Source organism: Aythya fuligula, chromosome 4, assembly GCF_009819795.1.
Source record: "Aythya fuligula isolate bAytFul2 chromosome 4, bAytFul2.pri, whole genome shotgun sequence".
Taxonomy (NCBI): domain Eukaryota; kingdom Metazoa; phylum Chordata; class Aves; order Anseriformes; family Anatidae; genus Aythya; species Aythya fuligula.
Window position 1 is genome coordinate 63,531,155 of NC_045562.1, and position 144,179 is coordinate 63,675,333.

The 144,179-nt window shown below is 38.5% G+C and overlaps 2 protein-coding genes across 2 annotated transcripts; one reads left to right on the forward strand and one right to left on the reverse strand.

Annotated features, from left to right (window-relative positions):
* The first annotated feature begins 13,046 nt into the window (after positions 1-13,046).
* On the forward strand, positions 13,047-34,727 carry NSG1 (neuronal vesicle trafficking associated 1). Its single transcript, XM_032187184.1, has 5 exons — positions 13,047-13,287; positions 13,719-13,869; positions 17,157-17,273; positions 27,924-28,034; positions 33,332-34,727. Exons 2-5 carry the CDS (start codon positions 13,741-13,743, stop codon positions 33,530-33,532), a joined length of 558 nt encoding a protein of 185 aa, XP_032043075.1. The 5' UTR covers positions 13,047-13,287; positions 13,719-13,740; the 3' UTR covers positions 33,533-34,727.
* A 455-nt stretch (positions 34,728-35,182) lies between these two features.
* Positions 35,183-101,605, reverse strand: STX18 (syntaxin 18). Its single transcript, XM_032187182.1, has 11 exons — positions 101,435-101,605; positions 68,403-68,470; positions 57,314-57,429; positions 55,842-55,919; positions 55,658-55,724; positions 51,904-52,019; positions 47,256-47,344; positions 39,161-39,219; positions 38,740-38,809; positions 38,083-38,163; positions 35,183-36,381 (listed from the first exon to the last, which is right to left on the reverse strand). Exons 1-11 carry the CDS (start codon positions 101,594-101,596, stop codon positions 36,286-36,288), a joined length of 1,002 nt encoding a protein of 333 aa, XP_032043073.1. The 5' UTR covers positions 101,597-101,605; the 3' UTR covers positions 35,183-36,285.
* Positions 101,606-144,179: the final 42,574 nt, after the last annotated feature.

Sequence of the window (144,179 nt, forward strand, 5' to 3'; positions counted from 1 at the left end):
AGGATGGGTCTTGTATGTGGACTGCAATATGGATTGAGTGACCTGATTATCCTGCATATATCACGTTGTCTGTGGTAGTAACCTGGTTGTAGTGGAATCATCAGGGAATTATCACTTCTGAAAGTTTTGTTTTAAACAAGCTTTGTCAACCAATATTAATATTGACCCCATTCAGCAGCTTAATTATCAGATTTGGACTGTTTGCTGTTCTCAAAAGTTCTGCCCTCTGATGAGGTGAATTAAAAAGGGGCTAGACTTTGGTATTGCAAGAAAAGACTGACATTTTAAATGCCTAGAAATCAGACGATCAAAAGCATTTCAAAGTATTTGTAGCCATTATTTGTAAGTCACATTTATGATGCTTTAGGATTTACTCACTTGATTTTTGAATGAGTGGTTAGTATCAAGTATTGGATTGCTTAGCCTAAGTTCATAGAGGAAGAAGGGAGAGAAAACAATTTATTTCCTCCTATAAATCCACTGGGCCATTCTCTCCAGCGGTGGTCCAATATGGATTAATTCAGAGGTGTAAATCGGTTTGTCCACGAGGTGGCAGTGAAAGCCTGAGTTAATAAAGGTGAATGATTCCTGTGCTCCACCTTCTCTAGTTTCTCGTGTAGTCAATTGTTCAGCTTAGTATTACCTTCTCGTTATGCATCGTAGGTAATCAGACTGTGGCTTTATTAATAGTGATAAAACTCATTTCTTTGTTAGGAAGCTATAATTTGGTTAACTGGTTTTCTATCTATATCTTTAACAAACTAAGGAAACAATTTCTTACTCAAGGCATTCCCTATGACCAAATCTTGAGATAGAAATTCTAACACAGTCAGAATATGGCTGTTCTTCACACTTCTTGCTATTGTGATATAAATAGAAATAGTTTTACAACTGGCCTTATCACCATATATTTTTGTGAGCACATGCTTCCGCCTCATCCCGTACTTTACAGCTGTTCCTCTTGCTGCAGATTGCTGCACAAAGGAATCCAGCTCCCTAGCACTTCTGCAGCAGCCCTTTGGGAAATGTTTTGGCTACCTGACAGAGCTCTGTAGGCTGTGACTTACACTGTTCCTGATATGATTCTTTAAAGAAACCCTGTACTACTTCTTCCACATAACCAAAAAGAATGCTTAGCACACCACGTAGTTTGAACACTATTCTATACTGAACTTATTGCTAATGGCCTGTTTCTTTCCATCCTTCCACTGGGTGATGCCAACCTGCTAACTTAAGAAGTCATTCCTCACTAATGTTCCCTACAAAACTACTGTCCTGGCTCTTACTTTTGGCAAGGTTATGAATGCATTGCCTGGCTGCATATATTCAGACTGAAACGGTGAGGATCAGAGGAACCAGTCAAAACATAATCTAAGTTGTCTGTGTTAAAAATGATTAAAGTGTTTGGAAGTTGCTTTGCTGCCATGTCCCCCAAATGGGAGGAAAATAGGTCAAAAGTTGAGAAAAAAGAATCTGAAAATGGTTCCTTTAAGAGTTAGCAAATATTCTCTTGGAAAAAAAAAAAAAAAAGTACGAAAAGTAGAATCTTATACTAAAGTGAAAAGTAAGGATTTGGTCCTTACATGCAATTTTCAAGGATGTTGTAATGTGGAATTGCAGTATTTGGCTTTGTGTTTTTGGCTTTGCAGGTTAGTAACAGGTGTAGATGAAACATTATGATTGGTTTTAATAGCTCTGGCAGCAATTAAGACATCTATAAAGTATTATGAGTCAAATAGTATGACTTTGTCAGTACAACCTGTTATTTTACCATTTGTGGTAAAGGCTGTTACCACTATAATTTGCATTACCTCTTTGTTAGTACCTGTGTCACTGCCAGAAAAGCAGCAGATTGCCCAAGCTGGAGCAAGACGTGCACTTCCCTCTTGCTTCAAACAGGATTTTACTACTATAGCATTTTCAACTCTGTTCAGTAATATTTTTTCCAGTGAGTCTTAAATAAATGTAAATGTATTTATTTAGTTGCTATTCTTTGAAAGCATATTGCTTTCTATATTTCCTGAGTGCACAGCAGCTGATAAGCACAAGTACTGTGCTTGTTTTTCACATGTATTTTAAGTACTCATCTCTACCAGAACTGTCAGTTGCTTTATTTATAAATGTTTTATAATGGAGATCTGTTAAAATACTGTTCCCTAAAAACATTCTAAAGCAACTTGCATCAATTATTTTGTAGAAAACATTTTTTTCATTTGTTTTTAATATAAGTTGGTAGTGTTTTTGGTCAGTTGGTTTTCTTTAGGTAATCTAAATGAGTTATGTACATTGTACAAGGATATTTAGGGTATTCAAGTCTTTTGTTAAATTTGTAAAGTTACCTAGCTGTCTCAAAAAGACACCTTCTTATAGGTAGGTGCCTATGTATAGGCACCTGTAAGCTTATGTGAAGTCTTTAAAAGTTGGCCTTCAGTTTTGAGCAAAGCTCGACTTTCAGCTCTTTGTGTATGCAATCTGTGTTGGGTTTGTTAGATCATTGTAGGTTCACATGAACCATGTTACTATCCATTTGTAGTTTATGTCATTATATGTGCTTGACATAACTGTAATTTTTCCTAAGAGGAAGAATAATCTTTATCAGTATGTCTTTTTAGACATAGAATTGTCATTACCCTGTGGTGTTCTGTGTGCATATTGATACTCATCTGAAAATAAATAAATGTCCCCAACTGACATTATTGTAGTTTGAACAAAAATCATGTTTCAAAAAGGGTCTAAACTTTCTCTGAAATCCCATGAATTAATATGCTGATTCTTTAGAAAAATGTCTCAAGTAAGAAATTAATTAAAAGCCTCTATATCTCAAGATAGTAACTTTTTCCCAAAAACAATGTTAGAGATTTAGATTTACTGAAGCTTATTATGATCTGATTTGATAAATATGTATATAAATATATATGTTATTTGATAAAAAACAAAATATATATATATAAATTAAAATTTATCCCTGTACAGTGAGAAGGGGGCAACCAGTCCCTGCTGCTGCTATTTCTAGAATGTTTTCATGATCTCCACAGCTGCATGGTACATTGGCACACTCAGCAGGTTAGCTCTTTCGTGTCTGATATCCCTCTTTACTAGAAGTGATAGCTACTTCCTTGCCTTTGTCAAATATGTCCTTATGCAGCTCTTGTTTTTGACTTTCTAGTGGTTGACATCTATGTGCAATGATTGGAGACAGAAGGAAACAAGAACAGACCACTGGGAAACTACAAAAAATGTCCATCTGCTTGTCTTTTTGTCCAGAGAGCTTTATGGTCTTATGACTATCCACAAATTTTTTTATTTTTTTATTTTATTTTTTTTCCTAGAGCCAGTTGGCTTGAGTTCAGCTGAGCAAAATACATTTAGGCAATTGGGAAGGCATTAAAGTTGCCCTTTTGACTTTTTTTTGTAGAGATTATGACCTGAAGATTGTCACTAAACTTCTACCATTGATTGGCTTGGCCATCCCAATGCTCCTCAAAATAATTGTCCTTTTCTGTCCCTCAAGCCTCAGGACTGATTTGCTTTTCTTTTGGAATGCAGCTTTATCTATAATGAGAAACGGAGCATGGAAATGTTAGTTCATCTCTGTCCAGTGCTTTGTAAATGTAAAGTATTTTTGGAAGCTGTGTGGTTCAATTGCTTATACTCTCCTCAGGCAAAGCAATCTAGCATTTGTTCTTCACAGCTTGCCCATAGCCTAGCATTCAAGGAAGTCTTGCTCCCCTTCTGTTCCCACAGAGCAACTGGATGCCTTTACTGCCAGTTCTGATCGAAGGTACTCATTCAAGAACCCATTTTATGGAGAGTCCTAAATGCGGTTAGTGGAGTTGCTGTACTTTAGTGCTCAGTGGGAACCCTGTCTTTTTGGAATTGCTCCTTCCTTGTCATTTTCTTCCCCTATTTTTCACTGTTTTCATTTTGACTTATTCTTTTTTGAATGTGCATCACTTCTAGAGATTTGATTGATTTTAAACACCTAAGATTAGTGTTTTAGCATCTAGGATGCTTAATGCCTTAAGATGCAGTCTTCTAAAGTTACATAAAATAACTTAAGTATAGTGGTAACATTGTGGCATATTGTACAGAATAGAAGTAGTTTTTGTTGTTTTTTTTTTTGTTGTTGTTGTTGTTTTGTTTTTTTTTAAGTTCTTAGATCTCTTGCTGTGCAGTATCAGTAATCCTGCATCCATGGTGGTATCAGTAATCAACATCTGTGCTGTCTGGGTGTAGCTAGTCTTGGTTTTCTTTTTTTTGGTCAGATAGTAGAGCAGAAACTCTTCCTGTGGCAACCAGATCCTCTGGGGTTAATACTATTTCTCGGATGTTTCTACAGATACTGCTTTCTGTTGTGGTTTTTCAAAGTATTTTCTCTGACATGGATTGTCAGTTTAAAAGAATGCAAAATGGGTTACCAGGATTGAAAATCTCGACTGTTTTAAACCAGTGATAAAACTCTAATCTTACAAATGAGTGTGATGTATAGCATACATAAGATCTCGATGAGGTTTTCCTTTTATAGTTCTTAACAGCAGGCAAGATTTACACATGTAAAACCCTTTCCACACAGAATATAAAATTGGATTATTATGTGTTAATAGAAGTACATTTTAAGTCAAGGATACCTTTCTGATATTAGTTAATTGGAAGAGTTACACAGTTTCACTTCATTCACAGAATTGCTCCATTTACTTCATTTCATTTGCTTCCCTCTGGAAAACATTACTAGTAAGCATAGTACCTTGCTGTTTAGTAACATCTCTGTTTGTAGTACTGTTTTTCAGTACTGTGTTTAAAGCTTTATCATAAAAAAAATAATTACTTGCAGTGGAGAGCTGCTGCAGCCTAGGCACCTAATTCTAATAATTCATTACTTTCAAAAAAGAGTAATTCATCCATTCAGTAAAGGTAGCTGGCTCATTCATTACTTGTTTTGCAGGCTCTGTCTTATATTTCTTCATAATTTCACTTGTTATTTAGTCATTTGAAGTGAGTAGATGTTTTGTATTTCTCTTTGTCTTCAGACATCTAAATATCTTTGTCCATATGAAACATTTAGGAGATACAAAACAATACGTGTGAAAACTGCCATAGGCAGCATTCAAAATTTAGGCTCATCTCTCATTTGGCTGTTTTTGAACACTTCGACCATTTTTCTTTCCATTCATTTTAGAATTTCTTCTCATCATATATTTAGATATTGAACAACTTTTTAAAAGTACTGACCTAAATCATCAAAAACGACCATTAATTTCCCTTGCCTCAGACTTTGAGTGCTCAGATTCAGAGCTAATCTTGAGTAGCTGGCTCCATTCCTCACACTTTCTTGAAGCCTTTCAGTTTCCCTTCTAAAGAGAGAAATACCCAAAAATCACTTGCTGCTTTTGGAAATTTCAGTCTGGAAATGAAATGAAAATGAAATCCTCTTAGAATGCTATCACAGCTACAAATTGAATGAAAGAGCATAGCCACAAAGATACAGACATTTGAATTTGCATGTACATTACAAAAAGTCTGATTGCTTTTTTTTTTCTTCTTTGTCCTGGACAAGTGTTTGCAGACTGAAATACAGCAAGATCAATGCAATATGTAAAAATTTAAATGGCAGCTTTTGAAAAATTGCCCCATTAACCTGATGAGTTTCTAATTACAGTAAGATGTAAAAGCTTTTTTTCCTGTGCTATGTAGGATTTTGTCCTAACAGATTTTTTTAAAGATACCCTGCTGTTAAAATAATTTAGCTGCAGTGTTTGAGTATAATTTGTCCTATATTTCTTTTGCTTTCTCTGAGGAGTTACATAACTTTTTCATTTCTAATGACTTTTCCTAAATATAAATTGTGATGTTATATTACGCACCTCCTTTGGCTCCAAACCAATTAATTTGAAGTGGTTCAAGGCCAAAGAGAAGTCTAGGATTGCATCCTAGCATTCCTGGTGAAAGTTTTATTTATGCAGCTTTTGTTTTAAATAAATGCTTCAATGGTTAAGTTGATCTTCTGTTGAAACTAATCTTATCTTTTAAGTTCATGTAATGCTCTAAATTAATAGAGGATCATTTGGGTATCTGTATGGCCTTGTGTAACTTAGATGCGTTTTAAAATCCATTTGTATAACAGCTAAAACATTATTTTGCTTTCCTAAATCAGATAACTTTAGCCATTTAAAGCATAAGCAGGATTAACCTGGGAAGAGAGATCAGTAAAAGATCAACCTCACTTTACCCCTAAAGCAGTGCTTCCTATAAGTGTTTCTCCCAAATTCCTCTGCCAGAGCTCTGCCTCCTCCTCATCGAACTGTCATCTTTCTGCCCAGCTTCTCAAGGTGGTGGGTCTGTTAGCTGCGAATAGCAAGGGGCCTGGAGAACAATTCATCTCACAGCACTCATCTCTCCTGCTGTATTTTGGCACCTTATCTTCGCTATGAGATGAATCTGCAGCTCTACAGGCAGGGTGAGGAGGTATGCTACACAACCTGCCTTACAGCACTATTTCTCCCTCCTGCTGCATTTGCAAGCTCAGAGCACTGACTCTCAGAGCAATGCTTGTGGCTTTTATTGCTTTGTACTTTATGGGGTATATCACTGATATTTGCTTCACCACGTGAGAAATGCTGCTCTTCAGCATCTGCGTGCTTAGACCTTCCTCTGTCTCAGTGTTATTACAATGTGTGGACTATTTTCCTTCTGAGAAATCTTATTTAGACATCTGCATATGAATTTAGGCTGATTAACATTAGGAAGACAGGCTTGAAGAATTGTTTGATGTTTTGAAATTTTCACAGCTTTCAAGTGACTGTTTCTCAATTTTTCCTGGTCAAAGAAGAATTCAGCCTCCTCCTTTTCAGTAGTTTTTGGAAATTTTAGATACACTTTCTTCAACACCATTATTTCCATTCAGCAATTCTGCATGTCTGACAGTAACCATCAGAAACGGCGTTGGGTTGAGTTTTTTTTTCTATTTGTGCTTTTTTTTTTTTATATTACTGTCTTCTATTATCAACAAAGTATCACTTTTGTTCATGCATAGAGGTAGGTTCACTATCACAGAATGGCTTGGGTTGTTCTCATATACATTTCAGCATGAATTTAGCAGTTCCAGAGTGGTTCATGCATAGGCCTGTCACGTAGAGAGATCAGAGAAAAAAATGCTAAGGAGAAAGGATGCATTTCATTGTGTAAAAAGGTAAGATTTGGCTTCATTGCTCACCAGGTGTGGATTTACTGAGCAGGAAGAGGAACTGAAGGGGCTACATAAACCTTAGCACAATCTGGTGAGGTCAACTCCTTGTTTGTATCATGCTAATAGCCCTGCGGCTGGATGTACCTGTTTGAATTTGCCATGCATTTCTTCAATCTTCTTTGTCACAGCACTTAATCTGTTTCACTATTGCTAGGAGTTTAATAAAATTTCTGAAGACAAATTGCTTTGTTAAAATGGACCTGTGGTTTGTGAGCGTGGATATGAATCTGTTATTCTCCTTTTGGTATTTGCAAGTAACCTCAGATACCGTAGGGATGGACCACTTGATGCTTTAGAGTAAGTAAGCTGCTGGGACACCTGACAAACAATAGGTAGCACTTCTTTACTTCAGCAGTTTGTCCCTTTTCATGAATGCTTATGTTGCACAAGCAATTGCTGCATTGCACTGCATCAGCACTGTTCCTAATCCTGATTTGGAAACATTAACTGATAACTTGACAAAGCGTGACACATGGTATGTTGAAGTGTTTTCAGCTGCACTAACACAATAAATTGTAATGGCTCCAAAAGAGCCATTTCAGTTGATTGTGTCAATAAACTACAGCCCACAAAGAAAAAGACATGTGGCCAACCTGAATAAAGTACTGTCAAATCACAAATAATAGGTTAATGGTCCTCTTTTTTTCCTCCTTTTTAGAAAAAAAATATTTTGCAGGGAAAAAAAAACAAAAACAACAAACACGCTAATTTCTTGAGCATTTGCCTCTGATGAATCAGAAGTCCAGCCCTATCATAGAATCTTAGAATGGTTTGGATTGGAAGGGATCTTAAAACCCCAGTTCCAACCCCATGGTTCCTGCCCATGGCAGGGACAGCTCCCACTAGATCAGGTTGCCCAGAGCCCCATCCAGCCTGGCCTTGAACACCTCCAGGGATGGGACATCCACAGTTTCTCTGGGCAACCTGTGCCACTGCTTCACCACCCTCTGAGTAAACAATTTCCTCCCAACCTCCAATCTAAATCTTCCCCATTTTTATTTTAAAACTTGGCATGTGATCTCAGTTTAGGTCAAAATGCAGGGTGTCCCATGCACTTGGTCTTTCTCCTGCTTTTGTGTGACATAGCCCTACTGTTTTTTAAGGAAGATTTCTCTATTTACTTCCTGGACCAAGTGCCAGCAGACACAAGCTTAGCATTACTTCCTATTTTTTCCCCATTAAGTAGATCATTAGGAAGAACTACATCTGCATGATGGTAGTACAAATTTTCTGCTTTCTTAGTAGGGCTGATGATACAGGCAGTGTATTCTTGCCTCAGTGAGACCATTAGAGTTTCGGAGTAAGTAAATCAGGGTACAATCTGACTTAATGAGACTAGCCACCAGGTCATCAATTCTGTGCATTGGCTGCTTTTTCCATTGCCTATATGCCAGTCAAAACCCATGAGGAGCAATCGTGTTTCCTCAGAGATCACTAACATTAGATAAAGATTGCAGTCTGTGACTCTTAAGTGCCTCAGCAAAGATGTGCGTTATTTGTTAAGCACCTGGAACTTGCTGCGTTACCCTTAGAAAACAGAGATAGGAGGACAGTCCTCTTCCAGAATTTACAACCCACTGAATAACTATAGCAAAATGACCTACAGCAGGAGCCCTGGCAGAAGGATGTGTGCTAATGTTGAAGATAATGTTACTTTCCAGATATTCTTTACATTAATACTTACTTTTCTGAGTCCTTAAGACAGCAATTTCTGCCTAGAAAGCATGGTAGTTTTCTTAGAAGAAAAAAAATGAGATAAATTACTAAAACCATTGGTAGCAAACTGTGGTTGGTTATTTAGGATTAGAAATGAAATCCTCTTAACTGCTTGTTCAGATACCTAGCAAGCGGAGACACTAACCACAGATATTAGTGTAATATACATACATCTTTTCTGTTTTATCATAGTATATAGAGTGAATTGCACCTAAAATGAAAGACAATAAGCTACTTGGAGTAGTATCAAGTAGCAACAGTGCAGTATCTAGATGCTTAACAAAAATACTGCGTGTGGATTTTTCTGTAAAACTGGAGAACTGGGTAAGACTGCCTAGTTAGGTCATAAAGGGCAGATTGCCATTAAAGAAAAGCATGGTGCCAAAGAGGAGAATAACTTGCACCGTGGATATGCTACCCAAAATTCATTTCTCTACAAGACACACAAAACCAAGTGCCTTGTGAGTATACTCAAATAACTTTAAAAAAAAAAAAAAAAAAAAAAAAAGCCTCACTAGTAAACTGGGGAATTCACCTCCATTCATCTTAATCTGATACTGATACTTTCTCAGGCATGCACTAAATACCCAGTGGCCCATTGCTTTTGACGATCTTCAACCAACAGGAGGGCTCAGCTATAAAATCACAGAAGCTGGAGATGAAAGGACCTAGGCAGTCAACTTGTTTAAACATTTGCCATGTTATTTTTGCTCCCTATAGCATACTGTCAAGTGTAGTTCTGATATTCACTTGGACTTTGATGCCATTTGGATTCTGAATGACTTTGGCTTCACACACAAATGAATGGATTACACTCATCCATCCGTGGGTTATTCATCTGTTCACTACAAGAATATTTATTTGTAATACAAGGGTATTGCCAAAATTAAATAAATAAAGTGCTTGCTTTTAGGAAACCCCTTCATTTCCTCTTGCAGGTGTAATTTTCTATATAAATCAGGTAACTTTTTTTTTTTTTCTATTTTCATAAATTGTACTTGGATATTTTATGTTTCTCAAGTAAGACAAGCTTATTTTACACTTTATTTACTTAGAACAGAACACTGATGGGAGAAATAAATGAGATAGACAAGAAGATCCATAGTCAGAGATGTGATTTGCTTTATTCCACAGCTAAGAACAGAATCTGTGCCCCTTGCATCACAGACCATTGACCAAAAAATAAATAAAAAAAAATCTGTAATGCATTTTGGATTGGATAACTGGAACAAACCACATAAGAAATCAGTAGGTATTAAGAGCTAATGACTGAATGCTGGCTATATCTGCCAGACACATGGGTCAAGATGCTCTGAACAATGCTACAAAAATAAGGCATCAAGATAAACGCTGCTATCCTTATCTTGCTCAGGGGTAAATTCACTATTTTAGAGTCCTCTTCTTATTTGGTACAATCATCATCAGCAACAACAACAAAATCAGAACTGCTTGCTCAGTAATTGAGAGGCAAAACAATCAATTTCTACCTTGAGAATGTTTTGTGTTGGTCTGGGAGTATTCTGTTCTATATTTGAAGTATGGTATTCCATTGAGAATGTTTTAAAAATAAGTAATAGCCTACGGTTCATTCTCATCTTCCAGTATGTTTGTTTCACTGCTGCAAAGGTAGTTAGCCAGCCAGCAGGTTAACTAATTAGACCGTACTTCCCAGAACTGCACTGACGACACTAGCATTATCAATGACGTTTATGACAAAAAACAAGTCCAATGAAGGAAAATCCATTTTCTGTGCCCTCTGAGAAAGAAAGGAAAAAAAATCTGTTTTTTTCTGTTTATGAAACAGAAAAAAAAAAGAAGAAATTATAGTAACCACAGCATCTTTAAGGGAGAGGAAAAAAAGCATTTTTTTTAACTGTGAGATTGAGATTCATTTTGATAGCAACAGGATGCTGAACAGTCTTGAATAAATTTCTTTCATTATCTCTACATCATATTCACTGAAATTCTCCTATCTGGAGTGAAATCATGACTATTGTAAAGTCAACAGACTTTCTCCAGTGACTGTAATTGAACTCAGATTTAATTTGTACTCTTAACACCCAATGAAGGGTTTGTAAGAGAGCTGAAAAAGGGTGTAGGTGCCTAATGTTATTTTCAGACAAATGGGTACACCATTCTTAGATTAAAAACAGTACTTATCATAAAACAATAAAATCTGTAAGTTGAGAAAAAAAAACAACAAACATCCAACATACCACAAGCACAGTTTTGCTATGCTCTGCATAGAAAAGCCTAAATTCCTATTAAAGACATGACATCCTGACTTTGAGGTAGAAGAGCTCACTCCTGAAATCTCTCTGACGTTTTCCATCTACTATCTCAGATCTCTGTGATAACTCCACATTAGGAAAAAATCCCACGGATAGGGAGCCTCAAGATCCCATGTTTCCACTGGGTGCACAGCTGCTGCTGCTGCTGCTAAACTGCGGGGAATGCCCCAGGCAGCAAGAGATGGCACACATCTTTGGAAACGTGCAAAATTAAAGGTATGTTTGAAACTCACATGGTGTATATTCACAAGATCCTACCAACTGACATATGACAACTTTTTTATGGGGGAGTTATGTTAAAGTGGACGGTGTAGAAAATGTATATAGACTCATTTGGAATTAGTGAGTCATGCAAGTTGCAGAATAGAGGAAATAAAGTTTTGAGGCAGCTCAGGCTTGTGTCTTTTATTGGTCTCAGCTCCGGACTGCTGACATTTGGTTCCGGCAGAAACTGTTGCTGAGGAATGGTAAATTTAAATAAGAGAGCCTGCACCCCAGAAAGCGGGCATGTATACAGTAGCCGCATTACAACCTTGCCCATTTTAGAATTAGATCCAATCCAGCCACTGATGGCCAGTGTCTGGTGCTGTTAAATGTGAAAAAGAAAAGCCGTGTCTGTAACATACCAGCTTGTAAGATAAGAAAAGCTGTAAGCAGCAGGGCTTGACTTCTATCTGCAGTTCATATATGCCTCTGAACTGTTAAATATTTCTGAGGACTGGCAGCTGAATCCCAAGCACAAACCTTTGGTCCCTGCCCCTTGTGGTACCAGGAAGAATCTTGTCCAAATGGTAGAATAAAACAACCCAGGGATGCAATAAAATTTGAAATAAGAGCTCTCCTAGCTCTCAGCTGCAGTCTTACTATTTCAGAACATTTTGCTTTGAATCTGTGCTCGCTGGGAGCACAGAAGGAAAAAGAGAGGTTGCCCAAGCCACCACCTGTGAGAAGAGGTTGGTTTGTTCTGCAGCATGGAGCCAGCTCTTGGCTGAGCCGTCTCTACCTCTCCTCCAGCAGGAGCTGCCCACCAGCCAAGCCACTTGTTGCGTCACCCACGGTGGCTTTCCCTCCGCACACTGAAGTAAGGCACCTGCAGGGCTGCAAAACGAGCACGCTGGCTGCCTGGGGGTTAGGGGAGGCAGGCAGGCAGCGCATGGGAATACGAATCACTGTATTTATTTATTTATTTTTAAACAGAAGAGATCATAAGATGTCCTCTTCGCTGGGGCTGAAAAGCTCTGCAATAGGCATTTACCTTGAAGTGACGCGAGCGTCCATTCCACTATCATTTATTTTTTTTCCCCTCCCTCTTTGCAGAGAGGAAAATCCGATTTTACCAACCCGAAAAGCACCTTTGTCCTTTCCCTGTGTGTACTAGGGGAGAAGAAAGCAAGGAAAAATAAAATAAATATTAAAAAAAAAAAAAAAAAGAAAAAGGGAAAGGAGAGGAAAAAAAGGAGACAGCTTAAGGACAAAGCCAACCGACCTGTGACAGAAAAAAAAAAAAAAAAAAAAAGCGCAGCCGGCGGAAAAGGGGCTGGGCAGCCCCCACCTCAGGGCCCGGAGCCGCTGTGAGGCGCAGGGCGGCGGCGCCCCTCGTCCCCTTCGTCCCTGTCTCCTCCCTCGTCCTCTTCATCCCCATCTCCCCCCTCATCCCCTTCGTCCCCGTCGCCCCCCTCGCCGCCCGCAGCCGCCGCCCCGCGCCGCGCGGCTCCGCCAGGGGAGGAGCGCGGAGGGCGGCGCGTTTCGCTCCCGTCCCGTCCCCCCGCCGCCTCCTTCTCCTCCTCCTCCTCCTCGTCCTCCACCTGCTGCCGCTGCGCCAGTAGCCGGCTGGGGGGAGCCGCCTCACACCCCGCGGGGCCCCTTTGTGCTGCTCCGGAGCTGCCCCGGCTGCGCCAGGGCCCCGCAGCCTCCCTCTCTCGCTCTCTGCCCGCCGAGGGAGAGCCGCCGCCGAGCCGCCCGCTCCGCCATTGCAGCGCGGGGCCGCGGCGGAACGACGCCTCGCCGCCCGCCGAGGAAGGGCCGGCAGCCGCGGCGGTGAGCGGGGCGGACAGCCCGCACGGCGGCTCTTGGGGGTCCCCCGGCCACGGCCCCGGCCCTGTCCGTCGTGAGGGGAGGCGGGAGGGCAGGGGCAGGGGCCGGGGCCAGCCCCGGAGCCCGCCCGAGCTGAGGGGCGATGCCGCACCGGGGCCGGGCGGGCAGCATCGCTGAGGGCAGGCTGACGTGTGGTGGCGTGTGGGTGCCTTTTTTATTAATGTTTCTTAACGTTGCTCGTCGTTTTTACTTCACAAAACGCCTGATTTGTTCAAGCCGCGGCTCAACCCGTAAATATATATAAATATTTCTTTTACATTTTACGTTTTTGGGTTCTCCGGGGGGCTGTGGAAGGGTCTGGTGCATCCCGACTTTGTGACAAATCGCTCTGGTTTGCGTTTCTGCGTGTTGTGTGTGTGCGTGTCTGCTTGCAGAAAATCCTGCTTCCCTGGAAGAATGGTGAAACTGGGGAATAATTTCAGCGAGAAGAGCACAAAGCAGCCCCTTCTGGAGGATGGATTTGACACCATCCCCCTGATCACACCCCTGGATGTCAATCAGCTCCAGTTCCCACCTCCTGACAAGGTACAGTAGGCTTTAGTTTCCACCCTGGAGAATCACACCCAAATCTCGGGCAAACAACAAAAGAATAGGTTACGTGTAGCGAGCGGCTTAGAAATGTCAAGAAATACGGGGTGTTTTAGGGAACGTTCCCTCTGGGGAAAAAAAAACTGACAGCGAAGCTAATGAAAATCTAGTAGTGGTGATTTGCATTTATAAAGTAGTGGGAAATGTGAGCAATGAGCGTATTTGGATTTCAGTGCTGCTGGATGAGATGTATAAATAGGAAAATGCAAGCTTCTCTCTGTTGTATTGCCATATCCCTCCTTACTCCATGTCTTTCTTTTTAATATTTGTGAGGTACTAAACATTCTCTGTGAATGAGGTGAATTTTCTTGTTTCAGAAAAAGCCCCCCTAATGGGGGCTAGAGCACTGCTTTGTCTCTCTGCAAGATGTACGTAGGCAGACCGGCCACAGAGAGAACTTCCATATTCCTTTTGTGCCTCAGCAGGAACTTCCTGCCTGCTAGCCGCAGACAACGTGAAGTAATGAAATGAGAACAGGCCACTGAGTTTTTCCTTAGCAACTGATTTGGCCCCGTACCTCAAAATAGAGGTGGTTTAGGTGCTCCATGGCTGCAAGAGGACAGTTTGAGGTGCAGCTCACAGGTTGGAAAGGAAGCATATATCCTGCATTCCTTATCACATGGTTTGAATACTAGGGATTTAATTTTAAGGATTTAGGATGATGATGTAGTAGCCCATAAATACATTTTAATAAATGTACTCAAAATAAATGTTTCAGTAAGGGTTACTGTGGGTGAGACATACAGATATTTTTTTCAGGTATTTCAGTATCTTGTTTTTCAGTATCATATTCAGTAGGATATTTAGGTATTTTTCCATGTATGTATCTGGTAAAGAAACTTTGTAGCTTCTGTGGCCTTTGAAAAATACAAAATTTAACTGGAAAATGGTAATATCTTCATGCAGATTTTTATTTTTGGCAATTCCATTTCTAGGTAAACCGGTAGGCATACGTTCCTTATAGCTCAAAAAAACCCCCACATAATCTTATATTGCGGTAAAGCACTTCAGTTTTTTTAATATGTCTTGGTAGAGTATTGCTTGTAGGCAATACAAACAAATTTGTGACCTCAATTTTAATTCCTATCAACATCATTGTGTTGTGTGTGGTGATGACCAGTTGGCAGGCATAAATACAATAAGCCATAACAGCTGTTACAGAGCCTTAGGGCCCATTTTCTGTCCTTGGTTACATGGGTGTAAATCTTGTAACTGAGGACAAAATTGCACCCTAAGGCTTTAAAACAAGTTAAGTCTTACTGTGTCTGATACGCCTGCCAACTGGTGACTGGATATAACCGATTACTGAGACCAACATCCAGAGGAATTTGTTACATTACTGCACTGTTAAGCAGAAGTCTGTGGTAATAGGTTTAACCTGAGCGGAGCCTCTGTGGCAAACCCAGGAGGTTCTGTGCCAGCCTGGTTGCACCTACTAGAACCGCACAGGACTCCTCTCGCCTTTACAAGGTTTGCCTTGAACAAAACCAAACATGCACCTGGGCTTGGAACTTACATAAAGGAATATTTGATTGACTCTTCTGCGCTTTCCACTGTCTATTTGTATGATAGCTTTCCTTTCCTTTGCAAACACTGAGGGGAAAAAAATAAAGACACGTTTATTCGTCCTACTGGCTTCCTTCTGTGGCTGTGGTTATTCATGTAGATGTCTTCACTGGTTGCTACAGACACAAAGGGAGTAGTAGAGCAACTCATGTGAAAAATGGCAGAAGTATTAAGTCAAGATTGACACATGGATCAAATTCTGAAGTATGAAGATGCTCATATATAATGAACAGGAGTGCATACTTCATGTATCTGTGCTTATTACTCGCGTACAAGACTCCAGCATGGCAGTGAAGCATAACTTCTTCAGCAATAGTGACTGTAGCGACGAGAATTTGATGGTTTTGACAGCTTCTAAATTAAATGGGTGAACTGATTTAAATTCATATTTAGGTATGTTAAACAAAAGAAGACATTATATAACCAAGCAGATAGAACTCTGTGTTCAGTGTCAGCTGAATGTGATTTGAATTGCCTGAGATTATGCAACATAAAGGGGGAAGAAAAGAAGTGTAATGTTAAAAGGACATTTCAAATGGTTTACTTCCATGATGTTGTTGGGCAATTGCAAAGTTACATAGTTACAATTACCTTATTATAGCTGAAAATAGTTTAAGCTATTTCCCTATGTCCCGCACATATCTGTGTACTGCTGTATAAGAATTTAGTAAGCTTTGTGGTACTGAGTCTAGCTACTGTTACTCATTCTAGATGCCATTTCAGGGAAATGAGGAGAGGAGAACCCAAAGCTTTAATTTCAGTACCTGGATACCTGTAAGCGTTACGATCTTAACAGCAGAACGTTGTAGTTGCCACTGATGCCATGGGCTGCTCTAAAGATAGCGTCTGATTCTAAAAATCTGAAAGAGTCTCGATATTTGTTCTTTGGAACAACAGAGATAATTGACCGGATCTTAATAGCACTGTCAGTGTGATAAACTGCACCCTATTTCATGTGTGGTACTTTGAAAAAAAGATCCTGAGAAATTGTAGAAGACAAAAATGAGGCAAATAGGTTAGGTTTGTGAAAATTCTGTACAATTAGAATGCCTAGGAGAGTACTAGAGACATGACTGACGTAATGAATATTTTAGGAATACAGGTAAGGTCCCTAAATTGTGTAGCTCAGGGCAATAGCTCATAGCAAGGAATAAACTGAAATTAGAGAGCCTTGGGTGTATCAAGAAATCTCATTATCACATAAGGGTTTGTGTGCATCTTGCTGCTAATAACTCAAAAGTTATCTGAGATGTTAAAAATCACAGTGTGAAGAGCTTTTGTCTGGCACATACTGAGTTGCAACTAGATGGGTCATCACCTTTAAACTGAAAATCCTGCCATCAGAGAACATGGCTAAAGAGCATGCCTCTCCTGAAGCAAATGGAGGTGGCTGTTTTCAGACAACACAAAGCGGGGAGTTTCACGATTTGGGTTTGAACTAAGTAGATGCTTAACAACTTAATCTTCCATAGAAGAATTACACAAAATGGGGTGAGAAGAACAACAACAAAAATATTGTGCTAGATGTGCTTGTAAGCATGTAAAAGAGGAGTATTGAGTCAATAAGGTTCCTGTGATGAGCCTTATTCTGGTGATGTGCTAGTAAGATACTGTCTACATGGCTTTTTGATTTTTGATTTTATTTTTTATTTTCAAAGGTTGTGGTCAAAACGAAAACAGAATATGAACCTGATCGCAAGAAGGGAAAATTCCGTACTCCTAAAATAGCTGAGTTCACAATCAGCATCACTGAAGGGGTTTCAGAAAGATTTAAGGTAAGCAGTGCAATCTGAAGATGGTGGTGACTCAGTTTTGCTCCGAGATATGCTTAAAATCAGTCGCTGATTGTAGCTGAGACTGGCTGGCTGTAACAGCGCGACCGTTAGGGGTAGAGCTGGAAATGAGAAAAGGAAATTCAGTGTTAAAATAGTTCAGTATTTAGTGATTAGAAGCAAAAGCAAACCCTGCAGCACTATTGGTCCTAATCCCTCACTAGCAGATGAATTCAGAAGGCAATTTTCTCAGAGGAAGCGTTTCAGAACTTGGCTGGCCAGGGTGTGTGTGGATGCATACAGGTACCTCTCATGGCATGGGCAGTCCCTGTTAGTGTTGAAGGGCAAGAACCAGAAGAGTATATGTTTTCTTTTCGGCTTATGATTTTTCTGTGTAGCCAAACCATTCTCTTAAAAGCACTGTCATAGTCCATTATGTATTTTTTTATAGTTAAATGCATGACTTGGCAGCTTAAGGATGTATACCAGAGCTCTTTGCTTGGTCCAATTGTATCGTACAGCCTGGTGACGACTTACTGGAGGATGGCAGATCAGCAGGAATCTGACTCACATTTACTCGTTAGTGTCCACACCCTTATTACTCCCCTGAGTACTCCCAGAGGAAAGCAGAGAGCTTAACTGATGCAAGGATTGAATTATCTACCCCCCTTCTCACTGGAGGGCAGGTTTTCTTGTGCTGTACAAGTAAAGCAAAGCAGGAAAGAGTGCTTCAGCTCTTGCTTTCCTATCAGTTCCCTTAAAGAAGAAGACTAGTTTTCTAGCCCTGTTAACCTAGCATCTTACCCAAGGATGCCAAGGCACTTTTAAACAGCAGGCATCCACACTGTTCGGTGCCCAGTTACAAATATGTTTGGAAAGTCTTAAGTTTAGTCTGAGGAACAAAGCAGGGTTTCAGTAAAGGTGTCTATTTCTCTTGCTATTGCATGTATGTGACATCCCTCTGTGTGATGGGAGTTTTAGGGCATACCCAAATATTCCAGTTCTGTAATTAGGAGCGTAAAGCACAGAATTTGAAGAATAAAACAACAGGAACTGTGCCTGACCTGTTGTTCTGAACCTGTCCAGGCCCACACCTTCCTTCAGAGGTATCTACAGCTCTCCCTGGAATCAGAGTGCACAAAACAAACAGGCAAAGTGAAGGTTCAAGGAGGCATTAGGAGCTTTAGGCTACATTTGCAATGGAATTTTGCAGTGTTGCTGGGACAAACCTTTAAGCTCAGGTCACCTGGTAGGGTCTTCAGCCATACAGAGAAGCTGGTAGGTTCCCAGTGAGCTGCGTGAGGGACTTACTGACGGGACAAGAAACCAGTTCTTCTGTTACCTGATTTGGAGCAAGGACATCCCATCCCTCAGGGAAAATGCTACCTTCTGACTGACGTTTCATCTTTCTCCTCCTGACACCATAGTGCTGCTCTTTGAGGGTAATCCCTGTCCTCTCAGGTGAGGGTAATGCATGCAGTGTTGTTGGCTAAAGTGCAGGTGGACAGCTCAGATCAATGACGACACATTTGGCTGTCTTGTGTGTGTCTTATTCGGACTGAAGTCATCTGAAAATGCCCACTACTTTGTAGGAGTAAAGAGGGAGAATTCGTTTAGCTTGAGCACCCTGCTAGGACCTTGGTTCTAAGCAACTGAGCAGAACCACTGCCTGGAGAATTGTGTGCTTAGCCACTAGCTGTAGGGTCTAAGGGATCTCATCTCTGAGCGTTAAATTGTAGATAAGGAAGGGTTTTGAATACCTTAGTTGCATCTAAATGTTTTACACGTCTCTCTGTAGATCTGGGTTCTTTCTGTCTTTTTTTGGGACCGTTGAACAAGAAAGACCTCAGTGAACATCAAATAAATAGCTTGTCATGCTGTTAGGTAGTCTTTTCTAATTTGTATAGCTGAACAGTCAGAAGCCTGAGCTTTTTTATGTTGCATTTTTATATACCTTTGGATGGCGTGCTTAAAGTAAAATGTCTTAGATATTACTTTATGATGATCACTCTGGGATTAATCTCATACTACAGGGTTGCTAGGTTTTGCTGCTAGGTAACTACTGCATCAGAGAGAGATTTCAGGAAGATTTGGTATCTCTTGGGAATTGCAGGATGATTCACACTGTGGCTGTAAGTCAGCTTTTAAAGGAGGGTGTGGGGGTTGATCAATTAGGAAAATTGTGGTTCAGGTAGTCAAAAACAAGAGTTTCATGCAGAACATTCAGAACCTAAAAATGTCCCTTTATCTCTACCTAAAAGTTGAAGAATTGAATTATGCTGCTTGCATCATTTTAAAGAGGACTGACTGGTTCTCCGGCAGGGCTGACTGTCATGTTCACCACTCCCAGTAGTAAATATTTCATGAATAATTGATGAAATTTCATAAATATGGAGATGAAAAGTACTGATTGTGTGAGGTTTTCTCCTGGGTCCTTATTAATTGTGAGCCATCATGTTAACTGCTGCTGTTGATTCTGAGAGAGCAAAAGGATATTTGTTTGAAAATTAAATATTTGCTATAATTATGAAATGCATTATTTAACTGGTGAGGCTCTGACTTTGGCTTCTGTTCATGAAAAGAGCTTCAGATGCTGTTTTAATGACTTTAATACTGTACATCACTGATGCATAAGTTTGCTACAAGACACAGCCCGAATCTTGTGCTAAAAATAAAAGCAGTCAGTCATATTTACTAATATTTCACATGTGTATTCCAAGATGTAGTCCTTAAGTAAGGACAAAGCAGATTGCATTTTTGGGATTCAGCAGTGCAGAACATCGAATGCTGTGCTTCTCGGGAAATTATATATTGTAACAAATGAAGCCACTCCAGCGTGTACATATGTCATGTAGATCATTTGGTGTTTTAGCAGCCGGGTGAATATGCAATTACAAAATGTATTTTCTGCATTCAATCCACATTACCGCAGTTATTACAACAGAGCTGAGAATGTTTACAAAGAAAACTGCAAGTATAATTTTCCTGCTTGAAGTCACGTTCTGAATTCAAATCAGGATCTGTCATGAGATTGTGAACCTCCTGATTCTGAGAATGCTGTTGCTGTAATTCAGCTTTATGGCAGTAACCACTCCAAGGAAGATGGGACTTTCACTGGGGAGTGTATTTTTCATTGAGAAATAAAAGTCTCTCTTTTGTTCTTTGAACAGCGTAGAATAATGTGGGGAGCTGGCCCTTCACATCTGGAAAGCCACTTTGAATGAGACAGATTTTTCTCTCCTCGAGATTGTCTGCTATACAGAACAGAACAACATGGCTGGAAATGTCATTTCAAAGGAGTCTTATGAATCAGCACGTAGGAGGAAGCAGGAGAAAATTGATGGTATCAGTTAGCCAAAGCCAAACCTTTGCCTCCAGTGATGGAGCCGTGTTTTTACAAACTCCACTTGTTGTCTTTTTTTTTTTTTTTAGTGAGATGTCTGTTCTGGCCCCCGTTGTTGAGAGTTGACAATTGACAGTTGTGCACAAGCACACCAATTTCAAAAATTGTCCAGTCTATCAAAGAATGAGATTTTTTTTCTTTTCTGTCTTTGGGGAAACCTCAGTAAATAACATTCAGAAGTATTTTGAAAGCAACCCTTTCTGTTTCCCAATAAATTTCAAGCCCTTAAATAAACCCAAGCTGTGGTTTGCCTTAAGCCATTTGGTTCTGTACAAAGGCAAATCAATTCTTCAGACTTTATCCTTGACATCTGTACATACATCTAACTGCAGAGCCGGAGCCTGGAGCTTTTTTCTGTGGTAAGACCATATGGTGCAAGCCACGTACTATCAAGTAGCAAGCACGAGGTTATGGAAGAGGAATCAAGACTTCTCACAGTTCCACCTGCTTATTTTAAGATAGAAAAAATGTATTAGAAAAAGTATTCCATGATTGATCTGTCTTGAAGGGACATCTTTTAAAACACATTTCTGCCTCAAGACTTTTTTACCTGTTGTTCTTTGTAATACAGATGATGATTCTTACTGAAAAACTGACTGGAGGCATGGAAAATACTTCTTGTTGGTTTCTGTGTCTCTGCTTCCACTTAAAACTCTGCTAAATGCCTGAGATGTCAGCCGATTCTTGTGCGGGATAGCACTTTCCCAAGTAATTCTTGGTCTCTCAGCTAGTGCTGGAAGGATGACAGGTGCTTGCTGCCGTGTGTAGTTCTCTTTTCTTCAGCAAAACTACTTACACGATTAGAGTTGCTCACTGATATAACAGTTTGGCAGGCTCTGAATTTTTCCTTTTATCGCTTTGAGCAAGACAAATAAAGGAGATTCTTCTTCCAGTGTAACTGCTGGTTTAAAACTATTGATGTAAATGCACTCTATAGCAAATGTCTTTATTCCCTTTTTCTTATTTCTGATAATTCCCTGATAGGACATTGACAATCCTTCTGCTAAATTTTGGCTAAAAGGAATTTTTTGTATGGTCAGAGCTGGCAGATCTGAGTAAAGTGGGTAATGCCTAGCAGCAACTCATATCTTGTTAGAAATCCTTTTCTTGGAGCAGAGCCTGGTGGCAGGGACACTGGTGGCAGAAGATGCTTTGGGTCTCCCTAGATGCAACACTTTGTACATCACAGAAAGGGTGTGTGATCTTTTCCAGCCTTTCTCTTGGCTTCACTAATCCCTTCCAGGTTTGTAAGGCAAGGTAACGAGATTCTCACGTCAGGGACACAGGATGTCTTGGACTGTTTCCTCAGCTCTGTCGGTAGCAAACAGATCCGTGGTGCCTGTGTGATGGAAGATGATGGGAACACTGCCATGAGCAGTTGTGTTCAGCCACAGTGCTGCTTAGGCTCAGGAGGCCACTGCCTTGTTAATCTGGTTTTGTCTAACAGTATCTCCCTCAGGTTTCATTAATCAACTCCCTTGCAGGCTTGCTCTGTTGTCTTGTGCTGTTGCTGCTAAGAAGCACTGGGTCTGTAGTTTCTTTGCAGTTTTCCCTTCATGAATCTGGCTGCCTTTCGTGCTGCTATTCCCAGTCATCTCCAGGTAAGCATCCAAGCCAGTTCTCTCTTCCTCTTTGCCCGTTAGAGAAGGAGTCTTTTGACTTCTTTTTTCTGTTCCAGTCTATCCCAAGGCTGTCATCCTCTTTGAGATAGATAGATCCCAGTCATACAGCTAACTGTGACAGGTTATATTAGAAACACCATTCTGCAGTGAGGCACCTGGCTGCCTTTTGTGTCACCAGTCATACTGCAGGTGGATGTATATCCCCATAACAAGTATGGGAAGCCATACCATTTTCTTCAAACGGAATATTCTTTATTCCTTACATACATTGCTTCAAACACATCTTTTCACATAAACTTCGAGGGACAGGCCCAGGTAACAGCAAAGAAAATCATTTTAGAAAACGCAAGAGTGTAAGGGGGAGCGGAGAGCTGGTGTTGGTGTTCTCTGACATGCTGGTAGAGGGCATCGTGTGGCAGGAGATGCAGGGTTTTAGTGGAGAGAGGTGAAATGGAGGTCACGGCCATTTGCAGGGAAGTCAATGTGATGTTTTACGAATTTTCGTCTGTGGTATGTAGCCAGACACAATCTATTGTAATTACAGTCTGCTTACCTAAAATTCTCCTGTAGTTTAAATTGGATAGCAATGATCTTAATTTCCTGTCCTAAATGGTTGTGCAGAGTTGCTGTATTTCATCTTAAGGGGCTCTGTGTTTCACTGGTGAGCAAAACATGAACTGTTTGTAACTCACTTGATATGAAGAGTGCTCTGTAAATGTATGTCTTTGCTCTTTTTGTTTGCTGCTAACACCAAGGATGTACCTAGCACTTTACAGACAAATCAGAAACGAAAGCTGCGTCCCCAAGGGGCTCCAAGTGAAATAGGTAAGGTGTAGATGTAGAATAGAGCTGAGATGTGACCAAGGGCTGGTGACAGAGCAGTGAAAGTCACTGCATGTGCTGTTAGTGCCACTTCCCATAATAACAGGAGTGCTCCTGGATGGGTTTGTGTGCTTTCTGACAGGTGTGTGGTGGAAGGAAAAGTGTGAAGGCAGGCAGTGCACACAAGTGCAGAAAGAGTGGATTCATGCAAGAATTTCTGCCAAGAAGGGGATGCATGAAGAGAAGTGTGATGGTTAGGGCATGGGATAAAAAGATGGCACTAAGGCTTTAGTGGGATACAGGCAGAGCAAAAGGAGATAGAGCTAAGAGGAGCAACACAGAACTGTACGTGCCTTGAAACGTAGCTTGTAATTTGTTCAGGGAGGATGGGAGCCAGGAAAGGGTCTGAGGCAAAGCAGGCACAATTGGTGCAATTGATGCATTTTGCTGTAACATTCTGGCTTGATTATAAAGGGAGCCCAACAAATGCTAGCAAAGGGAGGGAGGAGACTGCAGCAGCCAAGCATAGAAGAAAATACAGCTTGCAGCCTTACGCAGCTGCAGCAGAACAGGATGCACTGACTGGGAAGCTTTAGCAGATCTTGATGGTAGGGCCTTATCACAGGCTGTTTACGTGTTAGCGTAGTTGTCAGATCCTGTGAGTTTCATTTGTTCGGCTAAATGCTCATAGAGTCTGAAGGTAGCGTGTGGTTTTTTGTGGTTTTGTTTGTTTTTTGCTGTGGGTACACTTAGTTCATTCATTAGTCATCTCTCATTTCGATTACTGTAATGGCTTCTGGCTAGACATTGTCCTTCTTCTGCTCTTCACTTGCAATCTATTCAAAAAGCTGCCACATACATAATATCTTGTCAGCTTTTGTGTTCACTTAGTTCTGCTGCCAGTTCCCCTTAAAACTAACCTTAAAGGACACTCCTGGAATGAAAACAAACCCACACTTTGGGTTCCTAGTTCAAAGAAGTTTTTCGTGCTAGCTTCTAGTTATTTCTTAAAAAGTATTTTTAAAGCCTGTCACCTGTGTGGCGCAAGACACTGTGGTGTTCTGCTGGATCTACGTGGTAGTGAATGATTAGAGTAGTTAAAAGGCTTCTGTTGCCACTGTATGAAGCCCTGCACTCAGCCAGCTGGATGCCACAAGAAGAGATGCAAGGATTCCCTGTAGGAAAGAGAGTGGTGCCTGCACACGGATTGCATCCTCTCCTACCTCGACTGGAAGGTGAGGGCAAGTTTGCACATTTTTTGTGGAGGAAGGCAATGAGAAGTCAGCTTTGGCCGGCCTGTGGTCTGCAGAGCAGCTTGTTGTCCCCTCTCTTTGTGTGCCTAGGGTTTTGCAAGGCAGCTGGAAGGAGAGGGCTCAGAAGGAGAGGCAGGGAGGGAGTTACTGGCAGGACAAAGAGGCTGACTGGCTGAGGGACAGGAGTGAAGCTGGGCATCTAAGGACCATCAGTGGTGGGTTGTGAGAGGGAAGGAATATGGCTGTTAGGAGGAAAAGAAGGATTTTCAGCTTATAAGAAAGAAGCAAATTGGATAACCAGGTGATTGGGATCACCTTGGAATCCAGGGATGGATGTCTTTCCATCTGTCACTTGCATGTGCAGCTGTCTTTTACCTAAATACAAGTGACTTATATCCTGAAGGATGGTTGGAGAGGAGAGCTCCTCTTCTGCTAGGAAGGAGACAAGAGCTTACTTGATTAGGGATTTGCAAATGGAGTGTGATTGCAAATTATTGGAGATAATGAGAGTAAAAAATTTACATGCTAATACCAAAATTAATAACGTTAGGAAGTACAGTATGTGAACGGGAGAGGTTCTGGGAGAGTTATGAAGCAGGAGCCCTGAGAGCTCTTCCCAGGGGCTTGCTGTGTGGCCGTGGAAGAGCTGTGGTGGACGTGATGTGCAGGCAGTGAGCACCCAGCCCTGGGTAGGTCCCTGGAGCAGGCAAAGGCTTGAGCCAGCAGCTTTGGAACTGTCAGAATCCCCCAGCCTGCACAACACTGGGCTTTTGGCCTCCTTCAGAAAACTTACTGACCTTCCCAAACACCTCCAGAGCCTTGGAGATTGTGCGATGATTGTGGAATTATAAATATATTTAGATTGTCCAATATCTGATCTAAACTACAAAACAGCTTGTTAGCTTTGCTGTATGCTCCCGAGGCCTCATCTGTATGCCAGAATGGTTGCGACTGGGGAAAAATGTTAGGATTTTACTCTTCCCTGCTAGTAGGATGGGCAGAGAATGTGGCTAAACATGCTTTGAGATTTCAGAATGCTTTTCAAAGCATTTTGAACTGTTTACTCCTGTCTGAGGAGGAGTTGAGCTGAACCAACCCAGAGCACAGCAATTGTCCTGCTTGCTCTGTCCCATGTCCTAGACCTCTTCTCTTAGAGCAGATGTTCTTGAAGGCTGTGTAGAATATATCCTGAAGGGCACAGAAACCTCTGCAATAATCCCAACTGGATTTTGTTTACTTTCCACACTTTCTAGTATCTCTTTTCCCTCTCTATCTTATTTTCTAAGGGAAAGAGCAGTGACTATCAGAGCAAATTGGACAGAGTTAGAGCCAGTGGATTGTAGGGGTGGGAGGTGAGTGACCCCAAACCTGGGGACTGGGCCATGAGGGTGCTGTAGAGCTGTTTGTTTGCATAAAGATTGCTCCCTCCTTTGTGGTTCCTCATCTCCCCGTGCTGCCCAGCTGGGAAAAAGAAAGCCGTGGTCCCATGGCCCTTTTGTGGAAACTGCGAGCTAAGGGGAGGAAGGTCAGTTTTTCTAGAGCTTGGAGTGCAAGGAGGATTCTTGGGGGAGAACAGAGGATAAGGCTTATTACAGCTGTGGGGAGGGAAAGACTCTGGAAGATGGGATTCAAAGTTTGGGCCAGGCCAGAGGGTGAAGGACCGTGTACATGTTTGTGGGTGGGGTAGCTGGGGATACACAGGAAGGAGCTGCAAAAAAATGGAGAAAACAAAAGGAAAAAGGCCTTACCACACACGAGACAGGCCAAGGTAGGCCACGGCTTTGCTGGGCTGGGAGGTGTGAGGAGGAGAGGTTATGGTGGTGGTTACTGACCTGGGCCACAGAAGATAACCAGGAGGGAAGATGCCCTTTGGGATTCATCAGTGACATCCTGAGACATGGGACACTTGAGCTGAAAGTACGAGATTGGCAAGGCAGAGCTAACCTTTGTGTATGCAAACGAGCAATAAACCTGGGGAAGAGTAATTGGATTTGAAAATTGATGTCAACGTGAGGTTTTCTGAAGGTGATTAAGAATACAATTTTTTTATTTTTTTTTTCCAACCCAGTGACAGTTCTGGGAAGCTGAAGGTGTTACTCTGAACCAGAAAGGTCCTTTGCTCTGATTTACATTTCTTCTGCTAATTTACCTTTTGATCTGCAGTTCCCCCTGCCCTCTCCTCTGGTCATCTTTTTTTTTTTTATATTATTTTTTTTAATTTTCTCTCTATGAAGAATCTTTGGCTTGAGCAGCACACTGTACTCCCCAGCCTTGTTCCAGCCAGGAAATTTAGCACGCGCTGTTGTGTGTCCATCATGAAGTTGGCTTCCTAAGTCCCTAGAAGTTCATCTAAGTCCTTCAGCATCCCAGTCTTCTGCCACACACAGTTTGCAGTGTTGCAAATCCTGTTAGTTCTGGGCTTTATCATAACGGGAGCGTGTGGTTGGTTGGTTTATTTTTCTGAGAGGCAAAGCTACAATTTTTTTTGGTTGCTTTCTGAAGTACCAGATTATTTTTGTTTGTGTGATTGACCCAAATGTCCTTACGTCCTCTTTTTAGGAGGTGTATATAGCTGGTTTGCTTGTCTTTCCTTAACATTTAGATCATACTACATGCTATTTTAATCGATTAATCTTTAACTTTAAAAGTTTATTACTTTCTTAGGCTGCAGGACATGCTGGCTTTGCCCTAACTTTCAAAAAAAAAAAAAAAAAAAAAAAAAAAGCTCAACCACTTACTCTCCTCTTCCTGTAATCTCCAGGAGCTACTCATTTATGTGTCATTAGAAGGTTTAGAATAGTAAAAACCCCATGTCTGGGACATTCCCCCAGAGTTTAATCCTGGGAAAGATTAGCTTCATAGTGACACCAATTTCAGATTTAATTTAAGGCACCTCTTATTTTTGCTCCAACATAGATTTGAGACCAGGGAGGCACTTAGAGAGACAGTGAAAGTCAGTGCCATGCAATGCAGTCTGTGATGTGTAGATTCCTAGGCTCCTCTGTGAGTGCTGTAGAAGCAGAAACATCTACAGCAGGTACAACAAACTCTTCTCCTAACAAGAGGGGGCAGCCATTGCTTTCTCCTTGCCCTGCCAGAGTCACCTTTGTATCATTTGGATGACACCTGCGCTAACTTACTGTCATCTGACTCTATTCTTGGACAGGTACAGGGGAAACCAACATGCTCATCAGCTGACATAAACTAGATTTACACTTACATCATCCAAATCCTGAAAAAGCAGCAGACACGAGCCACCACCTCAATGTGTCCTTCTGGCCTCAAGTGTACGCTGAAGAGAAGCAACCCAAAAAGCCTTGCAGTATAGGCAATGGGGCACTGACCATACCATCGGCTTTTTTCAGGGAGAAGCAGGAGGTAGAAGCACATGTGTGTTATTTCCCAGATTTCCCTCAACAATTAAGTAGCTGTTTTTATTTTCTGATTTTACTGCAAAGTGCATTTGTAGCTAGCTTCTGCTGCCTGTGGTAACGAACAGCGATACAATGAGCAGTGCATTACTAACGTGAGCATGTTTTGGTTTTCTTTCCAGGTAACTGTGCTGGTCCTTTTCGCCCTTGCGTTCTTAACATGTGTTGTATTTCTGGTAGTCTACAAGGTTTACAAGTATGATCATACCTGTCCAGAAGGATTTGTTTTCAAGGTAAGTGCTGTAGACACTACGGAAAAGCGGGAGAGTGTGTGATGTTCCCTGTGCTGTTTTCTGCATAGCCTTGATTAAGTCATCCTGTGTTGTATAGAAACTTGTGGTTATTTTCAGAGGCTAGTGTGCCTTTAGCTATATTTCTTTCTGCTTAATTTGTAATAGAGATTGTGACTACCACACAACTTTCACGTTCTTGTTATTTTTGCTAATGCTCTAAACCTTGAAAATACATCAACAGTGCCAACACCAGTATCCTGCAGACCTCCTTCATCTGCAGCTCTTGGAGCAAAACACTCATTTATTGGGTCATACACCACTTATTGCTGTTGCATGTTCCTCCAAATTCATTTGTCATAAGAAAGAAGAGAATGATAAATCTAAAAACCTGGAGGAAAAAAAAATGGACACTGGAATATATGTCAAAGACAGGCTAAAGTGATGGTCTCATTAAGAGTAGCAGAGTTACCTTAGGGTTATTTTTATAGAAAGAACTTCTTGTTCTCGAACAGTGACCTCCCAGCCCTACTGCCACAGGCCAAAAGTGGTGCCAAAAAAGGAAAAACACATTTATTGGAAAAAATACTTGCGCTAACTGAAAGGGAGGCAGGGGCTCACTTAATTCTTACAAGATGGCAGTGCTGGCTCTTCAGCTCTGACCTGGGCTGGAAGTCAGAAAGGTAGTATTGATTTCTCTCAGATGTAAATTTAGCAGGGTTGAACGTGGCTGTAATTAGTTAAGAAAAGCAGCAGTGATGATGGCATTCTTCCCTCTAATTTTTTAAGACTATTTAGTCTCCTAATGAATAAAAAGGGTATCTGATGGGATTTTCAAAATGATGTAAGAAAGAATGACTGCCTCGGCGCTCTTGCCAGTCCTGTTCAGGACTTTTGATTCTGTCACTGTAGGCACATAAATATTTTACAAGAATCCAGTCCAAAGGTATAAGCAGTGGTGCTGTAGTAGGTTAACTTAACTCCAACCATTCATTTTTCCCTCGGTTCAAGGGCAAAAGAGGCCATGGTTAGAACAGCTGGCTGTAGCTCAGGAGATACAGCTCTTCCTTCTGCTTGTTTTCTTTTTTGTGTTGTCTCAGACAAGTTCTGAAACCTCTCTATGCCCATGTCTCGAGGGGTGCTAGCCTTTTTTTTCTAAGCTTACTCTTGGCTTTTAGCAATTTGGAACACAGACTGTGTGTTCTTACGGAGCCTACTCTGATGTGATCCTGACTCGATGGGAATGGCCAGTTGTGTGCTCCTGTCACAATTCTAGTAACAGCCTGCTTCTTCTGTGTCCTTTCATACCGTGCCATCCCTTCCTTCGAATTGCAGCATTCTGGCTTCTTACCTGTTCTTTCTAGTGTCAAAGACATGTAAGAGGAGAACAGTTTCTGAGCTTTATTTTGGCTGCACAGTGTGTGAAAAGAATCTGATCAGGTTTCTCTTCTTAGGACCCCGTGTTTGAAACACACGTTAGGCAGAGCATCCTGTGCCTGATGCTTTGCTTTTAGGGAGCAGCACATACACAGGGCTGCGTTGCTATTGCTCTTCCGGTGCTGGGTTTTGTAGAGGCTGTTTCCTAGGTGCTTGATGGCATAATGCCAGGAGGCACAGCATCTTTTATCATCTACTTCTTAAGTTTTCTGTACAGGATAACCGTGGAACCAAATGGCATGAGGCCTGGAACTAGCGATGCAGACAGAAATTTTTACTTGTTGCCTGTGCATCTTTTTGGGGAGAGTCTGTAACATATCATGGCGTAGCTTGGCACAGATGTCCTAAGAGAGATGAAGGAGAAGTCTGTGCCAGTTGTGTTCACCTTGTGACCAGTCTCTCTGTGGACGGGCTTTGTGCTTCAGGTGAACTCAGCAATATTCTCTGACCTGGATGTCACCAGGCTTTTGATGCTGATGTGATTTGCTTGTTAAGGGCAAATGTGTCCTGCCTCAGGAAGCCTGGTGTCATGGGAATCTCTGAGTAAAGCCTGAGCGACTGCAGCCCTGAGTCAAATTCACTTTGATGCTGTCATACACGGAGCAGTTCCAAAGGTTTCGGTGTTTTCAACCTTTTTGCTGTCCTACACATCCAGAGCTTGAAGGTGTAATTAAAAAGCTGCTCGTTTTCCTCTGCATAGCAGTCTTAAACAGCCTGAGCTGCAAATTTGTGCTTGCTGAAGCTGACGCAGGCACAGCCCTGTTGTGCAGATTGCTCCTCTGAAGCTCTCCTTGCTGGCTCATGGTGAGACTCACCACAGCTCGTATCCTGGAGGAATTTCTCCAGGGCTTCAGTGTGCTCCGTACTGCATCTGTTACTCTTCAGCTTCCATTGCCAAGGCACCTGTGTTCTGTCAGACTCATGGACAGTACGAGAAAGTAATTTCCGTGTATTAAAGATAACACCATCATCTATTAAGGCTGGAATTACTGACCCAGCAAAGTTAATAGGACAGAAGATACTATTTTGAAGTGAAGTGTTGGTACCACTGGAGTCCTTGTGTCAGGGGAACAGAAGGAGTCATCTTCATAGAGCCACACACAGGCTGGCAATCAGGATTTGCTCTGGTATCAAAGGCCTTAACCTGTAACTAACTTCTAAAATAAAAGGGATATGAAAGAAATGTGAGACTGACAAGTTATGCTGGAGCATCCTGGTTTCTCCTCGTGCCCTTTCTTACTAGTTCTCTCACTTGGAATCCAATGAAACAAAACAGGTAGAAATGTTCTGCGTAGGCTGAAGGTTACAGCAGGTGGCACAATGCGAACTGGCACCAGTTTCCACAGCTCAGGAGCTCTGGGTGCTGCCCTGCCTGCCTTGATGAGATGCTGAGCAGAGAGGTTATCCATGGGCAGTACACAAGGAACAGCAAGTAAAAAGGGAGTTTTTGCCCGTTTTTTCCAGAAGCCTGAAATCCTGAGCAAAAATTCAGTCAGGATGGAAACTCTGATGGGTATTTCTTTAGGCTCTTCTGTCAGCTGTTGGGCGTTTGTGACTACAAAAAATAACATTACTGAGTCATTTTGGCCTGTTAAAAAGCTAATTGCTCCTTTAAGCAGTAAAAGATTCTGTGGCATTATTTTAGACTGGCAGTAATCTTGGCTTGTCTTCAGCACTAATAATTATATTGCATTTGCTTGAATTTCCTTGGCAGATCTAATTAGATCAATGGATTGTGTTCCTTCCCCCATTTTAAATATTTAGAATTGTGACTACATCCAGTGACTGGGTGAAATAATCACTACAAAGAGGTCTGTGTCTGAGTGCTTCTTAGTCATTTTATCACATCAGAAGTCGTGTCAGTTATCCCAGATGAAGCTTGGATAATGCTTCCAGAAGATGGCACGGCTGATGCAGGTGAACACGCATACCAAGCAGCTCAGTTCCAGAGCTGTCCTCTGTGCTCTTCGAACTTAGGTCCCAGACTTGGAACTGACACTTGGATGAGGCTGGTGATTATGGCAGGGAAACCTCTGTGAGTTAAACAGTGCTGCCTGGCCACAAGTCTCTGTTTAGCTGGGGTTAAGCCCTGTCTGCTTTGTAGTGCTAGTTCCAATAAAGCTTTGGGGCAAGATTTGCCCTGGCTGCTCTGTGAAAAAGAAAACAAACCAAACCTGGCTGGATGTGGTAACTTTGGATGCTGTTGTATCTGGCATGCATCTAAGCTTCCAGCATGCAAACTGGGTAGAACTGATGAGCTGCTAATTCCCTGGGAGGGCTACTGATCTTGTGATAGCAAGTCTTCCTTCAGCAGTCAAATCTGCCCCAAGATCACATTCACTGGGGCCAAGTAGGTTTAAAGACTACCTGTAGCCTATTGTTTTAGCAGGTCTTGCTTTTTTCTTTCATACATTTTGATGCTTTATTCACCCCAACATTTTTAGGAGGCAGAATTTATTTTAAGCCAAGATGGCTGGATCTTTCCCCCAGCCATTTTGTGCTATATGGTTTAAAACATTTGAAACAGTTGCTAATGATTTACTTTTATGCTGCTTTTTTTTTTTTTTTTTTTTTTTTTTTCTGACTAGAAGAAAAAGAAGAGGGGTTGACAGGAGTTCAACCCCAAAGTAATTGTGTACATGTGAGATAGCATCTGGTTGTGACAATTTTTTTGTGCTCAGAAATTTCTACTATTAAGTTTTCCTTGCCAAGTTCTATGAGAACAGCAGCACTGGTAAAAATTGCTGTCCTGCAGTATTAGAAATTTTAATCTTCATTACTGGGAGAAGGAAGATCAAACAGCTTGTATCGTTTGAAAAGAGAGGACTTTTCCTTAAGCTGATATGAGTGCTGCAGGTACTCACAGATTTTAGAGGGTCAGCTCAGTTGCACAGATGACTGCCCAGGTCTCTGAGGTGTTGTTCAGACTGCTTGGACTGGCAGATGTGGCAAAGGACCTGTGGAGAGACCTGTGCCCTTCTGGAGCAAAACCCAGTGGTCAGCAGGATATGTCCCAGTCATTTTTTTTCCTTCAGTGCAACTTGCTGCTTCATAGGCTTTTACTGCATCATCACAGGAGGGTTGTGAGATGCACTGTACGGGCACATCCACTTGTTTTTTAAGATGACATCCGAGTTTGGATCCTACTTGGTATTTAACTAAGTCAGGTATTTCATTTTCAAAAGCTCTGAGCATCTTGCAGTTTCTGTGTAGTGCTCTTAAACTTTTGGGAAACTAAATAATGCAGTTCCACAGCTAAAGATAGACTTTAAAAGCTTGATGCTGACTGTATCTTTCTGAAAATGAAGAGTGAAGTATTAGAATCACAGAATCATGTGTATATATACATCTGCACATCAACAGGGCTGCCCACAATGTTTTCCCTCTGTGTATTACTAGGCTGTAAAACTGGTCATGCCTTGGCACCCCTATATTTATAGTAAGCTCTTCCCCACAGATTGAAAACAAATTCTATTAAGGTGCCTGAAACACTGCAATGTGAGAATGCAGGTATCTGTAATTGTAGATTGACCAGGTGGGACTAGGTAGAGAAGAAAAGAGCTGGAACAAGAGACTGAGTACTTTTAAAAATTAATTTGGGGCATGCATGTTTCTTAACTGTTAATTATTCTGGAAAACAGACACAGATTTGCCTGTCTGGCAAATGCAGGTGTAGGCTAAGGATTACAAGGAGGAACATTCTGACTGCAGTAGGATGACACTGTAGTAGTAATTGCTGTGTGTTGCACCTTGACTTGCCCAAAGTAAAAGCTTGCTTAGACTGGAGGGAAAAGAAAATACTTTGATATGTTCAGTGTGTATGAGGTTGTATCTGTAATCTAAGTGATGAATTTTCTTTTCAGAATAATCAATGCATTCCAGCTGGGTTGGAAAACTACTACTCTGAACAAGACTCCAGTGCTCGAGGGAAATTTTACACAGTCATAAACCACTACAATCTGGCCAAACAAACCATCACGCGCTCAGTGTCCCCATGGATGACAGTACTGTCAGAAGAGAAATTATCTGAACAGGAGACTGAAGCCGCTGAGAAATCAGCTTAGTATGATAAGCTAATTATTAACACTATGTCATTTGAAGGTAACTAAGGGACTTTAAGGAACTTTTCATTAAATATAATTATGGATAATTTAGAGGTTACTCATGTTTATGGTGCAATTGCTTCTGTTTGCTGATACTGCTTTGCAAAAACAAAACAAAACAAAAACTTGCTGCAGAACATTCATGGGCATAAAACAAGATGCATATCAGCATTGCTTTAGAGCTTTGACACCATTTTCAATGTTTAAAAAAAAAAACAACTGTTAGATATGTTCTTGCAGTTTATTGGATACTGACAGATTTCTTCACTGGATTTTCAGGGCTTGGACCTTAAATCATGTGTTCTGTTGTCTGAACTGATACTTTATTTATTAATTTTTTATTGTTAGTCATTTTGCAAACTGAAACACCACAGCCATAACTAGAGTGATCTCTTGTTTAGCTGAGAGCTATATTTAGTATTTAGTTTTGGCTCAAGCAAAAGTGATAATCAGCACTGATATCAAGGGCATAATGTAATGACTTGTATGGAGAAAAGAAAAAAAAACTGTCAGGTAGCATTTTTCTTACATTTTCTTTACTGTTATTTATTTGTAAGTGATAATGAAGTTCTCTGCAACAAGGCATGCTCAATGTTTTATTATTGCTGTCAACAGGATTTAACTGCATTTCCACTGTGGCTTTAGCATCTTGGTAAGGATATGCACTGAAACACAAACTAGATAGGCACTACGGAGAACCACAGACAATTCTAGTGATGGATGGTGAGGATAGTGTAAAAAAGTAAATATATGGTTAAGGATGTTCAAAAGAGAAATGCCATCTTTTGATCATACTTAAGCGGTAGAAAGCCTGTTCACAGTAGATGTAGTCCGCTATGTAATTTGTTGGATACAACAGGGGAGTAATATGTCTAAATTTTCTCTTTTATGACATTAACTTTTTCCCTTTTTATAAATTAGAGCTTTCAGTTTATGTATGGTTTGCAGTTCAATGCTTTTTAAAACAGAAAGCATCACAAGTGAAACAGTAGCATCTTAGATAACACAACTGGCTGTCTGAAAGCTACATGTGAAACTTGAGTGAAGAGTAGAACTGTTTATGTATGGCTTGGGATGGGAAAAGATGTAGAAGATCATAGTATTGTGGATGCACGTTAAAGTTCCATTGTAATTACAAACTTATCTATTCTTTGTGTGAAACCATGTTTTCATTTTTATTATAAATCTTAAGTATATTACAAAAGAAGACATAATTAATTTAACAGACAAGGGTGTGAAGCATCTGGGTAAGCAAGTAACCTTACTTAAATGCAACAACTTCTAGTGGACATGTCAAAAGTTTGTTTTCTGTAGAGATCATACAGAAACAAAGGGAAACCGTCAAGATCTATAGCAGAACAAACAGTCAGCTACACTTTTACTCTTCTCCAGTAGAATTTAATTATCAGTAACTTTTTTTTAACCAATACAGTAAAAATAACCATTATTACTTAATTCTATAGATTTGATGTGAAGTAAGCAAGTAATACCTGTAAAAGAATTTTTAAGTCCTGGTATGTGGAATGCATAAAAAGCAATAAGTTATGTGCCAAATTTTTCTTTGCATTTCAAAACCACAGGCCACATATTCAGATACTCAAAACTACCATGTTTTTATTTTCTAGTAGGCATCGGCTTTATTGGATGCAATCTGTAACTTTTGACATTTTCACTCTGTGCAGAGTAAAGAATGATACAGCTTGTTGCATATAATGTATAGGTACACACAAGTCAGAAGAGAGATAGCAAAACACATTTATCACAATATTTTTTACAGAGGCCATTCAGATTTTACAAGATAAAAAAGATCTCTTCCTCCCCTTAAATATAGCACAATAAACGGCTTCAATGCACAAGTAAATACTGATGAGAAAGAACTTACTGCTCTCATGACATTAAAAAATACCAAGCTGTAGGATGTAGAACGCTGATTGCTTTGCAATTAAGTCAAGAGCAGTTTTTCCATCTGACTTAACGAGAGGAAGTTTATTGATTCTTAGCCACAGTTGGTTTTGAGACCCCTTTTTTGGATACCAAATTGCTCCCACTTTTAGTACATCGAAGTTTGCCTTTAATATTGTCTGTCCTTTGGCTTTGTTCTGATGTCTCAGAACCTCCATTTCACTGCACAGTCGGCATTGTTATTATCTCTTTGCACCCTCAAGTAAAGCTCTTTAGCTTTTTTTTTTTTTTTCTTTTAATTATTATTAAATCATCTTGATCTCTAAAGTAGTTGTCAAGGATTAGAAGTAGAGGTCATACATCTGCAAAATGATCACTGTGTACTGAAGTGGTGTGATTAAATAAAAGCCTGAAACAGTGTAGATGCTTCTGCACAACAACAATTTTCTCTCAACCTGTTCTGCGCACTGAGAGCTGGACTTCAAGTACCATAGGCGTAGGTCACTGACAATAATCACTTTTTATTTACTTATCAATGTTTACCCCTTTAGCTCTGCTCCAGCTTGTAGCTTTCTTACCAGCTCTTTCAAAAGTTGAAGTGTGTAGGATTCAGTGTTCTTTCACATTTGATAAAATGAATGCTATTGTCTCCCTCTGCAGCAATGGACATATACATGTGCTTATTTGTTGGAAAATATTTCCATCACAGCAGCACAAAAAAAAATGCATAAAATATACAGGTATGTATATACCCCCATTCCATAGGAAAAAATGTCAAAAGTTTTACAAAGCATGTAGACAATTTCATTTTTTTAATTATCATACCAGTCCAGGAAAAGCAAGGAAAATGAACACATCACAAGGAAAAAGAGGATCCATACTCTAAATCCAGCATTGTTTTTGATGGCCTGTAAGGAAAAGATTATCTTGATTACTCTCACCAGTAAAAAGTACAGTACATATTTCCAAAAAAGACAACCCATGATGACTGTTAGTGGCTTCGGAACAAAAAACAAAGCTGCCATTACTTTCAGGTGAATAAAAGTCAGGCTGGTTGTACCACTTTAGATTTATCACACTATAGCTTCTCACAAAATGTTGAAGTTGGTGATTTAAGAAAATAAATCCAGATCCCAGGTAATAGAAAAACATCCAAAACGTGAAGAACTACGTCAAAATGCGTACATGCTTAAAGGTTAAGTTCCAAAAGTGAAGCTCTGTGATTAATCAGTCTAATATCACTCTAATAAATCTCTTGTGATTTAAAAAATAAATAAAAATCAACACAAAGAAACTGACAACAGCTATTTCTAGAGATTGCTTTAGGACTGTCAAGTATTTCACCCTCAAAGCAAGTAGAGCAAGGAACAACTACAGCAAAATGCAGCAAATATTTTTCTAGGATTCTCCTTCCCAAAATTCAGACTGACAGAAAGGAGGAAACCTGCTTTTCTCTCTCATTTTCCAGATTTTTACATGGAACTCTTCATGTGATATAAACATTAATGAGAGTTAATTTTTTAATGAACTTTTTCTACCGTTTCTCAGCATGGTTTGGGAAATTTATTTCCACCTACAAATATGAAAACAAAAGCAAAAATAATGTAAGTTCATGCCATCTCATGAATGCCAACTTTTTCTATGAACACTGGGACAATCTGTTGACCTGTCTCTACCCTTCCAGTGTCCTATTTAATGTCAAGTGCTTAAGAGTCACACATAGGCATGGTTAAGTGTATGCTAAGTATTACTAAATCTACTGATTTAAGTCCTTAAAAAACAACAACAAAAACAGCATCAGAACTGAAAACTCCCTCACATCTTCCCCATGATCTGCCATACCACCATATCTCTTGGACAGCTGCTGAAAATAATACTCTAAATCTTCCCTACTCTACTCCAAGAAATGTGGAAATAAGTTCCCAAATCAGAAATTTTAAGCACCTAAGTTATGCTTGCTAATGCATGTTTGAGGCACTTTTCAGACTAGCTGAGCAGTAGCTAAACTCAACCTTGAATTACATATTCAATGTGCTTTCAGGAGGAAAAAAAAAAAAAGAAAGAACTGAGCCAATTACTCCAGAGGCTAATTTGGGAACTCAGTTTTTACTGAAATCGCAGCTCCTGAAGGAAAGCATCATCTCATTCTAATTAGTAGGATAACGGGACAGATTTGTTTACTAGGTGCATGAGATGCCTTCCGCATGGTAAAGAGACTCTTCTGGTAATGCTTAGCGTTTAACTCCAGTTTCAGCAATTGCAGAATTGTCTTCTGATTATTTTTTTTTAATTAAAAACAAAACAAACAGAAAACCCCACAAAATTTCAGATGAGCTTAAATGCATACCGCACAACCTTCACGTTTAAAAATAGGTAGGGCCAAGCAGATTTCTGCAGACTCATTTAGTTTCAGATCATGGTTAGCAAGACAAGCAGAGTGAAATGTGTAAATTAGCTAAGTGCATTCACAATTTTTTTGAAATCATGTCCTGATTCCCCAATACACACAGTATCATGCATTAACTTTTACATGCTGTTTACAGTAACACTTGGGCAAAACTGAAATTCAGGAGAAAGAAATGAATTGAAAAACACAGCTTAGACATTACCTCTCTTATGTCTTCATTGCCTTCTTTGATATTCTCCGTTGCACCCACAACTAATTGATGGATATTGTCAATATCAGTTTCCTGTTTAAAAAAAAAAAAAAAAGAGAAACAGTGACAACGTTTAGAAAAAAACATCTGTAAGGATTTTGGGAACAAGCAGAACTCAAATATAAAATAAAATCTGGTATTATTAACATCTTAGCTTTATTTATACTTTCTTCAATGATGCAAAGACATAGAGGCAATTAAGTTGCAATTTTTTTAATGTGTTGTTATGAGCCTGAACCGAGGCCACTAAGATCAATAGGAAGTCTCCTGTTTACCCAGCATCAAATCTGGCCTTATTTTTGTTGGCTGTCCTGGAAGAGGTGCTACCATTTACAGAAAATAAGCTATTAAATAATACAGTTAGTAGAACACTAATTTTGAGACAGAGGGATCACTGTAACACACAGCACTTTCCATTCCCAGTATACACTGATACGTAATGGTAGTAATTACCATCTTGATTTTGCTTTTGGAAAAAAAAACAAACAAACCAAAACAAACTTTCCCTTCACATTTGTGCCAAAGTTCGTTACTCTCATGTTTACATCTTGCACAGAACCAAGACCAAAACACCCCCAGGAAAACCTTCAAGCATTAAATTACACTAACCTGTTGCAAGACTTTTTCAGTGAATATCTCTTGCAATCTGGAGATTTCTACCACTTTTCCTTCAATTTGTCTTGGCAAAGAACAGAAATACTCCATTAGAAACTTCTGCAAGCATTTCTCACTGCTACAGCTTTAGACCCTCCAACCTGTTCAACCCAGCAGGCTGTTCAGCAGGCATGGCTCTGTTAGCAGTCTTATGTGGCGGTAAGGTGGGATGTCTGCACTACGGGAACACAACTCCGTGTACACCCCTACAGTTAATTTCCAGGTTTTACATGGAATTGGGCATTCCTGTTTTGTCTCCCCCTCCACCACACCGTTACAATTCCTGCAGCAAGGTGCCCAGCAACAAATGCGTGGATGTTATCCTGATTACGGGACCAGCACATGCAGCAACCTGGCAATAAATGGAAAATGGTACCTGACTTCATCAAACAGATTGTTCATTTCTCCAACAAGCCTCTGGTTCTCCTGTTCAAACTGCAAGAGAGGGGAAAAAAAAAAGTCTTGTTAGAGTTCACAAGCTTGGACTTAGTGAACTTTCCTCAGCCCTCAGCCCCAGCAAAGCAACCTTCACCTTCCTTTACAAAGATCTCCAAGGATGACTACCATTAGCTTCAGTGAACAATATGAACCTGCACATTTATCATTCATCATATTTATCATTAACATCATAGTGTTATCATTCTAACACTTGTCAATTATCTTCCCATTATGAACCAAACCCCAAAATAATTTGCAGATTTTGCTCTAGTTCTCTGCACTAAGCAAAAATGTAGAGGATGAATTTTGTCCTTTCTTATCTTAAAAATTTGAGTGGGGAAAGCTCTCATAGCATGTGACACCTTTACACCATCATTCACTTTATTCATGTTCTACCCATGGCACAAAGTTAACAGCTTGCAGATTTTGCTGTAATATGAAATATTTTGATGTCTACTACTTCGTACTTTACCAATGCATTGGCTTGATTTATTCCAGCCAGCCTCTTTCATTTAGAACTACAATTTTGGCACTACATTTTTCAAATGTGCGAGCACAAACACAAAACTTCATACAGGAAAACAAGCTTTGATTTTCTAGATATACTTCCCTGTCAGATCATTTGGGATTCAATGTGGAACGAACTATGGTGCAGCAAGTACGGTGACAAGATTTGCTTTAGATACGCTGCTAGAATACATCTGAGAAAGGCATCACATCATAACAGTTAGTTGGAAGCAGCATTGTAAGGGCTGTATTTTAAACAGGACCCATTACCACATTCTAAGGTGGGTGCCTAAATCAATGAGCTCGATCATTTCCAGGTGCCTAAATCAATGAGCTCGATCCTGCCACCTTGCCAGCCAGACACAGGAACGAGCCCCACAGTGTGCTGCTCCCAACTCCCCAGGCTCTCAGGTGTGGGCAATGCGCTCAGATCGCTGCCTCCTGCCCCTGCCAAAAGGTTCCTGCCAACAGAGTACCTTGTCCTGAAGGGGTCACAACTACCCTTCTGGTTGGACAGTGGGGAAGGTTAGTCAAGGTATTCTACCAATTAATTCCCCACAAGCAAAAGCTCAGTACCAGTTGGACATGTGTGGTATTTGCACGTTCCTCACAAAGCTAGGAAAGCCCTGTCTCTGCCACTGCACAGAAGTAGCACCCAGGATACATTTATCCTGAAATTATTACCCACTACGTGCCTCTGACAAGCCTCATTTCTAAATCCTGAGTGATATATGCAGCAGCCTGAATACCAGAAAACAGGATTAAAAATCCAAAGGATGTGACACTGGCACTGTGCAAGACAGCAAGCCCAGTTCTAATGCAGTTAATCTACTTATTTCAAACTAGACTACATAACACTTCTGGATTTCGGTGTAATTCAATCAAGTTACAATTTCATTAGCAGTATACAGGCAGCATTCCTCTCAGTCACCTTGCGAGGTCTCATTATCCTTCTTGGGACAAAGCAGTGCATTGTCAGAGATGAAAACAGCAGCAGAGCAGCACTGCTTACAGATCAGACCCTGTTTCCAGTCTGTGCAGTAGTAATTGCTCACCACCTGAGCAAAGGCCCAACGCTTGAACTTGCAAGAAAATGTCTTGATGCCCAGAGAAGACAGTAAGTATTTGAAAGGATCTGCTATCTTTTGAAAAAAAAATGAAGGAAGGAGAAGAAAAAATAATGTCTGAATCGCAGAGAATTAACAATAACAAAGGGGGTAGTGCTGCATAACTGGAAGGCAAATGAGCTTTTAGAACAGTAATACTGAAGTAGCTAAAAATGAAGTACCTAATATTTCAAGGTAATTTAAGTAACAACGCGGTTCATCATTAGGATGCAACATGTAAATTGGTGGCTAGTTCATACAGGTCATCTGACCCACAGCTTACTTCACAGAGCCAATCTCTAGGAGTAACTAATTTACTGTTATTAGACTGCTATGTTTGGTGACTATATATTACAGAATCACAGAATTTCTAGGTTGGAAGAGACCTCAAGATCATCGAGTCCAACCTCTGACCTAACGCTAACAGTCCCCACTAAACCATATCCCTAAGCTCTACATCTAAACGTCTTTTAAAGACTTCCAGGGATGGTGACTCCACCACTTCCCTGGGCAGCCTGTTCCAGTGTCTAACAACCCTTTCAGTGAAGAAGTTCTTCCTAACATCTAACCTAAAACTCCCCTGGCGCAACTTAAGCCCATTCCCCCTCGTCCTGTCACCAGGCACGTGGGAGAACAGGCCAACCCCCACCTCGCTACAGCCTCCCTTGAGGTACCTATAGAGAGCGATAAGGTCACCCCTGAGCCTCCTCTTCTCCAGGCTGAACAAGCCCAGCTCCCTCAGCCGCTCCTCGTAGGACTTGTTCTCCAGGCCCCTCACCAGCTTCGTCGCCCTTCTCTGCACCCGCTCAAGCACCTCGATGTCCTTCTTGTAGCGAGGGGCCCAAAACTGAACACAGTACTCGAGGTGCGGCCTCACCAGAGCTGAGTACAGGGGGACGATCACCTCCCTAGACCTGCTGGTCACACTGTTTCTGATACAAGCCAGGATGCCGTTGGCCTTCTTGGCCACCTGAGCACACTGCTGGCTCATATTCAGCTGACTATCCACCATCACTCCCAGGTCCTTCTCTGCCTGGCAGCTCTCCAACCATTCCTCTCCCAGCCTGTAGCTCTGCTTGGGGTTATTGCGCCCCAGGTGCAGGACCCGGCACTTGGCCTTGTTGAACTTCATGCAGTTGACCTCAGCCCATCGGTGCAGCCTATCCAGATCCTCCTGCAGAGCTTTCCTACCCTCAAGCAGATCGACACACATGCATAGCTTGGTGTCATCTGCAAACTTACTGAGGGTGCACTCAATGCCCTCGTCCAGATCATCGATGAAGATATTAAAGAGGACCGGCCCCAGCACCGAGCCCTGGGGGACGCCACTATTGTGACATCCTCCCTGCCCTAATCATTTCATCAGCATCTCTAGCCCGATTCTTTTAAGATCTTCCTTGTACAGCTTGTTCACCTCCTTGTACATGTTGTTCCACATGATGATTTACGCATTCTGTTAAATGATCAAAAATATTCTGCCATATCTAATACTTTCATAATACCTACAGAGAGAAAGAAAAAGATAAGTGTACAAGAGTTGGACTCAATGGTCCTCATGGATCCCTTCCAGCTCAGGATGTTCTGATTCCACTTGGGGTACAGCGGAAGACCTAGAGGAGCCGTGGAAGGATTTGTCTTGCTCCTATCTCTCCCCGAGTACACAGTCCTGTACACAAGCTGCTGCTCGTCTGGTTTCATGGGATGACATTTTAGCTCCCTGACCACTTTTTTCCTGAGTTTTCTACTAAATCAGTAAACTGAATCTCACCACAGGAGCACACGGTACAGCTGAACCAAGGGAGAGCTGACAGCAGGAGCTGAGAAGGACTTCTAAACTGCCACAGAGTAACAGAAAAGAGGGGAAAAAAAAGAAAAAAGGCAAGCCACCTGTCATACCCATCACCTTCATCCCCTCCTTCTCACAACCCACACCATCTCTGCTGTGTCCCATGCTTCATGCTGTAACATTTCTCATCTCGCTTCAGTCCCACCAGGCCCTCAGAGAAGCACTACCTGACTCCTTACTGACCGCAAACTACAGGTAGAGCTGCGTGACCTAGGGGAACACGGTTATGGTTAAAAAACAGAAATTTGTTACTGGTGAGTGTGAAATGACACCTGTTTTAACAGGGTAACAGTCTCTGAGAAAATGGTTTAGTCTTCTAGCAGGCAGTCTACATAATAATAATAATAATAAAAAAGTTTTTCCTATTTCTTTTAAAATACACCTTTCTGTACTAGAGGTTCACTAGCTGCCTTGTTGGCAAGAACAGCTTGCTTTTCTTGGTTAAAGAACTAAAGAAAGTCCAAGATCCCTGATGCTATCATGCACCGTAACTTCCACTGTGGGGCCGAGTCCTCAAGGCAGGAGCCCAGCCCCGTGGGACTGGTGTGGGACAGCGAGGAACATAATGCACAGTTCTCTGAAGCCCCACTGATGCCCACCCTAAAGATTCAATGGTTCTGCTAAATACAAAAGTACCGGTGTTACGGTACTCTGGAGTGTCATTATCACTGCTGTCTGTGGCATCTCTACAGAGCAGAGCATTTGTTAAAATACTAATGCAGTGATACGTGCTGCACAGCAGCACGTGGTTAATGGTGTCTCACCACTCCTTTACGTTGACCCCGCTGTAAGTCTCTGGTTTTAGGGGATTCACTTCAGAACAAAGCCAAGGAATGGGGCAATAAAATGGATCCATGAGCTTTAGCACGGAGCTGACTGCACAGACATTAAGTGACTATGTGGAGCCACCAAGCTGTAATTGGTTTCCTGACTTCTGTACGAATAAGTATTTCTCCACAAATATTCAGCATAAAAAAAATCCCTATTCTGCTGTCTTAGCAGAATTGAGATGATAATTAATTTAGGAGGCAAATTTTCAATAAAGAAACAGTGAATGCTTTTAATCCCTTACAAATAGCACAAATCCACTTGAGAAAGTACTATTTAAAAAACCCTTTGATATTTGAAATCCTCCACTGGCACAGATTGCTTCTTAAAGTGCTAAATAGCCTTTGCAATTTGAAATTAGGGCTGAGGGACGGCACGGCTCCGACAGCAGCAAGATGTGGTGACACAGCCAAGTGAACAAGAGGTGAGAACAGAAGGACACGTCACCTATCATGTGTCACAAAGGGATTTACATGATGTGAACATACAGCAAGCTCTAGCAATCAGTACAGCTCAACGATTTATGGCTTGTTAAAGAAGCCTTTTTTATGGCAGTGACATATTCTGCTACCAAGATATAAAGTGACTGCTTAAGACATTTCTCAAAGCCTAATGCATTGAAAGAATCACAGTTCTGTTTTGTTATCCCATGAGATAAATCATGAAATGTACTATACCTGAACTAAAGACAAAAAAAACAAGATAAAAAGTCAGAAAGCTGTAGATTTTCACAGCTCATACAGCAGAACCACATTTTCCCCACCCTACACAACCACAAGACATACGCTCACAACAACTATGAAAACATTCACGTACCTGTGCACAGAGTTATAGAGTGAAATTTACTGTGCAAATCACACAACAGCCTGCGACTGATGTAAAGAACTCTTTGGGTAGAATACTGAAATAAGTTGCTGCTGTAACAACATGGTAGTGCTTTAATGCATTATTTTATCCACAGGAAGGATCACGGAACCATGAGTGAGAATTGTTCGGTACAATTTGACGCAACGCATTCCAATTTAAAAATCAATACAGCAGTTTCTTACACTTTAACCTACCCTCTTCTGAGAACTGCTAGGGTTTCTTTTAGTAACTTAAATGGAGTTGGTCCACTCTTTGCAAATCAAATGTTTAAAAAGTAGAAATTAACTTCTCAGTAACAGCAAACATAATGCAGAGGATAAATAATTAGTCCTTTTAGCGGCACAATTTCCGAAAGCTGTAAAGGTTCACTAAGAGTTCCTAAAGACCCTTAAATTCCTGCATTAAAAGCACAATAAAGTCATTAAGTATTGCATATTACTAGGAAGTATTTACTTAAGCAATGAATAAAATCAGTGCACTTTCAAGTACTCAAATTATGTCCCAGTTACACCTATAATTTACACCTTGGATCCAAATTTACACAAAAATTAGAATAATGGCTTCCAGTGGCACTGAAGTCCATTAGGAGCAAGGTTACACAGTATCCAACTTCTACGAATAAAGGTCAACACGTAGCTATAACTTGAAAATACACTGAAAGCAGTCTTGCTGTGGAATAGTCACTACATACATCCCTAGTCTTTGCAAACTATAGTGTTCCTAAACCCTAAAAAATTAAAAAAAAAATCTTTTTAGGTCCACAGAGCAGAATAATGGCTTGCTCAGCTTTGAGTATCAACATATTACTAGCAAAGTTTACATTTGAAAACCTGTTGTGCACACATATGTATATACAACTCCTGATTTACACTGCAGCAACCCCAATATATGCAATCCAATCCAACTGTAAAAAATTACCTGACAAGAAATTACCTCCATCAATGTCATTAACTATAACTAGAATCAAGCAGCTCGCTTCCTACTTGGCAACTTACTGGTGGAGAAAGAAAAACTATCTATATTAACAGTGCCATGAATGCTGACTCACTTCTTTTTTAAGTCTTAATCAAAGTATACTCCTTCCAAGGTATAATAACATGGAAGCAACCGATGCTTGTTAGCTTTCAGCAGAGGTGAAAATGTATTCTGTATTTCTTCATAACTGCCAGAATCATAGATTTATGCTCACTATAAGAAGAATCATAGAAACCATAGTAAAAAATAATAACACAAACCATAGCATGGGAGAGGTCTGAAAGGACAACGATTAATAATGCATTTTTTGTCTAATGGTTTTCCCCTAGAAAGAGCTGGGCAAATGCCTTGCAATAACCAGTTCAGGACTGAAGGACTTCTGGGCTCCTGAATCTCCAAGTATTAAACTATAAACGTAGATTTTTGTGTTACTTTGGCATGGAACCATTCCACTTCACGAGACAATAAAGAGAACTTATTCCAGGGAAGAAAAAAAAAAAAAAAAAAAAAGAAAAAGTCCCAGGTTATCTCCAGGTTATCTTCCTTCACTCAATAACAGAAATAGAACAAAACTCACAGATCTAACAACTCACGTAAGTCGTGAGGTGTGCTGGGCCTTACTCTAAAAAGGATAAAGGGATGCAGCCATTCCCAAAGAAAGAAATGCATTCATTCCCAAAGAACCGTGGCAAAGGCTGTAGCACACTTAAAACTTACTAGAGCGCGAGGCTCACAAAATGCAGCCTAACATTTAGAAGTCAGTTATTAGCAAGCACTTTCAGAGTTATCACCTCTGATGCTTGTTACCTCCTGATCCTCTGGAAGCTTACACCAAGGGGGCTAATAATGTGGTCCCTGAACACAGAAAAACAAAGGTATGTGACAAATTCTGTTTAGAGAGAAAACACAAAGCAGGAATAAGCCTTCTGATTTCAGACTGGTGCTCAAGAACAATGTGATAACATCAGGAGCAGCCTCTGAAGAGCCTTTTCTCTTTGACAAACCAAAACCATACCATAATTATATGCAACTTACTCATCTCTGACGGGAAGTGATGCTTGCTCTGTTTGGGAATATCTCTAATCATTGCCAAGGAAGCCTCAGATATTCATGATGCAGCAGCCCTGTGCTGCAGCACACCATGTTGAAAACTCTATGGCCACTGGCTACTTGTAAGAAGTTTTTCTTTCTTTATATGAAACAATACAACGTGTGCTAATACAAAGAGAATCTGGAGCCACATTCAAAACAAGAAATTGTAGGAACATCAAAAAGCCTAACAGGTTGTCAGCAATCACTTACGTCAAACTTTGTAGCATATCAGTTCAATTGCAAACAGAATTGGAACAAACAATACATAAAACTGCTGATAGTGGGGGATATACAGCAAAGCTAAAAATACATGAGGTTCTGCTGTGACTGAAAGCCTGTAGTTATTCCTTCTAATAAAATCAATGTGATTTTGATCAACCTAAAAAAGAAGAATAAAATGAAATACAGCTATTTGTGTACTAGAAGTAGTCCAAGTCAAAAACAGCCACTCACAAAATCTTTATTGTTCATAATTTTTTAATGCATTCCCGATGCTGCCTTCACTTCCACTGTCTCCTGACTAAGAAAGCATTTCATAATTATATTTTTTAAAAAATATTTTCTCTTTCAAAGGGCACTTCCAATTGCTGAGAAAATAGTTGGTATTAATGTCATGGCTGCATGCAAATATTTTGCGACTTTATATATTAGCAGCTCCCAGAAGAACCAGGAAGCCATGTATAAAGGCATATCTTGTCGTGGCAATATTCTGCATAAAATGGAAGTTGTAAATGAACTTGGGTGAATTTGGATACAAATGGATACAGCAGAAAATATAATAAAATGGCCAGTAATGCTAAAGATACACTTACCATTTGTATTTCCTCAGGTGACAGTTCATCTTCACCTTTGCCATCTCCCCACAATCCAAGGTTAGACTGAGCATCAGGCAGACTCCTGTCTGTACAAGAACCACCAAAAGCTTGAGACAATGCAGGGCACCGAACGGTGAAGTAAAAAACATTTTTCATGATTTCAGAATTCCAATGAAATCGTTAATGTCTCATTTCCTACTAACCAAGATTCACCATATAGTTACAGCACAAGATTACACCAATAACCTTTAACTCCTGAACTGGGACAGAGGTATACACGTTTAATTATGTGAACTATGAGAAGTTGCACTAAAATATTGACAGCAAAACACGTAAAATAACTCACAACACACTAAGACTTGTTAGGGCAGAAAATACAATCACATTTGAATTGTAACAAGAACACACAATTTTCAAAATGACAGCCTGTACGCAAGGCTATTATCTTCCACTGAGATTTGACAGAACCACCAGCTCCTCATTCCTCAGAAAGTAAGCACAGACTCTCATAGATTTTTTGAGCTAAGTTTGTTGGACAAACACTGTTCAAACTGCATAACACAATGCATATCCTACAGCACTCTGTGCAAGGGGTCCTCCTTCATGTAACAGGAGTCAGATCTGAACCCACAAACTTGCCGCATCGTAGCTGCTCCATTGATTTCAACAGCACTTTCCCTTTGATTAAAGCTAACCATCTGCATAAATCTTAGCAGGAGTTGGGCATAAAACATCTTGAATGGCTATTTCTAGGATATTTTTCCCTCTAGAAGATTTATTTTTAGGCTTAATTATATACTTCTAATTATAGACTAAGAAGTTAGAATAGGAAAGAAAAGAAACTGTACAGCAGGAACCTACTGTTTCTGAAGCTGTTCTAGCATCAGTGCTTAAAATCCTAATGATAATGCTGCAAACTTGAGAAGGCCTTCTTCCCCACTGGCTGTGGCATTTATACAAAACCCAAAATAGAGAGAGATTTGTACCAACACTGAACAGATTCCAAGCTGAACTGCTTTGACTTATCAGATGCACGCTGCAAATTAAAATACACTAAGGTTTAGTGCATTTTATAGATTTTATAGACTCTTTCATAGATTTCAGACTTCCTGAGAGACTTCAGACTTTATCCCAGTTGTTCATGTGTTGTTTTTGTTTTTACGGCATTTTTAAGTGTATTTTTATTTGCTTTACTATAATTTTCTAAACCTACATTTTTTTTCAATTGCATAAGCAGCACTGATGCATCATCATTCTGATCTTCTATTGGGAAGCCCCTGAATGGGGTAGTCCTATTTATGAACAAATATATTAAAAGTATTCTAAGAAGAATTTCTCCCCTTTTATTCTTCATTAGAATATTTGTGAAAACTCTTGAAAAATAAGTAAGAGTATTGTTGCGTGCATCTCCTTTACACATGTATATTAGATTCCCACCAACCAAACCAGGATGACAATGTCAAACCAAACAGTGACAATGTTATAAATGAGGGCTATGGGTAAGGCATACAGTCTTTAAAATGAATAATTAATTAAATAATATCTGCTCTTTCTTACAAGTAGTAAGGAAGAAAAACAAGAGCATTTCTAAATATTATTTAGAAAGAATTCAACTCAACGTTTTCCACTGGACATCATTAGTATTTCCAATCTGTTTCACAGAGACACAAAGTTATTTGTTTAGATAATCAATACATTTACATTATATTGAAACTAGAATGACATATTTACTGGATTCAAAGAAAAGAAGATAATTAGTTTATGGAGCTAAGAAATAAGATGTATTCCTATTTTATCCCAGAGGAACCAATTACTTTCAGACACTGTCAGCTTTGTTAAAAAACAGCACCTGTATCCAATGTGATTGTTAATAAGCACATATCCAAGCAAGAGGTAAGTGAGAAACACACATCTCCCCAGAGTTCCTCCTGTCACCATGGTACATTTCTGGCCACTTCGAAAGTTATTCTGCAGCTTTTGTAGAGCTGGCAGTGCTTTTCTACAATTCATCCAGCAAAAGCCAGACAAAGAAAAAAAAAAAAGCTAACTACATATAATTTGCAGAAATAGATGTAATTAATGAATGATGGAGATACAAAGTAAAGATCAAATAATCTCAACCTTTTTCCATACTGACAGGAGACAGCTGCAAAGCTAGTGGACAGGTTCAAAAGCTACTCATTATTTACATGTATTTCCATAAACTAAATGTCAGATTTGTAATATGCAAATAAATACAGTCAGCATATTAAAGTAATCTCTAGAGAGACTATTTTCCTACCACGAAGCATGTCCAGTATAATGCCAATGTAAACATATGCTTTGTCTCAAAAGCAATCACATTTTGCTTTGGTACCTGCCAAAACACCATACAAAACCCAAGTTGTGGTTCAGCACCCCACGTAGGACATTCAGCTGTCCGTCATGATGTTCAAGGCAAGGACAGGACCAAAACCTCTCTCAGAAGACCGTTACAGCTGCAATATTTAAGCAAGGAAACCAAAAAACTCTGATGACCTTTATGACCTTTATGATGATCTTTAGATCATTCATGTCTATAAAATAGACATGAATGATCTAAAACACCCATGTCCTATGGATGAAAGAGTTTATTTCTCTACATAATTGTTTCTCCAGTTTCTTAAAAATTTGAAGTTACTTGTAAAACAAACAAACAAAAAAAACAATTACAAAGGCTATATGATTTAAACCGAGCTTTTTGTTTACTAGTCATCTCATTCATGTTATCATGCTTCAACAACCACCTACCAGTGAAGTCACAAGGCTGATTTCCATAAACAGCAGCAACCAACACTTAAATGAGGAACCACATATTGTGTGCATCTACAAACTATTTCAGACAGGTTTTATTTTGATATACCACTTTCTTAGTGTTCTCAAAGACTAGTCAGCATCCCCTTGTAAGAACTGCATTACAAACCCCTATGTCTAGCTACTTTCCCATACAAAATTAAAGCATGAACTAATAAGAGTGAATATGGGAGTAATCAAAATTAATGTGCGGTAAACTACGCTTCATTTCTGTTTATTGCAAGTGGTTTACTGCATCCAAGGAGAACAAAGAATGGTGTTTCCCGTGGCATGGCACAGTTTTCTGAGCTAAAAATTGTGATGCCACTTTATGTGGTTGGAGTGTACACTTGCAGAGATTGCGGAGACATTCAACAACAAGAGCAAAGAGCTATGAAGATGCTACAACGCTGATGCTTTTCTGTTGGCACTAGCTCACAGCTGTGAAATACTGATAACGTGTTAAGGTGAAACTCATCTGTGTGCCTGTGTGCTGCATCACTTAAGACATAAATATAAAAATGTAGTAAGCACTAGAAATGACACATAATCAAAACCTTTACTTCTTACAGAAAATTCAGTCTCCAGAAAAAAAAAAAATCGTATCAATAGGGCTGCAGAAGTACAAACTGGTTGGAAGATAAGCAATACCGTGTCAGAAAATGAAACGGTTTGCACATTGCAAGGTAATTCAATATCAGTCTTGTTCAGAAATGGAGTACCCACTTCACATGAATCCACCCTTTGTACAACCCTCAAGTCACTACCCAGAGAAACTTCACTCTTTTAATAAATAAGTAAAAAGCAGTAACAGATTTGCAGAATAATGTAATGTTATATTTTTCCACAGTTTCTGCTTCCCTCCATGAATAATTTTAACAGAGTAATCACACTGTGTCTTAGACTTCTCTAGACAATCAGATTTCAGAGCGGGAGAAATCACACCACAGAAAGCAATTCTGAAATCATAGAAACAAGATACCTCTTTTGGTACAAAACCTGAAATTATTGCACAATGGTGGTACTTAGACACTCTGCAATGAAGGTACGTGAGTGTACACACCCCAAAACAGACCAAGGGAAAAAGGCTTTTCAGCCTTTTTTCTGAGAAAAGGCTGAAAGAAGGGACTTACATCCACAGCCTCAGAAGCTGGTCACAATCAGCAAGTTCTGTCAAGAATAGCACCAGCTGAAATGACCGTGGGGTCAGCGTTGCTGCTTTAGACTTCTGGCTATTTCCTGCCTGCTGAAATAGAAGCAGCAGTCCTTCCAGCAAGAAGATTCAAGACTGTGGAGAAGAACATACCCAAACCTATTGTGTCTTTCCAGCCACTAAAATCCCCCGCTGTGAACATATTCTACTTTTGTGTTGATACTGTAGGGGTGTCCAACTGAAGGTCTCTGTGCTTAAAAACCAGAAAACACTCCTAGAAACTACTAGAAAGCCATCAAGCTACTTTCCTATTCCTTACCATCAGTGAAAAGGATATGGAAAGATCAGACAGGTTTCAGAAGACATATAACTAGACGGATAGTGCAAAATTAATAAATTAAAAGGAGAGAGTTCACACAAAGTTTATTGAAGGGATGAAGAAATCCATCAAGACCGAAGACCTGGTTGGTTGAAAGAAACGTCACAAAGCTGAAGATTTTGCTTCCCCAGTCCCACAATGTACATCACACAAGCCTGATCAACTCAGGGAAAAAGAGAATAGAAAAAGTACATGTTCCAGGAAGAGCCCTTCTTGGAATAGGCCCTTGTAATGTGAAAGAAGTACTGTTGAATAGAAAGGGCTTGCTACAAAACAAAAATATAATTATGCTTTATTCTTACCTTTGCTTTCCTCAGAAGAAAGTTTTTCTTCAGAATCATCTAAAGGATTCTGTGAATTCTTTTCAGGAGAAAGAGGTGATTTGGAAATGTTGCTCTGCTCAGGTTCAAGTCTGGAACTAGAAGCATAAGATTCTCTCATTTAACTGATATAATGCAACTGAATTTCTCTAAAACAAGAACAACCACAGATTACTTGCATTCATTGCACTTTAACCTGGTCTTGAAAACTTCATAATAAAGAGTTCGCAGTCTAGATACAAAATGTACTTAGCTACCTTTACTGAAATACTATTAGAAAAGCAAAGAAAGCACGAACAGTATTACTGTATAATTTATATTCCAATATACATTACATGTTCAGAGTTGATAAGAATTTTGAAAAAAAAATCTGGAGTATGGGAATATATAACATTTTGGTCATACTGAATTTTTTTAGTAGCAACAGCCAACTCACCTATTTAATTTTTTCAGGTAATATTTGCATGTTTATATTATCAATTATCATAAGGGAAGAATAAGAAAATACAACAGAATCAACTTTTTTTTTCCTGAAACAAGTTTTATTATTATTATTATTATTATTATTATTAATAATAATAATAATAATTAACTAGCTATAAAGAATACTTTAACCTGTATGGGAGTGATCCTTACCTTGTCTGCCAAAAGAATCAATAGCCCATTTAGAAGCAAAGCAAATAAATACTGTATGCAACGGTCAGATACATATTCCCTGGTATGCAATTTCAATAGAAAACCAATATAAAAAATGAGAAGCATGTTCAGTGATTATTTCAGTACCTCAGTACTTGTCAAGTATTTTTCACTATGGCACCAAAAAAGTTTAAAATGTGTGACTAAATATTTTTTTCCAGTAAGCTTTGTGGTTCACTACTGTCAACAATGAATCCTATAACCACTACATAGTAGACAGTTAAATGGATGGCAATTACGCTGATAGAGAAGCTAAAAAAACAAAAAACAAAAAAATAATGGGCTGAATCACCTGCTGTGCCACCTTCATCACTTCCTCCCCTCTCATATATAATCAACAGTTAATCTCATTATCATCTGCAATCTTCCCCTGCTGCTTAACAGAAGGTGTTGCATTTTGTGTGCCTTTCCTTCTTTGTATTGTGTCTAAATTCTAGCCAATAATTAGAAAATTCTGAGAAAAACAGAATATAATGCATTAGTCATCACTGACAGACTATGTTATTTAAACAAGAAAAAAATAATAACAGGGAACATTTATTAGTTCTAAAAACTCTGCTACTGGGCTTTGTGTAGTTTTACACAAAAGAACTTTTCATTCTCCCCTCTTCCGAGTCGCAAATTTGCCTAATACCAAGGTAAAAAAAAAAAAAAAAAAAAAGACTTATCTGGATGGCCATGCCGTTCAAATAGTACTTCTGATACTAATAAAACACCAATCACCCAATAATAAAAGTTAACTTTTATTATTGATTTGAATAACTGCATACATAACTCACAAGAAATTCAAATGGAAAATTAGTTTAAAATTGGAAATGTAATATAAATATGAATACCTATAAACATAAAAACTGAAAATTGCAACCAAGTACCTTTATAGAAAAATTGGTTTTGTTTCTATTTCTCAACATTTCATTCTATGGAATTAGTCCTATGTAATTGGCAGAATTTTTTAATCAAAAAATATGAATTAGTATATAACATAACTTATATAAGAAACACAACTTACGTAAGAAAATTGTAACGTGATTTTTGGAAGAGCTTGGGATGTTTACATAAATGTTTACATAAAGTAAACATAATGACATGTATTTTTATTTCAAACTTCTCAGAATTGTTTAAGAAGTACATACTTTATGCTGACTAAATTGCAGGAAAAAAAGACCTGCACTAGGATTAATTTACTTTTAAATAAATGTATTCCTTCATTATTTATTGTCCTTACTTTCCACGGTATGCTAATGTATGAAAGTTTTCAATTAAAAATGAACAAAATGCCTGGAATTTGCTACTTAAAGAACGCCTAGTTCGTTTAAGGGATGGAGCGTACTCCTATTATCACAAAGTGCTGAAATCTACTGAAATCTTAGGGGAAATTACAAATCAACTAGTTGAAGGAGCATGAAAACAGACAGTTTTTCTTCAAGTCATCATAAAGATTGGTTTATGCCCTGTGATTTATTTAAATTGAATTTTAATTTAAATGATAATTTATCCATTACATCACATCTGCAATGCATACGGGCTCCAGCTGATCAATGTCTGCTTTTTAGCTCTTACATTCGTACAGAAGAGGCCAAGACGTATTCCTCCCATGATTCACAAAAGGACCGCATCTTCTGGGTTATTTTTTAGGCCCTTACTGCTCAATTAAATAAGTGATATTCTAATTTCTGGAATAGCTTTTTTTTTTTTTTTTTCATTGTTTCATGCTTAGTATAAAGCAGATTGACTTGTCTCATCTGTTTAGTCATCTGAGAAATCCTGAACCTTGAATTTGACATGGGAACAATGACAAGAGTACATCAAGCTAAATAGCTGGTATTTGTTAGCCAACTATAGCACAGCAGAAACCATGCTAACTTTCTTTAAAGTTCCTTAATATGAAGAATATCAGTAAGGTTATGTATTTTTGCCAGATAAAAATATCACACAGTATGTTTTTGTATGTTTTCTTTTCCTTTTTTTTTTTTTTTTCCCACAAAGTTACAGGCTCTTGGTATTTTTGTAACTCCTATCTTACTTTTCTCACGTGACTTTCTAATAAATTTCAGATCTGCTCTGGGGTATTTTGTTTGCTTGTACTTATACTTCTATTTTTGTCTCAGGAGGATATATTTAAGTGAATCCAGTCATGTTTAATCATGCTGAATCACCCTGAATAACATATACTTATGGACTTCTGAAAACATCTCTCTAATTTCAATGTAATAGATGATCAAGCTCAACACCAAACTGATATAGCAGCATCAAATCTTGGAAAGGTACTATATCTATTGATGTGTATATTCTAAAACTTGTTATTTTTATATGAAAATATGCATCATGAAACTTAAGGCTAGAATTCAAATAAGGCAGATTTAGAAGACATGGAAAGCTTAGCAGCTTGAATGTATGCCATGACAATAGGAAGTAGAAGCTCTTTTGGTTCAATTACAGAAGTTACATATAAAATTTTGATTTCAAGCAGTGTTCTAGTTGCTATGAAACCCCACCATCTCAAACAGAATTTATTAACAGCATAATCACTTGCTTTAGCAGAAACAGTGGTCTAAAGAAGGAGGGAAAAAAAATGGGACCATGAGAATGGGAGACAGAAGTAGAGAAGCGAATGTCTCTTGTACTTAAGCAGATGGTATCCTAAATAGCATCTTAAGACATATTATCAATGTGCAAAATTTAATTCTAAATTATTTTATGTAGAATATTACTTAATGGGACATGCAAAAATATTTTGTTGTACACATAGAAGTCCATTAGGTTTATTAACCCACTTTTTACTAATTTGGTGCTTTGATCATTGACGTATATGAATTGTACACAACATTGTATTGGCATTTTGCCATTTTCAGAATTAACTTTACATGTCAGAAGTATAAAATGCACCTGCTGATAGTGGAAGTTCCTCATCCAGCTACAGATTTCCATTTAAACCAATCTCCTTAGAATCTAAACATGAATAATGGTTTTGTTGAATAACCTACAAATGAAAGGCAGAGTTAAACTATTTTTTTTTTGACAACAAGAGCTCACTACTCACAGTCTCTTCTTATCTATCACTCGCTTAACTCGGATGGCTCTTTGTTCAGAATACAGCTTACACACTCCTGTTCAAGATATCAGTAAATAAAACTTCAGGTTAGAAGAGCATGATATCTTTCTTGGAAAATATAGTTACATGTTCATTTTTAACCACTCAGTATTGTAGAAAAAATACTACATACTTTTTAAATAATCTTCAATGAAGTCTAAGACAGCTGTTCTGTGCTCTTTCACCTGAGCAGACTGGACATCCTTGTGTGCTGAAATGAAAAAGAAAGATACAAGATCTTTTAACATTTTATTGAATTGCACACAAGTTTGCATTTTCAGTTCATAAACAAGTTATATCCAAGAGCCTATTAACATTTTATCTACGTTATATACAACTATTGTGAACATTGCTATATTTAAATATACATTCTGTAAACCAGCAAATTATTACAAGAAAACAAAACCTCAAACCAACTTGCATCACACAGTGTTTGTCATTCTTTACGTATGCCACTGAGTCATATTACATCAATTTAATTTCTAAACAAGAATAGATGTCATCAAGCTAAGCACTACAGAACAGGTCTAGAGGTTTAACTTGCTTAACATGTTGAACTTCTAACGCTTTAAATTTCCCAGAGCACTTGCTACATGGAAATCTTGGGGATCTGTTGTGTCAAGCACAATAAGTGTTGTGTTCACTTATTTCTTGTTTTGACACTATGAAGTTCCCATCCATGAATCACTTTTTGTGATTCTGAGTAATGCTCTGAGCATGTTTAGAAGTTGATGAAAATCTTTGGTATACTGGTAAAACATATGCATACAACAAGACAACTTAAAAATGATAAAACAGAAGTTCTCTCTTCAACTTACATGAAATAAGTGTTGTAAAAGTACAATTTCATACACAAGCTGTCAAAATTATCCTACTTTAGCAGGACTCTTTTCAATGGTAGTCCCATTAAGAAAAGCAAAATTGTTAATACTTGTCACAATGAAAACTGTGTCTTTTGATATACTAGTAAATTATCTGTTTAAAATATATATGCATATACACACAATATTTTACAATTAAAATATATTCTGAAGAATTGCTGAGTTTTGTTTTTTTTGCTGGAGCTCAGATTTTTGAGGGCTATATTCAATGACTCAAGAAAATGTCTGTAGTTAATTAAAATATTTGAAGAGTTAGTGTAATGATATAGATGTTATTACGTTTTGTACAGTGATGTAATTATCTCAAACATGGAAAGAGAATGTCTTTAAAACTTTACAGGTGGACTACCTAGAAAGAGACAGCCACTGACTTTCATTAACTTTAGTGAGATTTGGTTCAATTTGGTTCAGGCCTCTATGCCCCAGTGCTAAATTACTACTAAATAGTAAGTATTTAAGATTTTTTTAAACACTTGCTAATTAGTGTACTTGAACAAATAAAATTTTATGCTGAGGCTTATCCTTTCACTTACATTAAATAAAACCAAGCATGGTGCTAATCGGTCAATAGGATTACAGAGATGCAAATAAAAGGGACAGTCTCTTTCCAAAAGCATTCCAGGGGCAGTCTCTTTCCAAAAAGCATTTCAGATCTCACAACACCATGTAATATTCAGCTTTTATCAGTAACTAAGAAAGAATATTTCGAAATTGCTCGGTTTACCTTCTGTTCTCAGCTGATGGATGGCATCTGCACATGTCCTCATAAATATCTGAGCATCTTGATCTATCTGATCACGTTCTGTATCTGTCATCCTCACATATTCAGACATAATATGGCTGAGAAACAAGACAAATTGTCACTGTCACTTCTAAGAAATCCCCAACATAGCACCTATAAGCACACATTTTGGACCTTCTTTCCACTCATCATCTCCCCAGAAGCTTTCTTGCAACACTGATTCACACATAAAAAGGAGATACAAACTATTTGTAAAAGTAAAAAGTACAATATCCATCACTTCTATAAAGATGAGAGGGATTTAGAACATTTTTTGAAGTGGTAAAAGATACCACAGATAGGAAGAACAACATATCCTATCATCTCCTGTATAACCAAGTACCAAGGAGGCACAGTAAAGCAATACAATTAGAAAATAAATCATCACCCTTAGCATTTATTCCAACAAAACAAAGAAACAAGAACAAACCACCACCAAGTAAGAAAAGAATAGTTCAAATACTGAAAGAAATACAAAAATTTTGAACTTATTTCACTTAAATGTATGTTTTTATCTTAAATCCTGAACTTTATTTTAAAAAGTAGCTGTTAAAAAATCTGTGAATCCAAACCACAGTAAAAAATATCAGAAAATAATGTACATTTTATATCAAATAGATTATAAGACTTTAAGACTTGTTTATTTCTATTTTAATTATACATTATGTATTTAATATTTTTAATAGGATTAATATATGCTTTTGTTACTAAATTAATGAAAATGGAGGAAACCACAAAGGCTAAGTAACATCATTGTGTTTTAGGCAGAGATCTCCATTCAGATGTTAACTGTGTCCAGTATACTTAGAGCTTTACTTACAGTACACTTGTAAGACTTTTTGTCCCTTCTTGTCAGTAAAATATTAATACAACATAGATAACCACCAGAAAAAACATACTCTAGGGAGACATTTAGCAGTGGCTGCACAGGATGATAAGACTTTGCTACAGCACGTTATCCAACGTTCATCTTGGGTTTCCTGATCACTCACCACAGCCTATTTTGCCTTTAAACCAGAGAGAAAATTTTCAATATATGCACACATTTTAACTTAAGATTTTTATTTATGAGTGAAAATTTTCCCTCTTCTTCAAGGTATGTATAATGCAACTGTATCAATGAAATTAAACAGGTAAAAAGAAGAGATCTTCAGTTTCCAAAGCTAGCCTGATACCCTAGAGATGTCCCTCATACTTCACCACAACAATGTCAAAACTTCCCTACATCTCCTACAATGCCTGCCACAGGAATGCCCTACAACCATTTCACATCTTCCCATCTCGTTCTCCTCTATCACCTCTCATCACATGCAATCCCACCAGTTGCTTCTCATATGTCAAAGTACTGTCAGTGTGGTTCTCCCACTGCTTCTCCACAAAGTTTGAAGCTCACTCTATCATCCCCAGGTATCCCAAAACATCTTCACCCTCACCCTGGGTGACTGGCTATATATATATATCTATATATATTAAAAAAAAAGGAAAAAAAAAAAGGCATCACAAGGTTCACCTTGCTTGAAAATTGGTATCTGCTGTATTGCAGATAAGCACAAATTAGCCGACAAACAGAAAGGCAAATTAATTATAAGTAATATTCTTTATTTTCCTCTTGTTTGTTTCCAACACTATCACATATTTGACATATAAATATTAGGGATTTTTTTCCCTCTGATTAAAACCACTCTAAATATTGTAAAATTATTTTGTATGATTTACAGAAGATTTACAGAAAAGCAACCATATATAATGTTTCCATTTGATTTTCAAGAGCTGATTTGCTCTCCTTTGCTCAGGAGAGATGAGTTCCATATAATTATGGCAAAAGCCCTATTGAAATTGTAATCAGTGCTAGTCTAAACTGGACCTCTCACTTGTATTCTCTTAGAGAACAGCTTCTGAACAATGAAAAAATCTGACTGTCTCATTTTAGAGACAGCCTTTTCCTACCTGATTAAAATGACATACTGATGGTTACAATGCAGTGTAAAACAACTCACACCATTAAATATATTAGGACAGACTGCTTCCCTACTCCCTTTGCACAGCTTACACGGAGTGTGGTACACCTAGGTTCTTGTACCCTGCCCAACTGTGTGGTATTTAATGAGTTCTATGCTTTCCATGCACTTTTTAACTGTACAGGGTAAAGATTACAAAATGCAAACAAGAATTTTCATTTAAATCAGCCTTAGAAATACATATGAAAAAACTGCCTGAGGCACGGTTGGTTTTTACTAGTAGGGTAACTATTAGTGATCCTCAGTGCATCACTATGTTACTGACACCTTTGACAAGTTGTTCTGTTACCTTTCATAGCTGCAAAAATAAAAACAGGGTAGGTCAAATTTTTACAGCAGTTTCACAGCTTCGAAGGCAGCAAAATGCGACAATCTAGATAAAGAATAAATAGAATACTCTTTTTTTTTTTTTTCTTTTTTTTTTTTTTCCCCATTTATAGCTTAGCGTCTGGCACCAGCACTTCTGAAGAAGATCTAGTCAAGCCACCCAGAGCCAAGGACACATGAAACTCCAGCCCCCTTGTGAAGGCAAGGATGGAGCCACCCAACTGCATGGCATTATGCCAAAACACATACAACATCCACTGGTATTAACAGGGCCCCTGAGCCCCACTGCACTCCTCAGGAAGTCTGCATGTGCAGAAAATCCATCTAATCAACAGCTTCTAACTTTACTGGAGAAAGAACCATTTGTTTAAAAGGAACGGGCCAAGGGGACATCCCCTCTCCCTAAAACAGACAAACAAAAAAATCCCAAGCCACCTACATGTCAGAGATGCAAAGACTTGCTTCAAAGTACTACCAGCATCAGTGTCACTGGGCTGCTACATCATGAAATCAGGAAAGGTCAAATGAACCATTTTTTTTTCCAGAAAGAATCACAAGAACTTGCCAAAGCATGAGGCACACACTGGCTAATGTATGCAGACAAAGAAGGGGAGAAGGGTGCACAATTCTTGTAGATTTTTATCCTCATCAGCTGGAAATAGCTTCACAGGAAATTTGGATTGGACAGCAACTTAAGAAGAGGGGTTAAGAGTGAGATAAAGACAGTGGCCATCAAGTAGGCAGACTTCAATGGTATAAAAAAGAAAGGAAGATAGGTTTCCTTTTTCTATGGAATTCAAAGACTGAACAGAAAAATTCCAGGTGAACTAGTATTCTTCCTATGGAAATGACATTGGGATAATTTGCAATTCTGTCCTTGATCGAAGGGAAGAACAGGCAATGCAGTAAGAGATGAACTATGCTATTTCAAGAGCTCTTCATTGAGTTCAAATACAATAAAGCAGAATACAGAAAGTGCAAATTAGGTCTGATTGCTACTGGCAACTTTGAAGGAACACAGCACATAAGGATGCAATCAGAAAAGGGTCAAGTCCAGGATGAGACTGACAAGGGACTGCCTAGGATAACATGAGATTACTCCACAAATATTAATACAGAAAGACCAAAGAATGTGTTGGCTTGCTACTCAGTAAAGAAATAAAAGTATATGCAGAGTATGAAGAAAACCTAGATATTTATGGCTTTCTCTGCATTAGCTTTCATCTCTGAGGTCAATTGTAAAGTGCAGTTACTACTACCTTTAGCTTACTGTTACTAAACATAGGCCTAATTTAGTACCTCTGACATTCAGAAAAAAAAAATCAAAGTTATTTGTTGATACTTCCATCAGTAATAGCAAGTGATAGGTGTTAGGTAGTAATAACAGGATGCTGAGCGTGTATGGTGCCATAACAGGTCATGGCATGAGTGTTTCTGAAGGTGCAGTGCTTCTGAGCTAATGATGCAAGCAGAATTCAAAAAGTATGTATCCCTCCTATCTGTATGCCAATGGTGTGCTCTTGAAGGGAACTCACTGGCTTCAAAAAAATCCCAGGGTGAATAAACATCATACAGTTTGCAGAAACAGGAGGCCAAACTCTGGAATAAAATAGAAAATGCATCAAATTAAAGGATGTATCTTTGCCGCCAGGAATTAGTGGAGGATAGATGAGTTCTAGGTAGATGAAAAGATGAAACTGTAGCATCTGTATTTGGAAAAAAAAAAAAAAAAAAAAAAAAAAAAAAAAAAAAAGTAAAGGATTTATAGACCACTCAGCCTAGGAAAATAAAAGAACAAATGATCAATTTTTAACTGCTTAGAAAATAACAAAACAATAACTAATATCTATGATGTATCACAAATAAGTCACATACCGAGTAATTTACGTTGGGAATGTAGCAACAGGTCTCACGGATGGATGAAGACCAACCACTGCCATATATCTTCTCTCTAGTTTTTTTTTTTACCATCCCACATGACATTCTCATAAGCTACCAGCAAATAAGTAAGTTACAAGGAGCAAATACTGTACAGATGTGAAACTGTTTGGAAAGCTGAACATAGAGTAGTTATACACCAAACCAGGAGGAGGTACTGAGTTGTGTTCCACAGGGGCTGTCCTGCTTCTGATACTGTTAAATACTTGCATAACAACTCAGTGAAATGGAGTACACATTTACTAGATTTGCAGAGGCAAAGTAGTAAGCAAATTAAAACTGTTTTAACTGAACAAGACTTCAGTTCAAAACAATATTGCCAACATGGAGAAATGATGCGAGGAATTTGAATAAGGGATGGTCTTCGTTGCAGCAGGAACAATTACCTGAACACACAGAGCGTGGGGAACAAGCAATTAGGAAACAGTACTTCAAAAAGCCATCGGGGATCATGCTGGACCATAAACTGAATGTAACAACATATTATTGCATAAAAGTGATCTTTACTATGGGATGCATAATTGTAGTACAACCCATTGCAAATAAAAGGCAATCTTTCTGCTGTCCTGCGCTTTTGGAGTGTTGTTTCATTTCTGCACCTCACTGCAACACTGGCTGGGATAGTGTCCAAAGGAGAGGAAAAAGCAGAATAAAGAGAAATAATAAAGAGAACATGTATAGAAACACAAACGTACACATTGAACAGTAAAGACTACAGAGAAACCAGTGTATGTTATTGAGGAAAAAAAATAATAATAAAAAAAATCTAGGAGCACAGATAAGGAAACAAGACACAAAGCAGAGGAAGAATACAGAAGGTCCACTGCAGGATATTTTTAAAAGTAAGGAAGGCAGAATGTTAAGAATGATCTCGCCATTCGCTTTTTGAATGCTACGCTCCACCCAATCTATCTTTTCTATGATCCCGTTTTTCTGGAAAAGCATAGAGAACATCCTGTGGAGGCATTACACCAGGTTTTGGAATCAGTAACTCTTTCTGACGCTGCCTAAAATATTTTCTGCTTACTCATTCAACGAAGACACCAAACCAAGCAGAAAAAAAGTTTCTGCTTGAAAAGCTTTTCCTGCAACAATGCATTACAAAATAAAGAAGTGAAAAGCTGAAATCAACCAGTTCTAAAATACAGATGTGGACTATGTTTAATGGAAATAAACATGACTTACCACATGCAGTATTGTCTTACAGATATATACATATCCCCCCAGAAAAGTGTGTATGTGTATGTGCATATGTGTATATATATGTATATGTATGCATAACCTTAGTTTTAAGTACAGCAGACATTTCTAAAAACTTCTTTCCTTTGGGCAACCAGTACATTTTAAATCATTATTATTATTTTATTTAACTACTAAATTCAAATAATATTTATTATGCTTTGGGCATTTTAATTTACTTCCTATTTCCATCAAAAAGCTGCTCAACATAAATCCAAAGTAAAAACCTGCCTACTCTAATGACAAAACATCTAACAACAACATCCTTAAAACATTTTTCTTAACGTCTGTGGGGAAGCTTCAGCTACTAGAGCAGGCAGTACAGGCACACCTCAATTAGTATTTCCAGTTCTGTAAAATATTGCTAAGAAAATCCAGAATGATGTTAAGAAGAATTACTATTTCTAAAATGTGATATCTGAACTTAGTAAAATGAGAAAATAAATTCTTTGAAAATAATTCCCTAGATAACATGGAAATACTATACGTTCTCCCATGAAGAGGATGCTAGACTTTCTCTTGAAGGCTATCTCCACTTTTTACTGTCGTAATGTAACAAAGGCTTGCTTCTTATAAAAACATAATTAAGTCAGCACAATAAAGCAGTTTGGCATTCTAGGGGAGCCTGTAAGAGACTATTTTTAGAATCCTTTAATGGTGACTTATTTTCTTTTATTAGCTACATCAAGGGAGCATTCTCCACAAAACCCAGGGCATGCATCTTCTATTAGTGGTCAAACATGCAATTGATTTATTGCTTTTTTTTTTTTTTTTTCCAGCTTTACTAGGTAGATGAACGTTAGAGCAAGAGGAGTAATTAGTGGGATCCGATATCACTTAAGGAAAAAATGCTTCTTTAATAATTTTTCAAAGTACATTAACTGCTGTAAACAACACACGAAACTTTCACACTTAACTGTACGGAAGGTCCACAGAAGCACATAGTGAAGATGTTTCAGAAGGCACCCATCCCACCTTTCCCATGGAAAAAGCATTGTTACTCAGAACCAGTCTGCACAGCACTGATGGACCGTATAAATATCTCTACAGTTGCAAAAGAGAGTAAATAAGATGTCAAATTAACCCAGACAAACAGTTGATTTCCCTTTCAAGTATGAGGTCTTCTACTGTCAAAAAATTATCTTAATTCTTTTCCAATGTCTGATTAAACTAAAACAGTAAAAATAACTACTGGTCTTTGAATTATCTCAACCTAGAAAGATCTCTCGGAGAAAACGGAGACCTCCAGAGGATCATTTCCAATTCCCAATTGTTACTGTACTACAGCTAGTTCCTAGAACCAGATGTAACACAACTAAACTGCCTTGGTGGTTCAGTGGTCTGAAGCATGTAGGAGCTCATGAAGAAAGGCAAAGAAAGGCACAAGTTGTTCACAGACTAAATATCAGACAATTTACCAATGACTGAACAAAAGATCTCTCATGGCAGAGTGAAGAAAGCAATGTGGGAGTGTATTACAGTAAATGTACAGAAAGAAAGAATACATAGAATACATGGCAATAATACACTAAAGAAGGGAAGTCAAGTAACAGCCCTTATCTGAAAGGAATGATCACTGTTTGCTTAAAGAGAAAAAAAAAGTCACCCACACCTTGTTAACATCTTTGGGAACGAAGAGTTTCTGCCTTTTCCTTTGCAGGATGAGTGATCACCTTGTTTTGTTGGAAACCATTTATGACTAAAGGGAGACAAAGGAAACAGCCAACTACCCCTACATCTAATTCTACCCCTGCATCTAATTCATCACAGAACTGAAAAAGAACAGGTAGCAGTCAACAAAGCCTCATCAGAGCATCACTTAGAAAAGAGTTAGTATTCAGACTTTACAGAGTTAGGAAAGGGTTTTGTTTAGTTTTCTTTTCTGCTCAGCTCTCTCACTAAAGACAGCCATTTGCTGAATGTTACATTGCAAGGTAAGTCCTTAAAGATTGCAATTTAGTAGGGATAAATTTCTAATATTTAAATTTCTGGTGTTTACCATATTGGCTAATCAATTGAAAATTACTTCTGTGATTATCAAGTAAATTTGATAATAAACCTACTTGAAAAAAGCTGGTGAGGAAGTCCTTAAGATAAACCAGCTATTAACAAATATCCAAATACTGTTTGTTAATGCAGTTTTTAAGTACTGTCAGAGTATTTTTTCAACAGAAACTGATTAATTTTCAAATGTTCTGAGATGCCTTACAGCATTACTTGATTGCTGAGTTTCACTTCCTTCCAAAGATGCTTGGAGAGTGACTGCAGTTAAAAATATGCAGTGATAGCTCAGTGACAGCTACTATTAGTAGGAGCGCTGGTGATGCAGTCGCCCATGATTTAGCTACTTTCTTATAAAACACCCTGTCACTAAATGTGCTCACTGATCATGATGCCCAAAGGGCTTCATTAGGTTTGAAATGTATAAATAGTAAGGTGAATAGTGAAGCCAGCACAAAAATAGTTAAACTGATCAATAAGTTTGCTACTTTTATATATATATATATACACACATATATATGTATATATATATATGTATATACACGCATTTATTTTTTATTCTAAGACAAGGCTCTAATGCCAAATAAAACAGCAGTATTTTTCCTTAAGATGCGTGAGGTGGAGAAAGCCCAAGTTTTTATTTTATTGACACAGATTTTAACAGTAGTACAACACATTTTTTAAGCAAAATGCTGAGAAAAAATGCATGCATTTGGAGAGAAGTTTGATGGAAGAGATTCTATATGTACCCCTCTGTAAATCAGAGTCTTCTAACAGGCCAGTTTCCAAAACTGCCTTCCACTCTAACTTGTGCTGCCAGCGGAGGATGATACCAGATCATCAGTACCACACACTAAAGCTCTCAGAAGTTCTGACCAGAGGAGAACCATGGTAGACAGGATACAACAAGAAACATGACAAAACAAAAAATCCCTATTACAGAAAGCTACAAAATTATAAGGGAAAGTAAGTGAACCCTGATAAAGAGGAGAGGATAACGGTGCAGGTGGCTTAAAGTGCACCTCAGACCATTGCATCACTTGTTTAAGGTTTGCCTCTCAGGTTACAGCTAACAGCCAATTCAAGAAGAAAAGAGGTGAACAAGCAATTAGTAATTCTTGAGCTTTTCAGATTTAAATTTAAATACTTAAAGTTTGATTAATTAGGCCTGGACCTTAGTTTCAATTAACCTTTCTTCCAGTTGTCTTTCTCATCTTCCTCTAAAAATGAACTAAAGATCTCCCCTCTGCAGGATAGTTTATATATGCCAAAAACAATAATAATAAAAAATATAAAAATAAAGAAGTATTTACTGGAGAATTCATTCTGTAAAAGTAAGGTCAAAGAAGCAACCACACTTCTGGATGTAACACATTGTGAAGAAGTTCCACAAAGCTGAGTAACTCAACCACATAGCTCAAAAGTCAATTTTCACTGACACATTCTACTATAGTTTAAAAACAAATAGCGGAATTGACAAAATACAGAGTATTCAAATTTCATTAACAGAATTAAGCCTTCTACATAAATTCCAGCTCTTCTTTTTGTATTAAATTCTTTACAATTTTTCCCTATAGTCTGTTATTAAAACTTCTGTCTGGAATGAATGAGGCGTTTAAGACTGAGACTGCCGGCATGGATGCTACAGTCCTCTTCGTATTCACAAAGTAGAATAGCATGAGCAATCTAGTAGCGAATTTGACAGCACTATTTCTTTTATATTTGACCTTTAAGGCCAGGATCAACTGCAATCAGATGAGATTCTCATGATTATTGTAAAGGTTAAGAAAGGAAATGACAGTTCTTTTTTTTTTTTTCTCTCCTTAGTTAATGCCTAAGGCAGGGAAAAATCACTGAGAATTACTGTGATAACTGGTTAAAAGAGAGTTTACAGAAAGAACGTTATCAACTTTTAGAAAGCAAAATAGCTTGGATAAATTTTTACTCCCTTTTATCACCTCTATTTTATGCACACTATTGCTAATAAAACACAAATAGTACCCCGAAGTCATGTGCTACTGACAGGTTGTTCTCTCTGCAGCTATTTGCAGTTTCTCAGTTTATGCATTCACATGGAGTTTTCACACAAGAAGTTATTTCAGTATTTGATTGGTAGCTCCACCTAGTGTTGTTCATCATCTATTCCAAAAGCAACTGAAAAGCAGAGAGCTAGACATAACACATAGACTTTTGCTCAGTGCTTGTAAAAGCATCTCCTCTTATGCCTTCCACATAGAACTGATTTGTGCAACACCCACGCAGGAACTTCATTTTCACCAGTACTGACTATGAATAGCTCTCATTGCCTTACATTTCTAAAGCATGCCAAACTCTTCATTTTTGAGGCTCTCGGAGACAGGCATTACATCGATTTGGGACTCAGTATCTTCAATACACAGATGCCTTTACACTGTGTTAGCTCTACCTGAATTGCAGCAACAGTTTAGTTGTAGTCAGGGTTGTGGCAGAATCACAATGCAGACAAGGCCGATTCAATCCATGCAACTCTGCCGTCATGTCGGAGAAATACAACACAGGAAATAGTGAAGCTTACATAAGAACCTTCAAAAGGAAAAGTATTTCCTATTTCTGGAATGGAGTACTGTACAATAAGATGACTATTAAGTTTGCAAGTAGAAAAATTTTTTAGTTAAAAAGCAAGTTTTCAATTTCTCAAATTAATTGATTATTTGTTCGCCAAAATACGAGTTGCAGAAATGTTTAGGTCTTAGGATAACTTGATATAATAATTCACTAAGCACGTGAAATCCGCAGATCATGATTTTTTTTTCTTACTAGCACCAATCTGTAAAACTTCCATTTTACTCTTCTACAAATCATACTAATAAGGCTAACAGCAAGTAAGCAGATCCAGCAAATCTGAATGTCTCCTAATAGCTGAGGAGAATTTAAAACTTTCTCTACACAATAACTACCAGAACTTAAGCAAAAAGTTTTTGTCACAGAAAAGCAAAACCTGTGCTGTTGTCCCAACACAACACCGTATTTTAAGTGATGCCCTTCGTCTGAATTCACGTTCTAGAACCTGAAGAGTTAACATCACTCACCTCCAGGCCCTGCTGATGCTACTGACTATATACTTGGAGACAACAAGGACGTTTAGCATCACAGAGTGGAAGGCATAAACTGGATGACTGAATCTAGTCTTCTGCTCTCTCGGGAACCAAAGCAGAAACTTACTCTGCAGGTCCTTAAGAGGTGTTGGGCTCAGACAGACAGCCTGTTTCAGATCTCACCCCGAAAGCCTTATTCAAGTTCTGAGCCTCTTTTTATTTCGGACCAGTTTCTTTATGTGCCTGCATTATTATTCTTAAGTAGCTCATGGTATACCAAATATAATAAAAATAATAAGCAAATATAATAAAAATAATAAGCAACCTACATTTTGTTTTCAATCATTATGCCTATAGATTTTTTGGCAGTCTACTTTATAAATCTGAAAATAAATTAAAATAAATCAAAACTATTAAAAAAAAATACACACTTGCCTGTAAGCATTAATGTAATCCTTTCTGTGTTGCAGAAGAAAATCTTTCAGCTTCCCAATATTGGAAATCTAAAAGAAGAGAAACCATATTAAATGCCAAAGTTACATAAATTAATATTTTCTTATGTTTAAAGTTCAGTAATTCCATTCCTCAAACATGAATTAGTAAAATTAATTTTGTAACAATTAATTTTCACATTTTTCAAGCAATCAGTACATAAAAATCATGGAAAGCTCTGTTATATGAAGGCAGAACTTATAAAGAAATAGTAAAAATGTATGTCTTGTGTACAAGAAGCATAAACTAAATATTAAATACTAGCAAACAAATATTAAGCATATCACTAAACATTACTAAACTTTTCAAAGTGATATGAACCAGAAACCAAGAAGCCAACATATATCTCAGAAAATAAATTCATTTCAGATTATACAAGAAAATTTTTAACATTTTGCTGATGAAGAGCGATGCAAATACTCAAGTTCAGTTACAAGAACTTGTAGAGCAAGGTGCTGCCCCCTCCTTCCTATTTGTGCAGCAATACAGTGAGTGACCAGTTTGTGCCTGAAGCCAGGCATCATCTCTATCATCTGGCATGTTTTGCCAGGGAATATATCCATTCCCCGCACCCCCCACCCCCTTTTTCTGGATTTCTATTTCTGGATTTCCACTTGACCATGGATACATTTTTGATGTAAATTCATTTGATTATCAAAGCCTTTACAGAGATCTTTTGAAAAGATTAAAAAAAAAAAAAAGCTTCTAAAATATGAAAGAACTTTGGAAAACTTCAGTTGAATTTAAAAAATTTGGTGTAGCATCAGATGCTACTTATCTTAGAGAATGGAAGAAGTACAGAAATCCAGTTTTAAATCAGCCATGGAAACAAGATGAGTACCAATATGACTTCCTTAACAGGTCATGAAGTAGACATGATGGGGCCAAGGGCAGGGAAGAAATTATATACATTACAGGTAGGTATTTTCAAGATGGGAAGTGCACAGGGAACCCTTCTAAAGCATATTCTCAAATATTCATTAATAATTCAGCTTTAAAAAGCATGCAAGGAATTTTACAAAGCAATAGTTGTTTTAGTTTACAAATAAAATAAATGTGGTTTACTCCATGTATCTGGGAAAAGGCATCAGAAGCCATTCAAGTCTTAAAATCCTATTTTCATGCAAATGGTCCTTGTAATTAAACAAACAAAAAACCACAGAGAAAGAACACAGAGTAGTTTGCATAAACGGAAGATTAATTCCCCCAATTATTTTTCACAAGATCTGAAAAAAAAAAGAAAAAAAAATGTACTTAGACAGACTGCTGTGATTTGTACAGCTAAAATGCATTTTCCTGCACAAATAGATGTGTATACTTTTCCCTGTTTTCATTTGCTGTTTCCTTTTTACTATAACCCATGGTATCAGATAACTTTCCCAATTTCCATGTTTTAAGTTTTCCAGATGATTAACAGCACAAAGAATTTTATCCCAGTTACAGCAAACAGAGTTTGGTCATTATCTCCAGTAGATCCAAACTTTCCTAAAGTGTGTTAGCACTGTCATAAGCAATAAGAAGAGAAACCCTGAAATCACTCCTCAAGATCAACGAGGCACAAAAATTAAGTCAAACCATTCTATAGCTGTTCCTCCCCATCACCACCAGAACATAATTTTTGTATTCTGATCTCTTTCTCAGCTCCGAATTTGTACATCATGAACTTTGCTTAATAGGTAAATTGAGCTTGACCATAAAAGCAGAACATTTTAAAAAGTCATACAGTGTTTCAGCAGAACAATAATCCTTAATAGGCAGAAAGAAAGTGCTATGGGGGACAAAGAGTGGAAACGTGAAGTCAGAGACAAACTCCAGAACATTTACATTAATACGTGAACAAACACTAGACTAGAAAAGAGATTAGCAAAATTTTATAAGTAATAAATCTTAATATTATTGCAATAGCCACAATTTAGGGGTGATTAACAAGCAGAAAGAATCAGAATGACAAGCAAGAACACTGTCTTACAGTAATTAATTCATCTAGTCACAAAGAGCATTCTATTTAGGCTAAAATTGTCATCGTGTGTTTGAATTGCACTGACCCCACTTTACCTCTCCTTCATTTGTAAGGCTATTTTCATGAATTTAGAATGACACCATTATGCCCATACTTGCATCAAGCTCTTAGTTCCCAAGATTTGCATCAGAAGTGAGACTTCTTGTTCTGCTTTCCCTCAAATCCTAACAGCATCCTCTGGGATCTTGCACTGAGGCTATTTCTCTTTTGCCTTATCTTATTGTGGACTACTGGCATAGTTGTGAATTCAATTTGTCTTTACAGCATCAACAAAATAAAGTGATTTTTATGAAAAAGGTCTCACTAGCATTAAATAAAGGGACTGTGAATTTTATCTCACACACACACACCTTTTTTCTTTTTCTTTTTTCTTTTTCTTTTTAAAGGTACCATGCTTATCTTCTACAGACACAAAATATCCATGATTATACAAATATAAATCTTGAAGATATCTCCAGGGTCATCAACTGGCATTTATTCTGGGGTTATCAGAGGCACACCATACACTCTTTACAGACTTATCAAGCTCCATCCTAAGGGCAATAAAGCCTCTTCCTCTTCCAACCGACGGCCTTTATGAGAATCTTACTGCTCTTATTATGAATTAGAACTGCCAAAATTTCAGGTTTCCTAATGACCAACTTCCACCCATCTGTTCTTGTTTCAAAACAGTCCTTTCCCTTAAGAGCTCTTCTTCCCTTATGAGTTTACTCTAAATTATCTCCCCAACACCTTCAACCCAGACAAAAGACCCCGAGCTTTTAGTTTCTCCACACAAGGTAGTTCTGAAGTTGCTTAATTCGTAAGTTTTCTTTGCATGTGGTCCAGTTTCTATCAATCCTCTTCCAAAGCAAATGTCCAGAAGGGCACACACTGGTGTTCATACTTTGTTACTCACCTGGAAATGTTTTTTGCATTTTTTTTTCATTTTGCATAACCAATTTGCATTGGTTAGCTCAGAGCTTACTCCTTGTTTTGGTCAGCATTTGGTCAGCATTTCCTCATCACTGCATTTTACCAAAATCTTACTTTTTTTTTTTTTATTCCCCCAAATGAGCACAGTGTTAAATATGATTACTTTTAAAACTCAATCCCAGAGTAATTCAACCATTAACCTCCAGTGCAGCACTTCTTTCAATGCAGAACTACTGCTTCTGCTACAGCCACATCATATTCAGGTAGTATTTTCTCTGCTAATCTCCTCTAGACTTATTAGCACTTTATCAGCCCCTTTACCATCAGACACCAGATCTTCTTAATAAAGGAAATATGATTTTCTTAAAGCATCAAGTTGGTTGGGCATATACTATTTTTAGTACGGCATGAAATCATACTCCATTGTATCTTACTTTCTATTTATCTTTTTCCACTTAAAGTCTTTCCTGAAGCCTGGAACACCTCTGCATCAGACTAAAAGCCCTGCTGATGCCATAATCATTTTCTCTCTGCGGACTTAATTATAGGCATTAAATTTTGCCCTCTGATCAAACGGTACCATCACCAACTCAATGTGTTTTCACCAAAAATAGCTGCCATCGGACTTGTTTCTTAACTCAGCCCAGGGATTATCTGATAACTGTGACATGACTTTATTAACACAGAGATTTGCTCCAAGTTTCCAGCCCCATGCCCTGGTTCCCAGTACCTACCTTGCTTTTACCCTGCTGGACCATGGCTCTCTCCATATTAATTCAGTCTGGAAACCAAAACTGAGCTTTTCATAATATATACTCCAGCTGCATGACAAATCCACTTTTTTTCTCTCATTCTCTTTTTATTTACATACTTAGAGTATTTTAACTTGCAGGCTTTTTCATACCATTAGTTAAGTCACCGTGAACTTTCCAAGCCTGAACTTTATCCTTACAAAGTCTTCCCTTCTGCAACAGTTTTCTTGGTCAACCAGTCTCTCCTTCTGCCATGTCCCCTGCTCCTTATTGCTTCTGGGCTAGTTTTTCATATATATCTATATTTTTTTGTTATCTTCTCTAATTAATCTTTCAAGTAGACATGGAACAATTTTAAATCCCACTTGTATTTTAGTGTATCCATTTTTCCCCGTTCCGTTTTCCCATCCATCGTAATTGCAACTTCCTATCTGCCATACACGCCTGCTTTCAAAACAATTACCCCACCAGTCTACACAGCCTTCAAAAGGATAGATGAAAGCAATTTGAAGATGAAGCACAAACACATCTCAGTACTGGCCTCCCGTCATAGTTCTTGGAAATTAACTGTCTTCCTCTCTGAAAGTCTGCAGCAGAGAAATAAACCTTTCCTTCAGCCTTGAAACAAAGAAATGGTTTCCTTCTTTCCCCGGAGGGATAGGAGGGCTTAGAGAAATGCTCTTCACAGTTGCAGCACTCTCGCTCTACATTAAGAGCAAAGTTATCTTATAGAGAAGAACGCCACTGAATTTCTGGATAACTGACACTTTTATGAGAATCCGGGGAAAAAATACATTTCCTCCCAATATTGCCAACATCAGTTATAGCGTTACATTAACAGCATGTTCTCAAACTGCTGTTCACCGCCAGAATACCAAAGGTTACTTTCTTTTTGACAAAAACATACAGCCCCAGACTTTCCCTCATCCATCCGCGTTCCCACCTGCACTCCACACTCTGGCTGTCCCATGAGGGTCAGTACCACACAGTTACACACTGGAATGATTTTTCTTAAAATTATTCTTCTGAAAATTGGGCTAATAATGTTTAAGAGTAAATGCAAACAATCTCTTGCATTTGTTTTGACACCCAAATATTTTTATCACCGCAAGGCAGAAGAGAAGCTAGACAGCACCAGTAGGGAACTTCCTAAAAGATGCATCTGCCATGAAACATGGTGCACGTAATTACAACTTAAGAAACTTAAAATGATAACCCACACACTCAGGTACAGAAGTCAGAGACTCCAGGTGTTACTTAACCCCCCAAGCAGGGTTCTGGCAATGGAAACCCGTGTTTCTCTGCAGTGAACCAGCAATCATTATCCACTGGGTGGCAACATCAGGGTAAGCACTGTGCATCGTGTAAGTAAAAAGCTCTCTATAAATTCACATTAAAGCCTGTAATGTAACTTTTTAAAGTCACTTTAGGTTCCAGTTTATACTCTACCTTCATTTCAAAGATCACCTTCATTGTAGGCTACCTCTTTAACACATGTATCTGTGTTCTGTTGCCCCTGTAGATTTTCAAACGACTTTTATTAAACCATAAAAGCAACTATTGCATATAATGCAGGTCCAGCACAAAAAGAAGCTGTGAATGGCTGCCATCTGCTACCACAGGTGGCATGCACAGCTCTATTTATACTTGGGGCCTTCACTAGGAAATGGTAGATGTTGTTCTGTTTAGAGATTTTTCTTATTATTTTAGAGCAGCTTATATTTTTAAATAAGAAAATAAACAGGAAAGCACTCCCAGCTAAGCAGCATCTTCAAAAGATGTGTATGCTTTAAACAAAGACGCTGATTATGTTTCTTGCAGTATCTTAGCAATACATACAACATTTCTTTCCACTCGCCACAAAGAATTGATCGCTCACGAAACAGTAGGTTCCAATTTGCATACGCTTAACCCACTGCAAGAAGCAGCAGCATTGTTTACGATTAAAATGATTGGGGTAGGTTCCCGTGACATATTGTAGGGAGAAGTTGACTATGCTGAATAGTCATTTTCACTGAACAAACATAGCTTTTTATCAAGTTTACTTTGCTACCGGAACAATGCGCAACTATTTGCTACCATATAAAACTGACTGTTGCACTCTGTACTATGCTTCCACTCTGAACTTTGAAAAGATGTTGAAGAAAACTTTAAAAATACTTAAAAAGAAAATATAATGGAAAGACTGCAACAGTTGTAAGAGACACTGCATTTACTGTTGATTGATTCAGCAGCACACTGATAAGCACAACAGATGAAACTCCCTTGTTAATTGTAAAAAAAAAAAAAAAAAAAAAAAAAAGTTACCAACAGTAGTTTTACATTGAACTTTTCAGTACATCCAAAAAGACTGATCTTCAAAAGTTTATCTAAATAGATTTCATTTATAGATCCATGAAAACGTAGCTACATTTTACAATCCCCTCTGCAAAATGGAAAAAAAAAAAACAAACAATAACAATAATAATATCTAGCTACCTATCGTGTTTCCAGTTCTAAAATTACAGTCAACCTGATTATTTCAGAAGAAATTCAGAATTTCAGTGAAATATTAGGTGATATTCAGGGGCTTCATGTTTCAGGCCAAAAAAGTACAACCTTAGTTCTAGCAGGAGGTATAGCAATCAGCAGAGAAATATAAACTTTTTTTTGTTTAATCACACATGAAAACCTAATTGTTTCAAAAAATAGAGGAAGTTTTCCATGCTTAGTGCAAATGTCTTCTGAAATTGGCAATTAAACCTAATCAACATTATAGATACCATAAACAGAAAACCAATTTTTATTAAACAAAGTGTAGAATTAAGAGCTTGGGCTCTTAACTAAACTACTGGAGTTGGGAAAGGCTGGTTAGGAAGGCTTTGATACAGAAATGTCTCCTGTGGAGACTTTTTCCACTGCAGAATACCTTTGATGAGATAGAGGTATAAACTTTTAAAAATAATTGTACATGAAAGACCAGATTCCACTGTTTCCTTACATGTTATATTTTAAGCACTGTAAACCCACTGAATTCACAATGGTTTCTGCAGCATTGTCGCCCAGAAACATATAGTGCTTTTTTTTTTTTTTTTTTTTTTTTTTAAGAAAAAAAATGGGTTCTGCACTTCAGAAAGTTGAATCTTCAGAACACGAAGTGATGCAATTCGCTGCTATGATGACACACACCAAGATACACCAAGATACTCAGCTTCAGCTCTGCATCTCCTTGGCAGTGTGAAAACCGTTGGTTAAAAAGATGTTGATGTTAAATTATTTCTAGCCCATTAGGTGGTGCTGTCCTACCGGAATGCACAGCCGAGGAGCACTGCACCGCCTCAAAATGCCAATTGGCCAGTTTTCAGATGATTTGTCTCTTGAGGGTATACATTTGGTTTAGGTTTCCACAGCAAACGGTAAAGTTTCTAAAATAGGTCACGCGGATCAATTGCTCTTGTAATCTGAAACCCAAAAGAGCAAATAATATCTAAACAATGGCATGGGGGTGGCCCTACACTCAAATGGAGTAGGAGAAAGCGAGGAGACAGTCAGCCTGGCTACCTCTAATCTCATGAAATTGGGACTTGGTTCAGTTTCTGCTTTCCATCAGCATATACGTTACAGCAGCAGCAATGGGCAGGGAAAAATTCTAATTGCGTTTTATTAGTAGTCTTTCATTCATAGTGAAGTAATGAACAGAACCAAGAATGGGTATGTGCTGTATTTAAAAAAAAAAAAAAAAAAAGAAAGAAAAGTATGGTATGTGGGGTAAAAACATTCAAAATTAAAATAATTCGATTACAACCATGAAAATGAAGTGTTTTCACTCTTCAAAGGTAAAGATGGCATTAAAAAAAAAAAAAAAAAAGACCAAATATGTAATATTACCAGTATTTCTATAATTTAAAATAAAATTGGTGGTAGTGGTGGAGATGATAGAGTTATAAGGAATTATTACAAAAATTTACATTAGCCATCAGTTCACATTTTGAATACTCAACCTCTAATTACACTTTGGATGTGCATTTAATCATTTTGATATATTTTTTTTATTCACTGTTAATTTTACAACCTGGAAAATTTGGTAATAAATAACTCAATACCAGCCTAAAAGCTTCAAATCTCACCTTACTGTGCTTTCTTTAAAATATAATCTATTTGTATGGGATATATGATCTGGTTAAGTAAATGATGGAGAGACTGTTTTTGTGATTTTCTGGCACAATTACAAACTATTTTTCTTAAAGATTTTTCTAGTAGAAGTAAAGTACAATTAAGACCTAAAAGCATGAAAGCTCCAGTTCCCCACCAACCATAATAAAGACCAAAAATACCCAGTATTATCACTGGAATTAGGTTTTATTGGGGTATTATTTGGGGTGGTACTTTTTTTTTTTTTTGTTTTGTTTAAGTGTGTATAGTGCCAAGAGCAAACTCCGACTGTGTAGAAAAACTATTTTACAGGTATTGATTAAAAAAAAAAATCAAACACTGAAATTATCATAATGCATATTGTGTGGTGTAACAAAGTATTTAAATGGTTTTATTCCAGGGACTTATAAACACAGGAAAAGTCTGTTTTATAGATAATTACTTAGAAACTAATTTTTAATTCTAAATCAAAAAACTGCAACACATGTAGAATTTCAATAAAGACATCTGTGTTAGTTTTGTCACTGTTTTCTTACATCTTGTGGGAATAAACTTGTTTGATACCCACATGTACAGAAGTACATCTAAATATTCTGAAAACTGCAGAGGGTCAACAGGAACATGAAGTGACCTTGAGAAAAAAAATAACAGCCTTTCTAAAATGTAAAGTCAGGCTAAATGTTTTTATTTAACCAGTCTTCATCTACTCTCTCTGTGGCAACACATACTTTCAATAAAAAAGCAACATCTGACTTTAATAAAACTTACTATTTCCCTTTTTCTTGTTTATTGTCCAAGTCTAATCATAACTTTCTTTAGCATTTATATTTTTACACAATCATCCAAAACCTCATTGACTAAAATATAAACTCCACAACAATTGTGGGGAATGTTTTGGTTGAGAGATAAAAGTAAATTGGCCAAAATACATATTTGCAATAATTGGCCTTTACCATTGCTGTTCAAAACGCCCCACTCACAGCGCTGCAGTGACTGCGTTCAACTTTGCTTGTGTCTGCGAGAGAAATTTTTCTCATCCCTTGTTCTCACAGGCTAAACTCATTTAGTGTTACGTATTCCTGACTCAAATATGTTTTATGATATAAAAAGATTTCCAATCCCATTTAATGCATAGCCAGTAATGAAAGGTTACTCTATCTCAGCATCATTATGAAATTCAGGATCCACATTTTTACAGCGCAATTCACAGAAAATTCATGTGTTTAACTTCGGGACTAAACTCAATCAATGTCAGTGGAAGTCACCATGGGGCGCAGAGGCGGTGTACACGTGGCATCAGCTGGGCAGGCTCCTCTCCGCTGCAGCCCCCTGCTCTTCTTGCAGGCCGACCCTGCTTCCACTTCTGCATATTTTCTGCAGACACAAAAACACCCATACCCTGATGCAGCACCATACAAGGAACTTACTGCATCTCAAACCCCTACCACCCTGTCCAACACAATGCAGGGGAACCAGCTCCATTTTGTTTCAGTGTTCAAGTCTTTCTTTATGGATTTTTGTAACTGGCACAATACTGTTCTTAGTACAGAAATCCTTTCATTACATTTCAACACCTTCATTTTTATTATGCTGGTGTAAGATCACTTCAGTGGTTGCTTTAGCACTTGCATCAAATTGTGAGGTTCTTCCCCATTAAAACACAAAGAGGACGGGACCAAGAAAGCGTCTAGTCTGCAAAGAGAAAGTCATTGCTCCTCGCCTAAAGGCATGTAGATCAAGCGCAACAGCAAATAAATAGAAATCTGGGAAGATGCTAATTATGAACACATTAAGATTTCAGTTCAAGTGCTTTATGGTATTGGCAGAAAAATTAAGACAAAGTATTTATTTTTTTTTTTCCTCCTGTTCATGTAACAGAAAATCCCAAGACCTGGATCATCTACCATAAGTTTTAGGAGCTTACTGGGCTACCTGGTCACTGTAGGTCTGTACATAGTTGATGAGGAAAGGCACTCCAACAGTGGCTATTCACATCAGAGGTAAATCTATACAAAAAGTCTCCCAATTAGGCAATCAGACTTCTTCCATGCCGCCCCATTTGAGATAAGCTGCTTCGTTGTGTTTTCTGACCGGGACAAACCAACCAAAAAAAATAAAAGCCCTCCTTCATCCCAGGGAAATACAACTCATCTCCACTCATCCTAATAAAAACAAAAACAATTATCAAAATAAAGGGGGGAGGGCGAGGGGGAGAGAGAGAGGGAATAGCAATTAAAGGGTTATGGTTTTAATAACTTTTACCAGACGTGGATAAGAAGAGAGTAAGCCTGAAGAAAAGTATCAAGTCTGCTAATACTACCATTCTCTCCATCCACCCTCTTTATAGTAGTGTCATAAAATGACACTACTATAGTAAACTAAAGCAAACTGCAACAGGTTCTCAACTCCACAGCAGTGGCCAGAGGTTTAATCAAAGCTCAAACTGGCTTGAAACCACCACCAAGGGCTGGGGTGCCTTCCTTTATCCTCAGTAAAGAGTCTTCTACCCGAGTTAGTGAAGGTCCAACTGTAATGCTGGACAAAAGTCCCCTCCTTTAGACAACATCACTCTGCCATATTTCTGTTCAGTTAGCTACCAAATAAGCATCAGCCCCCCAGGTGTACCAAAGTGGTACAAAAAAACATCTTTGGACCCCTTCACTACAAAATGCTCTTCATATTGGTTTTGATATGTCTAGTAAGTGCCAATTGTTTTGGCACCTGAAGAAACAGGGATAGGAGGCATGGGGAGAATAATTTCTGCTTGAAAAAAAAAATTACAGTAGGCAGTCACATAGAAATTTCTCCCTAGAAAGTGCTTTCAAAATTCAGGATTGGGAAGCTTTAGCTGTAGTTAAAGGAAAATCAGTGCTATTTCATGTGTGAGTAACACCAACAGTTCAAACGTATATTTTTTAAATCACTGAAAAGCAGAAACTCCTGACAAAAAATTCAAAGTTGTGAAGCAAGACACCTTTTCTCTCCCTTCTCAGCCATGAATCTTGGTAAGATTTTTTAAATGTCCATTTCCTGTAATTTTTGTAATTTTAGAGTGTAATTATTTATGCATGTTTATGATGCCTTTGAGGTATCATTATAAATATTTTTTAAGCATTTAAACTTAGGAAAATAAAATTAAATTATAGCTTCTCGTAAGGAGAGGCTGTCAGCCCCGTTCTGAATAAACATTCACTTTTAAAAGCAATCTAGAGATTTAGGTCCCCTGAAACCATAGAAATTAGTCTCAAGCTCATAGAAAATAGAGTAAAACAAAATCAAAACACTATTATTGCAAATGAAAGTTAGTTTTCTGTTTTTTTGTTTGTTTGTTGTTGTTGGGTTTTTTTTGTTTTTTTTTTTTTTTTAATTCAACAGACACCTTTGTATAAAGTCATAAGATTTTCCTTGATGGGCTACTTACAACTTAATTGTATTTACTTATTTTACTTACATACTTAATCAACAATTTGAACAAAGAATTATTAAGGTTAGAAAAGACCTTCAAGATCATCTCTACATATTTTAATTTTACTCAAGATGCACGTAAATCAGAAAGATAAAAAGTTACAGACTTGTAGATTTATATAGCTGAAGTTATACGTAAGAAACATTTTTAAAGATAAAAGCAATCATGAGAAGCTTCTATGACACTGTGAGACCAACGAGAAGACAGCACATTTTCTTTCTGTGATTTTTTCATACAACTTTGGGAACAGCAGAGAAGAAAAAACAACAAACCGGGAAGCATTTTTAGATGTCAGCATTGCTGAAAAATGACATTATGTTCAGGAAAAAAAAAAAAAAAAAAGTGTTTACTATAGGGTAAGAGTACTTATGAGGTTGAAAGAAACATTACACCATGCCCACCCTGAAAAATAATAAGTAAAGAACCTCAAGGTCAAAATAATTAAGTATTGATAGCTCAATTAAGTAAGTAAAAGAAATGGCCAGATTCACAGGTATGTTCCACAATATAACATCATGACAAGAAACCACAGTCCAAAACCTAGAAAATTTTTCACAGTGCAACAGATTGAAATAATTTCCTGCGGGAACACCCAGAACTGACACATAGAATCATAGAATCATAGAATATCCTGAGTTGGAAGGGACCCTTAAGGATCATCAAGTCCAACTCTTGACACCGCACAGGTCTACCCAAAAGTTCAGACCATGTGCCTAAGTTCACAGTCCAATCTTTTCTTAAATTCAGACACATAAATCTAACAGAAGTTGTGAAAACTATACAGTAGAAGGAATCTTCTTCAAAAGAAATGTAACTGAACAGAGCACTTCTCTTATACCTATACATATCACGAAAAATTATGAGGCATTTCTAGCTGTTATATTTTCTCCATATACCAGCTGCTTATGAACCTACCTCAATCATATCAACGGAAATTATAAGACCATATTAGAAAAAAATAAATAATTGCAGCCTTATTTACAACTAGAAATCTAAACTCTAAACTCTATAATCGAAACTTCTAATCTGGTTCTTCTCTTATCTATTATACAACAAACAGATATATAACTGAAGAAAAGGAAGAAAGAAAATTAAGCTGCCTAAAAGCCAGAACTTTCTAAACATACAGTAACTGTTCATTAGCACGGGAACAATTCTGTAGTCATTAAGACCCCTTTATCTACATGGTGTGACTCACTGCCTAGCTTGTCGATTTGAAAACCAGAAAGCCACTATGATACTTGCTGCCTAAAACTATAGTCTCCCATAATTTAAATCTTTATGTTGACTTTTAGAATTTTTCTCGCTGTCTGTGAGAAAGAAATGCGTCTCCAGAATGGCATTGCTCCTTGCCTGAGGGTCCTCTAAAGGATGAAGTGAACAACCGAACATGAAAGAGCAACAGTTACAGTAGTGTTCATTTTATAGAGTATTTTTTGTTACCAGTATGTGAAATTATGCCATTCTTTGCCCAAATGACTGGGTCTTAAATACGCCTATCAATTTAACCAGACTATAATCTGCAGTATTACTAGTTTTCTCCAAATACTTGTGCCCACAGATCCCTGTGCAGAACCTCATTTGAGCAAAACTGGCACCTGGCTTTTAATTCACAGCCAGAAACCAGAGTGTTACTCACAGCCGCTTCAACTTTTATATTCAAGAAAACAAAGGTAATGCAAATGACACATTGCCAATATTTTAACAAGAGCTCACTCCAAAATGCTTGTGCTCTTTCCAACAGAGTGTATATGACTTTTCCTGGCAAAGGGACTGTCTCCTGTCTTGCACAAAAGACTGAATTACACGCTCTTACTAGTCTTTCCCCCTCCATCTTTCACACACACACACATCATCCCAGGAAGAATTCTGAATTCTTCCAGCTGCACCCAAAGTTTGGGACTGAACTCACTTCCACATTCCTCTTACCAGCACCTCACAGACCTTTTCATAATCTCTCTCTTTACCTAGCAATGCTTACCAGCAATGGCAGTAATATGTCAGAACTGCATGCATTTGGGGCCTGCAGCACACTGCCCCCCCAATGCCTGCTCTTCCAAAATCTCAGTTATTAGTCGGCAGCAGAGGAAACTTGGATGTGACTGGGGCAAGCTGAGCAACTGTACATGATGCATGAACCACTGCTAACGTGGCAGATGTCAGCTTCTGGTACCCTCCTTTTCCCTCAGTCTGTAGAAGAGAATGATGTTAGAGAACCATCCAAACTCAAGGCTCACACAGATGTAAGAAAACTTGCTTAAGATGAAGTAGAAAGAAGAGACTCAGTGGCGTGAACCTAGCAAGGCCATACAAGAAGCGAGTAAGACACTGGGAATGCAACATCCTTCTCCCATCTCCTAGCTAACTCACCTGCTTACTGCCAGGCTGCCTCTCCCTACAACGTGACTCAATTATGAAAGCATCCTGGCCACCTCTACAAGGCCTCAAGCTCACAGGAACCCACAGCTTAACGTGGCCTGTAGCTTTTTAATGGTATGCATCTACTTGAGGGTAGGGAACAAAACAAAAAACAGCCAGTGTACAAACACAAAGAGAGAACAGAAATGAAACCCCACACACAAACAAGGCAAAAAAATAGCACAGAGGTAGAAGAAAGAAAGAAAAGGCTTGGCTGACATAAAAGCAAACAGCATCTGCACTGAGGCCCAGCACAAGTACTGAGGCAGCCAGCTGCAAAGGGCCTACATGAAGAGAGGGCTGTGGGCTACAGAGCTACCTTCACGGCTGCCTAAGAAAGGCAGCCCGCATTCTGGAAACATTACATGACTAGAAATACAGCCAGGGCTGTGGGTGCCCAGCCAGGTGAGACGTTTTCGGAAACAAGATGGTGAGCAACACGTTGGGGCATTTCATATGTATTGATAGATCCATGCTTATAAGCCCTGATCAGGTTATCCAGCACGTAGGCACACTAAGAGACGGAATCACCAAAGTAAACCACCACACCACCAAGTACGTGTAAAAGCAGTCCACAACCTCACAGACAAAGCTGTAAGAGCTACTAAAAAGGTCTTAGTCAGATTCAGCATCCATCACGCAGTTTCACAGTGTCTTGACAAACTGTATGCAGTGAAGAAATCAGCTCTGCCCTGTATTTTTTGTCACAACAACTAGATGGCCCAGGTTTTGATAAAGCATATACATGTAAATGCTTTGAGCAGGGTAGAGTAACAAAACAACCAGAAAATACTTGTGTTTCAGAGGATTCAAGTATGTAGAAATAAGAGTAGCTATTATAAGATGGATATCATTTGTTATACAATTTTAACTCTATCCTTGAGTAGTATGCTACTGTATTTTGCCACGTGTTTCACAGCTCTTAGGTGATTTTTTTTTGTACAGTGTTGCACGTCAAGGACAGAGGTGATACTACATTAAACACAACATGGACTGAACATAAGGAGAGTGGTCAGTATAACAGGGGAAGCATTGTGCAGGCATATGACTAGGGGTAGATGCAATGGGGGTGGGCAAACTCACTGGGGCACAGAGATGACAATATAAACGCAGTACTAAGTAGTACTGAAGAATTGAGTAGAAGAATGGGAAGAATTGAAAAGATGATGGAAGAGATTAAAAACAGCAGCAGAGGGCAGGGACTGAGGTAAACAAAGAAAAAAAATCACAAAATATATCTTGGCTAACAATTATTTTCAGTGCAAATAGGAGAGAGGCACTAGAGACAGAAAAGCTAGCATGAACTTGCAAGAATTTGTTTAGAACCTTTATTTATTTTAGGACTTTTATTTAGGGTAATAAAGCAAAAGCAGAATCACGATCAGTTCATGATCAGTTTGGGGGTTTTGATTCTTCACCCATTAGAATGTAAAATATTCTCCTTAGTATTTTCCTTGAAAACATGCAAAATAGCCTAAACAAAACACTATATACTATATATATATATATATATATATATATGTTAGCAGAGAGATTGCTAATATGACCTCCTGTTTTTAGTAGCACCTTATTTCTCAGCAGATCAGCAGTAGAACCAGAGCACCCCAAAATTATTGTTTTTCTTCCCAAGAAACACACACCAAGTTCAGAAGTCTGCAACTCTAATGTTATACCAATGGAAAAACATGTTGTTGAATGCCCTGTATAGCTGCATAACTGTATAGGGGAAGCTTAAATACTGAAAAGCCGTAATGTTAAAAACAATTTGAAGATACCTTTTTGTTTTTCATCCTGAATGTTCATCAGTCCCCTTAGTAACAATCCAAACATGATTTCTGCAACAAGTGTCTGACATAACCACAGCATTAATAAGCATGGAACAGAGACTGCCCCCCCCCCCCAAAAAAAAAAGATATTAAAAAGAAAAAAACAGAAGTAAAAATAAATAAAACAAACATTAAAACTTTCAATTTAGACAAGCTTTTATCAATGTAACTTTGTAACTTGTGTCTAGTATAAAATTAGCATAACCTAAACTGTTTATCAAGTTTAGGTAACTTATTGTAATTTATTTATATTTATACTGGTTTGAGGAATTTGTGCTTAATATAAAAGCATAGTTTTAACAACTCCATACAGCCTTTTATTGCTCAATTTGCAGCCTTTATTAATGCTATGGAGTCAAGAAAGGAAAGAGTCCAAAAAGAAAAAGCAAGGACAAAAAAGACAAAAGAAATATAAATTATAGAGATTGCAGCTTCACATGGACAGTTTTTATAATTTCTTCACCTTATATGACAAATTAGATGGCAACTGCAAATAATAAGCCTGCTTTTTACTGCAGAAGCCATTGATATTTGTGAGTGACCAATTTACCCTTCCTGCAGTGAAAATTATCTTACCAATTAAATAAACAAGCAACTATTATTTCTGTGATATGTGCTGGTAGAAAAATCAGGAAACATATGGTAAAAAAGGACTCAAATGGAACTTGAACAAAGAAAATACTGATAAGAAATCAGTGACACTGAAGTCATGAGGGACAGATTTCAACGGGACAGAGCTATGAGCAAACACAACACACAGGGCCAGAAATAAAAAGCACACACTGTCAGAAAAATTAAATGCTGGAAATAGCAAATGATGACAAAAAGAACATTACTGCTTTTTAAATGAATGAAACAGGACAGAGCAGGAAGACTCCCGAAGAGACAGTATTTTTGCCAAAGCCAAGTTTGGAAATTATAATAAATTCAATATTCTCTTTAGATTTAAAAATGATACTACATGAAAAAATATATTTTTAAATGCATTTACTTGAACGTTTGAGGCAGTTAAATAAAAGACATGCTCTCTTCCTGACTCTGACCGCCTGCATTCTCAGTTCAGAGGCTGTATATGCAATTTTAGGAACTGACTTAAATAATCTGGTTTGAAAACAGTCAGAGATTTCCACTGAATCACAAATGAAATATTTTCTCTTATTAAACTCCCCTTTCCATTAAATTGAAGGAACAGTCTATTCTTTAAGAAAGTAACACTTCTTCCTCTGACTTTACAAATATATAGTGCTTCATTACTCTAAATAAATAGTGCAATGGATAGCACGTGGCAGTAAATCTATTAGGTAGTTGAATGCGACTTCCTAAGTGCAATTCAGTAGTTTACTGCAACAGTCGCAAACCAAACACACACATGCTAACAAGCTGAGAGGTGGAATCATCCTACCCAGACCTGATTTGGGCCAACTAGATTGTTGATAGGGCCATCAAAAAAACTTGAGAGACTGTGCACTGTACAGTGAAGTGGTCATTTTTCCTTTTTTACTGTACCACACTTTTCGTCTACTATGGCAGGCAATACTCTTACTAAAGCAAAATATTAAAGTTTAGAATTTGGGAAAAAAGAATGAGTGTCACTGGATCTTAGAACTAAAATTACCTAGAACAGACTAAACAGAATTCAAAACAAAATATATAGTCTTTTCATTTCAGGTAACCTACAGACTGAAAGACATTGCCTTACTTTGCTCTCAACATGCTTTAGCTATTGGTCTGAAACACTGGAGTTTCAGAAATGTTGAAAGGGGGCACCAATAACAGCTTCAGCATCACTGATGTAGTTCTCTAACTCCTATGAAGATTTTTAATACATTAAAAAATCATAAATTTATATTTGATATTAAATGCCCTTGCTTTCAATTACAAAAGCTCATGTTACGTTGAACAAGCCTTAACAAAATCTCCAGCTGTATTGTTCATTTCTTATGACCATTATAGTAAGGAGGACTAAAAAAACGTGCTGACCCAAAGAGCTCGCTGTTCTTAAGACAGTGCATGGTCCTATCTTATAGGATAAACCTATAGTACAAATATGATCACACAACAGAGTATGACAGTCATCATTAGTAACAGATGAAAGGTGATCTCAGCTCCTAACACGGAGCTAAGGAAGGGAGCTCAGTGCTTTTGTAAATAGGATTTTGATGGACTGAAACCAAAGTCTGGACTTCTGCACTGCTTAGTATATGACAGCCTTTTATATTTCTTGATGGAAGAAAGGATACTGATGTTATATACTGAAAACCGTTATAGGATTCTTCATCATATATTATTTAAAAAATGCTTTGAAATTATGATTATGAAAGTAACTGGATATATTTCATGTTACCTTATCAGCTCATCTTTCATCCAGAAAACTACTATACACTAAAAAAAGAGAACTTTTCCTATTCCTATTAATATACAGAAAAAAATAGATTCAGAATAATCATATGCAATCTCTTAGGCCTCTCAGCTTTACAGATATGTAACACTTCATTACATCAGTTGTTCCTTAAGTGTTACAAGGAAAGCCAATTAAACATCAAGAGATTATTGCTTGCCACACCAAATGCAATGCTCATTGGAACAGTTGTATTATCCACTAAGTGTTGACTTGGAATTCACTGTGACCAGCATTCTTAGCAAATGACAGCGACTGCTACAAAATACTGATTACTATTAAGAATCAGTAAGTTAATGCATCAATTATCACGGCCATCATTTACCAAGAAATGCCATCCCAGCAAGAGCATGCTGCACAACTGTACATTAACAGCACAGCATTTATTTTGCCCTTAATTACCGCTTCTACACCACTACCAGAGCCCTAGGAAATGTGCCATCACAACAAGAAGTCTTGCACACTACAGTTGGTTTCTGCACAGCTCAGCAATTTCCTCTGCCAACTCCACACTCCTTTATTGCAAAAAACACGGTCCAGGAGATGGTTGCACATACACCGTCCTGCAAGGAATCAGATGGTCACATTGGCAACACCATTGCATGGCTCAGCGAGCGTAGCACAACACTTCTCAGCAGCATGCATGCTATGGTGTGGTCTGCGTAGTTTGTGGGTAATATCAAGAAATGCCTAACCTTTGACTTGGCAGTTAAAAGGGTTACCTGTACTATCCAACACATCTGTGCATGTAGTGTTAAAGAATACATATATGGCTGAATGGAGAGTGTCTCCCCTAACTGAAATAAATTAATAAATTCGCCACAAATGTATTTTTATCATAGTTTCTAACAGTGTCAACTGCTGGCAAAATCACAGCCAGGTAGGACTGGGAGTCGTTCTTCCAAAAGAGTAAAAAACAATGAAGCTGTTTTGTTTTTATTTTTTTAATCTGAACATTAAATATACAAATGTGAGCACAGAATGCAAACGATATAGTTTCCTCCAAACCTTTCAGAGTCTCACTGTAGCAACACTGAAGACTCAAAAGTCTGAGCTGGTTAGCCCAGTTTTCATTACAATTCAAATGATTAATCCAGGAAACTCTTGCAACTGTCATTTTATTAACTTCGCTGGGATAAAAATATAGCTGTAAACACAAAAGTAAGAATTTCATGATCTAGTGACTAGGTAGCAAAATAAATCCTTTAAAAACTATCAAATGAAGCTAAAAATAAAATTAGATATAAATTCAAGTTTTAGACTGTGGTCAATTGAGGTCTAGACAAAACCCTATGTTTGTTCACTGCCTAGTCTCCAGTCTGCTCCAAGTTTGAAAAGGTAATTGAACTCAGTCTATAATTACTGGATTAGATACAGATGGGCTCTGTACATTTCAGGGGAGGAAAGAACTGTTTTGATTCATTTTATGATTGCCTGTAAGGTCAAACTTTTCAAAATGTACTTTCATCTGTTAAATGGTTTCTCAAAGTCCCAGGGGGACATCTTCAATAACTGATGTTTTAAGCAATTTGGGTCTATCAGATCCAGTCTTTGAATGTAATATGCCATCCATTTTCTAGAATTATAAATGTGCATGTAGGTTAATTGCTACAACTCTTACATATTTTCAAAACTGAACTTTCTTGAAAAACTGCAAGTTTTACCCAACAACTGTTATGCATAAATACTCATATCATTATTTCTTTTTAGGGTAAAGAATATCTTTGAAGCAGGAATAAATAACACAAATTAGAAACATCCTTATTCATAATTTCTTCCCATTTGTCAGAAATTTCTGAGAATGATCTCTCAGGACCCAATTCAATGCACAAATAGCCCCAACAAATTCAGTTCACTTCTTACAAACCAAGAAGAGAGGCGTTTACCTTACTGAAGAGGCCCAGAAAGCACTTTAGAAGACTTCTCCATTAGTATTATCTTTTTTGAGTCTTCATCCTCACTCACAAAATACAACATGGAACAAACAATAAGCATTAAACTTTCATTCTAAGAATTTTTTTGGAAAAATCTTTTCTCCAATTAAGTTGACCGTAACTCTGCAACCTATTTCAGTGCAAGCTGGATTTCATCCTACATCTTCCCCTACCTCTCTAAATGTCTCGCTTCGTAAAAGCTCAAATGATCTGCAGAGGACATCTAGTCCTGCCCTCAGATAGGGACTCTCAGAGTTACCATAACAAAAGTTTAAAGCAGAAAACACAACACAAAATTAGAAAGCAATATAGTAATTCAGTTCATAGCCCCAGAAGACAGAGGAAACAACTTCACTATTCAAAATGTTGAGTGTTGTAATGCAAAAAAAAAAAAAAAAAAAAAAAATCTTCTTGCTTATAAAATTCTAAGCAAAAATATTATTTGTTACAACATAAATTGTGTTTAATAAATAATACTACCTCACTGGGAATATCCTCAGTCAAACGGTTATCTTTGTATGATCTGACACCTTTGGAGTTCTTCTGTCAGAGTTAGTAGTGTTCCCATTACCAGTCCTTAAATAACACATATGTTAAGGTAATCTGCCTCTGTCACTAAGTGTGCTAATAAAAGAGATTAGGAGCATTGCCAACTAACTCATGTCATTTCCATGGTTAACATTTTATTCACATTATTTCAAAGCTTTCCACATAAGGGACAAATCCTGAGGCCAGACCCAATCCTCACAAAAGCTTCAGCAGAAAGATGTTGCATAATATAAGAACAGTTATTAACTTGTCTGCCCTGACAGCAGGTTTTGCCCATCATGCAAAGACTGCAAAATTCTCCCTGAACAACGAAACCTCAACCACTTTATTTAAAGAACTGATACAAATCAGTTTGTTCTAAACACTTCAATTTATAAAAAGCCTACAAATAAATAATTTTTGTAGTAATCACTCTTTTTTAAAAACATCAGTAAAAGCCACTTATAAACAAATCAAGAAGCAGTCTTTGAAGTAAACTTCTGATTCTTGTTAACATCAAAAACAAGCATGCAAATGTACTCAAATGATAAAATCCATGTAATATTTGTATCATCTTCCTTCCCATAACCCTAGTGGATGCTTTTAAATGCTATTTCTTTAAAAGTTCTTTAAAATATTAATACTAGAGTTTTATGTATTGCTTAATTCAGTAAAAACAGATTTATATTTTGAGTTGTATAGAAAAGGCTTCTTTCCGTTCATTGTAAGAAAAAATAAAAAGTTTTGCTCAGAAAAAAAAAAAGAAAAAAAAACTTTCATGCTTTATTTTCCCTACAAAATAAAATTATATCATGGATTTCAAGTGTGTTGTGTGAACCCACAAACCACTCCTAAAACTACTGCAAATTTCAGGACAGGGACAATAAACTGTGAAGCAGTGTATGGTAAAACAGTAAAGTCATAGCCAGACCACAGCACTGTGTGTTCTATATGCGGTAACAGAAAAAAATAAACTTATAGAACCATGGAATGGTTTGGGTTGGAAGGGACCTTAAAGATCATCCAGTTCCAACCCCCTGCCGTGGGCAGGGACACCTCCCACCAGACCAGGTTGCTCAAAGCCCCAAGCCCCAGCCTGGACTTGAACACCTCCAGGGCTGGTGCATCCACAGCTTCTCTGGGCAACCTGTGCCAGTGCCTCGCCACCCTCTGAGTGAAGAATTTCTTCCTAATATCTTATCTAAGATATCTAAGACCCTCTTTTAGTCTAAAGCCATTCCCCCTTGACCTATCACTACACCCCCTGACAAAGAGTCCCTCCCCAGCTTTCTTGTAGCCCCCTTTAGGTACTGGAAGGCTGCTCTAAGGTCTCCCCTGAGCCTTCTCCAGGCTGAACAACCCCAGCTCCCTCAGCCTGTCTTCATGGGAGAGGTGCTCCAGCCCCTCAGTCATCTTCACGGCCCTCCTCTGGAACGTAAGAAGTTATGGTAGACCCCATTTTAGCTGAACAGATTAACTCTTCGATACCATTTTCCTTTGATTCTTTCCTTTACATTTTGATCATCTCTTACATGTATTTTTCCCCATATTGTCTGTATGCTCCTTTACTGTATATAAAGTTTTTGAATATGATATAGCAGAGTTCTTGTGAGCATTTCCCATCTACACCACAATGGTAGTGAACCATAATGAACTAAAAGTCTTAGGAATTGGAACAACATCATTAATACAGATAAAATCTCTTCTTACAACCTAGATGGACTGCCTTTATGATGCATCATTGTGTTTTTAAACAGATCAGAAAATGTACAAAACAAGGAGATACCCAGCTCATACACATGAAATGGGTTGAGACAGACTACAGCAAGGTAGTACTGTTATATTAAATAGTATCTCACTTTGGATAATGCTTTTTTTTATAAAAAAAAAAAGTTAATTTAACTGTCATTGTACATCCATACGTCCTCTGAAATTTGTGAAGAAATCAAGAAAAAACGTCATAAATGAAGTAATTAACTTTGCACTAAGTAACTTCTGTGGTAGATACTTTCATTAAGCACCCTGGCAAGTCTAACACAACTATTTTATTTTAGAAATACTTTAACACATTGTTTCCTGTAAGTTCATTTATAAATAAAAAAGAAGACAGAACAATCATACATTCACACAGCCTAAGGTCAGACTGATCAGAGTCATAGGTCACTGGAGCAGTAGTCTGGGATTTGGGAAACCAGTATCCAATTCTTTGCTTTGGTAAGAAGCAATGTCCCACATGTAAAAAGGAATTCCTGAGCCACCCCGTGTATTAACTCCTGCATTACTCGTTGACTACCATATGTATATTACTATGTGTGCACTTGACTTGGAGCCTTCAAGTGGTGCAAAATCTCCCAAATCAAGGGTCAGCTGAGCCACACCACAAGAACGTACTTTTTCCAGCAGTGTATCTTGGTTTTGGTTTTCTGTACAATCCATAGACAATCAGACTTTTTTCCTCTTGTGATTACATCTCCTAACAAAATAGAAGGAGGAAATTTCTCACCACAAAGAGTATTTTTCCAGACTCCAGATCATTTTTGTAGCTCTTTGCTGAAAAACACACATTTATGTTTTATATATTTATATATTAGTTATATACGTATTAGTTCTGAAAATGTTTAAAACAGATGTGAGCACAAAAATTTGTCATTTTAAGAGCGCTACACTCTCTGCCTTGATTTTGCAATTCCCTCCATATTTCATTAAAAACTTTAATCTTTTAAAAGCTTAAGTATCACTACTTTGGTATTGTCTCCTGTGTGCTTCCTAGGAGCCAAACAGACAAACTACGCCCTACAATAACCATGACCAGAATCAATAAATACCCCATTTACACATATAAGGGTAATATCGGGCCAAAGGATCTTTTCATAGCTGTGATTTATTTTATTTAAACAGAGTTGAATGAACTGTGCTTCAATTTAAGCCTAGATAAAAGAACCCACTCCTTGTATAATATGGCAGAAACTACAGTATGCATCACACTGTCCAGCTGAAAGCTGGATTGACCCTAAGAAAAATATATACAAAGACAGCTAAAGAAAGGGGAATTTTACATTATTCAAAAATTTGTAGCTGTCACTTAAAAATGGGTATGCAACAAAGTTCTGAACGGAGAATATCCCAAGAACATGCACATCTGTTTAATATTACAAGCTAACTGTCAACATCCTAAGTGAAGTTTTAATTTAATATTTTTTCTTTCTTGATGTTTTACCTTTAGAGAATGCCTCGTGAGAGTATCAGCTTTCTATAAGAAACTGTTAAATATAAAGAAATGTTATTGTAGCATGTTTATAAAATCATAGTTCGAGAACTTTTTATTTTTCTAAAGCCTGACCACAACTTAATTATCTGCAGGACATTCCAAGCTCACAATTGCAAGCTCCAGTTCCCAAGCAATTTTAAACAATATCTACTGTACAGGACACACGGTATTGCAAATACCACAACATGGTAATGTTTCCAAAAGTCGGCATTAGAGCCTTTAGACATGGTTTTTATTTTCAATAAATATTTGTTTCTCCGCTAATCATTAAATCGTTTTCATCACCATTACATGTTTGTCTTTCACATGTCAGTTTGCTATCACCATTTATTTTTAATAGGAGCGAACAAGTTATGAATAATACAGATATCAGATATAGCATGCTTTGTGTTATACATAAAGTGTCACAAGACTAAGCAGTGTGCTCCTCCGCAGCTCTCACAATGTTTTTCTTCTTTTTTCAGGAAAAAGCACAAGTTAAAAGGCTAAACTGGAGTTAAGGGGAGGGGGGGTGGGACGGAAGAGCATTAGCTCAGCCAAAAACTCTTAAAGAAATTACAGCTTTCTTTTCACAAAGAGAAAGAAAAAGCCTGGGAATATGAAATTGTTGCTGCTTTGTGAGAACATCCAAACCACCTGAAAATAGGCAAGAATAAAAAATCCACAATGTGTCTGTACTTTACCCACGTCAATCTGAAAAAAGACAGCAGCTGATACAGCAGTTTCAGAACTCTTCAGAAGACCCCCAAAAGTACACTTCTCCTTACAAACATCCCTGTCTTCCTACTCCTTTAATGAACTCTCCTCTTGCCTGGAGACTGTTTAGGACCCTACATCCAGCAGTGTGGTTATTTCTGGTCTTCTAAAGTAAATATTGCTACCTTTCACCTATACTAAGCATTTGAGGACTTCATATTTTCACCCAAGGCTTTTCCATTTAAAAAATAATCAGTGAATGACCATATTAAAAATCTGATTAGAATATTGCTCCACATTAGAAGTCTAATCAACCTACATTTTTAACAAGTCACAGAACAAGACCCCTCCTCTTAGTTTCAATCCCGGACCAGCGAAATACTTCAGGATCTCAGCTGTCCTCACAGAACCCCTGCTGATGTTCACCTGAAGCCTATTTCTCACTTCCCATGCCACAGAGACATGGAAAAGTAGGAAACAGTCAGTCTCAGCTTGTACTGCAGAAATTAAATATTCAGTTCAGAATCAGTAAAATTAAGTCCACATTCAAAGCGGTTTAAAAGTCAACCAAAAAAGGAAATACCCGCTGAGAAATGTCAAGCAGGCAATCTATTAATAGTAGAAAAGCAACGATTGAAAGGGACTTGGGTTACATTTAACTATCTGGGTCTTGTTTATTTCTTTCAAATGCTGGACAATACCTACGGAAGTGGAATAGATTTAACCTTCAGCAGATGCCGTACACCCACCGCTCTCGCTGCTCTCAGCCAAAAAGGAACACACCGAGTCAGAATGGAAGGATAAAGAGAGGCAAGCAGACACCTCAAGGCTGGCACCCTGTCACCAAAAATTGTCACTTTTGGCAGACAAAAAGCTTTGCCACACCACCCTGAAGACAGGAAATATGTTTTCAATAAAGTATTCGTAATTTACAATTCTAAACAGTTATATTAAACTGAAGTATTTCAGACATTAAAGAAAGTTTTTCCCACAAACCGTTGCCAACAGTTCATATCTCCAATTTTCACCCTTTAATTGCTTTCACGGAAACTATCATACCAGGCTTTAATATCTACCAGCCTGAACAATATTTTCATACATAGTGGTCTGACATTTCAAAGACAGAGCATATAGTTTCAAAGTCTCTTACTGGTAATTTATATCATTTTATCTATGGAGGAACAACAACTAAAACAATGTTATTCCCTCGTTATCAAAAAATCAGAAGGAATTTGACAAAACATGCCCAAATTAGCAAAACCAGAAGAGACTCAGTACAAGTAGTTGAAGGCAATGAATTCATTTTGTTTGAAGTTGCAATCTCTTTAAGCTTTGAAATACCTGTTCCCTAAGAGGGTTTAAACATCCTTTTTTATTATTTCAACAGTATGAAGCATAGCACCCTAAGTCACCTCCCCATTTTATTATTTCAATGTATTTGAGAGCTCAAAGCAATTAGTATCTGTGATGGCTCAGAAATTCTGTTAGCTAATTGTCACAGAGGAGAAAACTGTTTTGTCTGAGTCTAGATTTACTATAAATTAACAGAAGTAGTACTCTGAGACAAAAGAAATGTCCCTCTCTGTGTAACTTTACAAGCATCCATATTTCTGTCCTCTCATGTTTGACTGTCCCTTCTCTAACCTGTATCAGACTATTTGCTTCTTGCTATGCCTGCTGACTCCCTGCTGCCCTTGTTATCATTCCCTTTTATCACTCCAGCTTCCTGGATCCCACAGACCTGACACCCTGTCCCTGTACCACCATTTTTCTTTAGATGTCATGCAAAAGATAACCTATGTTTGAGAAAGGAAGGGGGCAACAAGAGGAAATCCGAGGTTTAACATCCAGTTCCATACGGACAACATACTTCCATTGAGTTTATCCTAATTTTTAGCAAGGCAACAAATCAACAGGTCACAGGAGGTGTCAGTGGACAACCATACCTTGAAGAGAGTTCATAGTGACCAGCTACACCAAATAATTCCTCCAGCTGCAGCCAGGAAAGAACTTCCCACATGCAAGTTGGCCCTGGAAGGAGGGCAGGAGAGGACAAAGATAAGGGGCTCTTTGCCCTCAAAGCATGAACTGCAGCACTGGGGTTCTCCTGGACTCCTCATCACCACATGAGGTCCAGTTAACTGAAACAAAGCTAATGGGCAACTAAGGAAAGCTGTCTCCCAAGCCAGCTTTTAACCCTGCTGTTCAGTCTACATTCAGAAAACAATTCCCATGGAGTTAAGAATGAACTTAAAAGCAAACAAACAAAGGGAGGAGAGGACAACAGACATTTGTACAGACATTTCAGAACTTCCCAAAATATAAGAGTTCAGAACTCCTCCCCAAAGGCTGACCTATATCCTCACCACTGTTACTGATGCAAGTTTTGCTAAAACCAGAAGCATCACATGGGGAACATTAGTGATCTGGCATTTAATCCTACTGCATAAAATAAGGTCAGCATTTCGTTCCTCTCCAAAAATGTTTAAAAAAAAAAAAAAAAATCTTTCTTCTGCTGTTTCCTTAATTTGCTTTTTATGTTTCTAGCCCCATAATTAAAGTTATCAACTTCTTTGCCTTCCACCTCTCAGGCTAAATTTCTTCTCAAACAAGGATGAGAAGTAAAAACAATGAACATTCATAAGAAGAAACTAGCATTAACCATCATTTGCAGGGAAGAAGAGATAAATCTGAAATATTAGAAAGCAGCGTTCTGCATCTTCCCATCTGAAAATGCATAATTTAAGACTTATGTTTTCTGCCTAGCAAATGAGGGAGGAAAACCTGGAGCACAAAACACAGCCGCACCGGTGAACTTTGAGGGGAAAAGTGGCCGCTCGGCACGGCACGAGGGAGACGTCAGAAGGAATTCCGATGACCTCAGCTATGGGCCCAATTTATTAGAACTTACCTCTCATTAAAAGCTAAAAAGTGAACTGAAATATCACTTGCTGTCCAAACTTTGGCACAGTCATTAATTTGCAATAAAGACTGTAATTGGTTATACCGTAAGCAATATATATTTCCCTTGCATCCAAATATCCTCTCACGGGAGTTATTCTTATGTAAGCGTTAGAGCCAAAACGATCATATAAACTAACCTGAGTAAAGCAGGTTAGAAATTTTCAGTCTGCTTTGTGTAAAAAACCCCCAAATTAAGCATATCACCCTAACCATTGCTGGTCATCTCCCTCAGAGCATTGGTTAGGGTCAACCACTGAAGTACATCGGGATAATGCGCTCCATGGCCACGCAGTCTTTGGCTAGCTGGCTGTGTGCTGTCAAGGACTTTAATGGTACCAATCTCAGCTACAGAGGTTTTCAGGATTAGGTCCCATTCAGGTCTATTCTAGACCTGGCAAACGCACGTCCCATCCTATAAAAAGCTATATAGCAAGCGGGTTATTTTATTTTAACTGGCATTTCCAAGTGAAAAGGAATATAAGTACTTAACATAAAGAAGTTAACTGGAAGTTGGCAGGTGGTCTTGATAAATACAATATTGTTGGGTTATTATAAGTGTGTGTATAACTGAAAAAAAAAAATCAGAGCAATTAATACTGAAATGTTGGTTTCCCTGGCAAGAGAACAAAGCAGGCCAGATTTTCACTCGAGTCTCCTTTTTCACACGTAAACTGAAATTAAGTAGTGATAAAGTTGGGGTTGTCTGCGTGTTAGTTGCTCTGTCTCAGGCTAGTAGCCCCCCCCCCCCCTTTTTTTTTTCTCCTCTCTTTTCAGTATTTTGAATATTTCTTGGTTGTTTAAAAACTTAGAAGTAATTCGCTATGCTTTGTGACTACTGACCCGAGGCTGACTCAGAACAGGCAATGCAGTAACTGTCATATTCCAGTGAGAAGCTTAACGCCCAGCATTGGCATTTTGGCACACATTTTACTTTTAGACCAGCATACAATCCCTACTTCTCCCCTCCATACCCCTCTGGAAGTGTCACTACTACAGCAGCTGCAGGTGGCTGAGGCTGAGCACCAAGGCCAGCACACACCCATGGGAGGTCATGGAAAATCCTTCAGACCTCCCAGTCCCTATGCACTTTAACCAGGCACATTACAGAGTTATGGGGTCCTGCACTTTAGTCTTGATCCCTCTTCAAACATTTTGGAATAGCCTGCCAGGGATCAGAAGGTAATTATGTTTAAAACCATTTACTTTTAACTGTGCTGTGTCAATAATTCTGTTGTGCTATTCAAGGTGGTACAACACAGTCAGTTTGGGAGTCCAGCTCCTCGTTTGGGCATTCTCCAATGTTTTTTTAGCCTTAGTTAACGCCATGCAAAGGTTCAGGAACTGTAAACATCGTATACAAGCATGCCTGCTCCTTTCTTTCATCCTACAAGGATGCTCTAAATGCCAGATTGTGCAAAGATGTGCAGCGAGATCCCATGTTTGGGCCCAATGACAAAACATCAGTTCTCCCCCTCTTCTAATAGCGATGTTAGTAACATCAGTAACATCAAAAACCAACAACAGAACTACAAAACAAACTCCAACAACTGGAGCTGATCTGTAGTCAGAACAGTATACTATGAAAGTCAGGCCACCTCATAATTAAAAAGTTTGCTCAAAATTTATATTCAAAGTCATTTGTTCTGGCTTTCACAAGAACTAGTTCTGGAGACAAGTTTTATGTGGGGATTTTTCCTCCTCATTAAATATATGTACAGAGCAACTGAACATACTCTTGATGTGAATGCTGGCCTACCATACCCATTTAAGAGAAAAAAAAATCAGTTAATCATCCTATAGAATCCATACACACACGTTATATGAAGAACAGATGTCGTAGCCTTGTGAATCTGGCATCCTTATGTGTTCAACAGCTTCAAACACAGACATTTGATCATTCTGAAATTTTGCATTTAAAGACTTAGAAACATTTAACCTTTCAGATTTTCCATTCTCAAGGATATGTTTTCAGAATGTCTGGTATTGCTTTTGAAGAATTTGTGCTGTAGCACTTCGGTTTTTGGCTTTTTAGAAACACCTTAAAGAAGATAATCTCCCTAGAACAACAACAACAAAAAGTGATTTATGGTTGTAATCAAGCCTATTATGAAATTCTGTTTGACCATTAATTTTATGTCTGTTAATAGGCCGTATCAGCCGTGATTCCATTTCTGTAACACATATTGAACAGTAATCAGTGATTGAAAGTTCTCATTCCTTCCATATTTTCAAATAACTAGGAAGCATATTTGACAGATCTTCCCAATAGCTCAAAAACTTTCATTGCCATAAAAAGCGAAAAGGAAAGGCTTAAGTAGTAAGATTCCCCAAGACTGCTCTAAAATAGAAGTTCAAGTGCCAAACACCTTCCAAAACTGACAGTCATTTAAAATACCCAAAATAACAAGTATAAGGCTACAGTAAAGCTGTGAACAAGTGTTACATAAACTGGGCCTACGCTATATTTGTTCTGGATAATTTGTCATTCAACGCTTAATTCAATCCCAATTTTATTTATTTTTTTAAATGTTAATACATCTTGTCCTTACAATTCTTCCATCACTTAGCAAATAGCTCAGCTTGATGCCAAATCTGATACGAAGTCGCTGTGTGAGCATGTAAAAGTGTGATTAAAAATCTTTAATATCTCCATATACGGCACTTTAAATAGTTATGTCACAATTAAAGTTTAAGGACAGAAAAATAAAATGTTGCTTTTGTTTTAGTTGGCCCAAAAGCACTAATACACACAATATAAATTCGAACAGTCTTCTATAAATTTCAAGCACTGAAGAGTTCATCACTGTATTATAGTTTTCTTGAAGGAAATCATAGAAGTCAGCTCTTCTCTTCGTCCTAGTCAATATGTAATTGGCAAACGGGCAGAGATTCCAACAACACACACTACACACACAGTTTCTGCCATTTTTCATTGCATGTAAGACAATCAAATGCTTGAAAAATGCAGCTGACGGATGAAAAAAATCCTATATACACAAAAAAGCCAGAAATAGGTCAGTGCTGGGGCAAAGAAAACGTTTTTAGAAGTTTGTGGCCATATCAGTCTTCTTTCATTTAGCAGAGCACTCCTAACTAAACTGATCAGTTTCATCTGAAGTCTAACATCACCAGCAACAGCAGTCTCTACAACTAACATTGCACGATCCTTTGGCCGTGCTGCTGCCACCCTGCACAAAGTCAGGCAAGGCACCCCAACCGTAGCACGGAAGAGTGTGGCTGGGTGCAGACTCCACAGAAATATTTCATCACTTCTATACCTGCATGTCAAACGGAGGTCTTCAACTACTGCTCAGCAAAATAAGGCACGATGAAAGTACTGCCCAAGTGTAAATTATTCAGGGTCTCCATTGCTATCCTTCCTGTGTATTCTGATCGATATCCTCCAGGGCAAGTTCTAAAGACAACAGTAGCTAACAGCTTGATATGTTTCTTGGGTTAAAAAACGAACAGTACAAAAAAGTACAAGGGGAAGAATTCACTGGCTGTGTGTGTCTTTAAAATAGAAATGTATTAAAGAATTAATGCATCTATCAAGTATTACAGTTGCAAAGTGAGTTGCATGGTTTTGGCAGAAGCAGCTCAATTTTTAATGGGTAGGCAAATTAAAAATTGCTATGACAGTATTTGAAAAGAGGCTTTGACACGTGTAATCAAATCAAATTGTATTTAACTGAAGCAAACAACTGAAATCATTTATTTCACTACAAAGCTTACTCTTTCTAGGCACAGTTTCTATGTTTTGTTCACGCATTAAATCAGACCTTCTTAAAGAAGGCCTAAAAGAAATGTTATAAAGACTTCTCTGGTCCAGAAGGTGTCTGGCTCTGCTGCCACCAATGTAACTGAGCTACAGGAGCAGAAACAGAACGAGCCTGATCTATTTCACTCCAACTCGTTTATTGACACATTCACAGCATTCATGCTCGTATCTGCTTTGGCAAAGCCTTGCTTTTTTCTCCAAAGCCATTGTTTACATTAGTACCATAATTAAACCCATTCTCGCCATCAGACTAATAGGTCAGCTCATCCATGGTGGTGGCACTAGCCAATTACTTCACTTGGTACTGATGTAATTAAGCAAGATACTTCCAGACACATCTTTGTGTTTTTTTCCTGTTGCCTGGGCAGTGCCCTTAGGAAATTAAGAAATGATGAGGAGCTAAGAGAGAAGACTGGGACCAAAAGAAAATTGTAGCTGTGAGGGGAGTGGGGAGGGGAAGAATAAGATAGGAAGAAAAAGACGTACACCTAGCATGCCAAGACAGCACAGGACAGTGAGAAGAGCATGAGTGTGAAATGCTTCGACAAGGTGTCCAAACATTGGCTAGACCCTTAGATGATAACAACCTGCTCTCAGCGTCAGTCCAAGTGAGAGTGTTCTAAGGAGTAGATTTAAAATTTGCACCTGTGATGATGCAGTTAAATGCCAACATGATGCCTCATGACAAAAATTCAATTGTCTTGGAATTCCAGGAATTTACACATACAAACTGTGTATGATCATAAAAGTAGCCCTGTTCTCAGGTAAGATTGAAGAAGTCTGACCTAACACCACAGAATTCAGTTAAAAGCAGAAGCTGGGGAACAGGGAGGGTGAGCTGGGGAAAAAAAAAAAAAAAAGCAAACTTTATGGACGAAGATCTTGAATGTAGCTTTACAGATAGGTCTTATCACCGCAGACTGATCCCTAGCACAGAACTCACAGCTGACACGTCACTTGAATCAACTTTTCATGGACAGTTAATAATTACGTGATCGATTAACAGGTACATTTGACACCCTCTGCTTAGGCCTCAAAGCAACCACTGAACTACTGTAGAACAGCTGGTGTCAAGCGTTGCAAAATATATCAACTTTTAAGTGGTTTGTCTAGGAAACTGGAAAAGTGCAATGGAGACAGAAATTTGACATTAATCTTTGTGTTTGAAACTCAACTATTTCTAAGGCAGAAGATGTTAGGTTGAAGGTTACTTGTCACTCTTTGCTCAGTCCTGAACTTGCACGTTTCGGTTAGGCTGTGCTCAGAGAGCACGCTCAGCACTCTACTCCCCTTACAAAATACAGTCCAGTGCCTTACTAAAGGTGTTTTTCAAACCCTGCTCTGATCCCAGACTTTCTTCTCCCTCCCTTTCACCCGGTACAGAGGCAGATGTTAGGCAGCAACTTTGCTTTTGCAGCACTGCTGACGGACACTATCACTGCTCTGCCGCTCCTGCGATTTCTCAGCGCTTCTCCCAAGCCGTGCGGCGTCCCGGTGCTCTTGTCACCTGCAGCTCACCACCAGCCGGCACTTGACAGCCGCACGACGGAGGGCACAAACGCAGGACGACAAAACGGGCGGCCCTGTGCCACCAACACCCGCTGCCGCCTCGGCTCCGGGCGCCGTCTCCTACGTGGCAGCCGCCGCGGGCAGCGCCCCGGGGGGAAGGCGGCGCCGCCCCGGCAGGAAGGGGAGCCCCCGGGGGCGACGGGCGGGCTCCGAGCCCACCGCCGGGCTCGCAGCCCACATCCGTCCGGGGTAGGCGGGCGGTCTGCGGGCACTCGGGGCTCCGAGCCCCGGCTCCCCGGGGAGGGTTGCCCGGACCCGGCTGCTGCTGCCGCTGTCGCCGTCCCCCCTTTTCCTCCGCCCCGCACTCACCACTTCTCGTGCCCGGCCGGTGAAGTCGCTCTTGGAGCGGGCAGCGCCGCGCTTGAGCAGCTCATCCCTGGCGCTGTCCCCGGCCGCCACCCCCAGCGCCTTGTTACGGGTTTTCACCGTTTTCACGCTGGCCTTAAAGAGCAGGGTGATGTCCACCGCCATGGCGGCCGGTGCCGCCGCGCAGCCTTCCCCGCGCAACGCGGCCCCGCGCCACGCGTTCCGCCGCCCGCCCGCCCCCGGGGCCGGTCCCGAAGCCTGTGAGGGAGCGTGGTGGGGCCGGCTGTGGGGCTGGCCGCGGGGCTGGCTGCCGGGACCCTCCGCTGAGCTCGCCGGCCCTGCGAGGTGTTTTATCCCCCGGCCTGGGCCGCCGTGGAGGCCGGGCCGTGTGAGGGAGGCCTCGGCTGCGTGCAGCCGCGGCCAGGGACGGGCTTCGCCGCCCGGCTCCGGCTGTCGGCGTCCTGAGGGGCTCAGCCAGCAGCTCAGGGGGCTCAGCCAGCAGCCTGGGGCTCGACCAGCTCTTCCCCAGAATTTGGGGAGCTGCCGTGCTGATCTGCCTTCACGGGCTCACCCCGGAGAAGCTGGAAGAAGCATGTGTCTGCGTGTGTACTGGAGTGTTGGGGTAGTGCTGTAGTGCTTCGGCACTGCTACGTTCTATCACATAGCAAAACTTTGCGGAATAAAACTTAAATTCCAGTAAAACTACGGAGTCTGTGCCGACAAGCTCTGGTGGCATGGCAGGTGTCACCAGGTGGTGCTGTTATACAGAGCCATCCAGGCTTTCAGCCTCGGAACTTACTCACGGAAAGACAGGTTAATTAGAGCTGATTAATGTGCTTTAGCAGGTTTGTAGCAGGATGGGGGATTAGTGCAGGTGAAAGGTTTCCAGAGGAAACAACCATATTGATTATTGGTTATTTATTTCTGAACTCTAGAGATAGAACAGGCTCCTTACACCTGGAGTGTGCAACCTGGAACACAATTTCAGCCAGGAGGCTGATTGTCAAGGTTCCTGAGACCTGCTGCCATCTAACACTGGGACAGTATCACACTGGTGACAGGACATACCGCACAGGGAATTACAATAATAGAATTATACAATCATAAAAGTTGGAAAAGACCTCCAAGATCATTTGGTCTAACTACCACCAATATCACCCACTAGACTGTCTCCCTAAGCACCACGTCCATCCTTTCCTTAAACGCCCCAAGGACAGTGACTCCACCACCTCCCTGGGCAACCCATCCCAATGCCTGACTGTTCTTTCTGAGAAGAAATGTCTCCTCATTTCCAACCTAAACCTCCCCTGGTGCAACTTGAGGTTGTTCCCTCTAGTCCTAAGACTAGTTATCTGTGAGAAGAGGCTGACCCTCAGCTCCCTACACCTTCCTTTCAGGCAACTGTAGAAAGCAATATGGTCTCCCCTGAGCCTCCTCTTCTACAGACTAAACAGCCCCAGTTCCCTCAGCTGCTTCTCATAGTACTTGTGCTCCAGGCCCTTCACCAGCTTTGTAGCCCTTCTCTGGACACGTTCCAATACCTCGATGTCCTTCTTGTACTGAGGGCCCCAAAACTGAACACAGTACTTGGCGTGCAGCCTCACCAGAGCAGAATGTAGGAGGATGACCACCTCCCTGCTCCCGCTGGCTACACTATTCCTGATACAAGCCAGGATGCTCTTGGCCTTCTTGGCCAGCTGGGCACACTGCTGGCTGTTCAGGTGAGCATTGACCAACACCCCCAAATGCTTTTCCTCTGCACAGCTTTCCCGCCACTCTGCCCCAAGCCTGTAGCACTGCATGGGGTTTTTCTGACCAAACTTCAGGACCCAACATCTAGCCATGTTGAACCCCATCCCACTGACCTCTGCCCATCGACACATCCTGTCCAGGTCCCTCTGCAGGGCCTTCCTACCCTCCGGCAGATCAACACTTCCCCCCAGTTTGGTGTCATCTGCAAACTTACTGAGGGTGCACTCAATTCCCTCCTCCAAATCATCAATAAAGATATTAAAGAAGATGGGCCCCAACACTGACTCCTGGGGAATGCCACTTGTGAATACTCACTTATTGGTCATTTAACTGAATCTGAAGAAAGCTTTTTGAAATAGTCTTTGCTATGATTTCTGTTGAGGCGATTTCATTACCGTGTTCTGTGCAGGAGACAAGCTAGTTGCAGGGAAATTGTATGGCACAGCAGGTAAAACTTCTGACCAAATAACCAGTGGTGGTGACGTATATATGCCATATAATGCTTTGGGGTCCAGCAGACACTGTAGTTTTTAACTGTGCTCTCACTGACCAAAAGCAAGTTCTCTGAAACAGTCTCCAAAGAAGAAAATTTCAAAATCTTGCCTCTGAAGCTTAATCCAACTAGTTTTCATATCTGTTCTGGAGTATCAGACTTTATTCCATTGATAATTACTACCTTGCTTGTCAGTTCACTTCAATCTTAGCAACAGAGGCTCCTTCATAGTTCTATTGTGATTAGGATCCATTCATACTCTGTTACCATTGCTCTATTCTAAATCATGCTTTATTGTGGTATGGATAGGTATTTCTAATTATGCAAACATATGGTGTTAAGTCACTGTCCTCGGTGCTGGATTTACCATTAAATATATTTAAGGTATTAGCAAGTGGACAGCTAAGGAAACAAGGGTTTCCACTACAGGAAAGCCAGCAGTATTTGATTGGACCTCAACCCACATGCCTCTGCCTTTTCTAGATATAGTTCAGATGGAAGGGACCCACAAAGATCACCCAGTCCAACTGCCTGACCTCTTCAGGGATAACAAAAAGAGAAGGCATTTTAATGAGGGCATTCTCTAAAGGCCTCTTGAACACTTCCAGTCATGGGGCATGCACCACCTCCCTAGGAAGCCTGTTCCAGTGTTTGACCACCCTCACAGTAAATAAATGTTTCTTACCCTCCAGTCCGGACCTCCCCTGGTGCAGCTTGTTGCTGTTGCCTCCTGTTCTGTCATCAGTTACCAGGGGGCAGAGACCAGCACCTCCCTCTTGCCTTCCCTTCCAAGGAAGCTGTGGACAGCAGTGGCATCTCCTCTGAGACACCTTTTCTCCAGACCAGACAACCCAAGTGTCCTCCCTGCTCCACACAGGACATGCCTTCCTGTGTACCTATGAATCTATATCCAACATTACTCCATCCCAGCTGCAGAACCTGGCATTTTCCTTAGCTGAACATCATGCCATTGATGATGGATACCTGTTACAGCAGTTTTCATATGCTGTGATTCTGCCATCTGTAGGGTAACTATGCCTCACACCATAAACACATTACTTCATGGACACTTGCATAGGTAACTTTGTGCCAGTAGAAATAAGACATTCACAACTTGGGCCAGAGTAATAAGTTCCTGAAAATGTAGGTGACAAAATTAACCTCTCTGTTTTTGTGCGTATTTCACTATAGAGCTTGTTCTTACATCTAATGAAATTAACATTTATGCTCATTTGACGTATTCCCATTTAAGTGGATTTTGGATAAGAATCTATACATTTTTGCTATTTAAGTGTTGTTGCTATTTCACATTTAAACTAAAAGGAATATGAATGTTATTTTGAAATCTTGAACTTCATCTTACCTCCCAGGTTTTAGAAACAACTTACCAGTGCCTATACCAGGTTATAGTTTACTCATTTTCTAAAGAAATTTAGGTACTTAACAATAACTGGACCACTCTATGTTTTTAGATGAAAAAATAAAGAAACTTCAGTACATTAAATTTTAACAGACTTACTGTAGTTCACCTCCCAACTTTGCAAAGATTTATACACATACCGAACCACAGTGATTACTGTGAATACTCCCACTGAGGTCAGTGGAGACACACAAGGCGCATACAGTTAAGCACGTAAAGCTTTTATCAGATCAGGACCTTAGCTTAAAATTCTTTGGGAACATGATTGTGTCTTTATTTCTACTTTTATCTATTTATTTGTGCTTTATGTCCACAAATAACAGTATGTGTGTGACCAGTAGTTACTGAAAACCACCCCAAAACAGAAATAGGAGAATTACACAACCAGTTGTGAACCTCAATGCTCTTAAACTATTCAGGCACAAGGAAATAAGCAGAGACACATTTTAAAAGAAACACAGTATTAAAATTCCATATGGCTGATCTCATCTGTCAGAAATGGACTGAACAGTTAATCTGGTAAAGGAAAAAGTTAAAACACCTTTTCAATGTGAAAGAAGGTTGCTCAAATGGTCTAACTCATTAGGTATATAATACCCAGGCCTCTGCTGTAGAGATAAATAGATAGCTTTGAAGATTTCAATTACTTTCAAATCAGTTGCTAAGAAGTGGTGCCCAGAGCTTTTATTTGAACTTGATCCTAGCTTCCTGTATACAGTAACTGCATCTCTCAGTAGTTATTTGCACTTCCACAACCACCTTGTTTTGAAAGTTTAAAGCTTACTTTGGAGCAGATAGGTTTCAATAGTATATGCTGGAGCTTCCTGTAATTGCTAAAACACTAACCTTGAAATTTAAGATTTTAAGGTTGGAGTAAAATTCCAAAACACACACAAAGGGCTACAATGCCACCATAAGCAACACAGGTAAATCTGTAGGAATGCATGCACTGTGCACTCAGTCGTGCTTCAGCAGACATATGTCTGGAACAGGAGGAATTAGGAGTTTGTGAAATAATATAGTTTTATTTGCAGTGTGCTGATCATCAGATGTTGGTGTGTGTCTGCTTAAATACCATGTGCAATAAAATAACCTTTCCCACCAGTGGAAAGGAGGCCAAAGCTCCCCTGTAGATATCAATTAATATAACCATTAAACAGGAGCTGGTGGGTTTCATCCCCACTCAGAGACAGGTAACTCCTCAGTTGGTAAGTTCTGCCTGTGTGAGAGGTGAATGGGATAAAGTTCCTGAACTCTATCCCTTACAATGCACTCCAGTTACAGGGGTCCTAATTTGGCACAGACAATAGAAAACTCTATGCTGTCCATTTTATACATTTCATATTTTTTCTGGCATAAAAACAGTAACTTTCTTTATGTGATGGCAGTGTTACAAACTAAACAAGATATCAAAAGGAAGGCAATTTGCTTACAGTGCACGTCTGTAATCGAGACAAATCGAGAGGGGAGAAGCTGTATTTGATGATTGTTTAAACTTTCAAGCCAATAGCATGCATGCTTATTGGCTTAACATCAAAGTAAATATAATAAATTTGTGAATGTGTGAAGAAATCTTTTCTTGGTGTTTAAAAGTAGGATTGGGAGACAGTACAACCTGTACAAAGAAAGTATGCTGACTGTATACAGTGGTGCAAAGTTCTGTGGAAAGAATGGATATGAACTGCAGAGTTATTCATGAGTTTTAATGTCTGTGGAAACAAATATTGACTGCCCCAAACCAATTCCATTGGCAGTAACATGAAGGTTCTGTTATTCCTTTTGAAACTAGACCATCACATCAAAATTCACACAGTCAAAAAAAAAAAAAAAAAAGAAAAATAACCAAACAGTACTGAAAGTATACCTTTTTTCTTAAAATATATCAGAATATATGATGTCTAACAACACAAATTCAGGAAAAAATGTTAACTCGATTTTCATCTTGTTTAAAGGCATATTTAGTTCTTAGTGATATCATATATAAAAAAAACATTTTTTAGTTGTAATTTAACTCCTAACATAGTATATTCTATCCAAACTACATCATCAAATGATAGGTGTATGTATGTATGCACTTGATGCAATTAAGCTTGAAGTATGGAGATGGTAAAAGAGCTGGCTTTTGCATGCAGAAGGAATGCTCAGGAGGGCCAATTCTTCCTTATGTAAATTAAAATATCGTCACTGCCTTTGAACTTTGCATGTAAAAAGCAGATTAAATTCTAAGTGAAGAAAATTGTAGGTCTTCACCAGAAAAAAAAAAATAATAATAATTAAAAAATATATATATATAGACAAGGTGTCAATAAAAAAGAATAAATTGGGTTGTATACTTCACAGAATCACAGAATGGTTGAGGTTGGAAGGGACCTCTAGAGGTCATCTGGTCCAACTTCCCTTCTCAAGCAGGTCCACCTGCAGCTAGTTGCCCAGAACCACCCATGATACATGTTACCATACTTAACCTATGCACCTAAATAAATGTTATTTTCCAAAGTAGACAACTTCAGAAGATACTCAGTTCAGTGCTCACAACCGAAGTTGTAAACTTGTAGTTTACAACACATTCTCATCCCCCAAAGGTTTTGATTTTATAGTACAGTGTATATTAAGTTTTATTGATGTCATTATTACTCCTGCTTCTTGACTGATGCATCATCTGCAGTAGCTACAGCAAATGTATTTCTGTAACAACTCTGGACATTCCTGGTGTTTTAAGCAGATTATCATCTAACTTGGACAGTACCTGGTTAGTGGGTCCAAAACAATGGTAGCTAAAAAGAAACCTAGAACCAAGGTCAGGTCCAGATAGGTTCGATTCCCCAAAGGTAATTAGGAACCTAACTTCTATATAAGATCTGAATGCCATTCACGTTTTTTTTATGGCCCCAAAACCTCTAGGGTCTTCCCCCATTCTGCCTCTGGCCCAAGACCTTATTTCAACCCCCCCAGGACCATCAGTCCACAGTGGCCATGAAGGATGCTATCCCAGCCTGGCCTTGGTTTGTCTCTGTCCCCAGAAAGTTGTCTGATATCCTGGGCTGGGGATCCCCCGGCCACCCTGCTCCCTCACTAGCAGTGGGACAGGCTGGTGAGGCCCTGCCCTGCAGGCCATGGTGTCCACTTGGCTCCCCATCCCTAAGGGAGCAGCTGGACCTCACTCTGTCATGACAATTGGGCACCTAAATCTGATCATTATGACTGCCATAATTAGAACAAATAAAGCCAATAGTACCTATGGCAATTATTTACCACAACCAGCACCTATGCTTGGAAAAAAAATCAATAGAGACACTGTGTTCTTTGTCTTAAATTCTGCTGTAGAGATTTTAGCTTGTTCAAAACCTATAGGAGCCTTACTCTTGTAGAGGAATATATGGCCTACCTCCTTTGAGAACTTTCCATACCCTCACAGATTCTTGCAAACTGTATGGTTTCTGCTATGAAGCTCTGTAGAAAAATAATAAAGCTGGCACCTACACAAAGAAATTCAGTCTACTGAATTCTGTATGACGCTACTGCAGAGACTCACAAAGTCACACTGTTCCTACTTAGTTTTTCAACAATATCAGTCAACATTCATCTAAGAAGCTGAAAAAAAGCTCAGCCTCTACATCTAGGAACAAAGCAATATGTTGTCTACCAGGCAAAAAGAGAGAGCAATAAAAAAGATTTGTTTAATGATGATAAATATACAATAACAACAGGCATTGTCTCTCTTGTGCTTGGATAATCGTAAAAGATGATGAAACAACTGGATTACCTTTTAATTTTCCTTGGTGAATTGAACTTTGAGACCAGTCACTAAAATATTAGCAAGATAATACAGGAAGGCTTGCACTGTCACTACCCCAAGCTATTATTTTTATGTGCCTTGAAAATGTGTTTTGTTCTCCAAGGGTAGCATGCACATAAAACCATAACATGTATTTTTGAGGAAAACATTTCACGCATGAAAAATGTATTCAGATCTTCCAAAACTACTGGTTTGGGAAATCCTGAAAAAAAAATAGTTCAGTATATACTCAGAGTAATTCTATGTACAAGAATCGTGTGTATCTCTGTTGTTAGCCCTGCAACATTGGCAGACTTGTATATTCTATAGTTTATTATATTGCTGTCTGAAGAGCCTTTCCTTGGAGAAACGACGGCAGTAGGAAGAATAGGAATTTAAGAATGAGAAAAGAAACAAAATGAGCTTAAAGATCAGTTGAAAATGTAAGAGATGTAGATAAGGTCTACACCAAGCAATTCAAATCTTACAATAAATACAAGCTGGGAACAAATTTTAATGGGAAAAAAAAAAAAAAAAAAAAGAAATTGTAAAGCACACTGGGGACTGGAAGGTTCTGGAGCAGAGCACAGACAACTGCACATAGCTGAAGAGAGGATTTTAAGAACTGCGAAAATGCACATGGCAGTAACCCACTTGAGACTAAGTAAGCCCTTTGAACACTCTCTGTTTGGCACTGATGAATGTAAGAGGCAGCTTTGGATAAGCCCAGGAATGTATGGATGTTTTAGGTACAGCTTGTTTTAGAGCATAGTACATTCACAAACTAGTTTGCTGCTCATAATCTTCCCTGAGTAGACAAACCCTTCCAAACTAATCAGCAGCCAACACAAAGGAATCTTAGCACAAGTAAAATTTAATGTAGGTAGGGAAGCGAATGAATATTCCCAACAACTGCATATGTGGCTGTCAACCTATGTAGCCTCAGAAATGGGATACCACAAACACACAACAGATTTTCAACAACACTGCCCACCATATTGGACTCAAGGGGATTTGGCTTGAAAATATACATGTATATGCAATAAATATTGTGTATGTGGGATGCTCATATTGTCCCACAGCCTCTGAGTTACTGGCAGTGAGCAGAACTAGAAGTATATATGCAAGAGATGTTTTTGAAATTTCCTGAGAAAAATAATGTTGATATGCACTGTGAAAAAAAAAGAGAGAGGCTGAAATGTTTCAGGAGCCATCCTACTATGAAGAATGAAAAGCAGCACAGATACAGGAGATCCCACAGTATAGTCCAAATTCAATTTATTTGTCATGATTCATGGGTTTAGGAGTTAAATCAACCCAGCTACTTCATAAAATTCCAACCCCTTTATAAAAATGGAGAAGAAAAAAAAATGCTATAAAATATTAGGATAAACTTGAAACAAAGTACAGTTCTTCCACTGATTTCATGTTAGTAACATGCAGAAATGTTGGTGGGGTGGCCATTAGAAGAGGATAGGTAGAACAAAAGTGACAATAGGGTACAAAAATGAAAGTGCAGGAAGAACTTTTTTAAAGAATTATTTACACAGAGGAGAGACGGGGAAAATGAAAGACTGGAGCTATATACAGACAATGGCATAGGCTAAACAATTTTGAAATATAGACCAATTATATTACATTTTCTCATAAGAATAAAATCCTGGTGCACACATAATAAACCGTGATGATTGGATGGGCTTGAATTTACACTGAGTGCTTTAAAAGTAAGAGTAAAAATCAAACTAGGATTTTTGTTCTGTTTCATTTGATGTCCACTGCAATGACCAACTGATAAGTCAGAAAAGTAATACCTTTGCCTGAGTGCACCCCATGTTTATAGGGTCAGAAATAACAGCAAGCCCGATTAAAGACATTTCCGTCGTTGGGATTTGAATCAGGCCCAGTATACGTCACTAGAGATCCTACAAAGTCTTTGCCAGAACCACGAAGGACTGGACTCATTCCATAGCTCTGTTCTGACATTTCTGAGGTTGGACAATGCCTCACTATCTGCTAAATATCATGCAGATTAGCAGTACAGTGGCTTGTCACACTGGCTTTCACAATAAATAAAGCACCAGTAAAGATAACAAAGTAATTGACATTGCAGTCAACCGAACTTTTCATGGCCGAGTTACACAAAGCACTAACGTAACTTGTAATTACAAGGGAAGGGTGAGAACAGTTTAAGGACCAAAGGGTAGAAAGAGACTGTAACAGCCCCAGCTTATGTTGGTTTATTCTGTCAGTAAATAGACCCCAAATTAAACCAGCATAAATGAACCAGGCAGACCGGCCTAATGGAGAATAACTTTACTCTCATTTATTTCAGCTCAGTTTAGTGGCTCCACAAAGCCAGAGAAGAGGCACAGAAAACACAATGTCTGACTCTACTCTTGCTTATCTTGTCAGAAGTAGGAGTTAAATTTGATCTAAATAGGTGTCAGAGCACCATGATATCTTTACAGCCTTCATAGCAGCTGGCTCCAAGGAGGCTACTATGTCCACAGTGTACTGGATTCAGTGCCCTGAATGTTTTCTGCCCGGGTGTAATCACACCCCCTTGGCCTTTCAGTTTAGACCTGTACAAAGGCATTATTATTACTATACAGAATTTATCTTACCTGTTAGGGTCTTAGAGACAACTTGTACTTTTCATGTTGATGACTGAGAGTCAGCATCCAGGCTGTTCTGCTTGTCTGTCTTTTCCAAATAATTAATGGCAAGTTTATAGCAGAAATTCTTGTTAGCCCCTAAGGGGAAGAGAAGGAAAGCATTCAGAGTCCTTAACTCTAATCATCTAAAAGTCGGTACACAGTCTCAGCTCATTCTCTAGGCACCTCTAGAGCCCATAGTCCTCTTGGCAACGTGGGCCATTCTTTCCAAGGGATACATGGTGGGCGAGATGCATCCATCTCCTTCTTGCAGTGCCTATCTTCACAGTCTAGTTTAGCCTAGACTTTCTGCTTAGACTAGGCATCTAGTTTTGAGACAGCTGTTTTTAGGTAACATGAATGCTATCTTTCTGGTCATGGTACTTCATGTGATAAAACTGGAATACAACAAAATAAATTGATACAATACTTACTTGAGAACACTGGAGGGAGCTCACAGAAAGAGACAGGAAGAAAAGAGAAAAGGTGACAAGAAAGAAGTTCCAGTTATGTGAGAATTTACATTAATACCTACACCTATAGGTTGTCATTTCAATCCATGTACAAGTGTAGTAAAGAGATATTTTTGTTAATACTAAATGCTAGTAATTTTTATTGTATTTGTATCCTGGCATCATTGTAACTTTCTATTTTGAACATGTATATTTAGAAAACACCCATAATGGGCGTTTTCTTTTTCATTTAAATTGATGTTTATGTGAGTTCTCTTGTTTCTGTTCACTTGGCTTCATTCTCTGCAGTCTGATATTTAATCTAAAATGGGGGAGAGCGACTTTGGCAAACTGTAGTTATACATCCCTTAGGAAAATACCATCATCTTCAGTGAACACAATATAATGAGGAGGTGTCCTATTACATAATTGAGGAGGCATTGTCTTTTATATGCATTCTGGTTCACTTTTCACACTAAATTAATCTTAATAAGCATCTGCTTTGAGTAAAGAAAGTTTTGTGATATTTCAACCATGACCTCTCTGGAAGTCCAAATGATTTCACTTTACATTTCAGACTGGAGTATTCTTTTGAAACATTTCCCTTTACTATATGATAATCAGTGTGTTAACATGAGCTGATTAATCCCATCAGTCTAACACTGATACCACAGTTTTTGTGCCCTTTCACCAATAACCTGATGGCTGCAAAATCACTGGCTTCTTAAATGAATCCAGGGCAATCTTACAGATTATGTTATATGGGAGGTCAAACTTGATGATCACAGTGGTCCCCTCTGGCTTTATAATCTATGAATCTGTAACTCAAACTGGAAGAAATACAAATAGCTGCACAATAGAAGTAACTGAAGAAATAAAACCAGCTACTTTTAAGATAGAGTTTGATATTTTTATGAAAAGGACTATATGAGCTGGCTGCCTGCAATAGCTGGAGCATGGATTTGGTGGCCCTGCAGTCTGCTTCCACATCTATTTTACTGCTTCAGCTGCTCATCAGCTTGCTCTCATTTTTAGTATTTATTTTAAAACAGTTTTTATACAGTAACTAGGATAACAAATTAAAGATGGATTTTAGCTTTTTAAAGAAAGGCTCTCTTTCATTTCAGATGACAGACTGAATCGAGGCCTATGAATAATGCTTGTGTTGACCTGCCAGAATATGTCTTAGCAGCGATGAATTCTCAAATACCCAGGCTGAGCTTATTCATTTTGAATTCAATGAGAAGGAAGGCAATACAGCCCAGTGCTTAATCAGGCTGCATTTTAACATCAGTGATCGTATACTGTGCTTTAAATAAAATAAATAAATAAAAAGACTTTGGAACAGCTACATTTGATTTTGTGCGACTTTTGCTATATAGTTCATTTGCTTAAAATTATGCTACCCTACTGCATGTATTAAAGTAAATGTTCAAAATTTTCTGCAAAGTTCCTCAGTTACAGTTCTCTTCTGCCCCAGTGGTTTGCAAGACTTTACAGAGCTGCAGCTCAGAGAAGAGTTGGACTAGATGAATATGGGAAATGGAGACATTTCCAAGAAAAGTAGAAAGTGGGTTTGGTAATTTATTCAGTTGCACACTGAGGATCTGGTCCAATTAAAATCATTGGTAAAATCTATACTGGCTCAGAAGGAGTAAGTAGAGGACTAGCTGTTTTTAAAACAAGCTTCTTCCCTACTCTGGAGATATGTCTGAGATGACACAAAAAGAGATTCCAGTTCCTGTTTGTCATTACCAGTTTCATGGCAATTGTTGATAGGGTTGAAACTGGAAAAAGGATTGCACACCATCATGCCTTGGCCAAATTTCATCTCCAGTAACTGTATTGAACCACCTTAATATTTTCCTGTGGTTTCCATTATTGATCATATTGCTAGGTTTTATTGCCCTTGCTGTGTTTTCCTCAAGATGTACTGCCTTTTGCTGGCAGGTGACTAGTTCCTGATAAACTTTTGCTGCCTCTTGGTAAGTTTTAGGGGATTCTTTAGGTATTTGTAAAGCACTTGCAAAACTACATTTTTGAAACAGAGCTTGGAGATGCTGGTTCGAACCCATTCTTGCTGTAGATCTCAATATGTAAATCAAAAGCTTAACGCAAGAGCATACCTAATTTATGTTCTTTTATAAACTTTCCAGTCTTTTTCTCTTCTGCGTTCCTCTTGCTCTAATATGAAGTTGAAGTATTTATTCTTTATATCCTCTATTTATTTATTTATTTATTTTAAATTATGTTTATCTTCTAATTTATTTATGTATACAAATGGTATTTTCTTAAGGGATGTGTAACTACAGTATGGCAAAGTCACACTCTCCCACTCTCCCACTTTAGAGTAAATATCAGCCTGCAGAGAATGAAGCCATAGGTTGGCCCTGGCAGCCTCTGCCCATGTGCTGCCATTGCCACTTGTGTGGCTGCCCAGTCAAACAGATTACTTTGTATATTCTGGTGGGTTATGCTTCCATCAGATTGGCTTGCTCTTCATCTCTTGAGTGCCAGCATAAATAATGCAGTGAGAGTGCATAAACAGAGGGAATTTTGGATTCCTTCTTTTCAGCAATGACCCAATGTAAGAGTGGCATGAACTGATGGAGAAACCACACCTGTGATTTTCAAAGATGACTAGCCCCTGCTTCTAAGTATAAAAATTCAGATATTTTTAGGATGTGCTAAATCCAAAATCCATCGATAGCCATATCTCTTTAAGGTGCTCAAACTGAGCTCATCCAAAAATAAAATTATTTTGAAAATCATAGTTATAATTCCCTTTCTTAGGGCTTTACATGTAGGGAAATCTATCAGACAAGGATTATTTGATTGGTATCTGTAAAAAGCTGAGCACCAGAAAACCTCTATAAGGTACAATAATTCAAACAGGAGATATCAAAATATTAAACTCATATCCTAAAGTTAATATCATCTGAGTGGATTTCAAAGATACATTTAAAGTCTCATTTGCTTTGTTTTAAGCAGTTAGTAAATTCCTTGCAGTACCTCATGTCACGTGGATTTTAACACCCCCAGCTACAATCCAAATTTTGAGTCAAGATTTGATTTGAGTCAAGAATAGTGGACATCAGCTATCATACGTCACCAAACCCAATTATTCTGTTCATTGTCCCTTTCCATTTCCCACCCAGAATTGCCCACAGCATGCGTGCTTAAGCTTGCAACCGTAATTTATATGTCATCACTTTTCCATTAACTAATCACAAATTATCAACTTCATGTCTATAGGTCTGAGCACAGGTAAGCTTTCCCTTTCTTCAACAAACTTTAGAGCTCCAATGGAGTTCTTGACTGTGATTATAAGTGATAAGATATGCAATGATAGCAATATCTTGTGCTTGAAAGGACATATTTAGACTTGCATGCTTATAATTACATTTGTGTTTAACTAAATTAGGATGAACCTATGGTGTGCATATAGTCCTATGCATATGCATATGGAATTATTCAGTGATATTTAAAAAAATTACTAGGAAATTTATTACTTAAAAACTAGCTTAAATTGTAAGAACTATAAATGTACAGGATATGATTTTAAATGAATATTATCTGTAGGAGAAACCTAAGTGTGAGCTAGAATTTTCCATGGAGAAGAATATTACTTCAGTGTAGCTGAGGTGTTCGTTCCCAGCTGATTTCCCAGGATAAGAATGAAGATGAAGCATCTATACAACTCAAAACCACTTCCCAGAAATTCCATGGCAGCATTGTTAGAGAAGTTCAGTTCTCACTAGTTCTTTGCAAGCAGAGATGAAGGAGCTGTGGGTCTGTTGGGAACACACCCACAACCTCACTGTGTGGAAAACTGTCCTTCACAGACGCCACTGAGGTAACTCTGAAGTGCTGTAGGGCTACTGCGGGACTGACAGCACAGCAGCAGAGGACTTTTGGAGTTGGCCATAGGAGTTGGACTCAATCCTTGTGGATGCCTTCCAACTTGGATATTCTATGGTTCAATGTGCTTCCAGCTTTATGAATTCAGAAACCTTAGGTATTCTGTATGATGGCTGGCAGCATATGAGCACTGGTGAATACGAGCCTCTGGAGCCTGTTCGTGAAGTCAATTTTTTTTAGCAAAAGAACCAAACTATCTTCTTATTGTGAATTTAGTTGTAGAGAGTGTTAATTGGGCTAATTACAGATACTAAATGTAGCACAGAGCTTGAAGACATAGGTCTACATGAATATACAGAAAATATTACTTGGCATTACTTATTAGAGAACACTACCTAAAAGTGAAAACAAAAATATAATCAGAGAACTCTAAAACCTTTCCAGTTGTACTTCTGTTATATCCATATATAAACTCCAAAAAAAAAAAAAAAAAAGTTATTTTTTCTGTCTATTCACATCTTAAAGATGGCAATTTTTTCACTGATTTGAAGATCAGAAGCAAGGCAGATGTAAAGCTGGTGAAAATATATAAATCTGACTCTGGTTTTATCCAAAAAGGGCATAATTCGGTGGTCTTTTTTAAAAGCAGAAATAATCTTCCTTTTTATTTCAGTGGGTTTGTTTGCTTTTAGGACAATTTCTGTTTCTCATTCATTTTCTTTCAGTAATTCGTTATTTGCATGACAGGTTTTACAAGCAAAACAATTGACTGCAAAATATTAAAGACCTCTGACAGCTTCTTATTAAAGCAGTGTCACATCCTGAAGTCCTTGGTAAGCTTTTTCACTACGTTTCTGTCCCTGACTTAGTGACTCAGTGAAAAATAGTTCTAAGAAAGGAAATACAGATTTTAGCATTTGGTCCCAAAATATTTTATAAATTGTGAAGTCTAAATTGCTAAAGATGCTAACCAGTCCACTTACAAGCATTCATATGTTTCATTTATACCTTGAAGTTAAATTGCTGCAATCCTACAGATGATCAGTCTTTGTGTGAGATGATTTTTTAAATCATGTCCGGTCAGTCCGTGGCAAAAGTAAGCTAAATTGGCAAAGGATTGTTAAATCAAGACCACCCTTTTATAGAGACTGTTGTATTTGTACAAGCATGGTCATAGTTTATCTGTTCACACTTGACTGAATTTATGACAGTTTAAATACTTTGAAAAGAAAATGTTATAATAACTGCACCGAGACAAAGGATTATAACAAAAATTATTTGTCTTCTTGTTTGTTTGTTGCTGCTTTTTTAAACCTACTGATTTGGTCAAATTGTTGGGTGCAAAACCTGAGTGTAGATCAGGCCTCGGATCGTGCTCTTATTAGCAAACCAAACACTGGTTTTGTTTTTGTTGCTGACGTTGTTTGTTTTCATTGCTGTCTGAATGAGCCTTTTATGGTCTCTGCCTTTGCCTGGCTGACTGCACCCGATTGTATTTAATTACATTTATTCGGTAGTTTTAGCCGGGATCCCCGGCCATTACCCATCAAGTCCAATCACTATTATTTAAATCCAGCGACTCAGAATCAGAGAATTTATCTTTTGCACAGTTATTGCCTAAACATCCAGCATAAACATGCAGGGATCTGGAGGACTTGTTCTGACTGTGCTGATTAAAGGCAAAGAGCAAGATGGATGGAGTCGGTTGTGATCAGCAGGCTGCAGCGTCCTGCTGCGCTCCAGTCTCTGCCATTGTGCTGGCCTCTGGGTACCAGACTCGCCATGGTCCTCCCAGCTCCAAAAGGAAAGCTGGCTTTGTTTGCCTGTAAGCATCTGCAAACTGTTCTGACACATGATCTACCCTCTCAGCAAGGCCACTCATTAGGCTGATTATCACTTCAAAGTTTGTATTATCATCCATCTCTAAAGGCAATTAGGAATGGGTGGCTTTGAGTATCAGACACTGGGTGACACTAAGTGACTCATCTTTATTGATTCTTTTGTGAGCAGAGACAGTGATTGAGATGATAGGATTGCAGCCTACCTGCCCCTTTGACTGGTAAATACTGAAGAAAAACGGTGTGTAATTAACTGACAGTTAATATAGGTTCTGTTTAGTGTTCAGAAAGCACAATAGTGGAAGCTGCCCAAAAGGAACAAAGTAATGAAACTCCTTTGACAAGTTAAACTCTAAAGCCAACTGTGTAATTATCTGACAGTTAAAGGGGGGAGGGGAGGACTTGGTTTAGTATTTATGAGACCAAAGGAATTCCCGCGCCCGAACAATGGGGACAGTTACCGACAATAATCATAACAGCTACACAAAATATTTATTTGTGCAAGTCCAGCTTTCAAGCGACCTCTGGTTGGCTTCAGGCTCGGAGGCAGCGCGGCAGCCCAGCACCGCAGCGCCGGCCCTGCGGCTCCCGCCCGCTTGGGAGCACAGGGCTGGGGCCAGGGCCTCACCGGCACCGCCGGGCCTGCGGCCTGTACATGAGATCGTAGAATCACAGAATCATTAGGGTTGGAAAAGACCTCCAAGATCATCTGGTCCAGCCATCCCCCTAACACCAACGTCAACCACTAACCCATGTCCCTAAGCACCATGTCCAGCCTTTCCTTGAACACCCCCAGGGATGGTGACTCCACCATCTCCCTGGGCAACCTGTTCCAATGCCTGACTGCTCTTTCTGAGAAGAAATGTCTCCTAATTTTCAACCTGAACCTCTCCTGTCACAATTTGAGGCCTTTCTGTCTAGTCCTATTGCTAGTTATCCACGAGAAGAGGCCCACAGCTCCCCACACCCTCTTTTCAGGGGAGAGCAATAATGTCTCCCCTGAGCCTCCTCTTCTCCAAACTAAACAACCCCAGTTCCCTCAGCTGCTCCTCGTAGGCCTTGTGCTCCAGACCCTTCACTAGCTTTGTAGCCCTTCTCTGGACACATTCCAGGGCCTCAGTAATGAAGGGGCTGCTGTGTGAAGGGCTGCATCCTGCCCTGTGCCAAGAAATATGTCAGCAACAGTTGATGCACTCTGGCTGGGATTCACATGGGGTGTTTGATGTCCTAACAACAAATCCATGGCTTTTCCAGCATGGTTATCAATATTAACTTTTAAGGAGTGATACCAAGTGGATAAACCAAGGCCACGCAGAGACATACTCACTGGTCCCATCCATGAAATGCCAGCAGTGCTCCACATACGCACACCCCCGTAGCACAATATTCCCTGTAGGAACAGCCTGCCTGGCAGTGCCTCAAAGTCCTCTGTGTTGGGATGACTCTGTAAACAAGGAAGAAGAAGTCAGATTCATGTTCTGATGCGAAACATAGCATTTTGAAAAAGCTATACTATGTCATCTTGTGCTGGAAGACACTAGGGAGAGAGCTGCTGGCCTTCAAAAGTTCTCAGAGGAGTCTTATTACTTATTTACTTAATTACTTAATTACTTATTACTAAAGAGCCTTCTGGCAGGTACCACAGAATGAAACAGGGCGTGCTGGTGGATATGTCTATCTGCTAACTATGATGGAGTTTCAGAGGAGGTCCCCTCAGAGTTTTTAGGGTGGCATTTTGTGGTTTGAGGGGTGTTTAATATTACTTTTGATTTTATCACTCTGGGAGCATGGGGGCATCTTTTTTTTTTTTTTTTTTCTTTTTTAATTTTGTATGAATTGAGAATGAGTAACTGCATTTCTTGGCGAATTGAGGATCTCAAAGCACACGATGGACTGAATAATCCTGAAAATGTCTCCACTAAATGGGTAAAGAAAAGGAAGCATATCACTACTGGAAATTATATGTGTATATATTTATATGTACAGCATATAAAAGTAGACTACGAAGTTTGTTGAAAGAACACAGCTACATGCTTTTCTTTCCATTCCTTTTCTAGTGATTTCCCTTTTCCATCCTTTTCTGTACAGCACAGAAAGACTTTGGGGACAGGTAGAAGTAATGGCTGGGACTTTTAATTTTGAACAGTCTCTGATGTAAAATTTTCCTGCTTCTAGCACTGATCACATCTTGTTGGACATGCTCACAACAGGGATGAAAAATCAGCTGTGGAGTTTGCGGAAATCAGTGAAGGTCTAAGCAAGGAAGAATTTGGATGACTTAGGGAGATGTAAGGTTTGGCATGGGAGGAAATGTAACTCAATGGAGGAGGGGATTTGGTTAAATGGGGAGGTTAAATCATCAAGAAATATTAGTATCTTTTGGCAGCAGGAGGCTGGCAAAACTATGTGGACAGAGGTATGAGACACAAATGGGTTCCCTACTGTTAATCATCAGAGTAAATAATTAACTGAATGTGACATGGCTACAAGATTTCTGGTCGTGTCAGCAGAAGACTATCCAAACAGAAGGGAAGTATTACAAGTGTATGTGGCCTTTCTGAAGCTGCTGCAGAAGAATAATATTGTACCAAGTTTTGAGTCTCATTCTACTAAAATAAAATACTGACAAGGTGGAAGAAGTAAAGAAAGGAGCTACAAAGATCTATGCAGAAGACCAGAAATCTTTTTAATTTATCTAAAAGAAGCGTAGGACTATTCAAAATCATCCACTTAGTTTGGAGATTTTTTCTATCAAACAAGTATACGACAAGGCTCAACATCTGGACACTGAAACCTGACAAATTCAAAACGAAAATAAATCATGCACTTTTAAAAATGGGAGCCAGTAACCACTGGAAGATAATGTAAGCGTGCGAGTTTACATAAGGTTTTTGTGGCTTCATTTTTTGTTTTAAATGAACGAGTCTGTCTTAAAAAACAGGCCAGAAGGAGTGGAGGAAGGACCCCTAACATAATTATCCATCTTGTAGTATGAAGAGGCATCAACTAAATAGCTTTATTTTTCTTCTGGATTTAGATCTCTGAGAGGGTACTCTTGTTGCTGAGTACTTCTCTTTACTGAGAAGTAAAGAGCTGAGGAGAGGAGAGAGTGAGAAGTGGGAAACATGCCTATACTAGCAGCTTGCGGATGCTGCTGAAGCACAACAGAACTCCAGAGTCCTGGCTCTGCCGCTGCTGGCATGCTGTGCCTTTGGCAAGTTATGACGTCCTGCAAGGTTTTTAATTCCCCAGGCATCCTTTGATTACCTTATCTACTTGAAATAAAGTCATAAGATAGTGCCGCTTCTGAACAAAACAGAGTCTAAATCTCAGATACAGGTATTATTGTGATAAAAAAAAAAAAAAAAACAGAACAACAAAGGACTTTAGCATGGCTAGTTTCTCCCTTCCAGAGTCCTCTGGAGTTGCAAGATGTAGGATCAGTTTCAAAGACTTGCACTGATACAGCAGTAAAATGAATCAGTATGAGAAATGCATGGTAGAACAGAAAGTAATAGCAGTCACTGGAAGAATTGTCAGCAGGCAACAGTGTGACAAAGGGAGCTAACTATGTTAGCCATAATTGTGTTAGACCCTTTTATTCTTCCCAAGACATTTTCTTACGTTACAATAATAAGAGACATTTCAAATTCACGTCAGCTAAAGAATTTCCTTTGGACATGCTATTATAGCTACCCTCTGCCAGAAACTACTCAGAAAAGTCAGACAAAAGGAAGAGAAAACTTCAAACATAATGTTTGCTAATTCATTTTGACCTCCGCTACTCATTCGTAACGACCATTCTACTTTCTCTGTCTCTCACTTTTACCTTCTTTCCAATTTAATCTGATCCAAACAAATTATACATGAACAGCCATTTTCGTTTGGGTCTTGTTCACTGAGATACTTAGCAAACAATTGACTGACGAACAAGATAAGAACAGTAACAGAAAGATAAGCTTTTGTTTAGATAGTGGAATCACAGATAAAGACCTAAGCAGGCCTGCACAAACTCAGGAACCAGTGATAGTATCTTTTAAGCTATTGCTATGTGGTTGCTTCCATTGTATTTATTTACCACACATACTCATAAAGCCTAATTTACAAAAGGACTATTTTATCAATTCATTTAAAATGTGGTTTTTGTTGTTATTGTTCTCACTTTGGTTGAAATTGAGTGAGGAATTCTGTAAAGTAAATTAATTTATTTTGGACCTTTCTCTTTTTAGTTTGTAAAAAAAAGGAAAAAAAAATCACCTGAGTTCACAGAAAAGGAGGAAGAGCTAAAAGAAAAAAATGTGGAAGTTTATGGGAACCACTTTTATCATTAGGGCTTAGTTTTATTGTATAATGACTATAAAGGGAGTACCAGTTCTGTGGATGAAAACACAACCACAAGAGATGCGCTTTGTTTTTAAGTCAAACATTTCAAAGCACTTTATGAACATTAGCAAAATACACCGCAGAGCTTTCCTACAGAGTAGGTAGGAAAGATTAAGCCCTCCTTGTGGATGGGCAAACTGAGTTACAAAGTGATCAGGTGACTAGCCTGAGGTTAAGCAGCAGGTCCAGCAGGGTGGGTAATGGAAACCTGACCTCTGGACTCATAGCTCTATTCCCTAACCACAGGACCCATACTTCTTCTCTAATAGTTGATGTAAAGTAATAGTCTCTGGACAAAGCCCATGGAAAACTGCAGTCTCTGAAGATATTTATTTGGCACTCTTCACCAGCATTGCAGCCACACCGTTATTTTTGAAAAGCGTGCTTCCATTTAAAATATGCTGAAAAATACAGAAATTTATTTATTCTGTATGTGAGAAGATACATGCATACACTTAGAACAATAAAAATTTTAATTTGATGCCTGTGAACTAGCAAGTTTCTCTGGGAGGATATATTTAAATGTGGTTCTACTGAACATACATACAATATATAGTTGCATAAAATATTGTTGGAATATGTGCATTGCTATAAATATGGCCTCAAATGGTATTTAAATATGAGCCTAAAGATATATATATATTTAACCATAAGGAACTGAGAAGTTGACCTTACAGTTTCTCCATGTCAGAGAAAGTTGTGTTGTTGTTTTTTTATGATTTTTTTTTTTGTGATGTCTTTGCGTATCTGAAGAGACATTTATTTCCTTTATTTTATGCCACACAGAAGCTTTAAACCAGCATTTATACAATCATCACTGTGCTATGACAAAACTGAAATTTCCCACAGACAATCTAGCATGTGGATATAGATGCCAAGAACTGTACTGATTGAAACCTTATGCTGACTACAAGCACTTCACCATTACTAGGACACTCCCAGCCAATGCTCTGCCTGTGGACACAGGAATTCACACACATTTTGAGGAACTATGTAAAGAGATGTTGCTCTTATACCTGTCCAGAAGATCAAAGCAGGAGGAGGCATAAAAACTTCCCAATGTCTCTTGCAATAAAACTCAATGCAAAATGTCGCAGTGCTGGGGAGGAGATGGGTAGAAATATCAGCGTAACTGGATGAATGGCAAGTAGGAGGGGTTCATCATAGCATAAAAACAGAGAACCAAGGGAAAGGAGAGGTTCGTGGGGTTCTGAGGGGAAAAGGTGTGAATTTGATGCAGTGGAATAAGAGTAACTAATGAAAGGATTCAAGGTGTCTGTGATAGACACTGTGGTCAATATGGTGGATAATGAATGACCACAATGTCAATATCTCCAGTGGGCAGGTAGTCTGCAGAACAGGTTGACACATCTGGGGACAAGCAGGCAGGAGAACCAGAGGCAACTGGGTGACTGTTAGGAAAGCCAAACATCAAGCAAGGAGGTGAAGGGAAGTGTGAGCCACCAAAATTACGCTGTGGAAAAAGTAGGGAGCAAGGAGTAATACAGTTTGGCTTGGAATGAAGGACAGGGATGAGCTGAGGAAAAAATGAAATTTTAAAGGAAAGAAAATCATATCTAGATCTGACTCTGGGTTTCCAACATCCTTTACTCTGGAGCTTTGGCACAGCTCACAAAGGGAGGAGTCATTCAAGACTGGGTTCAGATTTCAGTCACACTAAAGATGCAAGGTTTTGGTTTGACACCATCTTGAAAGAAAACCCCATATAAAACAGCTTGGAGTTACGTCTATATAGAGGCCAAAATATAGAGTATTATGGTGATTGATATTTGTTTGGGAGTCAAATTGGTTCTGCATGAAAAAGCCAGGGAAAGGGTTCCTCTTCTCTGATTCACTGAACAGAAGGTAATTGAAAGATCTCTTTATGGCAGGATTTACGACCCCTGAGCCTCAGTCGTTTTGAGCTAAATAATAATGCATTTGCATCGTAAGTGTATCTAATTTGAATTTTGCTTCCTGCCTAAACACTTTGAAAAGATGCATGCCTTGAGGTGTCTGCCTGAATAAAATTCCTGCGGAATTGAGGCTAACAAATAAAGTATGTCGTGGTGTGTTAGAATCTGCTCTGCCCTGGAGAATAGCTCCTCTGATAAACTGTCTGATTTATAATGACAACTGCTCCCACTGTTGTATACAAGTATACTTTACAGTAATGGGGAATTAAAGAGGCTTTCATGTGAACCAAATATTTAGCTTTGAAGTCAGTGGGAGCTGAGAGTGCTCAGCACCTCACAGGATTAGTCCCTTGGGAATTAACCTTTTCACCTTACTATAGAGGAAGAATGAAATTTTAAGATGGGGTTTTAATGGTGAGTGTGTAAGCGCATCGAGTAACAGGAAGGAAAAGAATTCATAACAGTGAGCTACCTTCTAGTTTAATGAACACTGGGATAGTTCTGTAAGACCACTTGACTTTCTCAGCACCTTCTTCCCACTAAGACTTAACGTAGATGTAATTTTCACAGAAAGCATAGCCTGTGGTCCTTTGTCATAAGCTTGGTCATAGAATATAAGAGCTTCAGAAAGTGACTTTGCATCTTAAGTTGCTGAGTTAACTAACCTATTAGCACCACATTAGTCGTGCAAAAGCAATACCAGTTTTTGTATTTTCATGTGAGAGACTTTCCATCTGCTTTTTGCCTTCTGTTCACTGTTTGAATTAACAAAAGCAGCCATGGAAATCCAAATCATTCTAAAGTTTCTTGGTCAAAAGTGAGCACATTTTTTTCCAGGTATTCTTTTGTTGATGATGATATTAAAAGTGACTTTTAAATTGGCTGTTGTGAAACAAACAGAATCTGCCATTGAAGGAAAGACAAACTGCTTATAATTAGTTCTGGCAGCTGGAGGATGGCACTCCTGCTGTTTCTGCTGCTGGCACTGTAAAGTACATCATGTCACAATGCATGAATTATCCAAGGTCAGCTCTTCCAACACACCCAAATTGCTACCAATTATTAATTAATTAGTATCATTATGGGACTTCCGTAAGGGCCTTATCAGTCCCCTTGAAACAAATAAAGTGATTAAGAAAAAAAAGGAGGTAGAACTGGTTAGTGATGAGCAAAAAAGTTAATTCTAGGGACAACCTCACATGGGTCTAATCTTGCAAGGTACCTAATGGTTCCCAGCTGATCTCAGATGCTCTCCATATGATCTCCAAGTGCATTTGAGTTCCATGGGAATATAAATCACCTGTTGCAGAAGCAACATTGTGAGTCTTAGCAACCCATAGTATGTTATAGGTCCCCTCTTTGGGAAATCTAACAATAAATAATATTTTCAGAGATGCATTACTTTTAAGCAGTTGGACTTACACTTTGAGAGGAACTGTGACAGGCTCCTTCAGTGGATTTGTGGATTTGATGCGAAATGTGATGATGCTAACATCTTTGGATACTGACCTTAGCCAAAATGCTTATTTCTAACATGAAAGGAAATGCAGGTACCACAAAAGCATCTACTCAAAAAAAAAAAAAAAAAAAAGTAGTAATTTTGCTGTTCTTTCAGGAGACTATTAGACTATTTTGTTAGGTTTATGATTTGTTTTACACTCACCAGGCTGTTTTTTCCTCAAAGGTATCTGAATTAATGGATGCTGATACTTGTAATTCAAAAGTTTTTGAGAATTCTTTGTCAAGAAATTTGATTACCCCAAACATTTCACGAGTATTTTGTGTACATAAGAATTTAAATAATACAGGTATAAATTAAAGCTGAAGATATAAACTTTTAATTTACGTCTATGGACTACACGCATACATAAAACTAATGTCTCTGTTGCCTCAATAAAGTCAAGGTATTGATTTTTTTCTTAATAAATTGATGACAACCAATGTATGTTTGCAAGATTGTACCTACCTGATTTTGGTCTGTCTCTTGCTTTTGTTATATGAGGTAAAATCACCCAATACTTTTCTGGTTTACCTCTGGCAACTATCTCATTCTCCTGAAAATAGAAATGATAAATGTTAATACTTTGTGATTAAAATATTGCCATTTAAGCATTATTTCCCCCCTTTTTTATCTTTATTACAACTGTCGTCATTTGGTTTTACTTTGAAGGTTTCATCTACAATACCTCAGGAGCTGTATCTCAGAAGAGAGAAAATCGTAATGCTTAGTAGAGCCATAGCTAATGTTTTGTCATCTGTCCCCTTAAATGAAATCAAGAGCTCAGTACTGCAAAGCCTCCTATGCAGTTCAAGAATTAAATTACTTAGAGTGGTATTTAAAAGAACGCATGCAATGAGAGGGGAAGAAAGATGCAGTTCATTAACTGAAAACACAAAGGTGGTGGCAAGTTAAGAGATAGGGAGTCTGTAATTCCACTTAAGGGCCTCTTTAGGAGCCTAAATCCGTATTCATGGAATAATGTCACTGTCAGCATGTAGTGCACATGTTGCAAATGTGTGCAAATAAGTGTGTATCTAATGCACGTGTGTACTGCAGTGAGCTATGTTTGGGTAGGATAAGGGATGTGCAAAGTTTGTCAGTGTGATAGCTTAGTATAGTATCATCCAAAATTTTTAGAAGTCCCCAGTCATTTTAATGTGCTAATTATAAAATATTTAAGAATATATACAAATACAGTGAGTCAGATGATATGGGGCCAGAGAAGAAGCAGAGACTCTGACTGTTATAATATGAAGTTTGTATGATCCCTCTGTAAGCAAGGTATTCCTAATAAAAGCATCTCTCAGTTGATATAGAATGAAACAAAGGCTAACAGCCTTGACAGATATTTATAAGGAGTTACTAGATAGTTCTTCAGCTCAGATAAAAGGCAAATGTATTTTTAAGGGATAAACAACCTGGATTTTATCCTGGATGAATTTGCATTCTAAGCCACAAGAGATGGACATTTGTAACTTGTTATTTTTCTATAGCATTATCACTAGAATATCACAGGGTCAGAGTTCCAGAAAAGCTCAGTGCTCAGCTAGACAGGTAAGAAAGATTTATATTTCAAAAGTGTTTGGCATAAAGCAGGTCCCAGGGGATCTGGTTTTGGGAAGGGTTTTCTTCTGTCAAGAAGTTATAAAGCCTTGAACATCATCCACTTATTTTGGCAAAATAAGAGTTCATGTCTTCTGAAAGTATTTCCTAAGGACCTCAATTCTACATGTGGGAATAAGGAATTAAGAAATTGGAGCAAATCAGTGGGTGACTGTAATCACTACACTGAACTCTGTTTCTTGCATGTTTTGCCACAAAACCTCAATGGCTAGTCTATGCTGTTCCACCTCAAATGTTTTCCAGAAATATTTCTCAGAGATAGAAGAGCTAATCTCAGATGTAAGCCATACATGTTTGTTATTGTTTTGAAACAGCTGTGTCAGGGAGTCTTTCAAAGATATATTGCTACTAGAATAGATAATTGCTCTAAGTTTACTTTAGGTCCATAACCAAATGCAGAGGTTAATCAGCATATTCTCTTTCTCCAAACACATCACAGTTATGCTGGTTATAGTCATAAGCAAAGAAGGCCAAAAGAAGAAAGGAAGAGGGTTACTTTGTTAGGTAATTACAAAACGTGGTAACTCATGCACCAAATACTGATCAGCCTCCTAATTGATTCCTCACTTACTTATTACTTTTTAATTTTAATGATCTTTTTGTTGTTGTTGTTTAAAGAGGGGAATAAGATTTGAACAAGGACTTCAGGTTATGGCCTGCTGAAGACAGCAAAAGCAAGGGCCTAATACATAATTTTGCCATTCTTCCATCCACATATGCTGGTTTTACTCTTCCAATTTTCAATGTAACTTCTCTTTACTTGTGGTTGTCTTCTAGGATGCCTTTCCAGGGAGCAGGAACAATATCAACAGAGACATTTCATTACAAGAAAGTGTCCCACTGATTTGTAGCTACAAGCTTAAAGCTTTTTGAACAAACTAATTAATTAATATAGAGAACATCTGTATTCTGTGCTGGATTTTGATGACTTCTGAAAGATATATGTGGGTACTTCAGAAACAGTATCTTCCATCAGCAAAACTGCAGCAGCATTAGTTTATATGCACATATTAGACAAAAAAAAAAAAAAAAGGTTAGACATCTGATGACTGGTTACATCAGGCTTGAAACTGCAGTGTCAGCACTGTCTCCCCAGATAACATCCAGAAACAGGCAAGATTTTATACCCATGAGCTATGTCTGATTTCCAGTATGCTGATGCAAACCCAAAGCTCTTTTTTTTTTTTTTTTTTTTTTTTGAATACATTCTAAATTAAATGGAAGCAGAAAACATCCTCCTGTGAGGTTATCCACAACACAAAGTGGTTTTCTACAAATATCTTTTGTCCAAAACAGTCTGAGCGAGAGCTTCATTATGTTGTGGCAAACACCATTAGGGAATGAGGAATTTGGGGTGATGTTTTTTGAGTATTGGGATGTTGACAGTAAACTGTTCTTAATCTGATTATCAACTGTGCCTCATGTACTCATGATTTGGACTTAGGATGCAAAGAGCTCCATTAATCATTCTTGTGAATTCTGGTTTCTTTACCTGAGGTCTCTGTTGTTCAGCTCTCTGAAGAAATCATTCTTTTTATGCCCACTTTCAGGAGACTTTTTTCCAAACAGCCTTTGACACCAGTGGGATGTGCTATCTGCCAAACTTCACCTCACAGTGATCACTTTTGGGTAGGCACACTCAAGGCACTGAGATTTATGGCCAATTCCTTCAGACAAAGGTAGACTAACGAAAAAGCCCTGTGACATTCCTGCGGTTTTTATGTGGCTTGTCAGGCATGCTTTGCCTTCTCAAGCACTATGTACGTTGTACCACAAGTAACAGATCCAGACGTGAGGGGTAACCTGCTACTGATAAGACCAATATTAGATTACTTTCAGAGGAGACAAATGAAAAGCCACAGAAGGAAACATACTTCAAGTCCTGATTTTTTTATTATTATTATTATATATTTTTTTCTGCATTGGATGCAGTGAAGTGAATGCATTTAGCAAGACCAATATAAGGTCTGCATTTTTCTCAAGAAAACTTCTTTCATCACAACCACCCACAATTGAGTGGAAATGAAAAATATGTAGCACCTTTCAGAAACAGTAACTAAGTTTCAACATAGGTAAAAGAACATTTAATTTTGCATTTTTTCATTGTTTATTTTACCATTACAAGGTCTGTACCATATGATTTAGGATCTCAAATTATGTTTCATGAAGTTGTTTTTTGAAAGATGGTAAGAATGGAAATATTGCCATGATTTTTGCCGATTATAAAGGGAAATGTTTTGCATTGGATTGTTGCTTTCCAGTGTTGTGAGTCCAGCTAACATTCCTTGAGTGCCTGAGAACCAGGCTACAAACCTAGCCAGAAAACAGCTATAAAAACAGGTAACACGGACTAGTCTGTTTTCCATTTACATTTAACTCGAAGTGGAAGGTAATAGTTGAAAAAAAAATGATTAAAAATTTTTCAGACCCAATTCTGGATGGCATTTATGCCTCCTTGTACAGGCATATACTAAATTTTACCTCCCCCAAAACTTTCAGAGACACCACAGTCACTCCACAGAAGCTCATGAAACTATTTGCATGCTGCAGGCTAGGGGCCAGAAATACGCTTTGGGATATGTGTGTGCTCTTTATTGCCACAGCTCTATCTAGTCTTTTTATATTAGAGTGACTTGTGCTCCTGGAAGAAAAAGTCAACACAGAAGGAGCCTGTGTATGGCCAGACTAGGTAGATCATTATCATTAAAACAGCTCTTGTCAGCTGTGCCTGATAAGCTTAATGCTCAGATAATGCTGGCTTAAAATGGCACCATCGTATTGAGACCTGTGGCTTCACATCCTCAAAGCTTTTTGTGCTCTTGGGTTTTTAGGGACTGAGAAATTTATTTAAAAAGTTGGCAACTGTCTCCTGGCTACTGCACAACTAGTGTTTTTTTCCACCCCTTCACATTAGCAAGATCAATTTGGAAGCAAAATCATGGAACCCAGGAATATCTCACATGTAGATATGAAGATCTAAAGAGTTACTAGCAGAACTGGCTCATTTTCTTACTATGACATTTCTTCCTGTTAGAAAGTGTAATTTTGTTCATTAGAGCCTGTTTTTTCATGAAAAAAAATATAGAATTTTTGTACATGAAAAACATGAGCAATATATATTTAATTTCAACATAGAATCCGTTTTTTATATTTGTTAGAAATGTTTTATATTTTCTGAGAGAAAAAAAAAAGAAAAAAAGGATTAAAAACTAACACTGTTCCCTGAAAAAAAAAAAAAAAAGTCTAGTTCCTAGAGATGTAGAGGTTCTTTTCTTGCTGTAAATGCTATGTTGACAGCCTCCATATAAACATGTATCCTTTTCTCATTTACACTGTCACACAAAAGTATTGGGACTGACAGCTCTTAAATCTGAAAAGGGCTCAACAATGCAGTCTCAGATACATTTCTGAAATGCCAAGAAGACGAAATGTAACCACATCCTGTTGAGTATCTCTGGGTAGTAATGACACAGAGCAAAACTTTGAGAGGATGTGTCCCAATTAATTAACCTCTTTGACCAGCTTCCTTTTGTTTGGTGCCAGTCACCATATGGAACCTCTAAACTCCTCCCTGATCATGGGTGGAGAATTTACTGTGTATGCTTGCCATTATTATCTCAAAGGTAAATCTGACTCTTTTTTAAAAAGATTCTTTCAGATCCTACTCATTAATAAAATGCGCCTTTCAGACAACAAGTTCAAAATAATTACCTATTCACAATGAAATATAGTGCTTTTAACTGATGCAGGTGAACCAGAACGGTCAAAATTAGAATAAATCTGTTTTTTTCCTCAAACTGAATCAACTCTACCTAAGGCAAGAAATACATAATAATAGTGCCCCACCAGGGGTTTTCTCAGAGTATTTTTACAGTCCTTGGCATTTTCACTTGTCCCATTTCTCCTCAACTGGAGATTTGTCTTTAGACTAGTGTTCTGCCAGTCTTGTCCCCACCTCAGGTGGAATGCAAAAAGAATTTGTAGGTCACACATGAGAGCAAACCTGTTTGAGCCCTAGGGCCTGATCTCCTCCCTGGTGAAGTCAGTGAGAGTCTGTTAATTGATTTCAAAGGGAGCTGGATGAAGTCCCAGTATCAGATATAGCTGTTTGGAGAGTTTTTTGGGGATCGGGTCTGGATAAGCAGCTAAATATTTGATTCATTATCTGAACCCTATTGGATGAACCTTCTGATGCAGAAGGTTCATCCATCATTTCTTTCTGCCTTCCAAGTTCAGAGCTCAGGGATTTATCTGCTTCTCTTTCATCAGTGAATCACATCCCTAACATGATTATTTAAAGCAATGCAGAAGCAGAGCCCTCCCTAGCGCTTTTGGTGAAGGCCCTTGCAGTATGGTAGATAGAGGATACTGTTGAAGGAATACTGAGCACATCTGACATAAAAAGATCCACTGACTCTTTTCCTCTGGTTTAGCTAAACAGAGTCAGTGCTGTCTAATATCACCTCAGCAGTCTTGGCTGAGTAGTTAAGCAAGGGACTTCAGACAATTCCTAGCCCAAATCCCTTGGAGTCTGGAAAAGTTCAGACTAGTAACTCTTAAGTCTTTACTCCAGTTTTCCCACTGTAGCATTTATACAAGATCTTTTTTACCAGAAGAAATTTTGAACTCTATTGCCCTGCTTTTAGTAGTTAGATGAAGAAAGGACTGTATTTAAATGATACAACTTAAAATGCATTTTCAATGAAGTATTTGAAATTTGATTGTACATGTGTGTTCCGCTAATAATCCAAGATTTTAAGGTGCTTAATGTGTTTAAAGCACTTTGGCTCACCTTTAACCACAACTATCTGTAACATCAGAAGATGCTGTTTCAACTTCAGAGTTCAACGGTCTTCAGGGGCTTGGGACACTGAGGTCTTTTGAATTGGACAAACCAATGATCAAGTGAGGCCACTGTCCCCAGCATCTGGCACCCTACCTTCAAAGCATCTGTGGGTGCTCGCACTGCGATTTACTCCTCCATAATCTGACAGTGGCAGTGTAGCCATGGGACTTTTCTTTTTTTCCCCTTTCTTTCCCTGTTCTTGATGCCTCTTTCAGCTTTAGGGCTGCTGCTACACAGTTGTCAGAAGTCTGGCTTCAATGGTCTGAAGGGAGACAGATACTGATAAATTTCCTTTTGATCTCTGCTCTGCAAAACCACTCAGTCAGAAAAAAATAGAGGGGTCTGTGTGCGTAGGGGTTGGAGGATGTGAAAGGCAAAAAGCACCCTCTCATGCCAGAGTGAGTATAACTCCCACTTCACATTAGATCTGAAAGAGGAATATAAAGAGTTTTGTATACATTTTGCAAATCAAGACAATGCACTGTAGGAAAATGAAGCCAATGAATAAGATGGGGGTAATGATACTGATCTCCTTTCTAAAGTGCTCTGAGATCAGTTGATGAAAAGAACTGTACAAGAGCTAGGTATTATTGTAGTTAGTTCACTGCAATTGCTTTTCTCAAAAAAAAAAACCTTATCTTTTTGTTGTATATTCATCAGGATCAGTGTTGAAAGGTTACAGTTTATAACAACTACTTTGTTATACTATAAATGAGACTGAAAAAGAAGTTTTGTTTTCATGGGGCTACAGAAATATGCACGTATCGTTTCAGGACACATATATACAGCTGTAGCAGGTGCCTTCCACTCAACTCTCTCTATCTGCCCTGAACTAAGATTGAACGAAGAAAATCTGCCAGTGGCCTGCACGTTGTCAGGTGAAGAACACAGCAGTTAAAACACAAAATCTTAACCTTGATTATGTATTGACAAACAGGCATGAGTTTGGTAGGCACAAGTTATGAGCAGTTCAGAAGCCCATACAGCTGCATCAGGCAGCACCAGTCCCAAAATACTCTCCATGCCTCTCAGCAAGTCTGACCAGCTGAGGCACTAACAGAGCCAGCTGGCTTCCTGGCTAGAGCAGGCTTGTAAGCAGCCATCTCAAGAGCAAGGCAGAGCACATTCATCACTGCTGTATCTGTGGAAACATATTTCTGTGCTCCTGTAGTCAAAGAATCTTCCTGTACTCAGCCTTGGTGAGGCTGCACCTTGAATACTGCATACAGCTTTGGGCTAATCACAACAAGAAGGACAACGAGGCCCTGAAGCATATCCAGAGAAGGGCTACGAAGCTGGTGAAGAGCCTGGAGCACAAGTCCTGTGAGGAATGGCTGAGGGAACTGGGGTTGTTTAGTTTGGAGAAGAGGAGGCTCAGGGGAGACACTATTGCTCTCTATAACTACCTGAAAGGAAGGTGAGTGGAGGTGGGGGTCGGCCTCTTCTCACAGGTAACTAGTGATAGGACTAGAGGGGATGGCCTCAAGTTGCACCAGAGGAGGTTCAGGTTGGAAATGAGGAGACATTTCTTCTCAGAAAGAACAGTCAGGCATTGGAACAGGTTGCCCAGGGAGATGGTGGAGTCACCGTCCCTGGGGGTGTTTAAGGAAAGGTTGGTCATGATGCTTAGGGGCATGGTTTAGTGGGTGATACTGGTAGTAGGGGGATGGCTGGACCAGATGGTCTTGGAGGTCTTTTCCAACCCTAATGATTCTATGATTCTATGATCTCGGTGTTGGTAGAACTGAATTTAATCTGTCAGCACTAGCAAAGGTGGAAAATTTATGGGGAAATAAAAAAGTCCAAATGACAGTGCTCCAGTAGGATTACTAAAGCAGCAATGAGCATCTCAACATGAATTAAGATTCAGGAAAATGAGCTAAAGTATATATGAAGTCCCACAGTATTTATATAAAATCCCATATTAGCTTTTTCTCCTAATAGCAAGACTGCCTCTTTTAACTGCTTGGAGACAAGTTATCATATACAGGATATTTATAGCAGAATATGCAAACAAATTTAGAATTGGAAGAGCAATGAAAAAAAAAACACATACAATGCAAGTGAAAAATATTTTCCTGGCAAAAATGCCTTATGCCTTATAACATATCATCACTTATTATCTCTATAAGATAGCTTGTAGTTACAATGTGCTAATAAAAATTGACAGCAAAATACTAGCTATAGAGCGTGTGGGTAAAAGGAACACAGCTCTTACATAGGATTAACAAGGCCTGTACTACATTATTTATAGTTTATAATAAAGTCTGTGGTGTGCCTTTCTTTCACTTCACCACAAAATCAACATGAAGTAACCGTATAGCCACAACCAAGTCTTCCAAATGCACAAACCAACAAAACCTGTAGGTACATGCAAAGGTTCTGGCTGGGTTTCTGGGAGATTCTGAAATATCACAGTTAGTTAGCAAAGGACTTCCTACAGATTTACTGTATGATTTTTTTTTCTTACCACTTAAAAATACAGTCTTCTCAAAGTAAATGCTGAATTTCCAGTGTTCCATGAAAAATCCTCTATATTTTTGAGCGGAACAGTTTTTCTCAGAGGTTTACAAAGCTGAAATGCAAACATAGTTTTATTCTCTGTCAGGATTTTACAGATCATGCTGCAAATGCATGTGCATATAATTTTTAAAAGAAATCTCAAATAAATATAGCTGTGTTATTGGGACAGGGATGAACTTGCTGTTTATTTATAATAGTCTTAAGAAGTCATTCAACCCTTTCATGTAGGCAAACAGCTTAAATAACAACAACCTCCAAATTCAACACACAAATCCAAATAAAGAGAAGTAGTTTTTCTTATCTTGTACATGAATAGATATATGAGTATGTAGAAGAGACCTCAAACTGAGAAGTGCAGCAATACTCCAAAAACAGTCCGAAGATATAAAAAGAACCAATGCCCTAGGAGAAGTCTACAGGGTGTGTTATTTGCTGATTGGAGGATGTGTTATTTCTGGTAGCTCGAATCCTGCTGGTTTCAAGAAAGCATGAATTCGTTTCTTAGAAATAAACCTTCTTAGAAATAAACAGAAATAAACATCAAAGAAAATTTACTCCATCAATTTCTCCATCCAATGGGAATAACACACGAAATCTCAAAATATGTCTAGTTGCTCAGATCAAAAAGGGTAACCATATGTTTCTCACTATCTTTAATTACAAAGAAGAGTAAATTACTGAAAAAGGCCTTAAATTCAAACAATTTTATAAAAATAGGAGTCTGGTTTATTAACAATTATGTGCATTTAGATACAGCTGAAATTCAGTTAAGCCTTTAAGGTATGCCTATTATTATTTCTGAAATGAAGTGGTGCCTTATTCCTGGACTGAGACCCTATCACAGGAAAATTTCTATGAACAGTGTACAAAAAACACAGTCCTGACTCAAAGATCATTTAAGGATATGACAAAGGAATAGATTCAGATAAATAAGTACAAAGAAACTAAAAAATATTGTGTTATTTTAGCAAAAGTAGTGATAAACAACCGTATCTGCAGGCCAGTAATATAGCAATTGTCTTTTTCCACAGATATAAAGGAAAGAGAAGACTGTAAAGAAGCTGAGTATAATTGTTTGTGAGTAGTTCCTCCTAAGCGTAATAAACAAAGAGGGGAAAGGAACAAAAGTACTTGTTAAAAATTTATTATGTGAGTATAAACTGCTGAGAGAGCCAGTATGTTCCTGTTAATAACTGTGAGCCAATAACTTGAAAATGAATGACAGATACTGAGCAGGATAAAAATACATAGTCAAAAGGTTCAAAAAGGCTTTGGCAATCACTGTTTTGGTAAAATACAAAAAAAAACATTGTCCAAAAGAGCTTCTGTGATGGAACCAGAGGAAAATAAATTAATTTTTCATTCAGTGAGCTTATAAATTAAAGTAATAACTTTATAATTAACTTTATAAAGTTTAACTTTATAATGTTTAATAACAGTAATCGCTGGAGAGACAAGTGTGAGAAGGTGACTATGGGATAGACTAAAGTAGGGTTTCACTCAAAGGAGAAATGGCAAAAGCCAAGAGCAAGAAAAATATATAAAATGGAAGAGAGCAATCAAGGGATGAGGTTACTGGAGAAGGCTGAACTCTGAGAGGAAGAAAGCCACTGTAACATCTGTGCCTCAAGTAAAAAGGAGAGAAAATTGTTGTGGAGAAGAGAAAGCAAGACAAAGACGAAGCCTTTGCTGAGTTCATCTTGAAGATGTCAGTGAGATGCCATTTGAAAAGTGGGTACAGGAGGATGGAAAGCTTAAGGCTTGAGTCAGAGATTTGGAAAAAGTTATGGGGATTAAGTAGATTTATTCTGTGGAATATTACTTAGCAAAATGGCAAAACTGGAGGAGAAAACACATCCATGGTGCAGGAAGTCATCCAGGCTACCAAGACATAATGCTCTGTGCAAGATCAGAAAGAGACAAAAAGGGTAATGGGAGTGAGTTAAAGTTCTTCTGTCAGAGAAAGGTTAGTTAAAATAGAAACATAAGTATATCAACAAATAAATCATGGAGGACAGGGAATCACAGAGGCAGGAATTTTTGAAAAAGCAAGAGAAAGGAAGAGAGCACTAGGCAGAGAACTGTTTTCCCAGTAGTTTGCTAGTCAGGCTTACAGATCATTCTGGCCTCAGCTCAAGAAGCGGTTAATTTCTGTGAAGCTAACCATATAGTTCTATCATGCAGTCAGTCAGAACTTTTAACTATTTTAACCCAAACACCAGCTCTCAGATATAATTTCTGTAGCACCTTTAAGAGGTTGAAGTTAAAGAACAATAGTTTTGTAAATGGTAATTTTTTGCTGTTTGCCTGGTCCAAAAATGTCTCCAGTAATACAGTTAAGCTTAACTTTGGAAGCAAAATTCTTTCTTACATCAAAACTGTATAGAAATACAGCAGAGAAAACACACTTTAATAATAAACAGATAATTAAAACCACTTGAAACCCATGCATGTGTTTTATTAGAGGCTAAAATCAATGGTATGCTGCAATTTAGTTATGCGGGCTGATTTAGTATCATGTTATGTACCAGTAACACAGACATGTGCTACAGGCTTAGTCATAAAAGTGTGGAATGCACCACTAACAAATTCAATTTTTTGCCCTTAACTACTCACAAAACTCCTCTTCTTCTAAAGGAAAACCACACATCATCTCTTATAAAGGGCTCAGTCAAAGGGAAACCCAAAATAAAGACATCCTTAATGACCCACTGGACCTTTAAAGTATGTACTTTTGGGTGAAAAAAAAAAAAAAAAAAAAAAAAAAACAAAGAAAAGGAAAAAACAGTTAGGAAAGTTTGCTCCCATTCTCTGAGGAAACTGCAGTTCTTAACAGAGTTCAAATATTACAATCACATTTCCACGTCACTTGGAAAAACTGAATGTATAAGTGTCTAAGTAAATGCTGACAGATATATTTTCTATCGGTCTGGCTAAACAAATGAATCACATGGCTGGCTTAATAGCCCAGTAGGCATTTCCCTCCTTATTGGAAGTTTGTATTGGAAATTATATTTTCAAGTAACACAGCTAGTAGGCCAGACACCTGGAGAAACAGGCCTTCCCTTGGAGCACAAGGCCATTAATGCCAAGAAAGTTAAAGCATAGACGTTTTCCATGATAAGTGCCAGAATGCTTAGTTCTGGGCTGCTGTGGGGTATACGTGGCCATGCAGCCTCAAGGGAACTGTGGCTTGAGTGACTCAAACTGGATTCTCCTTCACTGGCCAGACTTACAGTACAAATGTCCTTGAATGCCCCGTGTCAGAACGTTCCAGTAGGGCTAGAATGGACCTTGTAAGTGACCAAATGCAGTCCCAGCAGCATGTTATATAAAAGACAAATATTTCAGCAGTAATTGCACAGTGCTCACAAGCCCTGTCTTTTCCCATAGATACCTTTCTTCACTGGAGAAACCAAGCTGTAAGCTTATGAGCAGCGTGTGAAAGAAGAATGACTTTTATTTTGCTTTAAAATATATCTGTAAGCTAGAAATCTAACAGGTATGAAAAATAAATGCCACAGGAAGCGATCATGGAAACTTTTGACTCTAGGTTGAAGCTAAATAATCTATCACTACTGATGCATTTGAAAATTTATGATGTCATGAGTTATAAGGTTGGCCTACACACTTCAGCTACTTCAGAGCCTCGCTGTGCAAAAAGCTGTACAAAGCCAATAAATGTCAGACCTGCTTTCCTACTTTGCTTGTGAACACTAAACATAGTTTAGCAAAGGTTTACACCACTGCAGTTACATACATCTGTATACACTGTAAATATATTTTATTGATTTCTTACGTAGGCCAGGTCTTACAGTTACTCAAATTCACTTACATTCAGATTTCCTCAAATGTGTAGGTGGTGTGTGAAGATGGTTATAAGACATGCTTAATCTGATGTGGATAATATGGACACCTTTCCCATTGAGATAGCTTCTACTGAGGGACAGTAGCAACAATTAGAGCACAAGGAACATCAAAACTGAAATAAATTTACACTCAATATATACTAGTGTGTGAGATGTGCCAACAGAAAAGAGTGTAAAAGTTTCTTGCTAGGTGAAATCTTTGAACTGAATTTCACAGGAAGATTGTGAACAAGGTCCTAACCTGCAGCATTTATGGGAAAAAGAAACAACACATGTTAAAATCACATTATAAACTTGGCATTGCTGGTTTATTGCTTACATAGATGAAGGAAGGAATCCCTCTAAACACTAAAAATATTTGGCAGTACCTTGTGAAGCAGTTGGAGTGTAAACTGTGTGGCAATTGCTCCTTTCAAAATGCCAGTATTATTACACAGATGGACTCAATTTTTTGTCTTTTGTCATTGAGATAATCATGCTTCAGGGCATGCCAGCAGTAATATAACAACATAAAATCCTAGTCTGTCTGAAACTCTTATTGATGAGCCTTATTTAATACCATACAAAGGAAGAAATACGTTGAACTTCACAGATATTATCTGCATATAAAATATTTCAAGAAATTAAGGACTAACATTAAACCAATGAAGCCCAAGAAATTCAGGGGTAAGGTTTTCTTCTCTACTCTTTAAGTTTGCCTACATTTTTTAACGGCTTAAATAAATATGTTACAGTGAAAGCTAGTTTCATGCACTTCAGAACATTATTGAGCTTAGGGGACTGGTCAAGTTAGGGCTGCCATTTAATTTGGTGTTTGGATTCTGCAATTGTGGTACCCACTTACAAGTTTTGCGTAGGCAGCTTTTAACCAAACTTGATCCGACAAGCCTTTTGTATGGCAGCAGCAGAGCTGAATCCTGGAACATCTAGCCTTTCTGCTCCTTAGAGTTTTCACTGCCAGCTTCTGTGATATAATGGTTACCAGTAAGAATGATAAGGAAAGAGATTGCCTATCTCACAGCAGGAAAAGATGAGACAGCTAGTTGTTAGGATCTGTGTCATGAGAAAACCCATGCCATGCTCTGCTTGAAAGGCAAAGGACTTCAATTAAAGCAGTGGAGACAGTTGTCCTCCAGCTCAGGCAACTCCAAGTGTGCATGATATCCCCTATCTCTCTGCCAGCAAGAGGGAAGAAGAAAAGTTACAGAAGAAATTTCTAGCCATCATCAGACAATGTCAAAACACCTACAATAATAATTTAATTTAACTGTCTTTTTCTTAGTTGGGTTAAGCAGCATGGACAAAATTTTTACTTCTAGCAGAGCTCTTGTGCACTTGTCCTCAGTAAAGAGGAGCACTAACATTTTCAGCTTGTTCTGCCATTTCTGCTCCCTGCATCATGCTTCAAAATCCCTAGAATGACTCTGCCATCTTTTTTTTGTTTGTTTGTTTGTTTTGTTTTTGAGGTGGATCTTTTCAATTTATTTTTATTTTTAATTTAATTTTTATTTTATTTTATTTTATTTTTTATTTATTTTCCTTTTTTGGGGGAGCTATTTAAATGTGTTTAAATCACAATATAACTACTGGAGCTAAATTTTGAAACTTATTCTCACATATCTCAGACATCATCTAATATGATGTGGGTTACTCTGTTTCTCTTATTTTGGGCAAGAATCTCACCTTCATCAGAACCAGTGCGAATATCCCACTGAGAAGTTTTGATTTTTACTAACTGACATTGATTGAAAATGACATGACGGGAAATCTCTGATGAACTCTAGGTCCCTCGTTCACAGGCACTGGGGATTCATAATGATTCAACAGCAGACAAGAGTTCATAGGCTGCCTCCAGGAATTGCCAGAAAATCATTTTTCAAACTACTTTCCTCACAACAAAAGGAATTGAACCCCACACTCAGTGCACCTTTTACTAAAAGAACCCAATTGCAAAAAAGTTATAATCAAATAAGATATAAAACTCCTGTATTATTTCAGATGGATTATTTTTATTTTTTTTCCCACCAAAATGAGGTGTACAATGGATTCTGTAAAATCCATATAATAATTACTACTTACTTTTATGTAAACAGCCTTATGAACCTAAGGTGATGGACAGTGGTGTGAACTATAGAGAGTCTGGGAACTAGAACATAGAAGTTGGAACAGTTTTACACTAACAAAGTAAGAGAATAATCAAATGCAGCAAAACTCTTTAAGGCTAAAATGATCTTTTCTGGACCTTGGACCAATTTATATTATTATTGGATTACATATTGCAAAGGAATTATAAAAGCACTGTGCAAATTGGAGTAATATGCTCCCAAATCAGTGTGTTAATGCGCTTGTGCAAGACAGAAAGCTGATATATCACACAGTCTGATACTAATATGAATTATTTTTCCAAAAAAATGAAGCAGCTAGATTATATCCCTAGTCTTTTCTGTGAGCTCTTTTTATTTTATTTTGTCAAGAGTTCAGTGTGACTTGGAAAGAAATTTCTGGGTTAATTCAAGTGTTAGAAGTTGAATTGTTTTGAAAAAGTCTTTATAATTAAGATTTCTACCAGTAGTTTTTTGAAAAAGTAGTAATTCCCTCAATAGTTGTGGCATAGAAATAAAAATACAGAAAATCCCTTCTATGGAAAAAATAATAGACAGTATCAAATTAAACTGAAATTGCCTTTATAATTTATGATTACTGTTCTGGGAAAACGAACATATGGGCACCTAACTTTCAAAGATTCAACACACTGGTTATACTAAGATTTTCTACTGTTTGAATCAAAATGCATTTTAGTAATAATGTACATGTATATAAATATCAGTAAAATAAGTTTTCATTTTAGAACACTGATTAACAATTTGACATCTGAAGTGCTACAGTGGTTGATATGGTTTTGTTCATGTTTCACGCCAAAGCAAATTTGTTAGACTAAGTTGCCATGTTTTTTGCATCTGGATTTTATGATGTTTGGCTTTGTAATGGCTGTATATAGAACCAATTCCAGCACTTGAGACTCTGGCTAAATGTAATTAACTTAAGTGCCTAGAAGATGAAAGTTTATTTGCTTTATACTGGATTAAAGTGTAAGTAGCAAAGGTAGTATGAACAGACCGTGTAAGTTACCTCCAGCTATTCATGTTCCAAAGACCTACACACCAGTATAGGACAGTGGTGGCCAGGAAGTCCAGGGATGTTAAAATTTATTAAGTTTGCTGTAAGAAAACATCAAATATGTTCAACAGACTAAAAAGGTTAAGTGAAACCACAACTTGCATAATGATTTTTCTGATCATATTTCTTCTCGGAAATTTTATCACATGTACATATCGTACATTGGTGCTTAGAGCTTGAACAACATAATAGGTAAGTAAATGTGCTGCCAGGTGTTTCTTGCCTTCTGTACTGAAGAAGATATCAGTAATTCTCAGTGTTACAAGAGTTAAAGGATAAGAGTATGAAAGTGTATAGGTGATTATTAGCACTGAATTCCACTGTCTCAGCAATGATTTATTTGGATCATTAGTGCAGGAAAGACAACACCACAAAACTGATTGTTAAGACCCAAACCCTGGCAACCTAATTTTACTTTTTTATGAATCACATGTTAAAGTGCAATTGTAGGTAACTAAAAACAAGATAAAAATAAAGTCAGAATGCCAAAGCAGTTCCACAGGTGAAAAATAGCTGTTGATTACCAGATGTGGAGAACATACAGTAAGATAAAAACTCAGCCTTCTAGGCAAAGGCTACTGGAAGATGGAACACTTATCTTTTCAAATGAGATAAACAGGCATGCTTGGATGCCATTCTTCATTTAGAAGAGCAAATTAAATCAGTTTTAATACCTCTGTATTCATGTGAAACACATGTTATCTGGTAATCACTTTAAAATTCTCTTTAGTGCTAACTTTGGCTTATTTATGACTTTTTGTTTTTTTTTTTTTTTCCTCCCCGCTTTGATAATGGAATAACCTGGAACTTCTGCACCATACCCAATGATAAATGATGCCAGACCCTCATGGTTTATCCTTTTTCTGAATCTCTAAGGAGACTTAATTTTTTTCCATGGAGGTAGGAAGCTGATATTGCTCAAGAGCAGGACTTTGCTTCCTTTGATTTAGTTCTGCTCTTTTTTTTAAATCTGGAATTGAAGATATGTAAATATGCAGAGATACAGAACCTGCTTTAAAGTCCAGGTTTCCTGATTGCAAACCTTTTTAAAAATTCCTGATTTTATTTTTTCATGACTGTGAGAGAAAAAAAAAAAAAAGGGCAAGATTATGATACAAGTCAGAAGATATACTTAGAAGATATACTTTAGGCTTAAAACTGGAATAAATTACCAGAATATATTTTTTACCTCAAAAATGATATCTTAAGTATCTAACATTGAATATAATCCAATGAAAATGTAAGCTTCATATTAAGATACATTAAAAAGTATTTTTATACACCTTAATTTTTATGGAACTTGTGTGTGTGTGTGTGTTTGTAATTGTAGCTGCCATGCTTCCAAAGGTGAAAACATCAGTTCATCTGGCTTCTTATGCTGTATCAGAAAATATATTTCTTCTGCTCTGACACACTTAGAGTATATCTATACCGGTAAATAAAACAAGCCACTAACTGCTGGCCACATGGTTAGGTGCTATGACATAGCTCACATCCTTACAGCTGCATTCACTGGCTCACATCCAGTGGTCTGCTGGAACCACGATGCCAAATCCAAACTATCTACTAATAATGGTCATTGCCTCAGATGCAGTTTGGAAGACTGCTTTTTTGGCCCAGGCCAAAACTGTTCTAGGGATTATGCTAATAACTTAACATCATTGGTGATCATACATCAACAGCCTGGGCCCATGTTTGGTTCACAAATACAGACATAGTTTTACAGTTTTCATTGTAAAAACAATGGTTATTCACACATTTGTCAGTCTTCTGTACTCTGCAAATTCAGCATCATCAGCTGATAATAGCTTATTTCACTATTCAGAAGTTAAGAAATATAACATTAAGCCTCTGCATATTGCACTGCATTGCAAATCAAGAGGTATGGATACCTAACTTGTACATAATTTTTCTCTACTCTATATTTTAGAGCTCTTCCAGTATGTCTTCTCAGGGCATAAAAGAGGCTGGGTGGTGTCTTGCATCCTTTCTGTGATTACTATGAATAGTCATCTTCTGTGCTTTTCCATTAAAGTAATGGCAGCATTCTTTCAATTTCCAGTTTTTCCCAGAACTGTTTCTCAATAGACACCATGAAAGCATATAAAGATGAAAGGCCACATGGCAATATTGCTTCATATGTGAAAAATGGGAAGGAGCTTAGACTCTTGGAGCTAAAAGTAGCTCATTGCATTAAGTACCTTTCTGGGTCCTGTGCAACAGAGAATCTGCAGTTAAAATCCAAGTGGCATACATGTACTTTAATCCTCCCTCCAGTTGCCATAGAAAACATACAGGACAACTAGGGATCAAGCATTTTTGAAAATGTGACCACATCACTTACAGCAGGCTGACATCTGACTTGGAGGCTGTTGCTTTAGAAATCTGTAGGAGTAAATGTTGTGCATCCCCAAATCTCTCAAGGAAGGAAGAGTGAAAATGAAGGTTTTCTGTCTAGTGGAGAATGAACGAGTTACTAATAAGCATAATTATCATAAATGCTGGAGATAAAATTCAGGCCTCTAAAGAATCAATAGGAAAATGACTCTTAAACAGTCAGGATTTCATCTTGGACTTATTTTTTTGTTCACAACAGTTACTGATTTCCTACTCAAATTTCTGAGCAATTTTATGATGAGAGGGCTATTTTATTTAGTCCCTTCAC

Coding starts and splice junctions, on each gene's coding strand:
- NSG1 (XM_032187184.1), top strand. CDS start 13,741: ATGGTGAAACTGGGGAATAATTTCAGCGAGAAGAGCACAAAGCAGCCC. Junction 17,274..27,923: donor GGGTTTCAGAAAGATTTAAG/GTAAGCAGTGCA, acceptor TTTTCTTTCCAG/GTAACTGTGCTGGTCCTTTT. Junction 28,035..33,331: donor CAGAAGGATTTGTTTTCAAG/GTAAGTGCTGTA, acceptor TTTTCTTTTCAG/AATAATCAATGCATTCCAGC.
- STX18 (XM_032187182.1), bottom strand. CDS start 101,596: ATGGCGGTGGACATCACCCTGCTCTTTAAGGCCAGCGTGAAAACGGTG. Junction 57,430..68,402: donor GATTACATTAATGCTTACAG/GCAAGTGTGTAT, acceptor CTTGTTTCTCAG/CCATATTATGTCTGAATATG. Junction 38,810..39,160: donor AATCTGTTTGATGAAGTCAG/GTACCATTTTCC, acceptor TTCTTTGCCAAG/ACAAATTGAAGGAAAAGTGG.